The sequence below is a fragment of the Microcaecilia unicolor genome, chromosome 7 (genome assembly GCF_901765095.1).
Source record: "Microcaecilia unicolor chromosome 7, aMicUni1.1, whole genome shotgun sequence".
Classification (NCBI taxonomy): domain Eukaryota; kingdom Metazoa; phylum Chordata; class Amphibia; order Gymnophiona; family Siphonopidae; genus Microcaecilia; species Microcaecilia unicolor.
This window is the reverse complement of record NC_044037.1, coordinates 251383316-251527494: the sequence shown is the minus strand read 5'-3', so window position 1 is coordinate 251527494 and position 144179 is coordinate 251383316. Positions and strand designations below refer to the sequence as shown.

Here is a 144179-nt window from a genome sequence, read left to right as displayed (position 1 = left end):
TTTACTCCCAATTGGTTAAGAAATTGATTGGCTACCTTGCCTCAACCAATCATTACTTTTGAAATATCAGTTACATAGGTTCCAGACATCCTAAACTGACCTCTGACCTGGGGCCCCTTAAGCCAGACATTTGGTCTCCAGTCTCTTACATGTTATTATGATTGATTTCTCATATTCCTAGTACTAACTGCTAACTAAACTCTGGCATTCATTAAAGAGGTCAAAAGCCAATCTTACTTAATAGCATACATATCAGGTTATTACTTCCAGGAGGCCAGTCCTACACTTAGCTATAATTAATCAAGGAGAAGAGAGCTGACTAGTTCTGACCTTTTTCACCTCTCAGCTTATACATTGAACCAGCCAGAACTATGGCTAAGTCAAACCACATGTGGATCTCCTCACTGCAGTCCTACTCAGAACGTCAGACAGAGAGTTGAACAAACATTCCACACAGAATTATTAATTTACACAGAATACAACATATTCTAAAGTAAGCATTCTTATAAAACATATTCTACCTATCAAGAACTTCTAAATTCTAACTCATTTATATCTAGAATTATTTAGACTCTAACTATTTCCTTCTAAGCAGTGTTCAATTTAATCCTAAACAACTGCCTGCTTACAAAACTATTCAGTAAGCCTAATAATGTACAGATGTTGAGCCAGCTAGCATTGGCAATTCACAAGGGACAGAGTTTCATTCCTCACTGACCTTTCCTAACCCAGCCCGGCAGCTAGAGTCTAATTAACTCCAGCTTGCATTCCTTCATTTGCAGGACTGAAGAGAATTCAAACTTCAAGCTTTTAATATCATTTCTTATATATATATAATTATTTCCATGGCTGCCTCACTATTACTTGTGCCTTCCAGAAATTTATATTGAGGTCATTTCCTAAGACTTCGTTCCTATCCTGTATCTATGAGGAAAAATGTTTAACGAAGCGGGCTGTAACTTTATAGACTCATCTGTAGGCTGGTCATCTCTTCACTCTGGCTTCCATGTCAGTCTCAGAACTACAAAACTGTACATAAAAAGGAACCCATCCTCACAAGGGGAAAACAGAAGGCAAGGATGTTGCATAGCATGTATGCCTACTGTGCTCCCAGCTGGCCTCTTAAGACGCCAGCTGGGTCTTGCAAGATCAGCTCTCTGAATACAGCCTCTCTAGCAGGACTTAATAATGAGTAATCAAAAATTTGCTGGGGAGGATGCAGTTACTAACACAGACATACATGGAAAAAAAAGAGAGAGAGAGAAACAGGAAAGGACACCATCCACTAATATTGTGGTTAATTCTCTTGAACAATGAAGAAAAATTATTTGATCATTTACAATATGCAGGAGCAGCCCATTGCCAAGAATGAGAGGGGGGGGGGTTCTTCCTCAGAGCTACAATTATAGAAAACAAACAGTTGTTTGTTTCCTATAACTAAATCATAAAATTAGAAAGAGAAAAACAGTGACAGATAAGAGCCACATGGCCTTTCTAGTCTGTTCATCCATATCATATACTCCCCCTTCCTCTACCTCAAAGATCCAACATGCTTGTTGCCCTCTTGAATTCAAATACATGCTTCATCTTCACCACCTCTGCCAGAAGGCAGTTCCCTACTTCCACCACCCTTTCCATAAAGAGTATTTCCTTAGAGCTGAGTATATCCCCTTCCATCTTTATCATACGTTCCCTCATTCCTCCCCTTCGCCACCTTTCTTCCAAAGTATATATAAGAAGATCTTTAAGTCTTTCCCTATATGCTTTATGACAAAGGCCATTAACCATTTTAGCATTCGCCCTCTGTTTATATCTTTTTGCAAGTGCAATTTCCAGTTCCATACAGCACTCTAAATGGGGCCTTAGAATGTTAAAAAGAAGCGGATCAAACACACCATTGGTAATGCTTTTACTAGTAGTGAGCTGCAGGGATTGTTAAGAGCCGGATCAAGCACACCACTGGTAGAAGGGACTGGTTCTTGATCTGGTTTTAATTTTTGTGAGTGGTATTGATAAGGGCTGGCAAGGTTTACCTCTTTGCAGATGATACCAAAACCTCCAATAGAATAGATACTCCTAATGATGTGGATAGCATGGGGAAGGACCTAGTCAAGCTTGAAGAATGGTCTAAAATGCATAAACCACAGATATTATATGCATTATATGCATATAAAACCAAAATTGAACAACCTTATAGACTCAAACCTTACAAGGTTGAAGCCTCTGGTGTTGACTGCAACCAGGGCCTAGCTGAAGACCTGCAAGGCCTGAGATGAGGAGTGCAAGTACTCACAAAGAAGTCTCAGACCAAGTTTGGCTATTTCTGAAAATAAAATGAACAACATATTAGAAGTGGCATCAAGAGGCAGTTCAGCAACCCCCTGGCTTCCTCCTTCACAAATACATCCAAAGGGGCTCGGTGTTAGCAACAGGGATCCAACAGTAAACAAACGTGAAGCTACAGTACAGTGGCAGAAAGAAATATATTCAATACCTGCAGAAGCCTTAAAGGAAGCTGGGGGGATGGGGGACACTCAGACAGGACAGCTCTAACCCCTACTCCCACCCACATTTACACTTAAGTTATACATTCACAATAAAACTCTCCCAACAAGGAAACTTCATTGTACAGCTCATCATACAAACTCTAATGTCAAATCAGTGATAATGTCTGGTAGTAGAGGAAGTTTGTTGCTAACAAATCCTTGCAAACAGACACTCAGAAGCCTGCCATACTATACCAGCAATAAGTGATGACTTATACAGTGCCAAAACTGAAAACTCAACTCTTACTATCTGGTCAATAATAAAAGGAGCTCATTGTGAACACTATCCACCCTAAAAGGTTGTTTTGTGGCTGTACATGAGGAATTGTGATGTTGAAGAAGTATATGTTCTTGTTCCTAGTTCTGCATCCAAAGGTTATATAATTCTTTCAAGAAAGCCAGTTAATTGTTTATTAGTGGAACATAACCACAGAGGTATGGTATGGTTGCATTTTCAATATGGTAATACTAAAGCCCAGCTAAGGAACAGATTATTTTGAGTTAGTTTTCACGGGACCAAACTTGCTTTCCTTATGCCATCACCATCCAGACGGATGGTGAGTTAAAAAGTGGAGGATAAAGAATTTTTTTTTTAACATTTATATCCCCCGTTATCCCAAGCAAACTTGTGTTCAATGTGGCTTACGTTTGAAAATACAGTGAGACAGAGTAATAGAATTCAGTTGAGATTAGCATGTATACCCAACTGGGCTTTTAAAAGTCTGTCCTTTAATGATACCGCATGTTCAGACATCATAGCCATAAGTATTATTCAAACATTATCATATGTGCACACCAGAACAGGCATCATATACACACTGCAAAAGTAAAAAAACAACTTCTACAAAGTACATCCAAAACTTACCCCCCCCCCCCCCCCCCCCCCATTTACGAAGCTGCACGGCAGTGCTGTTGATCCAGTTATTTTTAGCCAGTTTAAAGTTAAACCAGCTATGTTGATATTTGAAGATAGCCAGTTAACTCTAAACCAGCTAAAGTTATACCAGCTATTTAAGTGGCCCGATGTGGCCACTTACAATAGCCAGATATTCACTGAATATACGGGGAAAGCCAGCTATATCACTCAATATAGCCGGTTATCTCCTTGGCACTAACCTGAAATATTCAGCAGGGGATATCCCCCACTGAATATCACTGGATAGCCGGTTAAATGGTTTTGAATATCAGGGGGGGTAAGTGTGATGTTACCTCTGGGTCTTTACAATCCTTAGGATTAAGGCTAAGGAGTTAATAACATAGGAACATAGTAGATGACGGCAGAAAAAGACCTGCACAGTCCATCCAGTCTGCCCAACAAGATAAACTCATATGTGCTACTTTTTGTGCTTGATTTGTATCTGTCATTTTCAGGGCACAGACCGTATAAGTCTGCCCAGCACTATTCCCACTCCCACCACCAGCTCTGCCACCCAATCTCGGCTAAGCTTCTGAGGATCCATTCCCTCGGAACAGGATTCCTTTATGTTTATCCCACGCATGTTTGAATTCCGTTACCGTTTTCCTCTCCACCACCTCCCATGGGAGAACATTCCAAGCATCCACCACTCTCTCTGTGAAAAAATACTTCCTGACATTTTTCTTTAGTCTGCCCCCCCCCTTCAATCTCATATAAGAGTACTGACTGGATTTAAGTGCCATACAAAATGGCAACAGAGGCCCTGATGAACCATTTGAATAGTGCTATAAAAATACCAGAACAGCGCAAAAGAACAACGCCCTAATGCCCAGTGCTAATTAGATGCAAATATAGGGGCACTCATAACGTTGTGCATTAGGGATTCAATGAGAGAATTGTGCTTTGGTACAGGAGGATTGTGCTTGTCACATCCGCAGACAGAGTTCAGTGCTAAGCTCTGCTCCTGTGTGCATGTGCCTGGTAAAACCCGAACGTGAACACACACTGGCATCTGTTTTCTGTGGCCTAAATATAAGAGTTTTGGACATCGATGTGTGCTTTCACTGGGCATTAATTTTTTTTTCTAACATGACCGCTTTACATTTAGACACAGAAAACGGACGCCAATGGGTGCTTTCACTTGGGTCTGCTGTTTCTTATGACCAGCGCTTTTTAAGGGCTTGCACGGGCTTCCTTCTGCTTCCAAAAGCAATCAAAACTGGCAGATTTTGCAGGAAGACTCGTGAAAGATGAAAATCATGAGAAATCCTCTCTTCCAACACCCTAATGCCTGCTCCGACCTGGTGTTATTTTTTGCAGCAGTAAGGCAGTTTTGTTTTTGGCGTTCTTTTCTGCGCACTGGGGAGGAATACAAAATGACCTCATTTACATGAGCTTTACTACATTTGCATGCAATCTGTGCTAATGATTGGCACGCTAGACCCATCTGAACATTCTGTGCAGGTAAATGCAGGTGCTAGTATGGCACAAATGGCTTCTAGCACCCACGTTTACTTTTGAGCATCGAGGCAAGACAGTCTTCAGTACATAAGTCTCACATTACAACTACACTGTCTTTGTAATCTTTGGCAGCTACTTGCTTTTAAATAAACTTCTATTTTTATAATTATTGGCATGTTTCATTGCTTGTCAGCATTGTTCAGGAGCTAGAACTTAGATCTGTTACAAGGGAATGTAAGTAAATAAACAATGTATTTATTTTACTTATTTGCTACATTTGTACTCCACATTTTCCCACCTATTTGCAGGCTCAATGTGGCTTACATAGTACCGTAATGGCATTCGCCGATTCGGTTGATAACAAATACAGGTTGTATTGTGGTCTGATGAGGTAGGTGTGTATCAGGCAACAAGAGGGTCGAAGGGAATGTAGATTATATATTGTCCAGTAAGATCATTGGTTATGCTGTGTTGCTGGGTTTGGGGATTTACAGTGGGTCGGTGGGGTAAGCCTTTTTAAAGAGGTTGGTTTTTAGTGATTTCCTGAAGTTTAAATGGTGATGGAGTGTTTTCACAGCTTTTGGAGTGCATTCCATAGTTATGCACTTGTGTAGGAGAAGTAGGATGCGTAAGTTGTTTTGTATTTAAGTCCTTTGCAATTAGGGTAGTGTAGGTTTAGGTATGATCGTGATGATTGGATTCTGTTTCTGGTTGGTAGATCTATGAGGTCTACCATGTATCCTGGGACTACGCAGTAGATAATTTTGTGGACCAGGGTGCAGATTTTGAAGGTGATCCTTTCTTTGATTGGGAGCCAGTGCAGCTTTTCTCGGAGGGGTTTGGCACTTTCGAATCGTGTTTTACCAAGTATCAGCCTAGCTGCTGTGTTTTGGGCAGTCTGGAGGTTTTTTGTGAGTTGATCTTTGCTTCCCGCCTAGATTCCGTTGCAGTAATCTGCATGACTTAGGACCATTAATTGTATTAGGTTTCGAAAAATTTCTCTCAAGAAGAAAGGCTTTAATCGTTTAAGTTTCCACATTGAGTAGAACATTTTCTTTATTAAGGAGTTTACTTGACTGTCAAGGGTAAGGTTGCGGTCGATTGTGACTCCGAGTATTTTTAGGCTGTCTGAGGTAGGAAGGGTGTGTCCTGGGGTGTTTATGGTTGTGGGTTTGTACTTGTTATGTTGAGATGAGAGGATGAGGCAGTGTGTTTTTTCAGTGTTAAGTTTCAGTTGGAATGAGCTTGCCAAGAGTCCATGATGTTTAGGTCGTCATTGATTTCATTGGTTATTTCTGTTAAGTCATGTTTGAATGGAATATAGATTGTAACGTCATCTGCGTAGATGAACAGGTTGAGGCCTCGACTGGATAGGGATTTTGCTAGTGGAATCATCATTATGTTGAAGAGTATTGGTGATAATGGTGATCCTTGGGGTACTCCGCAGGCTGCTTTCCAAGGTGGTGATATGTTTGAGTTTGATTTTACTTGGTATGTTCTAGTGGTTAGAAAACCCTTGATCCAATTGAGTACGTTTCCATCAATCCCAAAGTGGCCAAGGAGTCTTAGTAGTATACTGTGGTTTACCATGTCGAATGCACTCGACATGTCAAATTGGAGTAGGAGTATGCTTTTACCTGTGGCTATTTCCTGCTTGAATTTTGCCAGGAGAGTGTCTAGGACAGTTTCAGTACTGTGGTGGGGGTGGAATCCTGATTGTGAGTCGTGTAGTATTGAAAACTTGTCTATGTATTCCGTAAGCTGTTTGGTTACCAGGCTTTCCATCAGTTTGACTACCAGTGGGACAGACGCAACTGGGCAATAGTTGGTGAGGTCGTTTGTGTTTTAGTGTTTAGATTCAGAATGCAAAAAAAATATTCCATTACACACTTTCACATTTCTCATTGCACTGTTCTCCAGTAGGAGGCAGTAGCACTGTTGCCAATCCTATTACAACACCATAAGATATACAATGATAAACAAGTGAGTTTTCAAATATTTCTTATACTGTGCCATATTTGTACATAAGCGTAACTGTCCAGGTAAAAGATTCCATAATAACAGACCAGTCACTGAAAAGGCAGTCGCTTTTGAGCCTGCATAGTGTATCTCTCAATATCTGCAAACTTCACACAATGTTTTTTATTTCAATTTACAACTTGCTCAGCAGTTGACATGATAATTTGCAATCTTTAAAATTTGTCTGCTCTTTATTAAAGACACTTAAAGGCTCATTTTAAAGCACATAGGCTTACAAAGTTACATAGGTAAGTCTATGTGCTTTGAAAATGAGCACGATGGTGTACCATGGCCTTTATAGCAACCTCACTATCGGGATACCCTGTCTTCCTTGTTTTGGAAATATCTTTCAAACATACCTTGTCCTGAACCATGTGCTTTTGAGTGAATGTCAGCCTTTCCCCAGTTTCTAGTTTAAAAGCTGCTCTATCTCCTTTTTAAATGATGGTGCCAGGAGCCTGGTTCCACCCTGGTTATGGTGGAGCCCATCTTTCCAAAATAGGCTCCACCTTCCCCAGAATGTTGCCCAGTTCCTAACAGATCTAAAACCCTCAACCTTGCACTATCATCTCATCCATGCACTGAGATTGCAGAGCTCTGTCTGTCTCTTAGGTCCTGCATCTGGAATGGAGAGCACTTCTGAAAATGCTTCCCAGGAGGTTCTGGATTTCAATTTTCTACCTAAGAGCCTAAATTTGACTTCCAGAACCTCCCTCCCACATTTTCCTATGCCAAGACAGCCGGCTCTTCCCCAGCACTGTCTACAATCTTATCTAGGTGATATGTGAGGCCTGCCACCTTTGTACCAGGCAGGCAAGTGGCCAAGTGATCCTCACGTCTATCAGCCATCCGGCTATCTACATGCCTAATGATCGAAATCTCCAACTAAAATGGCTGTCCTAACCCTTTCCTCCAGGGCAGAAGCACTTGGAAAACACATCCTCAGTGTATGAGGATATTGCATCCCCTGGAGGGTAGGTCCTGGCTATAGAATCACTTCCTGCTTCTTCAGGTGGCCTTTCTCCTTCGTGGCAGCACAGAGATTACCAATATATTACCAGGTTAGCACAAGAAAGGCACTGAAGAAATACACAGAGGGCAAGCATCAGTACATAGAAAGTGGATGGTTTGTATATTATGGAGAAATCAGGGAACATCTACAACCCTGTAGTCACAGGGCAGGAAAAAGAGTTACTATGGCCTATTTCTTATACTAACCAGATACCCTGCCCATAACTCCTATGGTACAGATGCCACCTAGAGCAGAAAGAAAGAAATATTTGTCATTAGCAACATTTCCCAGGAGCACACTGTAAAAAACACAGGATCTCTACCAGATAACAACTGTGTCTCTAATCAACTGCCTGCTAACTGTAAGTGTGAAGTGTATGCAAGCGGCATGAATAATTTTAAAAGAATACTTTGAGAACTGTACTGACTCCTGACACCCTGTGGTAGGAGATGTGAGATAAACATTCAATATTTCAATTTGAGAGACCCCCTCCCTCCCCCACCCCGATAGTCAAAACTATTTAACCAGCCAGGAATGGCTCCTGGCCGGTTAAATAATATTTATGTGGATATTCAGCAGGCGATAACCAGTTAACTCCCGCTAAATATCCCAATTAGCAGCTAGCTGGTTAGGCACAGAGATTCAGCACCAAACTGGCTATGTTGAGCAGTCAAAACAGGCCGCATAAGTAGCAGGCCTATGTTTGACCTCTGGTTAGTGATGAATATCGGCATAGCCGGTTAACTTTTTAGCAGCCAAAATGAACCCAGATATTCAACGCCAGTTGCCAGATACAGCCCGGCATTGAATATTTAGGTTTAACGATGGTGGCAGAAAGCAAACGTGCTGCCCACTGCCAGTTGAATATCAGGCCCTATGTAAATAGTTGGCCACTGGTTATATACTGTGCAACTGTTACTTATCAATTGAGGAATACGGTACAGAGTTCTGGTTCAGATAAAAGACTTGGAATTGACAGAGTTATTTGTGTGGAGCGAAGTAAAAGTCTGATCTGCGTATTCAGCCTCCTGGTGCAAACCAGTCCTGGCTCTGTCCCTCAGCTAATAAGTGTGATTGTGTGCCCCTTTCCCTACTCAACTGAGCTTACACTAAATCCCTACCTCCAGCCACCAACATAACTCACGATCTAGGAGATTCTGCACTCTGAGGAAACATGTGTACAACTAACTGTAAGTAAACTATCCATATTTAATCAATAAATGTAACCTCAGAAAAGAAAGGGGCTTCAGTTGTGCTCTGGCACGCCAAGGTTCACTCCAATAATACTGAGACTGCACAGTGAAGCAACTACCTAACAGAAGACAAAGCACAGAAGAACCTTACTCCAGAACCAGTCCCCCCTTCCCACCTCCTCTACTCACGAGCCACTACTGATCTCAATAGCTCAAAGACAAACTGAAAATACATAAAACACACAAGACCAGAACCCAAGATTTCTATCCCAAAGAATAAAGTCCTATTACGCACCCATCAGACACACCCCACTAGCAGTCCAAAGTAAATTGATACCATAATGAACACTACTAAACTACTCCTAGCAATCTACTCCTTATCCCTGATCCACCTAACACTAACCACCCCACTCACAGAAAACAACATCATACCCATACTACAAAACCATCAAAGACTAATTAGATACACCACACCTCATCAATCCAACAACAACCAAAACAAAGGATGAACACCAACATGCGGACAACCTCAACAAAAAGGAAAACAAGGTCACAACAAACCCACACTAATAAAGAAATGACAACTGACAAAAATCCATGTAACACTGAAAACAGAAGACCCATACCAAAAAATTCAAATGGGTTACATCAATGCCAGATCCGTAGTAAATAAAGCAACAATAATAACAGACTGGATCATGTCAGAAAACCTCGACCTACTTTTCATCAACGAAACCTGGATCCACGATCAAAAGGACCCTATAATTCTAGACCTATGCCCTCCTGGATACAAAATCACTCACTGGACCAGAAAGGAAAAGAGAGGCGGAGGCATAGCATTAATCTATCGATCCCACTTCACCACCAAAACCATTGCCGAGACCACAACACCCCAACTTAAGATTGCCTCAATTACAATCCACCACAAAACCCTGCTTGATCACCTAAATTGTGTTCTGTTCTATAGACCACCAGGCAATTGGAACAAAAGTCAGTCAGACTTCATGGACTTCATATCAAATACTTGTGCAACTAACTCCAATATACTATTACTTGGTTGGAGATATTAACCTTCACCTAGAAGACCCAAACTCCACCACGGCACGAGAATGCAAGGAATTTCTCCAGCTATGGGACCTTAAATGACCACACATGCAAGCAACCCATGTCAAAGGACACACACTCAACCTCACACAACTCATCTCACACAACAGACCAGAACCTAATAATAACAGAGATTAAATGGACAGACATACCATGGTCAGACCACCACAAACTAAACCTATCCCTACAATGGCAGAAAAAGGGCTCAAACCGTACACATGAACACACAACCTACAGCATAAGAGGTCATATAGACTAGGAAACATTCTGGCAACAGTTATACAATAATGAATGGACAGCTCAAACGGACTCTATATACTACCTCTCTCAATGGGACAAAAGATGTAGAAGCATCTTAGACAAAATAGCCCCCCTACAAACAAGAACCTCATACAAGCACAGATCGATACCATGGTTCAACGAAGAACTGAAAAAAAATAAAAACACAATCCAGGAAACTAGAACGTGCATGGAAAAAAAACAAAAGATGCACATACACTCAACGCATGGAAACAAATACAAAGAAAATACAAATATGCAATAAGACAAACCAAAAGGTCATACTACAAAACCAAAATAGGACCAGACTACAAAGACACGAAGAAACTATACCAACTTGTAAACAAACTACTAGACATCACCTCAGTCACCACAACAACCACCGACATCCCATCCGCAGACAAACTTGCTAAATACTTCAATGAAAAAATTGTAAACCTATGCAACACACTACCTCAGAACACCACCGATATCAAAAACTTCATCAATGGTCTGGACCCAACCCTTGGCGAATATCCAGCAAACCGAATCTGGTTAAACTTCACTCTCCTAACCGCTGAAACAATCACCCAGGCGATTAATAGATACTCCAACACTCAATTTAAACTGGATACTTGCCCCAGCCACCTACTAAAATCCACTCCCCACTGCTTCATCGCAGACCTCACATTCCACATAAACTACATGCTTCAACAAGGTCTCTACCCCAAGGAAAATGGCAACATCCTACTCACCCCAATACCAAAAGATACCAAGAAAAAAACAAACGAAATCACTAACTACCGCCCAGTTGCATCTATCCCACTGGTAGTCAAACTGATGGAAAGCATGGTAACCAAATAACTGGTACTAAGCCATGTAGACTACTGCAACGGAATCTATGCGGGTTGCAAATAACAAATCATAAAGAAACTTCAAACTGCAGAAAATACAGCTGCCAGGCTTATATTTGGAAAAACGCGATTCAAAAGTGCCAAACCCCTCTGAGAAAAACAGCACTGGCTCCCAATCAAAGAACGTATAGCGTTCAAAATCTGCACCCTGGGCCACAAAATCCTCTATGGCGAAGCACCGGGATACATGACAGACCTCATAGACCTACCAACCAGAAACGCAACAAGATCAGCACGAACATACCTAAATCTCCACTAACCAAGCTGCAAAGGACTCAAATACAAATCAACTTATGCATCCAGCTTTTCCTACATAAGTACACAACTCTGGAATGTGTTACCCAATGCCGTGAAAACAATGTATGACCACCTAAAGTTCCAGAAATCATTAAAAACTTGCCTGTTCAAAAAGGCATAAGGCCACAGAGAATCCACAAAGCGTGGAGAACTCAAAGAAGACCCACGGATACTTTGTAAAACAAACAAAAAAGTGGGCACAAAACCAGGAGTCCCAGAGACTGGATCACAGTAAAGCTAAAACCAAATTTTATTAATTAGTATATTTGACTCGACACAACCGTTGTGTTTCGGCCAAAGGGCCTGCATCAGGAGTCTAAATACTGAGGTAGACAGCTAATGATGATCCAGAATAAGAAATACTGGCGAATAGTGTATAAATGGTCTTAAAAAAGACCTTTGTATTGAATTGTGGAACGGATCACTTGCGTGAAGAGTTCTGCAGTAAATTTGAAGGCACCGATCCAATTTAAATGCCTGCACCACAACGAAACCAAAGCTCGTATTGGACATAACTAATCTCTTCTTCCCTATGATTCCCTTATGGGTCTGTTACACATGAACTTTATTCTTCCACCATATCACTTTGTATTTGTTCATACCAGAATTGCACATTGAGCCTGCAAATAGGTGGGAAAATGTGGGATACAAATGTAACAAATAAATGTAAATTATTTGTAATTAGGGCAATTGTCCATAATATTCATGCGGTTCCATGACCAAGATCATGTAGTTAAATGGACAATGTATAAGTCCAGGAGGATGAGGGATAGCCTCTACATTTCACTCTGGTAGACTAATGGCTCATCGTACAAAGAAATGGTGACATCTGTGATATAATTGCAGCACTCTGCAGAATGTCCTTATCTTAAGGCAAAAGTAGCAGCACCACAGCAGTTCAAGAGAAACACTAAAAGTGATTCTCATTTAACCCAGCTAAATTATTAAGAACTGTTTTTAAAGACTAGCATGCAAGATGCACTGTGACATGTGCCATTTGAGCATAAGTCTGTCAATGATGATTATATTGAGTTCAGGTTATGCCAGGGCTTCCCAAACTGCTTATAGGGTCCCAATCTAGGTGGGCTCTCCATAGCTAAATCATTATTCTGGACCTCCAGGGGAGGGGGGGGGGAGTCACAAAATTTTACTTGACTGCAATCATGGGGTCACAGGCACAAAATGATTAAGCACTGGATTATGCTGTTTAATTGAGTAACACTAATGTGTTCAGATCAAGAAAGAAGAAATTAAGGATCACAGAAGTTGCTCAAAACTGAACTGCTCCTCCATCTGCCCCCATTGCTGAGATAGAGGACAGTAGCAGGGGGATTCAGTGAGTACACCCCCCCCCCCCCTGCAGTTGAAGCAAACCGTGCAGATGCAGCATGCCTTCCCTGTTTCTCCATCCTGTCCCTTTTCTAAATTAATATCGGGGAACAGAAAATAAGACCATCCTTGGTGGGGTGAAATGGGGCATTTGCCTCAGGCCCCGCACTTTAGATAACCTGTACCGTCATGAAAGCTCCACTTCTGACATTACTGGACAGCCAGAAGAATGGAGCTGATCATAACAGGCGTGGTCCACCATGCTTCTGCCACTACTACTAGGTTTGCTGGCCCACTCACAGCCCCGATGATCAGAAGCCCTGCGCTGTTCCAAACAGTATTCTAAAATTAGTGCTGGAACAGCGCGGGGCAATAACACCCCAATGATCAGAGCTAATAGCATGGAATTAGGCACAATCCTCCCACACAAGTTGTTTGACAGGTCTGGGCTATCAAAAAAAAAGCCCGGACCTGTCAAACACCAATGCAGTCTGGAGGTCCGGTGGACCTCCAGCCCAACCCTCCCCTCAGACAGGAGCTCTGGTGGTCTAGTACCCCCCAAACCTCTACAAGAAGCCTGACCCCTATCCCCCACCCCCTGACAGAAGAGAGAACTGGAGATCAGGTGGCCCTCCAGCCCCCACCTGGTGGTCTAGAGGCCCCGACCCCCCCATACCTTTACATGGAGGAAGGAGTAGCACTCCCTCCTCCTTCCAGCACCACCTCCAAAATGGCAGTGCCCTGCCCAGTGCATTCTGGGATGTGTTGGGCAAGGCTTCACTACCATATAAAGAGAAACTCCCTTATATGGTAGTGATGCCCCACCCAGCGTATCCCAGGATGCACTGGGCAGGGCACCACCATTTTGAAGGCGGCCCTGGAAGGAGAAAGGAGTGCATCATAGAGATGGAATTCCCCTTCCAGCCCTGCCTCTTCCACCAAGACTCCAGCTACATTACCCAGCAATAATTATCAGTGTAAGAATGTACATTATTCTAGTGGTGTTCAATTTAGTAATGGTATCTAGCATGTAGAATGACTTGATATCCAATTCAGCCTTATTGCTCATGATAGCTGTGCATTTCATAGATTAGGCCAGTCATATAAATTGGCAGTAAGCACTTTGTACTACTAACTAGGAAACCTGGATTCAGTTCCAGGCTGCAGTTTTCTCTGAATGCTTACTTTCTATAGAGGAGAGCTAAGCCAAGTATTATTCTAACACTGACATCTAGTGGCTGGCTGGAAAATAGCAACCAAAAAGAATTCTGGAAAGACAATGCTGTTTGCCACAGGAAGCAGCTATTTATTTATTGCATTTGTATCCCACATTCCCCCACCTATTTGCAGGCTCAATGTGGCTTACATACTTTTGGAGAATATTAATCCGGTCAATGCAGAAAGCAGCGCAACTTCTAGTGAGAAATTAACAATAAATGCAGCTAAGCAGTAAGCACTGAGCATGAAAATTATTGCCATATTAAAAATGTAACAGTAATCCGCAGCTATTGACAAATGTCCCCCTTCTTGCCAGTACATTAGCGGTGATTGGCACACACACTGACAGGAAGGATGCTGGGTCTGCACCTTGACCCACCTTTCTGCACTGGACCCTGTAATCCCTGGTAGTCTAATGGCCCACCTCCCTCCTTGACCCAAACTCTCCTCCCCAACATTAAAATAAAAATCCCTGGTAGTCTAGTACCCCCCCCCCCCTCCGCCTCCTCTCTCTCATTACTTAAAGGAAAAATTCTGCTATTTGACAGACTGACCCTACTAAGATGGCAGCGCTTGAGAAAGGAACCAAGTGGACATCGCTCTTGCCTGTTTTCAAGGTTACACCTGGTGGGGGGTTCTGGGTGGGCCTGGGGAAAGGGTTAGTAGAATGAGGGAGCCATTAGATACCAGGGAATTATTTTTAAGTAGTAGGAAGGAAGGAGGGTGAATTGGGAGAGGGGTCTCCTTACCTTTCTACGCCGCCTTGTGTGAACTCTCAAACCCTTTTTGTTCAACTGTCACAGTAAAACTTAGAACCGAGACCACCACCACGTGGTAATATCCAAAATTTCAGTAACTGTTCTACACAGACAGAGAGAATGGGCCAAGTCTGCAGTACTGCCAGCACAGAAGCAAGCTAGACTGCAGTCCCTGTAATTACTCAGCCAGCATGCCTCAAATGAACATTATTTTTTCCAATACCACATTTCAAAATCAAGAAAAAAAATAAAAGCACACACTTGTAGCGATACAGGAAACAACTGTTACATTGCAACATAGAGGGTGATGGCAGAAAAAGACCAGCCGACCATCCACTCTATCTAGTTATTCTTATTCACACTGCCAAGGATACTTCTCATCTGCCAGCTATAATGATGGCTACCTCTTAGTTCGGGACAGTTGCTGTCATCTTCATCCTTTGTATTCCACCTTTCTAAATAGATTAGCACATACAATACAATACAATATTTATTTATATTCTGCTAAAACCTTGACTTCATAGGAGATCACAAAACACTATTTGCATAATGTAGAAATCCAAAATTGCCAGTAAAGAAACAAGTGAAAATTCTCTATTTACTTCACATCCGGAACTCATTCCCAAATCTAACTGCAAAGCAACTGACTAACTTGCCGGATGAAATGAGAGTGCTGAGGGGATCTTTTACCAGGGGCGTAGCCAGAAAACAGATTTTGGGTGGGCCTAGGCAAGAACTGGGTGGTTCACCAAGTGTTCTCTCCCCCTCCCCCTTAACCAAAAAAATATCTCAGCTGGTGAGAAAACCTGAATATATGTAAACCGCTTTGAATATAGTTGCAAAAACCTCAGAAAGGTGGTATATCAAGTCCCATTTCCCTTCCCTTTCAACCTTGGCAGTCTGCAGCAGGCATGCGCTGAAAACTGAGCATGTGCAGGTGCCGGTAGCGTGGAGACTAGCATTTTTGTTACCAACAGGGGGAAGTCTTCAGCTGGTGGAGCTTGGGATCTCCACCAGCTACCACTAAATGTGTGCTACTGTTGGGTGGGCCTGAGCCCTAAGTGGGTGGGCCCTGGCCCACCTGTGGCTACGCCACTTTCTTTTACTAAGCCATGGTAGCGTTTTAGCTCACAGTAGAAATGAGCTGGCAGTAAATGCCAAGACACCCATTATAATCCTATGAGTGTCTTGGTGTCTACTGCCACCTGATTTCTACCATGAGCTAAAAACGCTACCGCGGCTTAGTAAAAGACCCCCCCCCCCCCGAGTGAGTGGATTACTGTGCCAAACAGCCTCCCAGCTTTTGCTAGTCATGGCCCTGACTTCCCTACACACTCTTACATTCACTAAAAGTAAGCCACCCCCTGATGCTCACTGGACAAACAAGGCCTATATGTACATTAAAAAAAAAAAAGTTGACCTGAAAGTCCCAAGAAGTCAAACTCTGCATCTGTGCAACACCAGAGTAACAGGAAGAGATGCACTGAATGAATGGTGTTCTCTCCTGTGGCCTGGGGATGGGGGTGATATTGTCTATGGCTCACTGCAGGATTTCCTAGGTAGGGTCCTTGTTGAACAAGTTCTGGAAGTTATTGCTTTAGATTTGCTGTATAGGATCCAAGTGACTTTTGTAGAGTTTTGTATTATTATTAGGGATGTTCATTCATTTGAAATGATATAAGAAATGTCAACAATATACCCCACATCATTTGTCATTGTCTAACAAAAAGAAGTAGAAAAAACACAAAATTTCATGTATTTTCATTTATTGTCAATAGTGCACTCTTTGAAAAAGGGCACACTTTTAACAACATCGCTGCCATAGGACCCTGTTAACTAAGCAACGTTATAGGCGTGTAAACATTTCTAATGCGCATTAACCATGTACGTGCCTACAATATCCCTACAGGTGCCTACATGGTTAGCACGTGCGCTAAGTGTAGGCTAAAAACACTAACGCACCTTAGTAAACAGGGCCCGTGGAGGGGCATAATCGAACGCGAATGCCTATCTCCATGGGCGTCTATGTCCGAAAACAGGTACGTGAAGAGGCGGGACAGACCATATTTCGAAAAAATGGACGTTTTTCAGCTGGGCGTTTGTTTTTTTTAGCGATAATGGAAACTAAAAACCCCCAGCTCAAAAACGTCCTAATCCGAGCCATTTGGTCATGGGAGGGGCCACGATTCGTAGTACACTCGCCCCCCCTGACATGCCAGGACACCAACCGGGCACCCTAGAGGTCAGTGCGGTGGACTTCAGACATCGCTCCCACATGCATAGCTCCCTTACCACGGGTGCTGAGCACCCAACTCCCCTCTCCCAAAACCCACTACCCACAAATGTACAACACTACCATAGCTCTTAGAGGTGAAGGGGGCACCTACATCTGGGTACAGTGGGTTTTGCAGACCTCCCATTTACCAGCACAAGTGTTACAAGTGAGGGGGGGATGGGTCTGGGTCCCCCTGGCTGAAGTGCACTACGGTACCCACTAAAAGTGCTCCAGGGACCTGCACTGCATACACGCAGGCCTCTAGGACTTGTTGCTGCTATATAACATTGGCACACCAGTTGACACCTGAAGACTAATCTCTCCGAAAACATCCTTTATTGGAATAAGCACGTTTACTCACAGTTAACTGCAGATCAGAGGTTGTGCCCCACTGGCAACGCGTCTCCCTGGTACTGAGATGAGCAGTAGGTCAGAGCTGGCAGAATGCTGTACAATGCCCTCTTTCAGCAACATTCAAGGTAAGAACTAGGTTCTGTAACGTGGCTAACACATGAAATGGATCTAAAACTGGCTTACAAAAATGGCCACTACCTTATGGACTACCGGAAACAAAACAGGGCACACTCTGACCCAGTAAGCAGGGGGAAAAGCACCATGGAAGTAGAGCCTACCAACTACCAACATCGTGAGCATTTGCCACAAGCTAGTGGAATCACGGAGCCCAATACCCTACACCCACCACAATGCATTGCTGATGTGACTCTGCAGTGCCCTTAACAGAAAAGGTGTCACACTCACCCGAGAGCCACATCAGAACCAGGGAAAGGCTGTCAGAGGATAGAACACATTCTGCTGTCATGGAGGTGGGTACGGCATTTGAGGCTGGCATACAGGCTGGAAAAAAAGTTTTTAAAGTGGGTTTTTTTTGGTGGGAGGGGGTTAGTGACCACTGGGGGAGTCCGGGGAGGTCATCCCCGATTCCCTTCAGTGGTCATCTGGTCAGTTGGGGCACTTTTTTGGGACCTGTTCGTGAAAAAAAAAGGGTCCAAAAAAGTGACCCAAAATCGCGGTAAAAACACCTTTTTTTTCGATTATCAGCTAAAGACGCCCATCTCTCCTCGGCCGATAACCACGCCCCAGTTCCGCCTTCACCACACCTCCAACACGCCCAGTCAACTTTACCCGTTTCCGCGACGGATTGCAGTTGGAAACGCCCAAAATCGGCTTTCGATTATACCGATTTGGGCGCCCACGGGAGAAAGACGCCCATCTCCCGATTTGGGTCGCAATCAGTGGCGTTCCGTGCTTGGCTGACACCCGGGGCAGATTGCCGCTGCGCGCGCACACCCCCCCCCCCCCGGGTGCAGTGCAACACGGTGCCCCCCCCGGCGTGGAACGGCACCCCCCCTGGCGTGGACCCTAACCCCCCCCTCCCCCGGCGCAGCGCCTCTCAATCCCCCCGACAGTCCCCACCTGCCTACCAGCTGAGCTCTGGCCGGCACCTCCAATCTGCAGCGCTGCTGACTTTAAATGAAGAAAACCGTCTCGTCATTGGCCCTTCACTCACTGAGTCCTGCCCTCGAAGAAATAGGAAGTTATATCAGAGGGCGGGACTCAGTAGTGAAGGGCCAATGACGAGACGGTTTTCTTCTTTTAAAGTCAGCAGCGCTGCAGCTTGGAGGTGCCGGCCGGAGCTCAGCTGGTAGGCAGGTGGGGACTGTCGGGGAGAGTGAGAGGCGCTGTGCCGGGGGGGGGGGGGGACAGAGCACCTCCCCCTCCCACCCATTGACACCCGTGGCGGACCGCCCCCACTGGTCGCAATATAGGCGTTTTTCTCTTTCAATTATAAGCTGGATAATGGCATAAGGGGGGTAAAAACCCCTAACAAATGCATAGTCCCAAGAAATGACAAGAAATGAAAATGTTCCAGATTAACAACCCTAATTACTATGGGGCTCATTTTCAAAAACGACCAAAAAGTGGCATAAATCTGCATTCGGAGGTTTTTCTCACAAAAATGTCCAAATTGGTATTTTTGAAACAGATTTTTAGACATTTTTCTATTAAGTCCATCAGAAGTGTGTTCAAATCACAAGGGAGGTGTGTTAAGGGCAGATCTGGGTGTTCCTAACTCTTGGACGTTTTTCTGCTATAATGGAACAAAACAAGAAGATCCAGCGCTGTAAGTTGGACGTTTTGGTCTAGACCTGTTTTATTAATGAATAACTCACAAAAAAGTGACCTAAATGACCAGATGACCTCCCCTTACTCCCCAGTGGTCACTAACCCCCCTCCCACCCACCCCCAAAAATGTGATTAAAAACATTACTTACTAGCCTCCATGCCAGCTTCAGATGTTATAGTTGGGTCTATCAGAGCAGCATGCAGATCCCTAGAATAGTCTAGTGGTGGGTGCAGTGCACTGCAGACAGGTGGACTCAGGCCCATACCTCCCCCTACCTGTTATACTTGTGGTAGAAACTGTAAACCCTCCAAAACTCACCAGAAACCCACTTTACCCACATATAGGTGCCCCTTTCACCCATAAGGGCTATTGTAGTTGTGTACAGTTGGGAGTAGTAGATTGCTTTTTTTTTTTTGAGGGGGGGGGCTCAGCAGACAACATAAGGGAGCAACAGTGAGATGTATACCTGGGAGTAGTTATTTGAAGTCCAGTGCAGTGCCTCCTAGGGTGCCCCACTGCGCTCCTGGAATGTCTGTGTTGCCAGTCTACTAAGAATGCTGGCTCCTCCTACATCCCAAAATAGCTTGATTTTGTGCGTTTTTCACTTGGACTTTTTTTTTTTTTTAATGGACCAAAAAGATAAATGCACAGAGCACAAAAACATGTACCAAATAGTCATTCCCCCCCCCCCCCCCAAAAAAAAAAAAAAAATAAAGAAAGATAAGATATGTTTCTGTTTTGAAAATGGCTATATTCCCCACTTGAATTTTGGACGTTTTTAACAAAATGTCCAAAGCTGGACTTAGACGTCATATCGAAAATGTCCCTCTATGTAATATGACTGATATTGAGAGGGTTTATATTGCTGTTACTGGAATGAGACCAGAATCAGAAACTTTGTTTGTATGGCGAGTTCTATGGGGAAAGCTCCTTCTTCTGCTCTGTCCCCATTATTGGGGGGAAGGGTTTCTGTGGATGTAGAATATATGTTCAAAAATCTGAAGAAAAAAAAAAAAAAAAAGAACCACAGCACAGTTATTTATAATAATATTATTTTCGTGGTTTTAACTGTGCTGTGATTCTCACTTTCTCTTTTGCACCTTGTTTCTCCTGTTTTATTTTTAGCAGAATATAATGGCTCTTATTTTAGAAGCAAGTGTAAATGGCAGGATTTACATGTGTAAAGAGACCTATAACTGTAAATAGCATTTCACAACAGGAGACATTTACACATGGGGTTGCTTATTGTATTTAGATACCAAGGGGTGTGAAGGGAATGGGTGGTGTGAGGAGAGAAGCTATAATATAGACAAAGAGGGGCATAATCAAATGGGGGCGTCCATCTCTAAGGACGGTGCCGCGAAAGGGCAGGGCAACTCACATTATCGAAACAAGATGGGCGTCCATCTTTCATTTCGACAATACAGTCGGGGACAGCCAAATCTCAACATTTAGGTCGACCTTAGAGATGGCCGGCCTCAGTTTTCGCCTATAATGGAAACCGAGGACGGCCATCTCAAAAACGGCCTTTGGTCGTGGGAGAAGCCAGCATTCGTAGTGCACTGGTCCCTCTCACATGCCAGGACACCAACCGGGCACCCTAGGGGGCACTGCAGTGGACTTCACAAATTGCTCCCAGGTGCATAGCTCCCTTACCTTGGGTACTGAGCCCCCCCCCCCCCCCACAAAAAAAAAACCAAAACCCACTACCCACAACTGTACAACACTACCTATAGGCCTTTAAGGGTGAAGGGGGACACCTAGACGTGGGTACAGTGGGTTTCGGGTGGGTTTTGGAGGGCTCCCATTTACCACCACAAGTGTAGCAGGTAGTGGGGGGGGGGGACGGGCCTGGGTCCGCCTGCCTGAAGTGCACTGCAGTACCCACTAAAAACTGCTCCAGGGACCTGCATACTGCTGTGATGGAGCTAGGTATGACATTTGAGGCTGGCATAGAGGCTGGAAAAAAAATGGTTTTTAATTAGTATTTTTGGGTAGGAGCAGGTTGGTGACCACTGGGGGTGTAAGGGGAGGTCATCCCCGATTCCTTCCGGTGGTCATCTGGTCAGTTCGGGCACATTTTTGAGGCTTGGTCGTGAACAAAAAGGGACCAAGTAAAGTCGACCAAATGCTCGTCAGGGACGCCCTTCTTTTTTCCATTATCGGCCGAGGATGGCCATCTGTTAACCACGCCCCCATCCCGCCTTCGGTACGCTGACACGCCCCCTTGAACTTTGGCCGTCCCTGCGACGGAAAGCAGTTGAGGCCAGCCAAAATTGGCTTTCGATTATGCCGATTTGGCCGCCCCTGAGAGAAGGACGCCCATCTCCCGATTTGTGTCGGAAGATGGGCGCCTTTCTCTTTCGAAAATGAGATGGAAAGTCTCCATTTCACATAGGGAAACCACATCTGCATTGGAAAATAGATAGTGGCATTTACAGCTGCCCTAAGGCATGTATAAGTGCCTGCAGTAAGGGGCAACTGTAAATGCTGACTTCTGGGCTCCCATTCAATCACCCTCTCTTACATCCATCCTCCTGCAATCACCCCCTGACATCCACTGGCGCCTGCATTGGGCTGGCGGTAGTTCCAAATTGTCGCACGGTAAGTCCACAGTGGGTCTACCAAGGCTTTTTAAAGGGGCCCCTTAAGTTGTACGAGAGAGGGGCCAACAACCCTGAAATTCGGGAATCTGATCTACCAAAGAGAGGGAATCAAAACAGAGTTGGACTGTGAAGATCGGAGATTCTGATTCGAGGAGTAAGGCATCAGAAACTGAGACAAATAAGGAGGCGAGCAAGAATAGTAGACCTTGTGGACCGTGGTAAGGATTTTAAATTTAATCCTGTGAATCACCGGCAACCACTGCCCCTCACATAATAAAGGTATGATGTGATCACAGCCTGTGAGAAGATTAATCACAGAATTCTGGATTCTTTAAAATTTGGAGGAGGACCCAGCTTTTACTTATGGATGTAGGGCAAGAAATGTAGAAGAAAGGAAGAAAGTAAAGAAATAAATGGAAAAGAAGCCCTGGAAACAGAGTTAAGAGAACAGATAGAGAGCAGCAGAATCAGAGACTGGGACCAATATGGATAGAAAAACAAAGTCACCAGACAACAAAGGTAGAAAAAAAATCATTTTATTTTCATTTTAGTGTTTGGAATATGTCCAATTTGAGAATTTACATCTGCTGTCTTATTTTGCACTGGGTATACCAGAGCTATAACAGCTTACAGAAATTATTTACAATGAAAAAAAATCACATTTTTTTCTCCTATACAAGTATAATATTTTCAATGATGTCTGTTTATATGCACCATGGCTGGTATAAGGGGTGTGGCTATCATAGGAGTGGAGCCATATGTGGTGACCCCGCCTATCATGAGTACCGGTACCTTTTTTTCTACCAAACAAATACTGAGAAGGAGCCAGTATTCTTGGTAGACTGGCCACACAGACATCCCAGGAGAGCAATGGGGCACCCTAGGGGGCATTACAGTAGACGTCAAATAAATGTTCCCAGGTACACATCTCACTGTTGCTCCCTTATCTTGTCTGCTGAGCCCCTCAAAACCCACTACTCCCAACTGTACACCACTACAATAGTCCTTATGGGTGAAGGGGGCATCTATATGTGGGTACAGTGGGTTTCTGGTGAGTTTTGGAGGGCTCACAGTTTCCATCACAAGTGTAACAGGTAGAAGGAGGTAGGGGCCTGGGCCCACCCATCTGCAGTGCACTGCACCCACCACTCGACTATTCCAGGGACTTGCATGCTGCTCTAATGGACCTGAGTACAACATCTGAGGCTCACATAGAAGCTATTATGTATTGTTTTTATTCACATTTTTACGGGGTGGAAGGGGGTTAGTGACCACTGGGAGAGTAGGGGGAGGTCATCCCTGTTTCTCTCCAGTAGTCATCTGGTCATTTAGGGCACTTTTTGTGGCTTATTCATTACTAAAACAGGCAGAAAAACGTCCAAGTATTAGGAACACCCAGATCCCACCCTTAACATGACCCTGACACGTCCCCTTGTGATTTGAATGCATTTCTGATGGACTTCCTAGAAAAAACATCTGAAAATTGGTTTTGAAAATGCCAATGTGGACGTTTTTGAGAGAAAAACATCCAAATGTAGATTTATGCCATATTTTGGACATTTTTTTTCTTTTGAAAATGAGCCCCACAGTAACCTATAGAACTTTGTAAGTCTAAGTGCTTTGAAAATAACCCTCATGGTATTGTATGTGCAAATATAACAACAGAAAATCACTCCGATAAGTAATTATTCTGGACTCATCTGCAAGAAGTATGACTGCACCTAAGGTAGCCTTAAGGTTCAGGTAGTGCTGTCCCCAGGAAGGAATTTTGCCAATGTGGAAATATATTATTTATTATAGATAATAATAATTAGCAATATGACAAGAAAGTTACAAAAATATACTGAGGTTTACACAAAATAGATACATATATTCAGATACACAACTACAATATTTTCCTGAGAAGAGATTACAAAAGCAGGAGCTATATTAGGTTATAGACCTTGTGCCTGAGGATAACCAATCTTTAACAGGCTAAATACAAGTAACTAATTAGTGCCCCGAACTATAGAAGAAATCCCATTCTCTCACCCTTAGAGGTCCACAGCTTCAGTGTCAGATGGGTGATGAATTCGTTCCTCTTCAGGGCTCTAGCTATACACAGCAAACCCCCCCTGGTTAACATTAGGTATGGTCTGACAAATCCTTGACCTGCACAGGCAGCTGGATTCTCAGTCTTGTCAAAGCCGTAAATAATCAGCTCCTGAATTCTTCCTTGTACTGAACTTAGCACAGAAAGATAGAGTTCATAGGCATTACTAACAATTCATTAGTTCTCCTTAGAGAGATGCATACGCCACTAGATCTTCTTCCAGAAATGCCAAGGGTGGCCCATCCCAAAGCTGGAGATTTACCACCAGTATGCTGGAGATTGAAAGCCAATGAGTGAGGTTTTTCTTGCAGGCCCCAGGCAGACCTAACACCAGTTCTGGCATGGTACATCATAAAAACTAACAGTCTAATCCAGTGGTTCCCAAACCTGGTCCTGGAGGCACCCAGCCAGTCAGGTTTTCAGGATATCCACAATGAATATTCATGAAAGAGATCTGCATGTACTGCCTCTACCTCAAGCAAATCTATCTCATGATTATTCATTGTGCATATCCTTAAAACCTGACTGGCTGGTGTGCCTCAGATCAGGTTTGGGAACCACTGGTCTAATAAATAAGTAGAAAATAAAATTCATTTTTCTACCTTTGTTGTCTGGTCATTTTATTTTTCTAATCATGTTATACCCAGTCTCTGGTTTCCACTTTCCTCTGTCTTCTCTAAACTCTTTTGCCAGGGTCTCCTGGTCCATTTGGCATTTTTTTTCTGTCCATGTCCACCATTCAACTCCCCTCTGTGTTCATGCCCCTTTCTTCCTACCATGTTGAACATCTCCCCTCTCTGTATCTTTAATCTGTCCCTGTCTAGCAGCAACCCTCTGTGTCCCTATCCCCCCTCCCCATCACAATATCACTGACTTCCTATTGCTTGAGAGAAAAAGAATTGAGTTCTCTCATTCAAAATGTCTTTACTCGAAATGCTTCTAAATAAAAATATCTGTTGTTATTCCACCAATCACACAGTCTTTTACCTTTCTTCAGCCATTATAGTCATTCACAGAGAGTCAAACCAGAACCTGTATTTTTTTTCCTGAAAGAACCTAAATCAGTATTTGAAATTCTCTGTTGAGAAAGAACAGACCCACACAATAAAGTTCTGGTTGCTGTTCAGTTTACAAGTTCAGCTGAACTTAAGATACTCTGAATTGTTCTGAAGAACCACAGTATGTCATTTGTTTTTATATTCCCACTTTAATTGTTGTTGTAAAAGAAATAAAAGTTTTAAAAAAGTTCAGCTGAAAAAACACACACACACATATATTGAGGCAATACACACACTGGCTCCAGAATAAAAATAAGCACATAAAACTACTTTCAAGAAGGAGACTATGATAAAATGAGAAGAATGGTGAAAGAAAGCTTAGAGAAGCAGCTGTGAAGGTCAAAAACTTGCATCAGGTGTAGATGCTGTTCAAAAATACCATCCTGGAAGCCCAGGCCAGTTATATTCCATGTATTAAAAAAGGAGGAAGGAAGGCTAAATTGGCATGGTTAAAAAGTGAGGTGAAGGAAGCTATTACAGCTAAAAGAAAATCCTTCAGAAAACGGAAGAAGTATCTGACTGAAAATGATAAGAAACAGCATAAAGAATGGCAAGTCAAATGCAAAGTGCTGATAAGGAAGGCAAAGAAGGACTTTGAAAAAAAGATTGTGTTGGAGGCAAAAAAAACTCATAGTAAAAACTTTTTTAGGTATATTGGAAGCAAGAAGCTGGCAAAAGAATCAGTTGGACCACTCAATGACCGAGGGGTAAATGGAGCACTCAGGGAAGACAAAGCCATAGTGGAGAGAGTAAATGAATTCTTTGCTTTGGTCTTCTCCGAGGAAGACTTGAGAGAGATACTGGTGCCAGAAATGGTTTTCAAAGCTGAAGAGTCAAAGAAACTGAATGAAATCTCTATAAACCTGGAAGATGTAATGGTGCAATTTGACAAACTGAAGAGTAGCAAGTCGCCTGGACCGGATGATATTCATCTCAGAGTACAGACAAAATTGAAAAATGAACTTGTGGAACTATTGTTAGTAATATGTAATTTATCTTTAAAATCAAGCATGGTATCAGAAGATTGGAAGGTGGCCAATGTAATGTAACGCCAATTTTTTAAAAAGGTTCCAGAGGTGATCTGGGAAATTATAGACCACTGAGCCCGATGTCGTTGCCAGGTGAAATGGTAGAGACTATTATAAAGAGCAAAATTACAGAGCATATTCAAAAGCATGGATTAATGAGACAAAGCCAACACAGATTTAGTGAAGGGAAATCTTGCCTCTCCAATCTACTACATTTCCTTGAAGGGTTGAAAAAAAACATGTGGATAAAGGTGAACTGGCTGATACTGTGTATCTGGATTTTGAAAAGGCATTTGACAAAGTACCTCATGAAAGACTCCAGAGGAAATTGGAGAGTCATGGTATAGGAGGTAGTGTTCTATTGTGAATGAAAAACTAGTTAAAAGCCAGAGAGTAAGGTTAAATTGTCAGTATTCTCAATGGAGAAGGGTAGATAGTGGTGTTCCCTAGGGGTCTGTGCTGGGACCACTGCTTTTTAACATACTTATAAATGATCTAGAGATGGGAGTAACTAGTGAGGTAATTAAATTTTCTGACGACACAAAGTTATTCAAAGTCATTAAATCGCAAGAGAATTGTGAAAAATTACTAGACTGGGAGACTGGGCGTCTAAATGGCAGATGACGTTTAATGTGAGTAAGTGCAAAGTGATGCATGTGGGAAAGAAGAACCCAAACTACAGTTACATGATGCAAGGTTCCACATTAGAAATCACTGACCAGGAAAGGGATCTAGGTGTCATCGTTGATGATACGTTGAAACCCTCTGCTCAGTGAGCTACTGCGGCTAAGAAAGCAAATAGAATGTTGGGTATTATTAGGAAAGGAATGAAAAACAAAAATGAGGATGTTATAAAGCCTTTGTAAAGCTCCATGGTGCAAACACACCTCGAATACTGTGTGCAATTCTGGTCACCGCATCTCAAAAAAGATATAGTGGAATTAGAAAAGGTACAGAGAAAGGCGACGAAAATGATTAAGGGGATGGGACAACTTCCCTATGAGGAAAGACTAAAGCGGCTAGGGCTCTTCAGCTTGGAGAAAAGACAGCTGAGGGGAGATATGATTGAGGTCTATAAAATAATGAGTGGAGTGGAACGGGTAGACGTGAATCACTTGTTTACTCTAGGACTTATTTCTAGGATAAGCAGCATATAATGTATTACACTGTTTTGGCCATTGTTGGAAACAGGATGCTGGGTTTGATGGACCTACGGTCTGTCCCAGTATGGCAACACTTATGTACTTAACTTTAAATAAATATATTGAATCCATTTGTTTCATAGCATTTATGGCTGATGCTAGCTCTAAGATTTAGACCTTGCTCTGCTTCACTTTGGACATTTTATTATATTTATAAATTTGGATTTCACTCACACTGTTTTGATGGTAACTCTAGGTGAGTTACATTAAAGTACAGTAGGTACTTCCCTGTCCCAAGGGGCTTACAGTCTAAGTCTGTACTTAAGGCAATGAGGAATGGCATGACAAGATCACAAGGCAATAGGATTCTTGATTTCCTGGTGCTCAAGCCACTACTCAACCACTAAGCTATGCCTCCACTCCATGATCATTAAAATGTATGCTATATTTACATGTTTTCAATTGAACCAGTTGGTTCATGTGTGCTGAACTGGTTACTGAGAGGCCCTTTTACAAAGGTGCGTGAGGGCTAATGCACAGGTGGTGCGTGCCCAATCGGCACTATCGCTGGGGTAGTGCATAAGCCTGGCAGTAATTCTGAGTGTGGCATGTGCTGAATCCCGCGGTAAAAAATAATTTTTTATTTTCTACCATGGGGGCGTTCCCAGAGGTAACCAGCAACACTCCTATGTTTGCACACACTACATGATTACCACGTAGGTAACACATGAGCACTTACCAAGAGGTCAATGGGTGGCGGTCAGGGTTTCCTTTATGGCACAAAGCCAGTGCGGGGGGGAGGGGGTATAGAACAACTGTGGGGTCTGAGAGCATACTAGTTCATAGGTCCCATACTCACCAGTCACCATCGCTGCCATTTCCTCAGTTTGATTACTGGAGTTTGGATGGAACAAAGGAAGGTGTGGGGGGGGGGGAATTGGGAGTCAGTCATGGAGATTTGTAGGCAAAGGTCAGGAAAGTACGTCTTTAGGCCCCTCTTCAGATGCTCCTACTTGCTCACTGTCTACTGAAAATTCTTCTGATATCCAGTCAGCTCAGTCCGGCTCATGGATACTCAGCAATACCCAAAGCCCTGATTTCTCTTATAGGATCAACATCCATCCACCACCCTTTACCTCATGTCATTACTAGTGAAAGACCATTAAAATGAATCAACACACACCTCAACAGATTTGAAAAGTGGATTTGTCAGTTTACATTCTCATTAAAAAAAAGAGATAATATTAGAGTTTTAGCAAGAAACTTCACCAACTTCTGGCCTTAGGTGACAAGTCACCTTGTCACCTGGCACTCAAAACTTCTCCCTACACACCGTTCTCTGTTCCACCACTTGGAACCCATCCCTTCTTCTACTGTTTTAAATGTCAGAAGCAAAAGAATCCCCTTGGTTACTGCCTGAGGTTGTCACGACTCACAGTACACTACTTAAGTTGTATTGGAAATCAGCATGTCATTTATTCAAAGATGGTTTCTTTTCCTTTACTGTTGATTTGCTTTCAGTGGATTTAAATTGTTGATATATTTTTTTTTGTTTAACACCATGCTATACATTTGTTTTGATTCATATTATGAGTGGAGAAGTGGCCTCAGCACTGATCTTGACATCCAGAGGTATCTGGTTCAAATCCCACTGCTGCTCCTTGTGATCTTGAGCAAGTCACTTAACCCACCATTGCCTCAGGTGCAAACTTAGATTGTGAGCCCTCCAGGGACAGGGAAATACCCAGTGTACCTGAATGTAATTTAGCTTGAGCTAATCTTGAAAAAGGTGTGACCAAAATCCAAATAAATATTTCATTTGTCTTGTACTTCACATTGGGCAAAAATATGGTAAGATGATTGTATTGATCTCATATTTCATATTCTACTGATCAATCACATATTTCATGTACTACTGATCAATCAGCTAAATTAGCCCCAACATCCTCAATAGAGACTCATTTCTGAAATTCCAACTGTTTATTGCAACAAGTAAAAATTAAAAAAAAAAAACAGAACTTACTGCCTGCAGTCTGAAATGATAGGGGGAGAAGGGTAGAATCAGAATGGAATATCTGGGTCTGCTGTTGAGTTTATTGCTGAGTCTGTCACAGCTTAAAGTGAACTGGAACTGGTAGAGAGTGCACTCTTTCAGGCAAAGGAGAGGGACAGAGCTGGAGCCAAAATGGAACCTTCTTCTAGCAGGGAGGGGACATGTCAAGACCAAGGGCAGAGGAACTAGCCAATAGGGATCAAGTATTTGACTAGGGCCTGAAGCAAGATCCAGGAAGGTCTCTCTGTTAATGGGTGAAAGGAGTCACATGCAAGGCATAACCTATGAGATACAAGAACTACAAACTTGCAGGAAATGAATTCACACTATAATATAAACGCAATGCAAATATGTACACACAACGGCATCGATAGACCAGGGGCATAGCCAGATCTTGCAGTGGGAGGGGGCCAGAGCCTGAGGTGGGGGGGCACATTTTGGTCTGCTGCTCATCCCACCGCCTTACCACCCTGCCACTCCCCACCCACTGCCTCAGCGAATACCTTGGCTGAAAGGGGTCCACAACTGTCACGTTCCCTACCTCAGCAGCGGCCTCGAGAGGAGCGGGGCTCTGCTGCAATGCCACCTTAATCAGCATGACGCGCTTCCAGTCTCCTTAAGCAGCGCAGTCCTCTACCTACTTGGCGCCTCTGCACCACGACACAAGTCCACTTAGCTCCGCCCCTATCGCCCCGCGTGGCTAATCAGGTGCTCTTTTCCCTTGTTCCTTTCCTATTGGCTCCTGCTTGTTCCTGCATCCTGCTTTCTCCCTTTGGCTTCTCTCTCTCACCCTGCTGGGCTCCTGCTGAAGTCAGACGCCAGGACTTTATCTACTGATCTTTCCTTGGGTTCCATACTTCGGCTTCTACTCTGGTAGGTGTTTGTTTGAGTTATATTTGCCTTCTTTCTGCTTGATTCCTTGTTATTGACCGTGTTCCCCGACTACTCTCTGTGCCTGCTGCCTGCCTGGTGACTCAGCACATTCCCTGAATACTCTCTGTGCCTGCTGCCTGCCTATTGACCCTGTGTGCTTCCAGACTTCTCTCGGTGTCGGCTGTCTGCTTTTTGACCCAGCACTTAGCCTGACTACTCTCAGTGCCTGTTCTCTAAGTCCTGTCGGCTGCCTCCATCTGGGGGCTCAACCTCCAGGGAATGGCGATCATCACAGGTGAAGCCTCAGGCTTGTTCGACCGCCAGGTCAGGACCTGGGTCCTCCTCTTCTCCAGGAAGAATCAGTGTTCCACTTGGCACAAGAACTCATGGGTCTGACACCAACCCCTGTCAGCTGAAGTGTTGTCCAGCACCGGTCTCCGGTGCAGCCACATTGCCTGCCCTGCTCTGTCTTCCCCTCACGTCCTGCACGCTCCTTTTAGTGAAATTGAGCATGTTGAGTTTCACTAAAAGGAGCATGTAGGACATGAGGGGAAGACAGAGCAGGGCAGGCAACGTAGTGATGCAGGAGACCAGCGCTCAACAATGCTTTAGCTGGTGGGGGTTGGGGACCCCGCCAGCAAAACCAGGGGGCCCAGGCCCCCATGTAGCTATACCATTGCAACAGACAAATAGACTAAGGGCCCTTCAAACAGAAAACGGCTGGTGTATGGTGCTTAGGAAACAGAGTTGAGGCATATACAGAGTATCTATGTGTCTATGAAGGTCACCCTGTGAAGGGTGAGGTGGTGGAAAATTATTAAGTAAGAAACATCCTGTGTATCTACAAAGGAAAGGTCATGGCACCATGACCAAAGGAAGCTACTTCCAATAGATATGGAAATCAATAGGCGCAGAAGGAAAATGCCAAGACCCCTCAATAATGCACAGAAGGAAAATGCCAAGACCCCTCAATAATGCACACTCTCTTAAAATGGTGACCTTGCTCCTCTTTAAGATAGTCACATAGTAAGTGATGGCAGGTAAAGACCCGAATGGTCCATCCAGTGTGCCCAACAGTCAAATTTATTCTCAATTCTAGATTAAATCAACAATGAACATACTACTACTACTACTTAACATTTCTAGAGCGCTACTAGCATAACATGATATTATATACTTGATCACGGTCCTTCTTTGCTGTTTCTGGGATATAGAACATAGAAGTCAGCCTGGATCTGTCCTTATGTTCCAACTACTGGAGTTTCCATCGCAGCTCTCTACAGCCCATCCTAAGCCAGATTGCTACATGCAGGACTCAGACTGTACAAGCCAGCCCAGCATTGGCCTTAGTGATTACAGCCAGAGTTACCATCTAAGCACAACTTGACATGCAAACACATATTTTTATACCATTCATTTTCTAATTAGAGATCTTTTGTGTTCATCCCACGCCATTTTGAATTCTGCCACAGTTTTTTTCTCCACTATTTTAATATTATAAGGTGTCAGAAAGTTGTTCAACCCAACTGGATCAAAAAGTGTTCCCTGTCCTTCCACAACAATGTTTCTTCTTACTGAAGTAGAGAGGTGTGGTAGCCGTGTTAGTCCACTCTTAAAGGTTATCAATAGAAATCAAACAAAATAAAACATGGAAAAGAAAATAAGATGATACCTTTTTTATTGGACATAACTGTCCAATAAAAAAGGTATCATCTTATTTTCTTTTCCATGTTTTATTTTGTTTGATTTCTATTGATAACCTTCTTACTGAAGAAAGTCCTCTAACAAGGTGTTAACTCTGATCCTGGTGCTCCTTATAAATATTTCATTACAAAGACACAACACACGTATAATTCTACGCAACATTTTGTTACCAGCTAAACATAAGTAGATTTAGCTTTTCTATTATACATTAAACTCAACCATGCAGCCACTACAGTTTGCCTCGTTTTTGCCATGACTCTCATGCACTCTAAGCCTGACAGAGCGTTCAGCTGGGAATGAAACTTCTTGATTGGCTAAAATTTCAGGCAATTATGTTCTTGGAGCTGCTGCCTGCTGCTGAAAAGAAAGAATCCCCATAGCAACCCTTGTTTCCAATGCCATTCTAAGCCACAAAAGACTTTAAATGATTACAATAGCTTTTTTTTTTTTTTTCAAAAAAAGTGTTCCACTTCTCAAGTATATTCCTTCTTCACATACCTGCTAACATATAGAACATGACAGACCTGCAGAGATCTTGTTAATCTGATGCCTATTTTGACTGTCTTATTTCCAGCCTCAACTGCCACCAGCAACCAATGATTTATTAAGACCTCTCTAGAAGAGTACAGAATGCTATTTTTGAGCCCCCAGAAGTCAAGAAACAAGCACTTGACACAATATTTTGTAGGATTCATGAACAGTGTAAAGCTAACACACAGAAATATCACCCACAGACAGAACATTTTGCTTACCTACAATCTGGGAGAGTGTTGGCATAGTCTGGTTCTTGAGTTATGTATATTCCAATGGTTCTCAAACCTTTCCTGAGGGCACCAGCCAGTTGGGTGTTCAGGATATCCCTAATGAAATGCATGAGAGATCTGCATACCTGTCACCTTCATTATATGCAAATCTCTCATGCATTTCATTAGGGATATCCTGAACACCCAACTGGCCGGGGTCCTCAGGACATGTTTGAGAACCATTGGAATATACATGACTACATACGTAAGACATCTGCTTACATTGTTTCTGATGTATGCAAAGACATCTGCTGCATATTATTAATGAATATCCTGATAACCAGGCCTCACTATGCCCATGCAGAGTATTCCCTCATCTAGAACAGTGCTTCTCAACCCCATCCTTTGGGCACACACCGCCAGTGAGGTTTTCAGAATATCCACAATGAATACGCTTGAGATAATCAGATTTGCATACCAAGGAGGCAATGCAAATCACTCTCACGCTCTAGCATACCAAGGGCAGGACGGTGGGAGCAGTTCACCCCTGGTGCAGGCAACAAGGGGATGCACAGAGCTGTTGTGCGGCTGTCGGCTCTGCCACTTCCCTGCCCCCTCTGACATTACTTCCTGTTCCAGGGCAGGGGACCGGTGGAGCCGACAGCAACACAACTGCTCCATGGACCCCCAGGTGGTGAAGATGATGCACTTTGGAGGAGGGGGAGGTATGTGATGTGCCAAGAGGGGAGGTGATGCACCGGGGGTGGGGTGGGGTGAAGTGCCAAGGGGGGGGGGGGGTGATGCACCAGGGAGGCGTAGCAGCAACCCACCCCAGGTGGCAGCCAACCTAGGTATGCCACTGCTCTCATGCATATTCATTGTAGATATCCTGAAACCCTCACCAGTTGTGTGTGACCTGGGAACTGGATCGAGAAGCATTGCTCTAAAACCACACTACAGCGCATTCAGTCACATCTAACTTTGCTAAATCACTACAAATAAAGCAATTGAGGGAAGCGTTTTCTATTCAGTCACCTTCACATGCAAATTCATCAATAATGAGGGTGAGCCAGGTAAGACTTAGAAGCGCAATTGCCTTTCTTTCCTACCTGTTCCATTGCATTCTTCTACTTTTTATTTTAACACTGTGCTTTTCACATATTACTAGGAATGACCTTGAATTCCAAAAAAGGACAATGACTGTGATATTCTTAGAGCCTTATTCAAAAATAGACCTTCCCTAACTATGAAAAAAAAACTTTATTGAATCTGTACTGCTGTATAACAAACCATTAAACCCATTTTGCCAGAGACATTTTCTTCTTCCTCAGCTAAAAAAACTTTTTTTTTAAATCACTCTTTATTACAGCAAAAAAAGAAAATGCTGCATTTGTTTTCCTTTCTGAACAGTTAATTAGGAGCATTTGTTTCTCACCAGACTGTCTCTCTCTTTGTAATTATCCTACAATGCATAAGACAAGCCTTGGATCCAAAACAGGAAATGGCCAGATTACCCATGTTATAGCAACTATTGATTCCAACGCACCTGGAGAGCATGTTCACATTACCTTTACATTATTTCAGAACCCCAGAAAATGTAAACAAAACTCCTTAACTTTATCCATTTCTATGACTAATTATCTTTATAAAAGTGACTGGATTGCAGCTTTGCTCATGGCTATAACACAGTGGTGTCCCCAAAGAGTTCAGGTGATTGGGTGTTTATTCCCTGGTGTTATAGAGGTCCTCCCTTTCAGTAACTAAAAATAAATAAATAAATAAAACTCAGACCTTACTCGTACTCTCATCTGAAAGAGAATATTTCTTCTTTAGCAGATGTTTAGTCCTTCTGCTTTGGGTATAATCTTAATTTATCTGTGTCTCCTCAGGGTGAGTGGCAGGGCATTAAGCCATCATATTGCATAGAGAGCCTCAATCTCAGCCATAAAGGCAACCAGGCATCTTCTGGACTGAGAAAAAGCAGATGTAGGAGAAAGTTTAATCTTCCTGCTTTGGCAATGGTCATAATAATCACCTTCCCAACAGGGTCAGATGGCATAAGTAATGCCACACTGGGAAAAGACCAAGGGTCCATCGAGCCCAGCATCATGTCCACGACAGCGGCCAATCCAGGTCAAGGGCACCTGGCGAGCTTCCCAAACGTACAAACATTCTATACTTGTTATTCCTGGAATTGTGGATTTTTCCCAAGTCCATTTAGTAGTGGTTTATGGACTTGTAATTTAGGAAACCGTCTAACCCCTTTTTAAACTCTGCTAAGCTAACCGCCGGCATAGAATTAACCATTCCCCCATCTCTGCACAATATTATATAGGTCCTCAACTTCAGCCTAAAAACCAAAGACCAGGAAGGAACTATCCTCAGTTCATAGTTCAGACCCTGCATTTGAGAAAAGATTTTACAACAATAAAACTTAAAAGGACAACTTAGTTATCCCAGAACATAATTCCACCAAACAAAGAAATATAGGTAAGACACAACAGTGGTTAATTTGGCAGCATTCTTCTACATCCTTATTTTCGACTTTACTTAACATCTGCGTTTCAACACATTACAAACTTTAAAATGATAAATAAAGTATTTTTAAACTTGACCAGTTAAATTTAGATTTTTGGATATTTCAGGCCCAATTTGGATTGGAAATCAATACTGTTAATTAGTGTCTTCTTACCAGGGCTTTTTTTTAGGGGGTACTGAGTACCGACACCTTTTCCATTGTCTACTAAAATCGACCCATGGTCCCCAAGTTTTAATGAAAGAGCTCAGGCTCTACACAACAATTCTGCCTTGTCATAGATTCTGGCTGCAGGGGGGCCTGGCTATTGTGGGGTGGGCCTCTCAGTCTTCACCCCAACCCTGAAGGATGGCCTGCCATTTGAGTGCCGGCACCTTTTTTGCTAGAAAAAAAAATGCACTGCTTCTTCCAGACCTAGGATTCAAGTCAGGGTTATAAGCCTAACCTGAAGCAGAATTTTCAGCACCACACAAAGTAGGTCAGCACGCAAGGCTGCCCTTGAAAGTCTTTTAGCCGGGTCTCTCACACATCATCGTGACGTCTTTCACACAGTTGATGTAACCTGTGATCAATGCCATCAGCACTAGTCTCCCAATCTGTTCAAATTCCCCCAAATCCAGTGACTTCCCTCCCCAGAGCCCCAAGAAAAGCACCATAAAACTTCCTGGAGCGATCTCGATACATGAACCGCAGTCAAGCACCCTTTATCCCACTGATGGCTGTTTTTTTTTTTCCTCCACTGAGCAGCAGATTAATCTCGAGGATCTTGATTAAAATTACTAGAGAGTTTCCAAGAGCATAAGGAAAGCAATATAAAGAGCTATCTAACCACAGCAACTTATCCTCATCACTAGACGATACAGAAGCTTCAGTCAAGATGTAAAACTTTCAAACATTTCTTCTAAAACAAACAAAACGTTGCCCAATTACCGTATTCACGCACCAAAATCAAATAGGTCTGGAGGGTTGCGGGGTCCAGGAGGAGTTTCTTTTTAAAAAATAAAAAAATTCACTTGCCCTACTAAAGAGGGAACCGAGTAAAGCCTGTAAGAAAATGTCACCCTCCTCCCCTCCCCCTGAGCATCCCCTGCCGGTGCCCGGCCTGAAGGAGCTGCTCCTGCTCTCTCCTACCTGTCTCAGGATAAAACTGGTGGAAGTCGTGCTGCCATCCGATCGCTTCAACCGGCTCCTCCTGGACGTCGTGCCTTGGGAAACCTACACTCCACAAAGCAAGAAAAGAGGGTTCAAAAGCCCCATCGCGGATCTCAGCGTCCCCCTTCTCTCCCAATCGCTGCGATGTGCCCCGGTCTTAACCTTTTCCGCCGGCCCAGCGGACGTCAGGAGCTGCAGCGAGACATAACGCCCCCACCCCCCCACCCCCAAAACCCGTGCATCTGCTGTCCGGTTAGGTGCCATCAACGCCTCCAACCATCATGCACAGCAGCACTGACGGTACCTGGAAGATGGGCGCGTGCAGCCCGTCCGCGAAGCCGTTCTTGCCGTAAGAATTCCTAGACATGATCTAGAGGAGCATCGCCCTCGCGGCCGGCGCGCAGGCACAGGATGAAAACAGGAGAAGCAGAAGCAGCAAACTCCACCTCCCCCGCCAGCAGCTGCTAGGAAAGCCGGGAGCAAGCTGAAGCACAGCCTGCTTCACAGTCACACAGCTGATGACTATGGGGCTGTGCCTGAGCATCACCTTGGGGGAGGCACATATCGCCCCTCCCCTCTCCCAACTGCACACAACCTGGCCTCCTTCACTAAGCCTCACCTTACGGGAGACAAATACTGCTCCTCCCCCCCAGCCAAAAACACACAACCCGGCCATCACGCAATCTCACCTTAAAGGAGACAAATACTACCCCTCCCCCCCCGGACAAAAACACACAACCGGGCCCTCACGCAATCTGACCTTAAAGGAGACCTACTACCCCTCCCCCGTGACAAAAACACACAACCCACCCGGCCCTCACTCAGCCTCACCTTAAAGGAGACAAATACTACCCCTCCCCCCTGACAAAAGCACACAACCGACCTTCACTCAGCCTCACATTAAAGGAGACAAATACTACCCCTCCCCTAACCAAAAACATACAGCCAAGTCCTCACTGAGCCTTGACAGGACGAAAATCTCTCTGTCAAGCAAAAACATACACAGAGCCTCACAACATATCAAATCCCATCCCTTTTCCCTGAATACTGCTTCTCTCTCAACCAACAAAACACACAGCCAGGTTCTCACTCAGCCTCACCTTACAGGTGACAAATACTACCCCTCCTTCAACCACAGTCATACAACCTTGACCCTTTGGCAGGCAGACATCAAACCTGCCTCTACTTACAGGAGGCAAATACCACCACCCCGGCCCACCCCTACAAAAAAAAATGCAGCTAAGCCCTCAGACAGTCTCACTTTATGGAAAGCAAGTTTGTTTGTTTGTTTTTTAAATTTAGATTTTGCTTGCACTTTTTCAGCAGTGGCTCAAGGTGAGTTACATTCAGGTACACTGGATATTTCTTTGTTGGGCTCACAGTCTAGGTGTGTACCTGAGAATATGGAGGGTTGAGTGGCTTGCCCAGGATTACAGGCAGTGGTGGTGGGATTTGAACCAGCCACCTCGGGGGGGGGGGGGGGGGGTCAAGGGTGGTGTTCTAAGATATCTAATTTATTTATTTACCACCTTATTGAAGGAATTCACTTAAAGCGGTGTTCAATAAGAATAAATCAGACATGAGTAATAGACAATTACAGCAGTAAAAACATTCAAATAACAATACAAAGTATGACATTGTATACTACTTACAATGCCAACACAATACCCAATATAACATTTTAATTGACAGTGTAGGGTACAAGCAAAGATGGAACATATAGATTGGTAAGACAGTAAGAGGAGTTAGAAAATAAGGTGACTAATTTAAAGAAAGTTGCACATGAGGTTAGAGAGATGATTAACATACGGATAGGTAAGAGAGTACTGCTTTGGTGCCACAGAAATGTGATATATGAAATGTATGACCCATTTAGCAGCCCAGAGAACCAACCTAAAGAGAAATTGTTTTTTGTATGGCCTGCTCCCTACTGCTATTCAACATTTAGATGAGGCCACAACCACAGCAGTGCTTTACAGACCCATACAAAAGAAAGCTCCTGTGGGGTGGCCTTACAGGCTGGTTTACAGATAGGGACTAAAGGCAAGAAGGAGGTTGAGGAAAAATGGACAATAGAGTAGAATCATGGATCTTAAACTGCAGTCAGGACTTTCTCAGCATTTCCTCACTTTCTTCTTCCCGGTCACCTAAGAGCAGATGGCTAGGTCTTAATCGAATTATAATGGAATCTATTAGAATGCTACTCTTTAGGCTTCCAGCAAAATGGGCACTGTGAGTCTTTGTTTGCAAACCACCAGTGAATTTTTTCATCCCTACTTTATTTCCACTCCCAACTCAAGAAACCGGTCCTACAGGAATAGCTGTTTACTGGAGCCATACACCAGACCTTTTTCCAAAGCCCTAAATCTGACACTAGTTGTCACCATTGTTCAATGACTTGGACTTCCTATTGGAGTACAGCTAGGAGTCTGTGTCATTGTGAAGAAGGCAGCCACCAGGGCATGAACAAGTAGGGATAGAGTCTGCCCCATTGCCCTTGGGTTGAGTCAGGGATCTGGGGGGATGTCAAGGTGATGGAGGGGTGGGGAGGAAGAGAAGGGGAGAGGCTTTGGGTCAACTGGATCACCAGGGATTAGAGATCCTCCCAAGGGAGGAGATTCAAGGGGACCTCAGTGTCACGGTTGTGGCCGTGCCCTTATGTTCAGACCTACTATTTCACTGTATCTAACTCTGTGACCTCTCCAGTCTGCCTTTTTCCCTGTTGTTGTTCTTCCTGTAAGCCAAGCCTCGCTTTGGTCTCCCTGCTTCTGCTTCATTTCCTGTTGTTGTTCTTCCTGTTAGCCAAGCCTCGCTTTGGTCGTCCTGCTTCTGCTTCATTTCCTACTTGTGACATCATCAGCCTACTCGTTTATAAGGGCCCAGGGAGCTTTCCTATGTGGCCTTTGCAAGAGGTCACTTAATCTTGTGTTACCAGTATAAGGCCTATCCCTGCTTGGCTTTGTTCCTGAAGGTCTGTTCTGTGTTTCTGAATCTTGTGTTTCAATGCTTTCCTTTGTTTCTGTGAGTTTGCTTTTGAACCTTGTTTCCTGAAGGCCTGGCTCTAGAGCCATACTCTACCCTTGGCTCCTACTTTTAGTCTAGCCCTGCTTTTGACTCTTGCTATAGTTAAGCTGTGTTTAAGCCAAGCTTTGTTCCTGTTTCCTGTGTGTGTAGTTCTTGTCTGTTAATTCTGAGAGTCTGTAGAAGCCAGCCCTAATTACCTTACTGCTATGCAGGTGTGTCTGTTGCCTCTCAATCTGCCTGGCCTTTCCCTTTCTAGCTGTGGATGCTGGTAAGCACATTGCTTCTTTCTTTGTTTGTCTTCCCTTAGTCTGCTTAATCCTTTGCCTGCTATGTTTGCTTCCTGGCTCTTGAACTCTGTTTCTGCTAAGTTCTGTTCCTGTTGTGTTATTGAGCCAGGTTCTGTTCCAGTTCCCTGCTAAGCCAAGTCCTTTTCAGTATCTGGTTCCAGAATCCTGACTCCTGTTCCTGCCATGTTTATTGTCTTGCTTTTGTTATTCTTGTTGCCTAGCTCCTACCCTGGCTTGCCTGTCTAGGTGTGCTTTGTCTTGTCTCTTTCAATCTAGTCCTGTCTTGATCCAGTCCTTGCCTTGTCCTGCCCTTTTCTGGACCCAGTTTTAATCTACTTCCGTGTTTTGCCTTGTCTTGCATGTCTGGGTCCCAGTTTAATCCAGCTCTGAGTCTTGCCTTGTTCTGGCTCTTGCCTTCTTTTCCTTGCCTCATCTGGATCCAGTTCTTGTGTTGTCCATTGTGCTTAGTTACCTCTGTCCTGCATTGTTGAGTCTTATTAATCCTAATCCAGTCTGTTCTGATTCCGGCCTGTGGCAGCCCAGGTGACTTTTCTGCCAAAGCTCCGGTTTTGGTCCAAGGGCTCACTATTCCTGACAGTTGTGACACTCGGATACTTCATGTCATGGGAAGGGGGGGGGGATATAGCGGTCTTAAAGCAGCCTCTGCATCCAGGCTGGGCTCTGAGATGCAGTGTGCTGCATGGGGAGTGAGGAGATATGCAGCATACTGTGGGGGGGGGGGGGGGGGGGGGGGGGGAATTGCAGCAGGCAGTCCCAAAACAGCTTCTGCTTCCTGGCCTAGCTGCCCAAGTGGATGAATATTAAAAAAAAACCTAGCAGTGATGTCAGAGGCTGGAGATTTTGGCACCTTTTATTATTGCCAGTGCTCACCTGGCCTTTGTGTTAAGCCAACCCTGAGTCAGACACTATGTGACTATTGTCAGCAATCATTGTCTAGGGATGGTCCAGTTCAGAGGCAGTGGGTTCCCAAGGAATACACAATCCACACGGGTTTGGAGATATATATATATATATAGTATTTACATAGGCTCACAGCACTTAGTACAGGTATCTGTGTGGGTGTAGGTTTAGATGGGAATCAATGAGAGAAAGGTTAGAAGGGGGGGGAGGTGCAGAGAAAGAGAGAAGCCTTGAGCAAAGAAAGAGAAGAAAGCTTAAGAAAGCAGAGCCATGTGCTCTGAGTAGGGCTGGAGGAGAAAGGGGGGGGTGTGCAGAGAGAGAGAAAAGGGTGCTGAACAGAGCCATGTGCTCTGCTTTATACCGCAGGAACAGAAAGTGGAGGAGTGCCCTAGTGGTTAGGGTGGTGGACTCTGGTCCTGAGGAACTGAGTTTGATTCCCACTTCAGGCACAGCTTCTTGTGACTCTGGGCAAGTCACTTAACCCTCCATTGCCCCAGGTACAAATAAGTACCTGTATATGTAAGCCGCATTGAGCCTGCCATGAGTGGGAAAGCGCGGGGTACAAATATAACTAAAATAAATAAAGGGATCAAATGACTTCTTTCCTTGCCAGCCAAACTCCAGTTTACTTTCCTGAAGTCAAGGTGACCATTTTCACAGGTTTTACTCTTTGAAGTCCCTAGTTTTGGAGCCTGTCTGGCTTTCTTTTGTTCTCAAAGATCCCTGCTCCCCTGATGTCCAGAGAGGACATAGGTATGTTAATTAGGGGTAATCAAGAAACACAGAGCTAGCAGGCAGCTGGGCAACATTTGGTCTATTTGCCATCCTTAGTGATTCCTGAGGGAGGGGGGAGTTCTCAGAAGTCAGAAGCTGGTTTCATATTAATTTAAGTAGAGGAGTGTGGTAGCCGTGTTAGTCCACTCTTAAGGTTATCAATAGAAATCAAACAAAATAAAACATGGAAAAGAAAATAAGATGATACCTTTTTTATTAGACATAACTTAATACATTTCTTGATTAGCTTTCGAAGGTTGCCCTTCTTCCTCAGATCGGAAATAAGCAAATGTGCTAGCTGACAGTGTATATAAGTGAAAACATTCAAGCATTACTATGACAGTCTGACAGGGTGGGAGGAGGGGGGTGGGTAGGAAGTACCTATCCACACCCATCCTGTTAGAATATCAATGATATGCTTTGATGTCCCCTTGCATACTTCCTTCCTACCCTGTCAGACTGTCATAGTAATGCTTGAATGTTTTCACTTATATACACTGTCAGCTAGCACATTTGCTTATTTCCGATCTGAGGAAGAAGGGCAACCTTCGAAAGCTAATCAAGAAATGTATTAAGTTATGTCCAATAAAAAAGGTATCATCTTATTTTCTTTTCCATATTTGATTTCTATTGATGATGATAATTTAAGTATGTCCAGCAATCCTGACAACTATCTCTGGGAAAACATGACTAAAGTCACTGATCCAAAATGTTAAATGGCTGATTTTTCATCCCATGAGTCCAAAATATCAAAATCAAATTAATGAGTTCAGTACCTAGGAGTCTTTTTACTAAAGCTTAATGTGCACTAGCATAAATAGTGCATGCTAAGAAGCCCATAGGTGGGTAGTGGGCTTCTTAGCATTTAGCACACACTAAGCTTTAGTAAAAAGGCCCCTTAGTTTATTATCTATAATTTTCTGACCGCCTGTTGTGTAACAAAGTGTTCTAATAGAATTTGTTTCTGGTGGCTTTAGCTACGTTTTCCCAGAGATGATCACATATACTCTCTTGTCAAACCAATGCTGAAACAAGGGTGCAGCAGCTAAGTACTACTACTTATCATTTCTATAGCGCTACAAGGCATACGCAGCGCTGTACACCATACACAAAAGACAGTCCCTGCTCAAAGAGCTTACAATCTAGATAAGACAGGCAGACAGAACAATTAAGGATATGGGAATAAAGGTGAGGAAAAAGGACAGGACAGGTGAGCAGTGGTTAGGAGTCAAAAGCAGTACTGAAGAGATGGGTTTTAAGCTGATGCTTAGCTATGGGATGGATGGTGGGGAAGGGATGGATACAGGGGTGGATGAGCATCATACCATGTGACCCAGTTCTGCTTTTCCAGAGGCACAGGCTCAGACACTGAAACGCTGATGTAGAAAAGCATAGGTTTGCTGCCATAGGCCTTCTGCCAAAAGTGAAGGACCATGAGCACACTGGAGCCCAAAGGAGGGAAGATAGAGGAGGAGAACATCGAAGACCACAGCCACTGCAAGAGTGAGAGAGAAGTGAGAGACAAATTAGTGAGAAGAAAGGTCCTCAGATCAACTGGAGTCATGAAGGGGTCTTTATGAATGGTCTTTACATGAATGAAAAGGAAATGAAAAGTCAACCTTGCACAGATCAGGGCAGAGATGCCAAATGCTCCATTGATGCTCCTATTCTTTGCGCCACTCATCTCTCAGTCAATTTCCCATAAGGCAGAAAAGTACAGAGTAGGGATATCAAACAACGTATGAAGTAGAATAACTGAGAACAGAAACCCCCATGGTTATGGCCTGTGCAAAAATTGACATATCTAGAATGACTTGGGGCATGAGAGATTTCACTTGGCAATCCAACTGAGGTTCTCTGCATGGCATAGCACTGCCATTGGCCCAGCCTCATGAAAATCCATTTAAGAGAAATATCAGCTGTCACATTCATTAAATCTTGAGTCATTCTAAGGTCACTGAAATAATATTTCACTTCTAATCTTTCAAACGTTGCTCTCTTTGAACAGTGATTGTCAGGAGACAAAAAGTCTCAAGGAAATTAGCTCACCCTAATTACAAGCTCTTTCTCAGGCTCAAAGCCAGCTCTTATCAATAGCTGCCAAAAGTCATTACTATGTAATAACTGTTAGAGTGATTTTCAAACATTTTCAATAACCCGGTGAGAAAAACAGTTTTTTCTCTCACCTGGCTCACCCTGTCCTCAGGAGCCTCTTGCTTCCAGTTACCCTTGCCCTGCTGCTCTTTTTTTTCCCCCCCCCCCCATTCTTGATGCTACTACTGCCACCACTGTTCCCTGATTTCGTCAGGACCAAATGTGGGTGCAATCTACTGTTGGGAACATAATTTTTGCAAGTGAGCAATAGTGTGTGTTTGGGGGGGGGGGGGGGGAATCTCCTCCTCCCCTCTAAGCTGTTCCTTTAGTATTGAGCTTGAATAGGGAATTTGAATGGTAAAATTCACATAGACTTTATGGGTTCTATAACGTGGGACTTTGTAAGTGCATATAATGCTTATTTATTAACATGTATGATGTCAGACTCTTGGTGTCTTCAAATGCTCAGTGTTCTTGCTCTCAGTACACACTGGGAGCTTTTTCCTGTGAGAAATGGATAGGCATTTGTTGCTGCATAACATATGTAAGCTATTTTGGGTCTGTGATAATTTCTCACCGTGATCCTTGTGTGGCAATGAAGATTGCATCTTGTTACATATGATGGAAGCGATCTTCTTTAAACTTTAAATGCAATGTTTTGTTTCCCCATCATATATCTGCTCTTGGTCCCTCAGTTATATGGTAAGCTGTATTGCAGAAAATCTTTAGCATCACATCTATGTTAGTTGAATGTTCTAATGCACGATTATTATGTGTTATCATTAGTATTATGCTAACATTGTTTTATATCTCAGGTATTTGAATTCCAGTGCTGTTAAATGTGTATATTTTTGATACTGTTTCATGGTAGTTCTATTACTAGGTTTCAATTTACTGTTTTCAAGTTTACCTCATTTATTGCATTTATGTTTATTCTTGGTTATTTTACTATTGTTATGCTGTTAACAAAATTGTAAGTTTTATGTTAAACAGTATCTGCTCTACACCACTTTGGTGAATCTCTTTATAAATTAATTAATAATTCTCACCATCAACATTCTAAAGTAGTTGCCTGTGTCCGTGGCTCCTGAGCTAGGCTCCGTAGCCAGGCTGATGTGTTTCCCTACTCCTCCCCCTGCTTGGGAATCAGCTATGTGTGCTGCTTCCTGCAACACGACAAGTGCTGCACTGCAGACAAGCCCCTCTCCCCCAAGCACATCAACACCCCCCCCCCCCGGGTACATCAACCCCCTTGCCACCCGCAGCTGCCAGTTCATGACCCCAACTCCCTCCCTCCAATTTGCAAAGTCCCCCCCTGCCACGACCCTCTCGAGCCCCCCTTCCTGCAGCCAACCCTCCCCCCGCCAAAAAAAAGGCCTCCTCTCTTCTAGGAATCTAGTGAGGCCTTTTTTTGGCATTGACGTTTCAAAATCAGGTGGTAACTGAATATATGATATTCTAGAAGAGAGGAGACCAAAGAAGTTTTCGTTTAAGTAAAAACAGTGTACGTTCATACACTAGATCATCCAAGATTGTTCAAGACCCCTGAGGCAGGCCTTAGGGCTGAAACACGGCCATGTCGGGTCCTTTTTAATACAATAAGTGTTTTTCGGTATCCTCACTTTGTTTTTCCTCACTTTTTTTGTTTCATATCTCATGGTATTGTACGGGTTTTTACCTCTTTTTTTTGTGTATTCATTACCACTTGACTAATACAATATTTCTTTTTGTTTAAGCATACTACAAACAGTGTGTGTGCATTAAATTTTACAATCCTTATTGTGAAACCTCACTATCTAACAATAAAAACACTCTATCCAACACTCTCACAGTAGTCTTTCCATACTATATATTTCCCAAAATTGCTCATCCCAGTACTACTTATCAAAATCAGCTGTAGCTCATCTCACAGTGTTCCAAAGTGATGGCCCATTTACCACACACTTTTTTCTGTTCTCCTAACTCGGAGACATCACACGTTAATAAGCAGAATACTTCTTTCAGCTTGCTTTCAAGTCCTTATTGGCTTCTGAGAAGAACTCATGACTCCAAAAGAAAAACTGTGGAATTTAATGCACACGTGTTTGTAGTACGTTTAAACAAAAACAAATATTGTATTAGTCAAGTGGTAGTGGCATTTCACATTTGTGACTAATGGTGAATTTATCCTCTGGTTGGTAATAAATGCATATTCATTATGGATATCTTGAAACCTGACTCACTGTAGAGTCCCCAGAATAGAGATGGGAAATGCTGCTCTAACAAAGTTGAAGCTCATTGGCAACATGCAGGTGCTTGCATTACTGTTGCCTTAACTGCATATGTGTTCTGGAAATGGAGGGACTAATATCCAGAGTTGTCAATGTGTCATTGCTGTACAGCACTAAAACTTCATTAGAAAATAGACAGACATCAAAGTATGTACAGCAAGTCGTTCCAAAACCTGTCCAAGGGGACCCCTAGCTAGCTGAGCATTTAGGATACCACAATGAATGTGAGAAATTTGTAGGCAACCGAGGCAGTGCATGCAAATCTATCCTATGAATATTCATGCAGAGATTCTGAGAACACAAATGGCCGAGGGTCTCCCAAGATAAGTTTGGGAGCCACTGTTGTAAAGAAGGCTGGATTTAGGTCACTAACAACACTAAAGCAAAATGGCTTGCTTCAAAGTGGTTGACTTGCCACTTTTTTTTTTAATAGACAAAACCCAATGCTCAAAATGTTCACTTTCCATTCTCATAGGTATGGGAACACAATTATAAATAGAAGGGAAATGAGACTTGATATACTGCCTTTCTGTGGTTGTTGCAACTACATTCAAAGTGGTTTCCTCTGTTTCACACTGGGACACAAACCAGTGCCTCGCACATATCAACTTCAAAATAACAGCCATAGTCCTTAATTACTTTAATACTTTTAAATATCAAAATTAATTTATCTCAAACATAATTCTGGTATTGTCAAGGCTGTTTTGAACCACTGGATAAGCAGCACTAGAAAATGTCAGTGCCATCATAGGACCATACCATGTTGGAGCTTTGCAAAACATGATTCATGTTGGGGGAGGTCCTTGACAATGAAAGCATTATGTTTAAGTGAATTTTGATATTTAAAAGTATTAAATTAATATTTGAGTTATGCTATTAGACTAAGAACGTGGACATTATTTTGAAGCCCGATGATATGAGAGGCACGGGCCTGGGTCCTAGTATGAAACGAGTCGCCTGCTGAGGCTTCGGTTTTCACAGTTGTTTGAGAATTGAAGTGAAGGTTTTGAGTGTTGGACTTGGTTTATATTTTGATATTTATACCCCTATGGTTTGAAATTTGTGGGACTATATTTATTTTTGATTTACTATATATTTTTAAACAGCCCACCTGAACAGTCTAAATGGGGGGCTTCTGTTCTTTCTTTGCACACAAGGGGTAGGGGATAGCTGGACTCTGCATCTTTGACAAAATTCCAACTCATTTGTATAATTTTGTTTCTTACACAATTTCAAAAGCTGTGGACAATATACCAGATTTTAGATTCTTAATATAAGAATTACTAAACTGAATTAGCCTGACCTGTGCATAAGGATATTCTGAATACCTGACTTGTTTGCAGCCAAAGACCAAGGCTTAGAAGCAAGTGTTCCCAAACTAAGACCTATGTCAATTGCAGCCCCTCTTGAAGCTCCTGGGCCCCATATTTGATCAACCTTAGAGCAAGTCTTTCGTTTTACTCTGTGTAAGCAGGCTCTCTTCAGTCACTGTCCTTTCTTCTCTAGCCCTCTCTGCTCAGTTTTTCTGACTGCTGCTCCCACCTCCTCCATCCAGGCAAAGTGGCAATAGCCCTAGAGAATAAAGGGAGAGCACAACAGGGTTGGGAACAGCCACTGCAGCCAGAGCCTGAACTGCTAAATCCTGAAAACATGAATCTGCTCAGTCCCGCTTGCAACCTTTCATAGGCTGGGCGTCCCCACTACCAGGGGAGAAAATGCTCTCTCTAATGCAGGGTAGGCAGGCACTGTGTGTGGGGCTCCCTGTTCCAGGGCTGCAGCACCAGAAATATTTACAAGTACTTTCAACACTTGGGGCTGTAGGACCAGTATGTTTGGAGTGCCCCTGCTTTATTTAGAAATACAAGACCAAAGGAGGGGGAAGATGGGTGCGGGTGCTCCCTAATTCAAGGCTAGGGGAAGGGGGTAGAGGCGAGAGCGGAATCACAGAAGATATAAGGGAGAGAAAACAGGAAAGAAAAGTACATTAGGAGAGCTAAGTGAAAGAATGATCACACACACACTGCCCATCTATCTGAGAGATGCTGGGGAATAGGAGAAAGCTTGCCTCTTGCTATCAAATGTTATGTCCAATAAAAAAGGTATCATCTTATTTTCTTTTCCATGTTTTATTTTGTTTGATTTCTATTGATAACCTTAAGAGTGGACTAACACGGCTACCACACTCCTCTTCGTCAGATCGGAAATAAGCAAATGTGTTACATTTTTACACTGAATGATATATACCACTACTCCAGGAAGATGAATTACTGAAAGAGATATTCCCATCCCCACCAGTGCTGGCCTTCTGACAGCCACCAAATTTAAAACACAAGCTGATCAGAAGTAAACTTCCAACACTGATGGAAAAATAAACGGGCACGTTTCACTGTAACACAGCCAGCTGCAAACTATGCCAAAACATTTCACAAGACCCCACAGTCATTCACAAAGGAAAAATATTCAACATAAAGGACTATTTTACATGCTCATCTTCCAATGTGGTATATATCATTGTGTAAAAAATGTAACGAAGGATGCTATATTGGAGAAACAGGCCAGATGCTTAAGACAAGATTCAATCTGCACAGACATCACATGAAAATAGCTGGTGCCAGTCAAACCCCCACCCCTGTGGGCCAACACTTCACAAGACCAGAACACTGCACCAGTGATTTCACAGTAAGGATACTGAAAGGTAATTTTAAAACAATACAGGAATGTAAGACCTTTGAAATAAGAATGATTGAATATTTTGACACCCAACAAACAGGACTTAATAAGGATCTGGGTTTTCTAACCCATTATCAACCATAAAGCTGTATTTTTCTCTGTTTATTACTCTCCTCTCACCTACCAACACCCATCCTGTTAGAATATCAATGAAATGCTTTGATGGTTCTTATATATACTATCTGCTAACACATTTGCTTATTTCCGATCTGACGAAGGGCAACCTTCGAAAGCTAATCAAGAAATGTATTAAGTTATGTCCAATAAAAAAGGTATCATCTTATTTTCTTTTCCATGTTTTTTGTTTGATTTCAATTGATAATCTAATAACATTATAACGCACTGTGAAAACCTTCTTTACATTCAACTCCACAAAATGTTTTTTGAGTCAATAAGTCACTTCTTAATGTCTCACATGTGCTACTTTCTTTAAAGAGGCAATCTCTTATATCTCCTTGCTCTCTTATCTTTTCACTGTACCGCCATGGCCAGAGCTTGTCCTTAAAGAATTCCTTCTGCTTCCAACTTTCTGTTCTGTTGTTTATTCTTGCAATCTCTTTTCCCAAGAACTCGAACCTCTCGAGGCACCTGTTTAGTCTCAAATTTCGCCTCTCTTCGGAGGTATGGGTTGTATCCGCTGTCACGTCCTACACAATTGTGTTTCACAATTTGCGTCAACAGGGGTTATGACTTATACACTACAGTTGTAGATTCTTTATCCTACAGGCCCGCCCCGGAGGGAACTCACTTCAGGAACAGAAGCAAAATAGCGCTAAATCCCGAGTGCCTGCTGTTGAATTTTCACCATTCTGTATCACAAAAGGCATATGGTCACTTTCTCAGTAACACAGCCCATTTCCTCCAGGCACAGCAACAGTGCTACGGATCCCTAACAGGGCCAGTCCAATCATTAGGCAAGACTAGGTGGTCACTTAGGGCAGTAGGTTCTGGGACACAGCAAAGAAAAACTGCAGAAAAAGCAATGCAATAGATCCTAGCAGCTACACAAATAATTTAACCGGTGACTTTTTGGAAAAGCATTTTGTATTGGGGGGGGGGGGGGGGGGGGAGAGAACTGTAATGTTTAAAGTTTGCATAGGGTGCCCAACACCCTTGCACCTACTCTGCATACCCATATGTGCTGTATGCTGGTTGTAAAGAGCATATCATCAAGAAACTTCAGACAGCCCAGAACACTGCAGCTAGACTCATATTTGGAAAGACAAAATATGAAAGCGCAAAACCCCTTAGAGAGAAGCTCCACTGGCTTCCAGTTAAAGAACGTACTGTGTTCAAAGTTTGCACTCTGGTTCATAAAGTCATTCATGGTAATACCCCGGCATATGTGTCAGACCTTATTGATTTGCCACCCAGGAATGCTAAAAGATCAGCACGCACATTCCTAGGTCTTCATTTCCCTAGCTGTAAAGGTCTAAAATACAACTAGTACATGCGTCCTGCTTTTCCTACATCAGCACGCAGCTGTGGAATGCATTATCACTTGATCTGAAAAACTATTCATGATTTATCCAACTTTCAAAAATCACTAAAGACTTTTCTTTTTAACAAGGCTTACCATAACAATTAACAATAGGAATTCCAATGCATCACTACTTACTTGATAATCTGACTGTTTTCTGATTTATTGAATTGATCATATCCATTTTTGTATGTAACCAATTGTTTATCTACTCTTGAATAGTGCCTGCCATGATGTAATTATTGTAAGCCACATTGAGTCTATCTACTCATGAGTCTCACCAACTAAAGGCTCTAGTTACATATCACTTTTTTTAAAGATACTTTAGTTGTAATATACTCGCCTTGCTTCTTTTTTAAATCTTTAGCCTTACTTCTCTTATTTTATACACAAGACAAACCATCACTGCGCATACCTTTCCAACAACTGTTTTCTAAAAATACAGAATGCAAGTGCTTCATTTTCTGTACTTTTAAACCTGTGCAAAATCAATTGGCATGCTATAATAAATGGGACATTTGAAAGTTGTTTCTTTTAATGTTCTAATTTACACTCAGAAAAATGAATAATTGGTAATATTTCCACTCAGAAAAAGAATAATTGGCAATTTTCTTCTATCAGGCTGCTACAGTGGGGGAAATAAGTATTTGATCCCTTGCTGATTTTGTAAGTTTGCCCACTGACAAAGACATGAGCAGCCCATAATTGAAGGGTAGGTTATTGGTAACAGTGAGAGATAGCACATCACAAATTAAATCCGGAAAATCACATTGTGGAAAGTATATGAATTTATTTGCATTCTGCAGAGGGAAATAAGTATTTGATCCCCCACCAACCAGTAAGAGATCTGGCCCCTACAGACCAGGTAGATGCTCCAAATCAACTCGTTACCTGCATGACAGACAGCTGTCGGCAATGGTCACCTGTATGAAAGACACCTGTCCACAGACTCAGTGAATCAGTCAGACTCTAACCTCTACAAAATGGCCAAGAGCAAGGAGCTGTCTAAGGATGTCAGGGACAAGATCATACACCTGCACAAGGCTGGAATGGGCTACAAAACCATCAGTAAGACGCTGGGCGAGAAGGAGACAACTGTTGGTGCCATAGTAAGAAAATGGAAGAAGTACAAAATGACTGTCAATCGACAAAGATCTGGGGCTCCACGCAAAATCTCACCTCGTGGGGTATCCTTGATCATGAGGAAGGTTAGAAATCAGCCTACAACTACAAGGGGGAACTTGTCAATGATCTCAAGGCAGCTGGGACCACTGTCACCACGAAAACCATTGGTAACACATTACGACATAACGGATTGCAATCCTGCAGTGCCCGCAAGGTCCCCCTGCTCCGGAAGGCACATGTGACGGCCCGTCCTGAAGTTTGCCAGTGAACACCTGGATGATGCCGAGAGTGATTGGGAGAAGGTGCTGTGGTCAGATGAGACAAAAATTGAGCTCTTTGGCATGAACTCAACTCGCCGTGTTTGGAGGAAGAGAAATGCTGCCTATGACCCAAAGAACACCGTCCCCACTGTCAAGCATGGAGGTGGAAATGTTATGTTTTGGGGGTGTTTCTCTGCTAAGGGCACAGGACTACTTCACCACATCAATGGGAGAATGGATGGGGCCATGTAGCATACAATTCTGAGTGACAACCTCCTTCCCTCCGCCAGGGCCTTTAAAAATGGGTCGTGGCTGGGTCTTCCAGCACGACAATGACCCAAAACATACAGCCAAGGCAACAAAGGAGTGGCTCAGGAAGAAGCACATTAGGGTCATGGAGTGGCCTAGCCAGTCACCAGACCTTAATCCCATTGAAAACTTATGGAGGGAGCTGAAGATGCGAGTTGCCAAGCGACAGCCCAGAACTCTTAATGATTTAGAGATGATCTGCAAAGAGGACTGGACCAAAATTCCTCCTGACATGTGTGCAAACCTCATCATCAACTACAGAAGACGTCTGACCGCTGTGCTTGCCAACAAGGGTTTTGCCACCAAGTATTAGGTCTTGTTTGCCAGAGGGATAAATACTTATTTCCCTCTGCAGAATGCAAATAAATTCATATACTTTCCACAATGTGATTTTCCGGATTTAATTTGTGATGTGCTATCTCTCACTGTTACCAATAACCTACCCTTCAATTATGGGCTGCTCATGTCTTTGTCAGTGGGCAAACTTACAAAATCAGCAAGGGATCAAATACTTATTTCCCCCACTGTATTTCATACCCAAAATAATAAATGAACCAGCTTCTTGGACTGTTACCATCAAACTATTTCCTAGCTTTACTGTAAAGAGTCCAAAACATGAAGACTATATAATAAAAGATCTATGGGGAAATACAACAAAAAGATAAGTCAGGCACAAGATGAACAGAGGAAGTTAATTTTGGAGATAATAAGTACTAGGGCCTTACACAGGGTTCATTTGTTCTCCTCCCCCCGTTTGTTTCACATGTTCCTTTTAAGAAAAATCAATTTAGTACATAATAATTCAGAAGTTTACATGCATTAAATTGATTCAGCACATACTAACAAACCAAGGGCCTCTTTTATCAAGCCGTGTTAGCAGCTCCCAGTACGGTAATGCAGACAAAAGCCCATTCATTGTAAATGGGCTCCGTCGGAATTACCTCGCGGGAACTGCTAGCATGGCTTGATAAAAGAGGCAAACTCCTGAGAGTATCGTCATACTAATGTTAAATATCAAATCCTAAAACCCTCTATACCAGAGGTATTATAGATGGTTTTTCAAACTTTGATGTTAAATAGACCTGATGAATTCTGATAGAAAAGAGTATTATGGGGCAGCATACTACACTCACGAGAAAATGTGTAGAACATCAGGAAGGTTCAGCCATTTCAAATGATGACACATCCAATAATATTTTAGTCAGTCTTTAAAGAAATAGACTACTGCTGCCCATAACTATTTTTTTTATTTCTATAACAGGAGGTATATAAAGTAGTTTAAATTCAGAATGTAAAGAAATGAAGAGAAAACAGATAGTACAGCAGCCCCAGATGGAAGTAAAATGATAACAGTGTCTGAAGTACAGACAAGTAGTAGTTGCATTGGGTCCATGAGAAAACTGGAGTATCTTCAAGTTTTGAAGCTTTTTCTTGTACCCATTTCACAAAGTATCAAACAATGATGTACATAAACTATTGAGGCAACACTGATCCCATCTTCAAATGGATTACATACTCTAGCAAAGATCCATCTTCAAGTTGTACTTTTTACAGTACTCAAGAAATAAAAATACATTAGTGTTAACATACCAGAATGAATCATATCTATTGAAATGAGCAACTGGATTTGCATCAGTGTGATTCTCATTAAAAGACAGCACATTCAAACCTAAAATCTGAACCAATTTAACACTTCCTTTGGCAGCATAAGGTTTAATTATGAATACGCTTCAGAAATAAATAGATCACTTACAGAAGCACAAACAAAATACTAATTCTATTAACACCTAGACACTTTCATATACACAATTAGAAAAAAAAAACTATTAAAAATGTTTCACTACCAACAGTCTGCATATGAGTTTGCCATCATCCTCTTGTACAGCAGAAAGGTGACAGAGAATCCCATGACAATGATCAAGGCATCTCCTCAGCGTCAATAGCTGGCAACATCTTTACCTTCCTGGTTAATTGCGTTGTGCAACACAAGAAGACCTGATTTACTAAGCTTTATTGCCCCACAGATACAAAACAGAAAAAAAAGATAGACTAAGCCGTAGAAACATCTTAATGCTACTGCACAGCAAACAAACCCTGGCAGCATCTCCCAGTCAGTGTGTCACACCCAGTTCAAACACACAAATCGCTCTTGATTAGCCACTCACAGAAACCAAAGAAATTTGTGATGTCATGATTATCTTTGTTCTTTAAGGACAAACAACAACACAAAATCAACATAAGAAAGAAATGTAAGGACATCAAATGCTGCCATATATACAAATTTTAATTCCTTTTAAAGAAGAAAAATGAGTATCAGTAGCTATAAAATTTCACAGACAAATGTCTATATACACTATTTATATATAATAAATGACTAAATAAATCTATAAATCTTTTAATCTTTTTTGATTCGAGTGGTTTTGAAACAACAATATAGCAGTACCAGATGCTATAGATGCTATATCAAGACACTGAATCCAATTAAACTTTATTAATATATCAATGACAAACTGTTGTGAAAGAGAAAGCTAAACAAACGTATAGTTTGGAACAATATATTTAAGGTCTAGAATTCAGATTTCCAGACAGTAGATCAGGGGTCCCTCAAACTATGACCCACCAGCCAGATATGGAACTCATTTTTTCTGGACCGCCATACGTTTCCAGCTTGTGGCTGAATCCAGCCTGTGGAGGAAGTTTTATATTTATATTGATGTTGTGCAACATATATATGTCTATCTATATATAGCACAACAGCATAGCTAGTTGGGTGGTTCAGACTCCACCAGCCAAAGACAATAGTGGCAGTAGACATAGCAACTGAGTTAGCAACTTCCAGGGAGAACCTCCCACTCTGCTCAGCAAAACTGAAGAGAACCCTTCACAGGCTCTTTTGATGATTTTAAAATATCCTATATGACCCTCTTGAAAAACGTTTGAGGACCCCTGCAATAAATATTCTAAACAGCAGCTTTTGAAATTGTTTTATGAACTGAACCTATTTGTTGTCAATATTTTAAGATGGTATGTTACTTGGAACATCATATCTATTTAACAACGTCATGTAAAAGGAAAATGATGAGTAAACAAACAAAACTTACACACTGAGGAAAAAGAGAGGAAGGAAATTGCCATTAGCATTGTCGAAAACAAAACGAGAATTTCACAATGGATTTTACATATTGCTCATTTTTCCCATGTTCTAGATTCATCTTGTTTCAGAATTGTGTCTGTTTTCACATGAACTAACAAATGAACAAGCTGCAATTACCTCAGAGAATTATTTTCAGGACAGCATGCGCTAATTTTGGAAACAAGACACCAATAAAACAAAAAGGATTTTCTAAAGTATATCAGAAAGGTGGCATATAGAATGTGTTGTATTTTCACATACATAAATTAGCTGTGTGTATCAAAGTTATAACATCCATTATTTTCTATATGATGTTTAAAATATGCACATAAATGTAATTATGCTTCAAGCCAAAGAGATGAAAATGGAACAGAATTATGTGAAAATCCCCAGAAGCTAACACACAAATACAAAGAGAATCAAGTCCCTATATTCTTGAAAGGGGTTACGCAACATTTGGTGGTGTTAATTACACATTTCATTCACACACAGAAACCTTTAGCTGTTTACAGTTTGTGGCCCTAAAAAACAATCCTAAAATACCCAAATGGTAATCTGAAGTTTATATGAATTTAAGTTCTCTGCTCAGCTCCCAATGAGTCTCCATGGCGTTCTATGTAGCTTTCTAGATACTGAGTGTTGGTTAAACCTTTCTTCATGCCTTGTTCCTCAATCCTAAGCAAACATGTTTCTACATGCACACATGCTACAGAGTAATGTTTTTTACAAGACAATGTGCAACACATCTCAGCTTTGGTTATTAATAGATGTGAGTTGGTATATGAATGGAGTTTTGATTGACCACAGGGGGGAAAAGGCTATACATTCAGGTATTAAATACTGTAAAAAAAAAAAAAGTGTATTATTTTCACACAAGAAATGAAGTATATCGACCAGGGGGCGTATCTGCGGTGGGCCACAGGGGCCTGGGCCCCCGCAGATTTCGCCCTGGCCCCCCTCCCCGCCGTCCGCCCTCCCCCGCTGCTTACTTTTGCTGGCGCCGAGGTCCGACCCCGCAATCTCCGTTTTTCGTCTTCCTCCGTGGCCATGCTTCCAGGAAGTAACGCTGCAGTGCTGATTCGTTGAATCCAGTTCGGCGTCTGACGTCAGACGTCGAACTGGATTCAACAATCAGCACTGCAGCGTTACTTCCTGGAAGCATGGCCACGGAGGAAGACGAAAAACGGAGATTGCGGGTCGGACCTCGGCGCCAGCAAAAGTAAGCAGCGGGGGAGGGTTGACGGCGGGGAGGGGTGGAGAGAGGCGGCGGCGGCGGGGGGGGGGGGGGAGGGAGGCAGGCAAAAATGTGCCCCCCCTCTCTGGCTGTGGCCCCCCCTACCGCCGGATTCCAGATACGCCCCTGATATCGACCAAATGAAGAGTCATCAGTTTGACTATTTTCCACACACTAAGCGTATGGTCATAATGGTAATATGAGCTTTCTACTTAGTTCTCTTGATTTATCATAGAAGTATATTTAATGTCTCTATGACAAAATATGTACGCAAGTTATAAAGTCTTAGCATATCACAATAGTGCTGATAGCATTTATGAAGGGATCATGGCTTTTCTATGTTGAACATACATTCAATCAAGAATGTGGTTTGGTAACATCCAGAGGAGTTCACCCATACAAACCACAGAACTAGACTTACCGAAAAGAATATACTGCAATCTCCTAATCTAATACAGACAGGAAACTGGTAGTAAGCCAGGCACACATCACTGGTGATCAATATTGTGCCCTTTAACCTTAATATTCTTCAGTGAAATAAAAATTGTGTAGCTATAAAAAAAAAACCACAAGTCATTTTATTTGGAAGGCAGCAGTCTTAGCACTGCAGCCAAATATGCCAGAAAGTACATTTCTATATCCCATTGCTACCTACAGCAATTTTTTTTCTTTATCTCCAGCAGATGTGGTTCTTTTATTGAATACCAAAAATGACTTAGAAATCTGTCCTATTCTTTCCAAAGATTGATAAATCCTAGTCTTGATAGCTAGTCTGTTTTGCCTCAACTTCCACACAACACACTGATGAGATAGATATAAAAACAAATGAAAATAGAATAGCAGAAAAGAACCTATTTGGAGGGACAAACACATAAAATATAATAATTAAACATCTTAAGAAACAAAAACTAAAAATATTTTAAAGTATGATCTAACCCATTAGTGCTGGTTTCATTTGCCTGGAAAGTCCATCATGAAAGAAATGGCCAATTTTTACAAATAATTGGAAGTACCTCAGGGAAAAAAAATCACTACTTCCATCTTCTCCTTTTCCCTGCCCAGAGCAATTTCTTCATGTTATATTCACTGAAGTGCTTCCTTGACTCACTGCACCAGAAAAGAAGCTTTTAGTATATAACATATTGTGGGTGGAACCCCCATGACACATTCCATTAACAAGTGAACATAGGGGAAATACAGAGTAAGAAGATTCATGGAAAGTTAGCAAAATATGTACTTATCAAGAAGGAAATGGGTCCCTTGGCTCGGGGATCAGAATATTTCTATATAGCACTTAGAACTACTAAGAAGTTGTTTGACTAGGGTCACTTAATCCAGATGGAAAGGTGAGAAAAAAAGATAACAGCTTTAACAGAATCATAACAGGACATATTGGTACCAGCACTAAAACAGTTAATAACCATCCCAGAGCAAAGGGATTTATCTTATGATATACAATAATAACTGTCATTGAAAAAAAAAGACAAGCATAGTTTGGGGAAAAGGAGGACAAAAATTACATTTGAGATCATTTAACCTGAAATTAAAGATGTTCTATTAGCATAAATTCAAACCCCCTTAAAATCTGTCAACACAATCTTCAACCTTGGACTTAATTTCTCTTGAAATAAATTACTTCATGTTCTAGTGCAATAGTTTTAAGGTAATTAATTTATGGTCTTCCTCCACAGGAAGCAGAATTTCCTATTTTTATCATTACTCTGGTGACATTCATCACAAGATTAGTAGCAAATCAGCTTTCAAGAATATGGGCTTATGTTTGTTTTCAAAGAAGGGGCTGTTGGTAGTAATTTGAAGGTTGCTGTGAAGCTGTGTGGCCTGGCATTGACAAATGGTAGCTGGCTACTTGAGGCAAATTTGATGTACTGTTCTGGTAAGCCGTCATATCTACTGACATTCCCATCTGTTGAGTGTAAGCTGTTGTGCCCACTGTTGACTGAAGACCTGAGCTCTGGTTTATATACGTGGGATTTGCAACTGTATCATGGCCAGTGCTGTAAAAGAAAACAAATGTACTAATTTTATAAGTTAAAACAATAGCATATGTAATGAGTCAAAAATACTGTGCACTGTGTGCAAGGAAGAGGGGAGGGAATCTTACTATAAACAACAACAGTTGCTTAATTGTAACAGAGGTTCTCCATAGACAGCAGCCACACACTTGCTAGTAAAATCACCCAATTGAACCCTCCTCCAGAACATTACGTTTTAAACTAAAAAGAAAAAATTACAGGGCAGCGTGCAGGGATTTCAGCCTGTGCAATGTCAACCTATCAGAATCAGTCTGTCCAAAAAGTCTCCCAGTGGCACCATCTCTTGCACTAATAGACGTTTTTATTTATTTATTTATTTATTTTATTTATTTGAGGCAATGGCAGAAGGATCAAGTGTGGCTATATTCTCCAGCTGTCTATGGAGAAACCCTGTTACAGGTTAAAAAAAAAAACTCCACTTTTTTCGAAGACAAGTGGGGCAAGGCAGACACCCTGACTGGTGAGTCCAAAGCTGAGGGCCATCCTGATTGACTACTACTACTACTACTATTGACTTTTATAGAGCGCTACTAGGGTTACGCAGCGCTGTACAATAACACAAGAATGATGGTCCCTGCTCAAAGGAGCTTACAATCTAGAGGACAAGACGGACAAGGAGAGCAGACAAGCAATAATTGGAGTAGACAATCAATAGTTGGAACAGTCTAGGTTACTAGGTACAATGTTAGGTTCCGAAAGCGACATTGAAGAGGTGGGTTTTGAGTAGAGATTTGAAGATGGACAGTGAGGGTGCTTGGCGTATGGGCACAGGGAGTCTATTCCAGGCATAGGGTGATTGGGGGTTTGTTTGATGGCCTGAGTATAAGCGTGAGTGGTAGTTTTAATACACAAAATGAAAAGATAAACCTTGCTTTCTCTACCTCACCACCTCTCCCTCCACTAGTCCGTTCCCCTCTCTCTCCTTCCCCTCATTCCCTTTCCTCCTTTCCTGAAGTTACTATTGAGGAAACTACACTTCTCCTTTCTTCCTCAAAATGTACCACCTGTTCCTCTGATCCCATTCCCACCCCCCTCTTAATGCCATCTCTCCTGCTCTTATTCCTTTTATCTGTCACATTCTCAACCTCTCACTTTCCACTGCGACTGTCCCTGCTGCCTTTAAACATGCTGTGGTCACACCTCTCCTTAAGAAACCTTCACTCGACCCTACTTGTCCCTCTAATTGCTGACCCATCTCCCTCCTTCCTTTTCTCTCCAAATTACTTGAGCGTGCTGTTCACCACCGCTGCCTTGATTTTCTCTCCTCACATGCTATTCTTGACCCACTACAATCTGGTTTTCGCCCTCTCCACTCAACCGAAACTGCGCTAACTAAAGTCTCCAATGACCTATTACTGGCTAAATCCAGAGGTCAATATTCCATCCTCATTCTTCTTGATCTTTCCGCTGCTTTTGACACTGTCGATCACAGCATACTTCTCGATACCCTGTCCTCACTTGGATTCCAGGGCTCTGTGCTTTCCTGGTTCTCTTCCTACCTCCCTCCGCACCTTTAGTGTTCACTCTGGTGGATCCTCTTTTACTTCTATCCCTCTGTCTGTCGGCGTACCTCAGGGTTCTGTTCTTGGTCCCCTCCTCTTTTCTATCTACACTTCTTCCCTTGGTTCATTAATCTCATCCCTTGGCTTTTCCTACCATCTCTATGCTGACTCCCAAATCTACCTTTCTACCCCTGATATCTCACCTTGCATCCAAACCAAAGTTTCAGCGTGCTTGTCTGACATTGCTGTCTGGATGTCTCAACGCCACCTGAAATTAAATATGACCAAAACCGAGCTTCTCATTTTCACCCCCAAACCCACCTCCCCGCTCCCCCGTTTTCTATTTCTGTTGATGGCTCTCTCATTCTCCCTGTCTCCTCAGCTCGAAACCTTGGGGTCATCTTTGACTCTTCTCTCTCCTTCTCTGCTCATATCCAGCAGATTGCCAAGACCTGTCGTTTCTTTCTTTACAACATCCGTAAAATCCGCCCCTTTCTTTCCGAGCACTCTACCAAAACCCTCATCCACACCCTTGTCACCTCTCGTTTAGACTACTGCAATCTGCTCTTTGCTGGCCTCCCACTTAGTCACCTCTCCCCTCTCCAGTCAGTTCAAAACTCTGCTGCCCGTCTCGTCTTCCGCCAGGGTCGCTTTACTCATACTACCCCTCTCCTCAAGACCCTTCACTGGCTCCCTATCCGTTTTCGCATCCTGTTCAAACTTCTTCTACTAACCTATAAATGTACTCACTCTGCTGCTCCCCAGTATCTCTCCACACTCGTCCTTCCCTACACCCCTTCCCGTGCACTCCGCTCCATGGATAAATCCTTCTTATCTGTTCCCTTCTCCACTACTGCCAACTCCAGACTTCGCGCCTTCTGTCTCGCTGCACCCTACGCCTGGAATAAACTTCCTGAGCCCCTACGTCTTGCCCCATCCTTGGCCACCTTTAAATCTAGACTGAAAGCCCACCTTTTTAACATTGCTTTTGACTCGTAACCACTTGTAACCACTCGCCTCCACCTACCCTCCTCTTCCTTCCCGTTCACATTAATTGATTTGATTTGCTTACTTTATTATTTTTTTTTTGTCTATTAGATTGTAAGCTCTTTGAGCAGGGACTGTCTTTCTTCTATGTTTGTGCAGCTCTGCGTATGCCTTGTAGCGCTATAGAAATGCTAAATAGTAGTAGTAGTATAGTAATAAAATGATTTCATAAAACTGCTTGACCAAAGGACATGTTTTAGGTTTCAGGTTGGTCCAGACAATAACATTTTGACAGTAAAAGATCATGTTACTTTTTTCAGATATCTTAGATGGAAGCTATTCTGATGTTAACAATGGAAGTTGCTCTTGCTGTCAGTTGATTCACTGATTTTGGGCCCCTTTTACCAAGCTGCGGCAAAAGGGGGCCAGCGCTGGCGTCAGCACGTTTTTTTTACGTGCACTGAGGCCCCGTTTTACCGCAGCAGGTAAAAGGTAGGTCTTTCTTTTTTTTTCAGGAATTAGCCATGCGGCAAGTGAAGCACTTGCCGCACAGCCAATTTGGGAGGGGGGGAGCCCTTACCGCCACCCATTGAGGTGGTTGTAAGGGCAGCGCACAGCACTGCCCGATTACCACCAGGTACACACCAGCACTACAAAAATAAAAATTTTTGTAGCACTGGATATGATGGCGTGCTGCGGATGGGAACTACCGCCGGGCTGCTGCGGTACTTCCTTTTTAACAAGCGGTAAGCCCGCGTTGAGCTTACTAACGCTTTGTAAAAGGACCCCTCAATTTGGTGGTTGTCTACCTGATTGAAGGTAATAGAAGGAAATACAAAAAGCAACCCAGCTGGAAAGGGTTCATTTAAAACTTGGTTTTCCCACAGCATGTAAATTAAAAATAAATCACTGAGACAACTTCCAAAGTGCTTTGGTTGATCTGAGGTAGAACAGAAGCACTTGTCTACAACCTAAAGAATGTAGAGCTGATTCTGATGTATGTTCATGTGGCCCTGGAAAAAAGATGGTAGTACTATTGAACTGTTAGAGATGGAATTCTAGTGCAACTTTAGGGAGGAATTTTGGATAGGTCCAAAGAAAACTTATAAAACTGTGTACAGAAGGTAGTAGACCGGTACTTGAATCAACCAATTCATCTGGCTGTGGCTATGCAATGAGAAAGATGGTTTTCTACATTAGGTATTTAAAGGAAGTTAACCCAAGGGTTCAAAGGGTTATTGCATGAGACAAGAACGATCTATATTGAGATCCCAAGCTAGAGAAGGAGTCCATAGAGGAGGTTCAGTGTTCATGGTGCCCCTTGTGAATTTTGATACTAAAGGATGCAGAGCAATGGATTTTCTATCTATGGTATGCTGTTATTGCTGAAAAAAAATAAACAGTCACAACAAGGATGACAAAGGAAAGGGCAGCTGAGTGAAGGAGTAGCCTAGTGGTTAGTGCAGCGGACTTTGATCCTGGGGAACTTGGTTCGATTCCCACTGCAGCTCCTTGTGTCTGCGGGCAAGTCACTTCATCCTCCATTGCCCCAGGTACAACATAAGTACCTGCATATATGTAAACCGCTTTGAATGTAGTTGCAAAATACCACAGAAAGGCAGTATATCAAGTCCCATTTCCCTTCCCTTTCCCCACGGGAGCGGTAATAACGCCTGTATCTGTGGTAAATCGAATGCCTACATTTTTACCATTATCCTCCCGAGTATAGACCCCTCTCTGCCCACCCCGCATGATGTCATCATTCCCATCCGAGCGATACGCAAGAGGAGGACTTCACTTACTCATCAAGGACTGGGCTGTCTGAGGCGGAGCTAGCGTGATGCATGCGTGAGCCCAGTCCAGGAGCCGGAGGAACATTATTTGTGAAGAAGACCAAGGTATGGTCCCGGTCCCATAAATTTCTTCTCCCCCCTCCCCATCTATGTATTGTAGGCTGGGAGTCCTTGGTACTAAGTACCGCAGTAGCTCTGCCACTCCTATGATCACACAGGGCCACAGAAAATAGGGCTTCCAGCCAGCTGAAACTTCAGGTTTCAACGCAGGAGCCACATTTTTCTTAAAATTTTCTTTAAAGTGTCTGGTTTCATTTAGAGGGAAATTGCTCTGTTTCTCTGACCCCATTCAGTTAGAAAATTTATTTCCTACTCACTAATGCCATGGAGGAAAAGTAATTCTCACATCGAGGGCATTTGTAAGACACCAGTGACCTCAGTGCCATGCACTGATGAGGGGTGATGTCGATGTAACTAAGTCTATGCCGGGTGATCAGCATTGTAGCCCTTGGCACTGAAGAGGAGAATGAATTCTTCCTCTTCTTTGGGTAGGACCTGGACAATGACTGATCCCAATGTCCCTCTACTGATGCTCAATGTATGGTCAAGACACTTTTGACATCGATGCATTCCCACGACTCACTGAGACCGATGCTTCTGAAGCTGATGGCACTAGACCGTATCGGTGTCAAAAAGCTCTCCTTTCTCCTTTTCTCTTCCATGAATCCCTCTCTTTCACATCCAGAAAAACAGAATACAATGAGAAGGGTCATGGTCAGATCCCAAGCAGTGCAGGAACCAATGGCAAGTATCTATTATGAATATGGTCCTTTTGTACCAGGAACACCTTTTTGAAGCTGTTAGGGGTCTTTTTTCACATGTCATCTGAAAAAATAGTCACATTAAAATTATATGATTTGATGATGAAAAAAAATACCTGGATGGGAGCCCAAGGCATAAAAAAGGCCCTCACCAAGCTAGCAATGTGGAAAAAAAAATTTGAAGGATGGCTGGTAAAACCTACTTAGATAGGTCTAATGGGGGAAACAGAGACTGCACAACAGTGACAGGACTTACACACAGGCGAAAAAAATTTCGCTAACTTCAAGAATAAACACTGAGGCAAGCACAATGCAAAACACATCTGATCAGCTCCTCGAAAACCAAGGAGTCTCACATGACAGTGAAAGGCAAGAACGGATGCACATGCACAGTGAGGCCCAAGCCTCCAAGAACCCCCCCCCCCCCCCATGTGGTTGTGGTTGAGCAGATTAGTGGGGAAGAACTTAAGGGGGTCTGTGAGCAAGGGAGCTGCATCTGTTTGAAAGGGAGGGCGGGGCAGGAAGTACTTTGGGGGCAGGAGTCGTGAGGTGTGGAAGGAGGAGAATGGGTGGAGCCTGGTGAACTGGCCATTGGTTAATCCGGAGGGTCAAATAACTGGTTGGTTAATTGAGACTCTACTGTACTTGATATTTTCAGGTATGTTATATCATATTAAACTAGCTAATAGCAATACATTTCAAAGTCAAGCAATATCTCTCAACAGGTTTGCCTTAAAATACAAGGCTCCAGAAGGCAAACAGTCAAAGATATTCTTCGACATCTGTCCTAAGCATTCTAGTAGATGCCTATGAACTCTCCAAATATGAAATTCCTAGAATACTATTAATTTATCTTAATTTTAAAGGAAACAGCAAAAAAAACAAAACATGAAAAACAGGATAAATATTCTTAGTAGCTAAAATGATTTAAGAAATAATACCTTAGATATGGAGGCTGAACATTCTGACTGGCCACTGTTGAATTTATGGTTGGAGGCAAGGACCGCAAAGGGCCGATCTGGGAATCAGGTCCTAGACTGTATCCTTGGGGAGGAGGGACCTGCTGAATTTGATGAACATTCTGTACCATATAGTTCCCTCCGTGTGGTTGCCCCACATATACCTGTTTACACAAACAGAAAATTCCACATGAAATAGTATAGTGGTTTACGTTAGACCCCAAGTGTAATGGCTAAAGTATGACATGTTAGCACATTATTTAATCTATTAGGTTAGCCTTCAATTAAATGTCTAAGACTTGAAGGCATTTATCTACCTTCATAAAAACAGGCAAAAGCTGACATTGTGCACAGAGTTATAGAATAAACCATGGAATTAATTTTTTGGCCATTTCTCAAGTATCACAAGACTTACATTAAAGGCAATGGGAGAAGGTTCACAAACAAGAACAACCTTGCTGCGTAGACCAATAGGAAAAAACAGAATCAAAACCCCAATTCACTGTGGGGCTAGTGAAAGGAAATCTAAAGTAGCAATGTTTTAGGGTTCTCTTTCCCTAAGGAATATCTAAAACTATATTTTAATGTAGAATTCACTTTCTTTTGTAGCTTTGGTCTTTCTGCAAGTGCTTTGTTTTAGTAATCCTTTAAAATATTCCTTTACGTTTTTGCCTACTTTATATATGCATATTTTGAAACAAAGTAAAAAAAAAAAGTAAATATCTATATGTTGGTATATTTTCTAGTCATAAGGGACCCCTTACTTTTCTTCTTCCACAGCTGATGGCTTATCTGCCTGCTACTTCATACTAAAAATACACATAAAAGAAATAAACCTTCAAACATATGTTGGAAATCAAGTTAGATTGTCTTCCAGTCATTCTTTCACATCAAATCTCTGTACTTTCTACTATTAACTTAGGAGGAAAACTTAGGGGGTCCCCCCCCCCCAGACACATAGGCACATCAGTTTTGAACTACTACCCAGCTACCGCATGGCCCAGGCAGTAATTTCACTTTTTATGTGCGTCCACATAAAAAGTCAGGTGTGCAATGCTACCAGACTTACCAACCTGAATCTCCACTACCCCAGCTGCAAAGGACTAAATATAAACTAACAAATGCATCCATTTTCTCCTATATAGAACGCAACTATGGAATGCACTACCAAAATCCACAAAAACAACACACAACATAACTAATTTCCGAAAATTACTAAAAACCAACCTATTTATAAGGCGTATCACAAAGATCCATCCTAAACACCAGAGAACAAAATTCATACCAGAACTGCACAAAATGGAACTCTCTATCCCTGACTGTTTAAGCTAATTTATCACGATTGAACTATAACCCAATACCTTTTATTTCTTATTACGAAAATGAATTCTCTTTACTTGATTGCCTAATCCACTCTGTCACCTGCATTATAACTATGTATTTCTTATTCTGGAATTGGTGATCACCATCATGGAATAATGTACGCCACATTGAGCCTGCAAATAGGTGGGGAAATGCGGGATACAAACGCTACAAAAAAAATAAACTGAACGTTAATCGGCATTGTATGCACGTAGACCATTACTGCCCGGTTAATGTGTGAGACTTTACCGCTAGGTCAATGGTTGGCGGTAAGGTCTCAGACCCAAAATGGGCACATGCCAAATTTATTTTGCCGCACATCCATTTTCGCCCCCCCCCCCCCAAAGGCCTTTTTTGCGGGTGCACTGAAAAATGGACCTGCGCACATCCAATATACGCGTCTACACCAGCACAGGCCATTTTTCGGCGCACCTTAGTAAAAGGACCCCCTAATGCGACAGTTCCAATTTTGAAGTAAAGTATACGACAAAAACAATCAACTTAAATTTTTCACAGCATTCCAAGTTGTTCTAAAGAGGTATAAAGTTAGCACTGTAGCTTTTACAGAGGTTTAAAATATAAAAGGCCAGTAAAATAAATAGACACTACATTTTATGCTCTAACAGCAATGATAATAAATATTATTGTAATGAATCCTGTACATATATAGGTAATATGTCCCTTGTAGGATACTACTTAATTGCTATTGTATAGCTAAGCCTGAACAAAATAATGCTACTTGACTAAAACCCTCATATAGTTCCTGTTGGATTGGCTGCAGGCAATTCCTTTTATAGAATAAAAAAAGTAAAAAACAAAACAAAAACCCAACAACAACAAACACATGGCATCAATACTTGAATTGATATTAGATAGGTAATCAGTTTATTCAGGGCTGTAGATAAGTCAGGTTCAATGGGTATTGAGTAGCTGCACATCATCCACATAGATGTAAAACCGAGTGTCAGGTACTCAGGACTGAATTACCTAAATTTCCAAAAGCAATTTAAAGTATTATTTTTTTCACACGTGTTTGGAGATCAAACTTAATACTTGTGACTATTTTAATGTGTTTTGGAGATCAGAAGTTATTCTTGTGATTATGGATTCTTTTGAAATTTATGGATTTATGTATTGATGCCATGTGTTTGTTTGTTGTTGGGTTTTTGTTTTGTTTTTTACTTTTATAAAATCTCTTTTTTTCTTAGTACTATATGAAGTTTTTATTAGTTTGGTTTTTTTTAAGAATGTGTTGTGTTCTTCAGGGATTATTCTTGAGTAGTTCAAGCAGACTATAAATTTTAACAAACGAAGGGCCCTGTTTACTAAGCCGTTTTATAGGCACGTTAGCGTTTTTAATGCGTGTTAACCATGTACGTGCGTTAACCGTGTACTTGCTTACAATATCCATAACTGTAGGCGCATTAAAATTGCTAATGCACCTTAGTAAACAGGGCCCAAAATAAGGTAGGCAAGTCAAACATTAAAATGCTATTAAATTAGAGATGTTCACAGGGTAAAGTTTTTTTGTGCATTTTTTGTGCATTTTGCCTTTTTTGACATGATTTTGATTTGTTTCACTAATCTGTTTTAGGGATAAATTTTCAACAAGTGTTAATTTGTAGGTTTACGTATATGTGGAACCTCCTCTTAAATTCAATGTAGAGATCAGAATTGTGACTTCCAGGTTGGGATGTGTGCTCAGTTTCAACGGTATTTTTAAAAAGAAGCGCTAAACAGAAATCAAAAGATTACTGAGATTAAGGCCAGGAGGTTCCAGCTTTATTTTGCCAGTGCTCATGCACTGCATCCCAGCATCGAGTCAGAAACATAACACAGAAACACAGAAAAAGACAGCAAATTAAGGCCATATGGCCTAGCCAGTCTACTGAGTTTAACAATACCTTCCTCTCCCTCAGAGATTCTTAAATTAAAGCACTGTTCTCATCTCTACCACACTGAAATGCTGCTCCTTGCATCTACCACCCTTTCAGCAAAGAAACATTTCCTGAGATTAATTGAGTTTACTCCCTTTCACTCTCATTCTATGATCCTTCATTCTGCAGTTTGCTTTCCACTGAAAAAGACCTACTTTCCGTATGTTTATACAGAGATATTTACATGTCTCTTATATCTCCCCTCTCCCAACTTTTTTTTCTACCAGTGACTTGAAGAATGATCCTACAAACATCACATGCCTACATCCTGTGCTCCTATCCCAGACTCCAGTTATCAGCCAGGCAAGCTCATGAAAATCTTATACTCCCCAAAATTTAACTTTTACTCTTTTGGGATCTTGCCAGGTACTCGTGACCTGGACTCCTACTATTGGAAACAAGATACTGGGCTTAACGGATCTTCGGTCTGTCCCAGTATGGTAATGCTTAATGTTCTTATGTATGCAATGCTTTACCAAATGACTCTGTTCTTCAATGCTTCACATCCACCCAAACTTCCTATAAAAATTTCACTTCTACAGGTCTCAATTTCAAATAAGAAATATATCAAAACCCTCAAGTAGAAAAAAAAATACCCTACAATATGTGAAAGTCACATCAGGACTTGTAAATGTTCATTCATAATGTGATGTGGGGCTCTCATGTTAAATTTTACCCAGAATTACAAATTACAGGGGTAACTGTTATCAATAGAAATCAAACAAAATAAAACATGGAAAAGAAAATAAGATGATACCTTTTTATTGGACATAACTTAATACATTTCTTGATTAGCTTTCGAAGGTTGCCCTTCTTCGTCAGATCGGAAATAAGCAAATGTGCTGACAGTGATATAAGTGAAAACATTCAAGCATTACTATGACAGTCTGACAGGGTGGGAGGATGGGGGTGGGTAGGAGGTATGCATAGGGACATCAAAGCATATCATTGATATTCTAACAGGATGGGTGTGGATAGGTGAGGGGTGGGGTGATCAAGAGACATACAGCTTTATGGTTTATAATGGGCTAGGAACCCCAGATCCTTGTTAAGTCCTTTCTGTTGGGTGTTAAAATATTCAATCATTCTGACTTCAAAGGTCTTACGTTCTTGTATGGTTTTAAAGTTACCTTTCAGGATTCTCACTGTGAAGTCACTGGTACAGTGTCCTGGTCCTGTAAAATGTTGACCAACAGGTGTGGGAACCCTACTGGCACCAGCATTGTTCATGTGATGTCTATGTAAATTGAATCTTGTCTTAAGCATCTGGCCTGTTTCTCCAATATAGCATCCTTCGTTACATTTTTTACATTGAATGATATATACCACATTGGAAGATGAGCAAGTGAAAGATCCCTTTATGTTGAATAGCTTTCCTTTGTGGATGACTTTGGGGTCCTGTGAAATATTTTGGCATAGTTTGCAACTGGATAAATTACAGGGAAGTGTGCCCTTCTGTTCCTTTTCAGTCTGTGATGGAAGTTTACTTCTGATTAGCTTGTGTTTTAAGTTGGGTAACTGTATAACTGCATGCTTACTTCACGTTTGGAATTTGCTGTGTTTTCAGAGAGAAAGCATGCCCATATTTTCACTGAAAATTAACCCAGAAGAAAAACCTACACACATTTATACCTGATAACTTTTATGGATAATTGTTTTTCTGATGGTAATATTACAGTTTATCTTCTTCAGAGTAAGAAATTTTGCACTCCTGTATTAACTTGGTTAACTGTGATGACATGCAAAGATTACAGGTGCCAAAAAGACCCCACTTAAGCAGTATTCAATAAGCTGCGTCTAAAGTTCAGCACAGTTTACAGAATACACGCTTAAGTGGAGAGTCACGCGTAAATTTAGGCATGGCCATTTACACCAACAAAAACATGGTGCAAATGCCTGCATCTAAATGTACACATGGAGCACCATTATTCTGTAATTATCATGAAACTCAAACCCACGCCCCCATTCCAACCCGAAAACCCATGACCCTCCCATTTCCATGCTCCCCTTTTTTGAATGTGCATTAATTTTAGATGTGAATCCCGCTCCTAACTTTATGTGAGTTAGGCCCAATTAATCTAGTTAGTGCCAATAACTGCTTGTTAAAAAGTCAACTATTGGCACTAATTGGCTTGTTCAATTAAATTGCGTGTGCAAATCGGGAACGCACTTAAATTTGTGTGCGCAATTTTTGGCAAGCTTTACAGAATCAGGTCAATGTGTGTAGCTCCAAACCTTTCCACCAGGAATGCCCCTACAGCAGGTAAAAGTAAACACAAAATGGCATTATGCATGTCCAAGCAAATTTACAAAAAGCCCATTTACACGGTAATGTATTTAGCTGCAGAGATGGCTTTTAAAATTGCCCTCCCCTATGCCTAAGCTTTTCACAGACATTTCTGAAGGTATTTTTGATATTACCTTTGACATACTGAAATCAAAGCACTGCAATAAACTCTCACTTCATTCACTTTCCTGGTACGTTTTGCTCCCATTACGCTCTTACACCCCCATGGTTATCAATTACTCAGTGATAATGTTAAATGACATACTGTGAGAGTGTGTCATCTCTCAATTTGGCAGCCGCTATGCTAACCATTCTTTGTTAATGAAAGCAACAAAGTAAAATGCACATTTTACTTTTCCTGATTTGTCCCCCACACCCTCCTTCATACATTCACACTTGTAGTTGCAATTTATAACTTTTCTGAGAATGAAAAACCTCCAGTCAAGTACCAAGAGGCCTACATTTTCTCAGCTCAGAGTTCAGCATTTCTTCCTGCTGAATTAATAGAAACTACCTTCCATACTGTCCTAAAGAATAACCTTACAAAGAAAGGCACACTATTAGTGTAAAAATATGAAAAACCAATAGAAAGAATTATCTGCTATACTAATTTTTTTAACAAAGGATGTTTGTGCAATTCTATTATTTTCAAGATTAAGCTGTAATTGTGCAACCCTTAAACAGATCAAGTATCTACAAAAGTACCAAAGCTTTCCAATATTGTAATTAACCAGGACAACCAGCCAATTCCAATGTGAGTTTTAAATATTTTTTTCCAGAAAAGGCAAACTTCACATTTTTTACAGCAAAGCTCTGGATGTCACATAAAAAAAAACGCAAAAAAAAAAAGGAAAAAATAGTTATATGTAACATTTTGCTAATTCATACAAACGTCAACGGTGAAAGCGTTTCTAAGGTAGTCCCCTTGTTAGAACTTATCAACATGGGCTACCATTAAGATGGGTTATTTTCAAATACAAAGTGTGTACATAGGGGAAGGGGGGAGCAATAGAGCTTTTGGAGGGTGTGGCTTGGAGTTATTACCATTCCGTCCGATATTTAAAACAAAAAGGCCGCTAAAACAGCACTTAAGAGCCTATCTGGCGATGTTTAGCACCGGATAGCCACTTAAAGATAGCCATTTATATCGCGCAATATAACCGGCTATCCCACGATTTTTAAAACCTGACCGGCCACGTTTGGTGGCCATATTTGGCCGCCACAATAGCTAGAAAAACTTTGGCCAGTCTCATTTTACACGGCCAGCGCTGAACATCAGCGTAGCTGGTTAAAATCGAAACAGCCAAAGTTAAACCAGATATTCAATGCTGGTCACCGGAAACGGACCAGAATTGAAAATCCAGGTTTAGCGCTGACCACAGAAGACAGCACGGCTGACTCACACGGTCTGAAAATGGGGCCATTATATTTAGCTGGCCTCAGGGCATATGTTCCAGGCGGGTAGTCTTTTCACTTTTGAGATTACTCGGGTTGTGGTGCGAAATTGCTCCATATGTTACTTTCTACTTTGTTGTGTATTTGGAAACATAAAATCTCAATAAAAACTTAGTTAAAAAAAAAAAGATGTGTTATTTACTGCTAACCCAGGTTATTATAAGAAGATCTCGCTGCATAAAATGAGACCTGTGCTATAATAGCACCAAGTTAAATAACCCGTATTAACAGTAGTTTACATGACAACTCCCCCCCCCCCCCCCCTTAGACATCTTATCCTCACTGAAGCTTTGTTGGAAAATGTCATGCTGCAGAACACTTTCTGCCCATTTATGAGTGCTTCATTACTAGTGTGCTCTGAAAAATACTGAAGGGAATTATTAACCCACAATATCAAAACTGTACAACTGAAAACCTATCGGCCAAACAGTTTACACACAAAATAAGTGCATTTGTTTAGTTTAGTATATTTGCACTTGGTATGCTAAACACGAATCAAAGCGGATTAACAGCTAAAATAGATAGAAAAGAACTACAATAATAAATAGGAAAGCCAAAAAAGGAAATTAAGGTATAAAGGGAGCAGAGAGCCTGGATGTCTCCTGCTCTGGCCAGTCCATCGATCAAGTTATGAAACACCATCAAAAGCCTTGGATGTTAGAGAGAGGGACCAGTGAAAAAGAAAGTGGAGTGTCGAGTGGACTCAAGGGAGGGGTAGTTAAATGATTTTCAGTGGAAGAGACTAGTGAGCGAGAAGATCTGTAAGTAATGATTAGAGTCAATAGGTAAGAGGGAATACCAATACAAAGGAGTGGCCTAGTGGTTAGAGCACCGGTCTTGCAATCCAGAGGTGGCCGGTTCAAATCCCACTGCTGCTCCTTGTGATCTTGGGCAAGTCACTTAACCCTCCATTGCCTCAGGTACAAACCAAGATTGTGAGCCCTCCTGGGACAGAGAAATATCCAATGTACCTGAATATAACTCACCATGAGCTACTACTGAAAAAGGTGTGAGCAAAATGGAAATTTAAAAAAAAAAAAAGGACTTTATGGGTTATTGTCAGAATCTTGTATTCGGAAAGAAATTGGGAGCCAATGACACTGTTTTAATAGGGGTGATATGTGATTGAAGCGGCAGACACCTCAAAGAACATGGAAGGTGGTATTTTGCAGTGTCTGAAGGTTTTTGAGAAGGGCAGGGAGACCAGAGTAGGAAACATTGCAGTAGTCAAACTTTGACATAACCAGAACATGAGAAGTTATGTACAAGCATCTGTATCTAGGAAAGGACAACTGAGCATAGGGTGTGCAGACATGCGAAACAGGAGCATACGACAGCAGCAATCTGTTGTGAAAATGAAAGCTGAGAATCAAAAAGCACCTCAGGGTATTTAAAGGACTCTACTAGACGAACAGGAGTTTTACAAATTGAGGGGGTGAGTCGCCTGACCAGTTATCCAGAGAGCAACTGATTTGGAAAGGTTAAGAACCAAACCAACAGAAGTTATCCAAAGGTCAACTGAATCAAGACAGATTCACAGGGTGGAGAATCAGGAGTGTAGTGGTTTTGGGTGGAAATCAAGAGAATATTGTCTACATTCATATAGAACCTAGTTTCTGCAGCCTGGATTAAAACTAGCTGGGGGCAGGGCAAGGAAGATGTTAAAGAGAAGAGGGGATAGCACTGACCTTTACGGAACACACAGGTCCCAGAGCGGAGCTCTGAAGTGGTCACAGGAGTGCAGACTTTATACTGATAGTCTGCAAGGAATAAGAGAACCAGGAAGAGACTGAGCCACAGATGTCCTAAAGAATTAAACGTGAAAGGCAGACCAAGTCGAACGCAGCAGTCAGAAACAGATCAGTAGTACAGCATCACCATGGTCAAAAGCAGTATGGATGATAATTTCAGTGGAATAGCCATGATGGAAACCAGATTGTGATGGATGAAGGATGTTGGATGCCTCAACATGGTGAGCAAGTTGAGAGAAAAAAAAGCTTTTCAACAAGTTTAGACATAAATAAATCACGCCTAAAAATTTGGCACAAAAATGAAATTCACCTCAGCGAATTCTATAAAGTAGACCTTAATTTAGGCGTACTTTTTAGAATAAGCCTAAATTTCTGTGCAGTTTATAGAATACACCAAACGCTGGTCCGTGCAACTAAATTTAGTCAAGGGCAGTTATGCCAAGTAAAACCTCATTTAAATGCTGACACCTAAATTAGGCACAGACCGGATGCATCTATAACCACATGCATAGATTTTAGAAACACCCACAACCCACCCATTCCACACCTATGGCCATGCCTTTTCACCTATTCGACTTAGAATTTATGCGAAGCACATTATAGCATACACTTAGTTCTCATGTAAATTCTAATTAATGCCAATTAGTGTCAATAATTGTTTGTTAAATGGAAATTATCAGTGCTGATTGGCTTGTTAATTAGGTTATGCACATTGTTATGAAATACACTTCGATTTCCACATGGAAATCTTGGTGCAAAATACAGAATCCGGTGGAAAAGGGATATTAGAAATAGGTCTATAATTTCCAAGATCGGTGGTTTTCAGTGATTTTCTTGAAGACAGGATGAACAACTGCACTTTTCCATGAAGAGAGACAATGCTGGCTGAGAGGCTATTGGGGACCATACTAAGAAGCAAAGGCAGAAGTCCATGCTTAGGTATTCCAATCCAAGAAGAAGGTAGGCTATCCAGCAGACAGGTAGTTTTCCTAAGTAAGGTGTAAACCTTGATTAGAGCAGTTAATGGCAGAAGATTGAACTGCAACCAAGAAGAATGAAGAGGGGGATGAGTTGGGGAATTGGGAGGCCGAAGCATAGGAGATAAAGGGGGGGGGGGGGGGAGAAGGACCTTGATTTCAAACAGGGGATGGAAGAAGGGTGGCCAGAGCACGTTCAATCTTGTGGTTAAAAAAAAAAAGGGTGAAATCAGTTGCAGACAATGATGTAGGGACAGATGGCTGGGGGCCCAAGAGAAAAAAAGGTGAGATAGTACCTGGAGGAATGGTTTTGCTTGATCTGGAGAGTCACAAGTGAAGAATAGTATTTTAATTGAACATGGATGGTTTGAAAAAACTGATGGTAATGGTTGAGATCTGTAGGGAGCTCGATATGCGCCATATCCTTTCGGCTCAGGGTAGTTGCCACTTGGCTGTAAATCACCTTGGTACCAAAGTTTACTGGCTTGATTAGGGGCTGGAGTAGGACAAAATGGGACAAATGGCTTAAGTGAGGACTACCATTCAGTTACTTGACTTGCAAGGGGGAAGGTCAGTAAAATTCTATGGGAACAAGCAATTTAACGTCCAGAAAGGGTGGTGCAACCTATGGAGCAGGGTGAGAAGTCTAACGCAGAGAAACAGTAAACCAAATTAAGAAATGGTCAGATCAAGGTACAGGAGAGGCCATAAACTAAGAAAGACAAAGGGGATCAGAATGGTGGGAGACTACCAAGTACAGAATATGGCCGGCTTTATGAGTGGGAAATGAAACGTTGCTGAAGTCGTAACTTGGAGAAGAATGAAAGAAAATGTCTGTCAATAGTATATGTATTTGTGGGGAGGAGGGACTCCAAGCAAGAAGACTGAAATCCCCAAAGATAAGCAAACTGAGAAGCACAAGGTTATGTCAGAGACATTGAGCAAGACAGTCTTGCAAAGAAGCATTAGGTGAGGGTGGAGAAAAGGTGAAGAAAGTGAATCAGGGCAAGGTATTGAGGCATAATAGTAGGGATTGTGGGAAAGGAGAAAGGTCAGGAACCAATGTAAAAAAGGGAAGGGAAGAAAGAGCTATTTGGGAGGGAGCTAATAGAATGATAAATCACATAAGACAAAATTCTCTCATAATGACTTTTAAAAGAAGTACCATAAGAGACTAAGTTGATCACAGGCTGAAGAACTCATCCTCCAAACCTGGCATTAGCCAATGACCATTTACATTAGCCAATGACCATTTAACTATTCTGTAATATTTAATGATGATATACAGTGGATTCTGGTTAATTGGGACACCGCTTAATCAGGATGGCCACATATTTCACCCAAAACCTAGAGAACAGAAACAAAGCACAGTTGTAAAGGCGTAACAGTTTCGCTTATTTGGGCAGTAACATACGTAAAATGTCATCGATACATCCCCAACCCCTTAAGTTTATATGGGCTGCTCCATTTCTCCCAGTGACTCCACTGCTGGAAACACACCAACCTAAAGACATTCGGACATATCCCCCTTCCCTCACAATTTGCCCTACTACTACTACTATTTAGCATTTCTATTCTTCCCCATATCTCTTGTAGGTTTGCTGTATTAGTTTCATTACATTGGCGCCTGCCTCTGTGGTGCATTGTAAACCACATTGAGCCTGACATTGTTGGGAAACTGTGGGGTACAAATGAGGATAATAAATAAATAAATAGTTTCCTGAAGATTTTTGTTAATAAAAGACTTTCTTGGACACCATCTGCGAGAGGTTCTGTTTTTCACTACTGTTTTATGCCTGGCTTTTTCCTGCAGTGGAGTTCTTTTCTTCTGTTGGTGACTGCTCCAATTTGCATACACGTGCTAATGTGGGGTGTGATGTGTTCCATCTGTGGTGTACAGTTACTGCTCTACAGATCTGTGCTGATTTTGCCCAGCTACAGTCAATGAAGAGAGCTTGTCAAGGTACACTGACTGATATCTCCAACTTTAATGCTGTTTGAATGAGAAACTTTCTTTTAATTTATACACATTTTAAATATTTTATTTTCCTTTATTTCATATTTTGTGTTATCAAACAAATGTAAAATTTGAATTAAACCGTACTGTTTTGTTTCTTCCACAGATTTAATCCCATATAATACCTGGTAAATAGATTTTTGAAGGTCAATCAGGCCTAAGATTTAACAATGGTTTGTGACAAGATGTCTTTCTCATGATTATTTCTCTTTTCTACTTCAACAGCAATTTTCATAGTGTCCACATAACTGCAAAGTCTGTGGATACTCTCTAACCATTTTCAAACTGAAAGTATACACAAACATTTAGGTTAAAAAAAAAACGCTTAAAGAAAAAGCATACACTTTGTTGTAATCCTAGCCCTAACTCCTGCTCCAGGACATATCCACAAACACAGGTTAAAGTATACAAGATCACCATGTGTACTTTTGCCCACAAAAAGGGTGGGCAATATATACGTCTAAGTTCCAATTTTACAAAACCAGGGTATACACATTTAAAACTGAAGAATTGCAATGATAAAGGGGAATGGTCTGGGTATGTTTTGGGTGGGGGTAGTGTGGGCCTAAACAATGAATGTTTATTCCCTATTTCAGAAGGGGAATAAATATCTACCTCCTAATAGACTGATGCTGGAATTTACACCTGCTATCTAGATGTCTGTTTCAGAAACGTACTCCTAGATGAACAGTGCTCTACTACATGGATTAGGGAAAGACTGCCCCCTTAATCTCCCAGTGCTTGATGTTCCACCAAAAGCCAAACTGGAAAGAGACACTAGCTCTGTGACAGTACCAGGAAAAAATAAACATCTGCATTTCTAAAATGGCTAAAATAAACATTTATGTTCAGGCACATATGGTTTGTGTTGTGGAATAGCAACAGACATTATGTGTCCGTTTTGACCCATTAATATTTTAGATGTTCATTTTGTAAAACAAATGTTCATGCCGCATTTAACTAGTTTTGAGATATGGTTAAAATTTAATGTGAAGAAAGTGCAGAGTGATGCACTTGGAGAGTAGAAACTCAAATGAGCTCTACGTGCTAGGGGGCAAGAGGCTGATACGCATGGACCAGGAGAGGGACCTTGGGCACTGTTTACCTTTAAACTGAGGTGTCATGTCGATAGTTGGTGTACTAAAATACTAGCGGAACTTGAGACATCCTGGCCTGAACATCCTTTCTAAAATGCCACTCCACAACACTATTATTGTTGGTTGAGTTTTGGTCTTTTGGATGATTTGAGGGGGGGGGGGAATTAAAGAAAACATTGACTCCACAAATGAACTGCAATATAAACCATAAAGTCCATTTATGAAGAACACATTGTTGCCCATTAGAACAATCTCACTTTCATTCTTTCGGATGAAAATTGATTTTACCTAAAGCAATCTGCCTGGATGTTCTGATGGCCTTGTATGTATATTAGTGAGAAACATAAACACTGTTCTGCCTAAGAGAAAGCAAATGTTTTACCTATAGTAAATGCTCTCCTAGACAGCAGAATTATCAGACACAGTGGGCGGTGGCAGGACTGAACAAGCTCTCTCAGACCTCAAAGCTAATGTGATATTCTGAGTAGGCAGTCAGTCATTCTTCTGTGCAGCAGTCTCCTCTTCTCATTCAGTTAAAGAACAGAATCACTTCCTGGAGAGGTGAGCAGGATTGTGTCTCTGATTAATCCTGCTGTCTATGAAGAACACTTGTTACAGGTAAGAAAACTTTGCTTTCTCTGCCAAAAAGCAAGATTGAATCAGCCACACAACTAGGTAACTCCCAAGTGTGTTGCCATGAGGGGCTAGACTTGACCACTTTCAGATCAGCTCACCTAAAAGAAGCTGGTCTAGCCAGTTTTTATGGGGGAAAGCCAGCGGCAGCAGAACAGAAAAACAGCCATTGTAAGTGCTGGTTTCTGCCAACCACTGGACTTGAGGGATGCTCCCTCCTCTGCTGCCACCGGAAATTGCCTCAAGCCAACCAAAGACCTCCAGCAGTCATTTAAGACCAGAATGTAGCACTGGGTCTCCCAGTTGTCTGTGCACTGAAGGCTCTGCAGTGTCCTGCTCCCAGTACACAGACTTCCTGTTTATGTGGGGGCGGAATGCTGCACATGGCCAAGAGGTCCTGTGCTGTTTTCTGGTCTTGAATGGCTGCTGTAGGTCTTTGGACAGTCTGGTGACAGCTGCAGGTGAGGGGCCAGCTGGGCCACAGTGATGGGAGTACACAATCTCTCCCCAGAATTTCTTCACACATGTTGCTGGCAAACCTCTAGCAACAGTAATTCTGTCAATATCTGCACCATGCAGCTCTCACTGAGTTTGAGCTATGAGCTGCCTAAAATCCACTGTAGTCTTACACATTTAAAATGAAGACAGAGAGCATTCAGACTTACTGCTAGCAAACAATCTTTCTGGAGATGGGAAGATGGTAGAACGAGAGAACATGAAATGAGATTGAAGGGGGGCAGAACTCAAGAAAATGTCAAGAAGTATCTTTTCACAGAGAGAGTAGTGGATGCTTGGAATGCCCTCCCGCGGGAGGTGGTGGAAATGAAACGGTAACAGAATTCAAACATGCGTGGATAAGCATAAAGGAATCCTGTGCCGAAGGAATGGATCCTCAGGCGCTTAGTCAAGATCGGGAGGCGGGGCTGGTGGTTGGGAGGCGGGGATAGTGCTGGGCAGACTTATACGGTCTGTGCCAGAGCCGGTGGTGGGAAGCGGGACTGGTGGTTGGGAGGCGGGGATAGTGCTGGGCAGACTTGTACGGTCTATGCCAGAGCCGGTGGTTGGGAGGAGGGCTGGTGGTTGGGAGGTGAGGACAGTGCTGGGCAGACTTGTACGGTCTGTGCCAGAGCCGGTGGTTGGGAGGCGGGGATAGTGCTGGGCAGACTTATACGGTCTGTGCCTGAAGAGCACAGGTACAAATCAAAGTAGGGGTATACACAAAAAGTAGCAATATGAGTTATCTTGTTGGGCAGGACTGGATGGACCGTGCAGGTCTTTTTCTGCCGTCATCTACTATGTTACTATATGATGCGGAAGAACACGGCAGGGGAGATTAAAAAACTGGAGAGGAAGGGAGAGTCAGCTTGAATAGGCATGGGGGTGGGGACAGGATGGTGGAAATTCACAGGGTGTCTGCCACTTTGGTTATGGCGTTGGCTGTTACATTGAACTTTGTTGACAAACTAGCCCTCACTTAAACAGCAAAGGATGATGTAAAGCTGTGATACTGAGCAGACAGAAATTTGAGGAGTGGTGCAGTGGTCCTTGACCTTCTCCCAGAAAAGGATGCACTTGTACAAGTGGCAAGTGCAATTTGGCATGAATGTGTTCCCTACGCCCTGAAACTTTAACCAGGCAAGCATTCAGGCAGTAATGATAGAGGCAGAAATCCTTGAAGCAGTCTCAAAGGTACCATAAGCTGAACAAGTAAGAGAGTAGACCATTCTCTCAGAACTCTGATGGAGGGAGCTTAGTTTGTGCTATAGAAGGTGTTTGATATCCTTTGCACTTTTTGGATCATGAATGCAAAACTGCATTATATAATGTTGATGGGAAAGAATTTGTGGCAGCAAGCATTGCGCAGGGCTGCACAACTTCTGTCCTCAAGGGCTGCAAACCCAGTTAGTTGGGTTTTCAGGATTTTTCCAAGATTTTTACAATGAATATTCATGAGATCTATTTGCATGCACTGTCTCCATTGTATAAAACAGAACTGATGCCTATTTGTTGTCAAAATCCTGAAAATGAACTGGGTAGAGGCCCTCAAGGTTTGAGGTTGTGCATCTCTGGCAATGAAGTCATATCTTCCAGTCTGTCTAGGAGTTTTGGATCCTTTCCAAATGGGCTGAGATGGTTTCTGAACTTTCCAGCTTTTTTCAAAGCCAATTCAAATACCAGGCGTGAGCTGTAGTTTGGATATCAGGTCTAATGTTTTAGAGCCACAGTGTACTGAAATCAGAGTCTGCTACATACAATTTTGCTGATCCAGGAGGAGTCTGTGGAACGGAACTGCTTACCCTGTGAAACTGACCTGTTCTCAGGGAGAGATCTTCCCTACAAAATTATGCTGCTTCACACTGTTTGCTCTGGGGAGTCAGATAGCCCAAAATACAGCAGCCCAAATGCCTAGATGTTATCACGATGCACCTATAGAGAGCATACAGGGGCCCTTTTACAGAGTGACGGTAAGCCCAACGCGGGCTTACCCCTTGCTATTCCGGGATTACTGCCAGCCCAACACAGCCACTGGTGGTAGTTCCAGGTCGAGCGCGCCATTTCCAGGGATTTAAAAAAACCTGAAATGGTTAGCGCTGTGGTAACCCAACGGTAATTGGGCATCACCACGCCACGGGAGCCCTATCACCACCTCAATGGTTGGCGGTAAGGGCTCCCCACAGCATGGGCACATGGTAAAAGTCTTCTTACCACATGGCCATTTTGTTTTGGTGCTTTTTATGAGCTGCAGTAAAAAGGGCCCTAGCACATGTGAAAAACGGCCCCAGTCGCCACCGCAGGGCCCTTTTTCCTACAGCTTGCTAGAAGAACTCCACGGTGCCTCCAGTCAAAATACCAGCAGGAGTTTCACGCCAAGGAGCTGGCTTAAGGAGCTCATCCCATGATAAGTCACTTGCTATGGGGATAATAAGAGGGCTTTTCTATAAGGACTTTCTACTTATAGGCCCTAAGAAGCACCTATTTGGGGCCTAGTCTATAAAGGAAAGCAGGCACCTACTTTCCTTTTTAGAATACTAGCTAGATAAGGCACCAAGAATATTTGGTTTAAACTAACAGTGAACAATGGGAGAATGGGGAAATCTGATACAGGATGGGGGGTGCACATGTTTTAGGATGTCTGAGAAGAGTCATAAAACTGGAAGAGATTAATATGCTTAAGTCAATTAATATGGGCTTGGTCTCAAGTCTGTAGTGACACACAACATGGAGAGGGAGGGGACAGGGGATTAGGGGATTGGGAGATACGGGAATAAGCTGGTAATGATCACCAAGGTGGTTATGAGAAATTTAGGATAAGGAATAATGTGCAAGAGATTTGGGGGGGGGGGGGGGGGGGGAGACAATAGAAAGAAGAGAAAATAACTGGGCTTGCTTTGGCCTTTTGTGGGACAAATGTAAGATTTTATGATTAGCGAGTTGTGTGGTGTATTTTGTAGTGTTGATTCCCATGTTATGTTATTTTTTAATGTTTTTATCTTTTATGTAACATATCTTGTACGTTCATTTGTTTTCCCACCTAGATTTGTGGATAGTGCATGCTAAAATGATTTTTAAAAAATTTGTTCATGTTTGGCATTGAAATATGGCTGTATTGAAAATTGTTGTACAAAAGAATTAAAAACTGGGGTGAATATTCTGACTCTCTATAAGGTAGCCTGACTGTGCAATGTCTATTCCCCATCTGTGTGTAATAGATTCCCCATGTGTTGAAGAATTTCAACCGTCTGTCTCCTAAATGGGGGCAGCTGCACTGTAGCATTAGTCAGCGCTTATTGCTGGAGTTGGGTTTTGTTTGCTGAGAAAACTGCTACATAAATTTGATATATGAGGAAAATATTTGCTGATCCTCTAATGTCCAAAATATTGCTTCTTTTCTGAAATTTACGTTGAAGCCTGAAAGACTGAGCACATTGCTTGGGTTTACTGCAAAGTTAAAAAGGTTGTTTTTGGCAATCTTATCTAAGGACCAAATAATTGATTGTCCCTATATGAAAATACTCAGCAGATAGAGCTTTGAAGAATAATCAGATGATCAACATTTCATACAGTTTTCTGGTACATTTCTAGCTGAAATATTTAAAGTGAAGACTAAATAGAATGGTCAACAGAGAAGCTTTCTAAATCATTTCTGAACCCAGTAAATCAGTCCTATTTAAGTTATGTACTGCCTTTATATTAAACTAGTAAAAAAGCCCCGTTTCTGATGCAAATGAAATGGGGGCTAGCAAGGTTTTCTTCTGTGTGCATGTGTGAGTGTGTGTCCCTGCCCTCTGCCCTCTCTCCCTTCCCTCCTCGGAGTCGAGTCCTTCACTGTTAAGTTTCCTGCTATGTTTCTGTTACAGAGATAGTGAGGGCTTCTGCCCTCTCTCCCCTCCCCCCTCTGAGTCCTTCACTGTTACAGAGAGAGCGAGTTGATTTCGTGCTTTGCTGTGTTTTCCTTCACTGTTTGTGTTACAGAGAGAGTGAGGGCGGGACAGACACTCATGGGAAAACCGGATATCTCTCCCCCTTCACACTTTGGGCTGGAGGCTTCATTTAGAACGTTGGTGGTGCCTTTTATATATAGAGATTTATTTGCTGCAAGTCCAAAAACACTTGAAGGACAATTCTATACCTGGGCACCCAGATTTAAGCACCCCTTGCATGTTTTAAATTACAGAATATTAGCACTTTATCTGCATAAGTGTACTCTTACCCACAAAATTGCCAGTAGAGTGCCTATGCTATGCCTGAAAGGCTTCGCTTAATACAAGACGATCTCTACTTCAGGAAGCAGGTGAAAGTTTGGCTCTTCCCCCATGCCTTTATTAGAAGAAATAACTAACTTGCTAGTTGCACACACACACAAGGACTAATACTGACTGTACATACTGTGCAAGGACTTGCTCATCCACTTTTACCCTAGCTGAGACTATATCCCTGCTTCTTTCTGACTTCAGGTGCAACTTTCCTTAAATTTGTCTCATTTTCTTAATCCTCTTACTCTATCTTATCTATCTATATGTTCCACCTTTGTTTACACCGTATGCTGTCTATTAGAATGTTTTATTGTGCACTGTGTTGACATTGCAATGTAGCATACTATGTCATACCTCGTATCATTTGGATATTTTTACTGCTGTAATTACCTATTGCCTATGTTTGACTTATTCATGTCGTACACCACCTTGAGTGAATTCCTTCAAAAATAAAGTAAATAAATCCAAATAAATAAATAAGAAAGCAAGCACTGTTCTGTAACTTAATGGACTGTGTTTGGGATTACCAAACCAGCAGCCGCTAGCGAGGCTTTGTAAACAGGGGGTGTATTAACTCACGACTCAGAGTGGGGACATACAGCACATTAGCTTTCTGCAGTCACAACTCTCATCCCAGGACATAAGCAGTTTCTCCTGCAGATTCAGCCCTAAACAGCACTAGGACCATCTACCTCGCTAATTTGGCCAGATAATCTCTAGTTGATAAACCAACAATTCATGTTGCTATACTCTTAAACATGCTAATGTGTTGCAGTAGTCCAGTTTTGAAAGAATAAGGGGCATGAGTCATAGAACTTACAGCAGTTCTATCCAGTTTGAGCCGAGGTGATGAACCACCCCACAAAACACTGAAAGTTGACTACAGCACCCAAGACATGTGGTCCTGAAAGTGCAAATTGATCTGACCCAAAATTCCTAAATTACAAGCTATGGTGAATAATTTTGCAAGCCATTAATCTTAAAACCAAAATCAGAACCTACGTTTTACTTACTAATCCATAAGGAGGCGTATTTTTCAAAGCACTTAGCCCTCCAAAGTTCCATAGGTTTCTATGGAACTTTGGAAGGCTAAGTGCTTTGAAAATATGCCTCAAAGCTACAGTTTGGGTGATATTCATCATCAGTTTATGTTCACAGAACCACTGATGTAACAGCTGTAACTAAGGCTTCAGTCAATTTATCCAACCCTTCCAAATCACCTTACTTCACAGAAGCAGTGACTCAAACAATGTCTGCAAAGAAGTAACTTTCAAATCATTAACCCAGAATTTTCTTCTTCAAAGATAACAACTCTTTTGATAACAGCTGAATTTACATTAAGAGACTCAGATTACTTTGCCTTTTTAAAGAGCTATTGTGTTGGATAATATCCTGTGGTAGGAATGTAGCCCATGTTCTTTTTACCATCTTTTCTATGAAAAGTATGTTGACGATGCATTCCCTCTTTCTGTTAATGCCTAGTCCCGGATTTGCTGAAGAATCAATTTTGTCATTTAGAAATTGAAGATTCGCAATCTCAGCCGTTTGTTTAGTCAGAAAATTAATGTTAAGAGTTGTCTATAGGCTAGAATATGGATTTTCTACAGTCATGTCCAAACACGCTCAAGCCTCTAGACAGGAAATACCGAGAGCATTTGCCTACTCAAGATGAATTGTTTCTGCTCTGTTATTTAGGAGGAGATTCTATACATAGCACCTAAACAAAACTGGCACTCAAATCAGTGACAACTAAGCGTATTCTATCATCAGCAACTACATTTAGGCGCTGATTATAGAATATGCTTAGTTGATATTTCAGCACTGATATCTGTGCGCTTCCATTTACACCAATGAAAAATTGGTGTAAATCTCAGAGTGTATATTTAGGCGCACTAGGCCATATTCTATAACTAGGTGCCTAAATTTTGGAATGCCCATGAAATGCCCATTTCCCCACCCATAACCATGCCCCTTTTTGCCTCTGCGCATTATAAGTTGGCACACATTGTTACAGAATACACCTAACGAGTTGTGTGCTTAAATTCTAATCAGTGCCAATTAGTGCTCATTATTGCTTCAGTGATGTTATCAGCGATGATTTGCTTGTTAAGCCAATTAAGTTATGCACGGTGTTATAGAATCCGCACCAATTTCAGTGCCTAAATCTAAGCCTAAATCCAGGGCTTAACGGGCACTGAAGAGAAACCTGACTTATTTGTCATTCTCTGAAAACCTTTAATTTGATCGCTCAACAAGTATAGGGCCTAAGACATAAAAAAGAAAAGAAGCATTCATTTGTTAAGCAGGCCACAGTATCAACCCTTGAAGAGTCTTCTGTATTTGATTACCTTTGAGATATTCCAGCCTTACACAGAAATTAATGTATCCATTTCATATGCTTGTCATTGAGTAGTACTATGAGTTTGGAAGAGAATTTTCTCTTCCCTATCAATATGAGCTTCACATACTATAAAGAAGGACAGTGATTTAAAAAGTCCTTGCCACAGTTGTAATGCCAGCTTCTATATCCTGAATGAAGACTACCAGGCCAAGTACAAATTCTTCAGCTCCACAGTATACACAGCAGACTCAACAGAACTGCAGCAATCCTTAACTGCTTTTTTGGTTGTTGTTTTTTTTTTCACATTGTCAAACTGAAAATTCCTTCATGGTTGCTAAAACTGAAGTCTTGAAATAAATGTGTTACTTTTGTTACTACTATCATTTTAACTTTGTTGGGGGGTTTTTTTTTAATCTAAAGAGATGATTTGGACTCTAGTGGTTTTGTTAGCCTTTTTAAAACAAAATGGTTGATGCTAGAATCATAGTTTTACCAATTTCCTCTATCTTCCAACTTCACTTACGCCTCTCCTACCTGTTCACCTCAAGGGGTTCTTATTCTGTTTAGTTTTGCTTTTAAAGAATAAATTTTCCTGTCATCATTGTAAGAAATGAGGCACACACGGTCAAATCACCGAGAAGACTGTATCAAAACTGAGCAGGAAACTCTCTGCAGCTCGATACCATCACTTACATAAATTCAAGCCAAGGAGAAGTCATCATTAACAGGGAATGAGCCTTTGTTTTCAATTCACAATAATAAAGCAATACCCTCAGAGTGCATGTTGTACCCAGAAAGGAAGACTGACCTGTGCTGGAATACCAGGTGTTGTAGTTGGGTAATGTGCCTGGCCTGGGGGCTTGGCATAAACGGAATACATAGGAGCTTCATTCACCAGTTTGTTGTACAGTTCTAGGGCTTCTAGAACTTTGACATTCAATTCGGAGAACTCTGAATGTTTCCTGAGTAAAATAAATGCAGTTTGTTTAAATGTTCTCACCATTAACATACGTTCAAATAAATGCACTTGAATTTAACCTTGTGATAAGGCAGCAGCCTTCCTTCTTACACCTTGGGCTTTTATCCCATTTAGAGCCTGTCAATGATGGAGCGTTCTGAAGCACCATGATCATTCGTGGCCACCTAGTGATTTCTCCTCCTTCCCTCCACTTCTGAAACTACTACCCTCCTGTTTAACCCAGCCATCGCAGCAATGGTCCTGTGGTAGAGAGACATGGACCACGGGCACATAGCCAGTCTGTCTAACTGCTCAGTGACTGCTCAGAATCCTCCCAGGATTCATCCCTCACTAAAAACTACCTCTCTCCCCTCCTCCTTTCCCTGTTGAGAGTTTGTTTTTTAATAAGCATTCAGCTCACAACCTCATCTTCTATGTCAGAATGCTAGAATCAAAAACAGCATTCAATCTAGCTTCTGTCCCAGTTATTCTCCTGGAGGTACTTTCCTAAAGGGTACATTTTTAAAGAGCTTTCCTAGGAGGGGAGCGCTGCATTTGTCTAGTACAGCTATAGAAATAAGTAGTAGTAGCAGTCGGTGGACATCTATATTGGGCCTATTTTATAAAGGCATTCATGTGCTTATGTCTCTTTATAAAATTGCCTCACAAAATCTTGAACACAGGGATCAGTTCACATGTAAAGTAGCAGGAACACATATAAGGCTAGATTCTAATATATGGTGCCTGAAAAATCTGCGCGGTAAAAAATACGCCTAGGCATATAGGCGTATTCTCTACAGTACACCTAAATTTTATAAAATAGGCTTAAATTTCCAAGCATTATATAGCATACATCGAGCACCGCTCCACAGGTCCAAATTTGGTCATGTACATTTAGACTATGTTTTATTTGGTGTAAAACCTGACATCTAAATAGGTGCAGAGCAAGTACATTCTATAATAATGCGCATAGATTTTTGAAATGCCCACAATCCGCCCATTCCACGCCCATAACCATGCCCCCTTTTCAACTATGTGACTTGGAATTTACGAGCATCACGTTACAGAATACACTTGGCAAGTTGTGTGCGTAATTATTAATTAATGCTGATAATTGCTTAACATCCAATTAACAGCACTGATAGGAATAAAATGGGCCCTGCTGCAGATAACTCAAGCTAATACTTAGTAAACGACCCCCATAGTAACATAGTGAACGATGGTAGACAAAGGCCAACATGGCCCATGAAGTCTGCCCAGTGCAGGTTGCTTTTGTTTTTCGGGTTATACCAGCTGCACAATGCAAGTTACTTTTCCCATTATTTCTAAGTTCAATAGTAATTTTACAGCTGTTCTGAAATGAGGTGCTTAGTGTTTTATGCTTTGTTTCTATCCTCCTGCTTTTTAGGGATCTATTGTGCATACCTTACTCCTTTTTGAATTCCAGCATTGTTCTTACCTCAGGACAGAATTTCAGACATCCAGTACTTTTATGAAAAAATATTTCCTGATGATGCTAGCTCCTTGCAGTTTCATATCATGTCCTCTTTTTCTAAAGCTTCCCCTCATTTGGAAAAGGCATATTACTCAGAACTTCTTTTCAAATATTTAAAAGTCTGTATCATATGCCTGCTCTCCCTCATTTCCTAAATATACATACTTAGGATCAGTAGTCTCTTCCCATTTTGTCTTCTAATGGAGACCTCTTACCATTTTGATCACTTTCCTCTAGACCAGGGATTCTCAACCCAGTCCTCCACTGCATGAACATCTCTCTCATGCATATTCATTATAGATATCTGATTGGCTGGGTGTGTCTTTAGGACTGGGTTGAGAACCTCTGCTCTCGGCCAATTCCAGCCTCTTTAAGTATGTAGCAAGATACAGCCTCGAAAACTGAATACAGTACTGCAAGTGAGGCCTTACCATGATCACATCCCAGGCAATTCTTGAGTCAGGGTAGGGAGATGGAGGGGAGGGAGAAGCAGACTAGCCACCCACGTTCCCGCTAATGAGCCAAGTTAGCAGCCACACAAGATGTCAGAAGTGCTCCTGCTGCTATAGTGCCCCACCCTCCGTGAAGCGCATTGATACTACAAGCAGTCAACCATTTTGCTCCTTTTGTCTTGGAATCAGGGTATCATATTTGGAATCCAATTAATCATTCTTTCCTTGTGTTTAATTTGATGCTTGCCAATTGTCACTGACGTTCCACCTTTTCTATACAACTCCAGAACTTGCCTTTTGCTTTCCTTCCTGCTGCTCACTTCCAGATTCAGTTCTCTCTTGACTTCACCACCTATACTTTGGCCTATTAACTCATTTCCCATGTTGTTGTCCAGTTCAAAAAAAGTAGTCTAAAAAAGGCTGGTTTTATTCATGTTTAGATAAACTTGGAGGCAAGGTATCCAGCTTGAACACTACCCAAACCATAATCAATATACTGTATTCTCACGCGTTCTGTTCCTCACAAATTGCCCTTTCTCAGCTCAAATATCCTTTAAAATTAAACTAGTTTCCCCACCAAGAAATCACAGGCACCATCCTTACATAGATTCCCATATACTATTTCAATATCGCTTTACTAAAATACCCCCAATCTTTTTTTCACCATCTGTACAGATTCCACAGATTATTGACTACACTAATTCTCAATTTTATAAGCACTTGATTAATGTATTATACTAAATTTATTTGGATATTTTAAACTTGCCATTATTGCCTTTGGCACTCAAGGCAGGGTACAACATGTAATAGTATTGTTATCCTTTTTTGGGCCTATCACAAAACACAACAAAATCAATATACCTTAATACAATACGAAATATGACAATACATTTAAACAGATGATAATAAAATGGATATATAATAAGGGATGACATCAATAGCTGGCAAACTATAAAGACAAAAGATGATTTTCCCATGATTAACTCAAGCATGACTTAATAGCATAGTATATCAAAAGACTCATTTTCAAAGCACTTAGACATACAAAGTACCATAGTATCTAAAGCATAAACACAAATATTTCCACTTAAATATTTACATAGTCAATCAAAAAGATAAATTTCAAAGTATACAAAAAGATGCCCTTAACAGTGCTGAGAATTAAGTATGTATGCAATGAACCTTGCTTGATGGCAATGATGTGTGATGATATGTGAAAACACAGGGTCATTGCTCAAGCCCAGCTTCTGCTCCTAAGGCTAACAATCACAGCTCTTTAGAAAGGTGCCTCAGCTATCACTTAACAGCATCTCCTACTGGCCAGATTCTGAATGTACGCATACGAGACTACAGAAGACCCAAACATGCATAACCAGAATCTAGAGGAAGCACTCAAAGGATATTAAAGTGGTGGCTGGGCTAAGTTAAAAATGAGGTGAAACCACCCTGGAACAGAAGACGACGGTTCATGGTGCTTTAGCCCAATTAAGGGACAGGTCTTATGGAATTAAAAGCCCAAATTAGCAGGAGGAAACTGCCAGGTCATTGAGGACAAAAACAACAAAGAATGTATGCACTCTCTCATCAAAGGCTAGATTTATTGACGTGTGATTCCATGTTAGCACACATCTATTAAGAAATAGGTCCCATTGCACAAAATAGAATCTGCAGTAAATAATGCACAATAATGTGTACCAAGACAGTAAATACAGTCTTTAATTGAAGGGCTTATTTCCAAAACCCTCTAAGTCCAATGCAACTAATACAGAAATAAGTCCTTCAATATACTCTAACTTTACTGACCAGTATGGTCAGTCCAAAATGTATTTTATAAAAGCATTTGACATTAACGCAAACACATTTTTTTTTCAAAATGAAAACAAAAAACCGTATAATAATGGAAAATTAAATACGAAAAACACAACTAAAGTCAAACCAAATATAACATTCTAAAAACAGTATCCAAGTTTAACTCAAGCCAAACCCATTAATGTCTAAATAAGACTGCCTCATTCACCTTTACTGCATCCTCACAGTAACTTCAAAATTGGGCCACATAAATTATAACCTCCATGAAATTCAGAAGGAGGCAGAGATCATGCAAGTCTGTAAGCCAATGCAAAATACAGCTGAATACAGCCCAGATTGAGCCAATCTTCATAAAGTATGAGAAAAAAAATATTGGCTCAAAACCTCTAGATATTCAACCAGAATTTTGCTAAAAGACGCCAAACACATGAATGTACATTTCTTAAACAGATCCTACCCGGTGTATTATTCTAAATGTGTTTTGTAGCCGTAAAGTTTAGACATTTAAAAAGCATCTCTTTAGCTTGTCTTTTCAAAATCACTTTTAAAAATGTTTAGAACTGTAATATATTTATATGGTTGCTAAGGCTCCCCATAAAACAAAGTTACTCACCTGTAGCAGGTGTTCTCGGAGGACAGCAGGACACATGTTCTCATTTGTGGGTGATATCATCCACGAAGCCCCATTCTTACAATTTCCAGAAGCTTTTGGTGGTCTCAACTATGCATGCGCACATGCCTTCCCACCTGCCTGATCCACCTGGGACCCTCAGCTGGATAAAAAGTTTAAAGAGTTCAACTCCTAGGAGACGTGGGAGGGTATATGAGAACATATGTCCTGCTGTCCTTGAAGAACACATGCTACAGGTGAGTAACTTCGCTGTCTCCAAGATCAAGCAGGGCATGCTGTTCTCACATGTGGCAATCCCTAGCTACCAGCTCAAAAACAACGGTTAACAAGGACTTATAACAGCAAGGCCAATGTGAATCACTAACAGTAAAAACATAAACTTTCCTGCTGTGAAGGTGCAGCCTGGAGCAGAAAAGAACTGGCCTAGGAGGGTGGAATTGGATTCTAGACTCCAAACAAATTCTGCAGCACTGTCTGACCAAACTGGCTATCCCATTGAGTATGCTGCTTGAGAGAGTAGTGAGATGTGAATCTCCTGAGCTCAAGTGGTCAACTGACATTGCCAGGCTCTTACATTGTGAGCTGTGAAATGGCCATGTCAGCCTGGGCATAAGTGAAGGAGAGCAGTCTGCTAGCCAGTTGGATAAAGTACATTTACCAATGGCTGCCCCCATTCTATTTGGGTCAAATGAAACAAAAAGCTAGGTGGACTGTCTATGGGCTTTAGTTCACTTCAGATAGAAGGCTAAGGTTTACTTGCAGTCCAATGTGTGCAATGTGCTTTCACCAGGACGAGCATGAGGTTTCGGGAAAAACATTGGAAGAACCACTGACCGATTAAAATGGAACTCCAACACTTCCTTAGGAAGGAACTTAGGATGTGTGTGGAAAACTAGGGTATGATACATACCTGTAGCAGTTGTTCTCCGAGGACAGCAGGCTGATTGTTCTCACGACTGGGTGACGTCCGCGGCAGCCCCCACCAACCGGAAATAAGCTTCGCGGGACGGTCGACACGCAGGGCACGCCCACCGCGCATGCGCGGCCGTCTTCCCGCCCGTGCGCGACCGCTCCCGCCAGTTGAATGACTAGCAAAAAAATATGCAATACACAACTCCAAAGGGGAGGAGGGAGGGAAGGTGAGAACAATCAGCCTGCTGTCCTCGGAGAACAACTGCTACAGGTATGTATCATACCCTTTCTCCGAGGACAAGCAGGCTGCTTGTTCTCACGACTGGGGTATCCCTAGCTCTCAGGCTCACTCAAAACAAGAACCCAGGTCAATTGAACCTCGCAACGGCGAGGGTACAACAGAAATTGACCTACGAAGAACAACTAACTGAGAGTGCAGCCTGACCAGAATAAATTCGGGTCCTGGAGGGTGGAGTTGGATTTACACCCCAAACAGATTCTGCAGCACCGACTGCCCGAACCGACTGTCGCGTCGGGTATCCTGCTGGAGGCAGTAATGTGATGTGAATGTGTGGACAGATGACCACGTCGCAGCCTTGCAAATCTCTTCAATAGTGGCTGACTTCAAGTGGGCCACTGACGCTGCCATGGCTCTAACACTATGAGCCGTGACATGACCCTCAAGAGTCAGCCCAGCCTGGGCGTAAGTGAAGGAAATGCAATCTGCTAGCCAATTGGAGATGGTGCGTTTCCCGACAGCGACCCCTAGCCTGTTAGGGTCGAAAGAAACAAACAATTGGGCGGACTGTCTGTGGGGCTGTGTCCGCTCCAAGTAGAAGGCCAATGCTCTCTTGCAGTCCAATGTGTGCAACTGACGTTCAGCAGGGCGGGTATGCGGCCTGGGGAAGAATGTTGGCAAGACAATTGACTGGTTAAGATGGAACTCCGACACCACCTTCGGCAGGAACTTTGGGTGGGTGCGGAGCACTACTCTGTTGTGATGAAATTTGGTATATGGAGCATGAGCTACTAGGGCTTGAAGCTCACTGACCCTACGAGCTGAAGTAACTGCCACCAAGAAAATGACCTTCCAGGTCAAGTACTTCAGATGGCAGGTATTCAGTGGCTCAAAAGGAGGTTTCATCAGCTGGGTGAGGACGACGTTGAGATCCCATGACACAACAGGAGGCTTGATAGGGGGCTTTGACAAAAGCAAGCCTCTCATGAATCGAACGACTAAAGGCTCTCCAGAGATGGCTTTTCCTTCCACACGATAATGGTAAGCACTAATCGCACTAAGGTGATTCCTTACTGAGTTGGTCTTGAGGCCAGACTCTGATAAGTGCAGAAGGTATTCAAGCAGGTTCTGTGCAGGGCAAGAACGAGGTTCTAGGGCCTTGCTCTCACACCACACGACAAACCTCCTCCACTTGAAAAAGTAACTCTTTTTAGTGGAATCCTTCCTAGAGGCAAGCAAGACCCGGGAGACACCCTCAGACAGACCCAACGCAGTGAAGTCTACGCCCTCAACATCCAGGCCGTGAGAGCCAGAGACTGGAGGTTGGGGTGCAGCAACGCTCCGTCGTTCTGCGAAATGAGAGTCGGAAAACACTCCAATCTCCACGGTTCTTCGGAGGACAACTCCAGAAGAAGAGGGAACCAGATCTGGCGGGGCCAAAAGGGCGCGATCAGAATCATGGTGCCGCGGTCTTGCTTGAGCTTCAGTAAGGTCTTCCCCACCAAAGGTATGGGAGGATAAGCATACAGGAGGCCGGTCCCCCAATGGAGGAGAAAGGCATCCGACGCTAGCTTGCCGTGTGCCTGAAGTCTGGAACAGAACAGAGGCAGCTTGTGGTTGGTCTGAGAGGCGAAAAGGTCCACCGAGGGGGTGCCCCACGCTCGGAAGATCTTGCGTACCACTCTGGCATGGAGCGACCACTCGTGCGGTTGCATGACTCTGCTCAGTCTGTCGGCCAGACTGTTGTTTACGCCTGCCAGGTACGTGGCTTGGAGGAGCATGCCGAACCGACACGCCCAACGCCACATCCCGACGGCCTCCTGGCACAGGGGGCGAGATCCGGTGCCCCCCTGCTTGTTGACGTAACACATTGCAACCTGATTGTCTGTCCGAATTTGGATAATTTGACAGGACAGCCGATCTCTGAAAGCCTTCAGTGCGTTCCAGATCGCTCGGAGCTCCAGGAGGTTGATCTGCAGATCCTTTTCCTGGAGGGACCACAGACCCTGAGTGTGGAGCCCATCGACATGGGCTCCCCACCCCAGGCGAGATGCATCCGTCGTCAGCACTTTCGTGGGCTGCGGAATTTGGAATGGACGTCCCAGGGTCAAATTGGTCCGGATGGTCCACCAGAGCAGTGAAGTGCGGCAACTGGTGGAGAGGCGGATGACATCTTCTAGATTCCCGGTGGCTTGAAACCACTGGGAAGCTAGGGTCCATTGAGCAGATCTCATGTGAAGACGAGCCATGGGAGTCACATGAACTGTGGAGGCCATATGACCCAGAAGTCTCAACATCTGCCGAGCTGTGACCTGCTGAGACGCTCTGGTCTGCGAAGCCAGGGCCAAGAGATTGGTAGCCCTCGCTTCGGGAAGGTAGGCCTGAGCCGTCTGGGTATTCAGCAGCGCTCCTATGAATTCCAGAGACTGAGTAGGCTGGAGATGGGACTTTGGGTAATTTATCACAAACCCCAGCAGCTCCAGAAGTTGAATAGTGCACTGCATGGACCGGAGGGCTCCTGCCTCCGAGGTGCTCTTGACCAGCCAATCGTCGAGATATGGGAACACGTGCACTCCCAGCTTGCGTAGATACGCCGCCACCACCACGAGGCACTTTGTAAACACTCGTGGGGCAGAGGCGAGCCCAAAGGGCAGCACACACTACTGAAAGTGCCGTGCGCCCAGGCGGAATCTGAGATACTGTCTGTGAGCTGGCAGTATCGGGATGTGAGTGTATGCGTCCTTTAAATCCAGGGAACATAGCCAATCGTTTTTCTGAATCATTGGCAGAAGGGTGCCCAAGGAAAGCATCCTGAACTTTTCTTTGACCAGGAATTTGTTCAGGCCTCTCAGGTCTAGGATGGGACGCATCCCCCCTGTTTTCTTTTCCACAAGGAAGTACCTGGAATAGAATCCCTGCCCTTCCTGCCCGGGTGGTACGGGCTCGACCGCATTGGCGCTGAGAAGGGCGGAGAGTTCCTCTGCAAGTACCTGCTTGTGAAGGGAGCTGAAAGACTGAGCTCCCGAAGGACAATTTGGAGGCAGGGAGGCCAAATTCAGGGCGTATCCGCACCGCACTATTTGGAGAACCCACTGGTCGGAGGTTATGAGAGGCCACCTTTGGTGAAAAAATTTTAACCTCCCTCCGACCGGCAGATCGTCCGGTACGGACACTTGTAGGGCGGCTATGTTCCCGTGGATCCAGTCAAAAGCCCGTCCCCGGCTTTTGCTGTGGAGGCGCAGGGGGCTGCTTAGGCGCACGCTGTTGACGAGAACGAGCGCGCTGGGGCTGTCCCTGTGCCTGGCGAGGCCTTCGGGCCGGCTGGTTGTACCTACGCTTTGCAAAAGAATAGGGTGCAGCCTGCCGTGCCCGGGAAAAACGCCCACCCGTGGGGGCGGGTGCTGAAGGCGCCCGGTGGGAGAGCTTGTCGAGAGCGGTTTCCCGCTGATGCAGTTGGTCCACCATCTGCTCGACCTTCTCACCGAAAATGTTATCCCCCCGGCAAGGGACGTCAGCCAGTCTCTGCTGGGTGCGGTTGTCCAGGTCAGAGGCACGCAGCCATGAGAGCCTGCGCATCACTATACCTTGGGCCGCAGCACGAGATGCCACGTCACAGGTGTCAAAAATCCCCCTGGACAGGAACTTTCTGCACGCCTTCAGCTGCCTGACCACCTCCTGATAAGGCCTGGACTGCTCCGGCGGGAGCTTATCGACCAGGTCCGCCAGCTGTTGCACATTGGTCCGCATGTGGATGCTCATATAGAGCAGGTAAGATTGGATGCGGGTCACGAGCATGGAGGATTGGTAGGCCTTCCTCCCAAATGAGTCCAGAGTGCGAGACTCCCGCCCCGGGGGCGCCGAGGCGGTATCCCTCGAACTCCGTGCCCTCTTGAGAGCAGAATCCACGACCGCTGAGTCATGGGGCAACTGGGGCCGCATGAGCTCTGGGTCAGAGTGGATCCTGTACTGGGACTCTGCTTTCTTGGGAATGGTGGGATTAGTTAGTGGTCGCACCCAGTTCCGGAGCAGCGTCTCCTTCAGGACATTGTGCAGCGGTACCGTGGAGGACTCTCTAGGTGGTGATGGATAGTCGAGGACCTCGAGCATCTCGGCCCTCGGCTCTTCCACAGAGACCACGGGAAAGGGAATGCTTATAGACATATCCCGCACAAAGGAGGCAAAGGAGAGACTCTCAGGAGGTGAGAGCTTCCTCTCCGGTGACGGCGTGGGGTCCGAGGGAAGGCCCGTAGACTCCTCTGAGGAGAAATATCTCGGGTCCTCCTCTTCCCCCCACGAGTCCTCATCCTCGGTATCGGACATTAGCTCATGTAGCTGCGTCCGGTACCGGGCCCGGCTCGACGTCGAGGCACCGAGGTCTCGGTGTCGTCGAGCGGTGGACTCCCGCGCCGGCGGGGACGGAGCTCCCTCCATCGACGTCGACGGGGACTCCACCTGCGTGGCTGTCGAGACCGGCACCGCAAGCGGCGGCGGTGTCGACTGCCCCGGCGCCGGGCTAGAGCTCGCCGGCGCCACAGTCATCGGCGCCGAGGGCGCAAGCACCCCCGGCGCCGGCACAGCCTGGCGCATCAGCCCTTCCAGGATCCCCGGAAGGATGGCTCTGAGGCACTCGTCCAGGCCCGCTGCCGGGAAAGGCGGTGGGGCCGGTAAGGGTGTCGGTGCCGGAAGCTGCTGGGGGCCAGGAGACGGCACCGAGGTGCCGGAACCCCGACGCGTCGGTACCTCCACCACCGACGGAGATCTCTCCTCTCTGCGATGACGCTTCGGCGTCGACTCCTCTTCAGGGTGCACCGAGGGCTCCCGGTGACGGCGCTTCTTGTCTTTTTTCCGGTGCACGTCACCGGTGCCGGAGGGCATGGAGGAGGAGGAGGTCGATCCCCCTCGGTCTCGGGGTACCGGGTCCGACAGGGTTCGGTCCCGTGGCTCACGAGTTGAGGGAGTGACCGGGGCCGACTGCCCACGCGGTCTCTCTACCCCACTCTCGCCGGCGGACCGGCGGGCCGACGGGACCTGTTCTCCTGGGGTCGCTGCCATCGGTGCCGATGTCTCGGGCATCGATACCGGTACCGAAGAACCGGTCTTCGATACCGATGCCGTCGAGGTCGACGTCGAGGGGCCGGCGCAAGTTCCAAAAAGACGGTCCCGCAGAACTTGCCTCGCAACCTGAGTCCGTTTCCGGAGACCGAGACACAAAACGCACGACTTGAGATTGTGCTCCGGCCCGAGGCACTGGAGGCACCAAGCGTGGGTGTCGGTCTGCGAGATCGGCCGGCCGCAGCGACCACACTTTTTAAATCCACTCGGGACCTTCGAGGACATCGACGGAAAAATCGCGTCGGCGAAGTCAAAGTCGGCAATGGTGGCTAAAATCACACCACGAAAACTGAAACCGACCGAGCGGCCACTAGGCCGCAACGAGGCGTCCCCGCTAGAAAGCGAGGGAAAAGAAGGAGCGCGTGCTCCACACGCGCAAAATTCTTTTTTTTTTTTTTTTTTTTTTTTTTTTTTTTTTTAATAAAAGAGAAAGAAGAAGAAGAAGAGGCCGAACAGGCCAAAAGCGACGATCCGCGTAAACGCGGTCGAAAAAAATCCGGCGGCTGAAACGAGAGAGAGGGGAAAACACAACTCTCTCAGTCGCGGAAAAAAAGTAACTGGCGGGAGCGGTCGCGCACGGGCGGGAAGACGGCCGCGCATGCGCGGTGGGCGTGCCCTGCGTGTCGACCGTCCCGCGAAGCTTATTTCCGGTTGGTGGGGGCTGCCGCGGACGTCACCCAGTCGTGAGAACAAGCAGCCTGCTTGTCCTCGGAGAAACACTGTTACAGTGAACCTCTGTGTAAGGTGGATCAGTTATTCGGACCTGCACTCACCAACTCTGTGAGCTGAAGTGACCGCCAACAAAAATAAGACCTTCCAGGAGAGGTACTTCAGATGACATGAATCAAGTGGCTCAAAAGGAGCTTTCATCAGCTGTGTGAGAACATTGAGGTCCCATGACACAGTGGGAAATTTGATTTAAAGTTTTGTCAGAAGCAAAACCTCACATAAAACGAACAACCAAAGGCTGTCAGAGATGGGCATACCCTCTACATGGTAATAGTAAGCAATAATTGCACCAAAATGAACCCTCATAGAGTTGGTTTTTAAACCAGACTCAGGTGTAGAAAATACTCAGTTTTTATGTAGGACAAGAGAAAGGATCTAGGGCCTTGGCTCACACCAGATGGCAAACCTCTTCCATTTGAAAGCATGCCACCTCTTAGTGGAATCTTTCCTGGAAGCCAGTAGGATCTCAGAAACATCCTCAGGCAGTTGAAGGGATGCAAATTCTATGCTCTGAACATCCAAGCCATGAGGGCCAGGGACTGGAGGCTGGAATGCAGAAGAGTCCTCTCATTCCGCATGATGAGGGTCAGAAAACACTCCAATCTCCAAGGTTTTCAGAGGACAAATCCAGAAGAAGAGAGAACCAAATCTGCCTCTGCCAATAAGGTGCAATGAGGATCATGGTTCCCTGGTCTTGCTTGAGTTTCAGCAGAGTTTTCCCTATTAGAGGGATAGGAGGATCCACATACAGAAGGCCCTCCCCCTAATCAAGGAGGAAGGCATCTGATGCTAACCTGCTGGGTGATCTGAAGTCTGGAGCAGTACTGAGGGACTTTGGTGTTGAGATGAGCAGCAAAGAGATCCCGAGGGGGTGGCCCCACTCTTGGAAGATTTTGCAGAAAACACCCATACTGAGAACACTCTTGCGCTTGCATCACCCTGCTCAATCTATTCACCAGACTGCTGTCTTTTCCCGTCAGGTATGTGGCTGAGTTCCATGCCATGGCTGGCAGCCCACTGCCATATCCCAACTGCTTCCAGACACAAGGGGTAGAATCTCGTACCCCCCTGCTTGTTGAGATAGTGCATGGCAACTTGATTGTCTGTTTGGATTAGAACAATTTGGTTCATCAACCAATCTCTGAAAGCCTTTAGAGCATTTCATATTTGCCCGTAACTCCAGGAGATTTATGTGAAACCGAGTCTCCTGAGCAGACCAGAGAACCTGAGTGGGAAGTCCATCTACATGAGTATCTCATCCCAGGCTAGATGCATCTATGATCAGAAGTTTCTGGGGAGGAATGTGGAATCAAAGTCCCTGAGTCAAACTGGTCCGAATTGTCCACCAGAGAAGGGACTGCTGTAATTCTGGAATGGCCAAGATGATATCCTTCAGATTCCCTGTGGTTTGACTTGAATAGAATCCTTTCCTTTCTATCCCTAGTGGAACGGGTTCTACAGCCTGGGTCTTTAAAAGGGAAGGGAGTTCTTCTGCGAGCACTTCCTGTTGCTGAGAACTGAATTTCAAAGCTCTTATAGGCAATTTGAAGAGGGCTGATGCTTTTGGATATGAAACCCAGAATGTAATAGACAATCAAAAAACAGAATTCTGGTCCCAGGTCATGGTACAGAAGGAGCTGGGGCACATCCTGGATCGGTGCCACATCAAAAGCACTTATGCAGTCAGCATCAGGTACTGACTGAATAAATCCATATTGTTTAAATGACAGATTACTAAACACACACATTTTGGGCAGATGATAACTTCCTCATAGAAAACTTGTGGGTTTTATTTAAAGGAGGAGCCAGGTATTCTGGAGGCAGATGCTAAATTTATGTGTGTAACAGCTACATTCAGCCTCTATTTGGATAAATTTATCCATGTAAGGGACTGCATAAATAGCAGCCCTAAATCTGAATAGATAAGCTTAACTTTATGCCCAATATTCAGAGGGATAACTTATCTTTATGCAGTGACTGGCCTTTTCAATATTGTCCTCTCTGTTTACTTCACAGATTCCTTATCTCCCTGGTCAGGCCTTCATACAGAATGTTTGGCATTGTTCCAGAATAATTTTCAAAATTAAACTAAAAAGATAACTTATTTCAAGTATTACCATGGTCAAATATTTTCTAAGATCATATTCCCCAACTTTGGTTAGGTACTCCTTCAGAATAGTCTTATGTTCAGGATACACATTTTAAACATGCATCAGATACACCTGTACACACTGGAAATCTAGTATATGTAAGTGCATCTCGTGAATATTCATTGTGGACAGCCTGAAACTCGTAGCAGTTGGTTATGCCTCCAGGACTAAGTTTTCATTATGGTTTTCAACAACATGGATTTGGGATATCATCAGCATAATCAGACAAGCAAAGTTCTGAATTTAATATACCACAATAAACAAGCGATCCACATTTCTCAATGATAAACTTGACAAGTAAGTAATGGCTCACCTATCAATCTCTTCTAGCCTTTCATCTATCATAGGACCCATTTGTTGGCAGGCATCTGTCAATCACACAAAGAAATAAATATGATTGTTATGTAAGGATGCAGTAACATTCAGCAAAACCATTGCTTCCTAATGGCAAAGCTGGAGAACAGTACCATTATTTTCTTCTTAACATATGTACCACCCTCCCACCAAATACGGTTCAAGATGTCTTTTCAAAAATCCTACAAACTGTACAATCAAATCTCAGTATCCCCTAAATGAATCGGTGTTCCACAGCCACTACTATAGAAGAGACTGGAACAAATGAAAACGAAATGTGAACTCTGATATTACCAGTTATATAAATTTGCTCCCCTGTAAAGAGAAGCAGGTGGTTATAATTAACAATAGATATTATTTAAAAAGAAGCAGACACAACCCACATGTCAACATCAAACAATAGAAAGTGGATAAAAAGAAAAATCTCAAACTACTGATCAAGTTAATTACATATATTCAAAGTGCTGCTATTAAGTGTGATTTCATTCTAGTCAACTTCAGTGGCAATGTTTAAGTATAAAAAAATATCCGGAGATATATGATAAGCCTGTAAAAATATATACCCCCCCCCCAATACTCAGCCACCAATGGACAGTGTTTTTTAAAATGCTGATCATCATTATACCCATTTATCTCGGGCACAAGCCACCATGTCGAGGACTGATTACATATTCATCTCTCGCTCTATGTTTACAGTTATAGGGGAAGCGTAGATTGGTCCCACTAAAATTTCAGATCATGCTATGGTGACTGCTTGCTTAGAATTTCCTGGGGCATCTCCCTTTTGATACCAATGGAAGATTCCTGCTCGCCTTTATGGGGATGGGAAACTTCAGGATTTTATGTTGTAGAAATACCAGATATTTAAGGAGGTCAATCAGGCCCATACGGACACCCCGATCTTATTCTGGGACACAGCTAAAGTGGTGCTCAGGGGAGAGATCATGGCTTATGCCAATCATCAAAAAAAGGTCAGAGATAGAGGGCTCCTTCGCTTGAAAAGGGAAGTAACACGTCTGAGATGTGCTTATGGGATCCACCATAATGCACATATCAGAACTCAGCTTTTGGAGATCCAACATACCTTAAATGAGTTGATTCATTACAACACCCAAAGATCTCACGTTTATTTCAAATATCAGTTATACAAACATGCAAACAAGAGTGGTAGATTGTTAGCCCGCTTAGTCTATCCTCGTCAGGGTTCCTTCAAGATAGATGCTTTACGTTCTGCCAGCGGGGTTTTCGTAAATAGGGATACTCAAATTAATTGTATCATGAGAGATTATTATGCTCAATTATATTCGTACCCTAACCCTCCCCCCGTTGGAGAGTTCAATGTATCTCTCTGGCCTGAATGTTACCCAACTAGACCAAGACAGCTTGGCTATACTCAATGCTCCTTTCACAGAGGAGGAGGTATCCTGGGCAATACAAGAGGGACCCCTAGGTAAGACCCCCGGACCAGATGGCTATAGAGGATAATTTTATAAGATGCTGAAAGGGGAGGTTGTCCCAACGTTGATGTCTATGTTTAACTCTACAGTGGAAAAGAGACAACTGCCTGAATCTTTACGGCTAGCACAGATCATCGTTCTACTTAAACCAGGTCATGACACACAGAAACTGGAGTCATATAGACTGATTTCGTTGCTTAATTACAAAGCTAAATTATTTGCGAAAGTCCTGGCGAATCGGTTATCTTGCATACTTCCCTATATGATTGAGGAATCCCAAGTGGGCTTTGTGCAAGGCCGCAACATTACTAAAAATATGCGGAAGATTCTGGCTACTCTAGAGACAGTGGCTGGTCAAGTTATTCCCTCCATGTTGATCAGTTTTGATGTCCAAAAGGCATTTGATAGGGTGGTTTGGGACTTTCTATTTGGGGTTTTGAATGCCTATGGAACATGCGGGGTTTTTTTTTCAGGAGGCAATTCGAGCTTTGTATTATCTCCCGCAGGCTCAGGTGTGGGTAAACAGACTGCTTTCTTCACCATTCTCCATATATCGCGGTACTAGACAGGGTTGTCCGCTATCCCCTCTCTTGTTTGTTCTTACCCTGGATCCCCTGCTTCGAGACATTCAGAGGACTCCAGACATACAGGGTATTCAATTGGGCACTGACACCTTTAAAATAGCAGCATTCGCTGATGATTAATCCCTAAGTTTCAGCTGGGGCCTTGCTAGAATGTATGACAGAGTTTGGGGACTTTTCTGGTTTTAAGTTAAATCTTGACAAATCAGAAGCAATGCAGAGGGAAGAGGATCAGGGTGTAGGTTGGCATGGTCACATTCCGTCGAAGTGGGCTGGTGAATCTTTTCATTATTTGGGGGTGCAGTAGACCACGGAGACTTCAAAGTTGTATCAATTAAATGTTGATAGGTTGTTACAAGACACTAAGCATTACTTTGAGAAATGGAGCCATCTATCTGTATCACTAACGGGCAGGATTAATCTTTTCAAAATGATAATTTTCCCTCGTTGGCTCTACGTTCTGCAGGTTTTGCCACTGCATCTGTTACGGAAAGATTTACAATTATTAAACAGGTTATGTCGGAAATTCCTCTGGGGGGGGGGGGGGGGGAGGAAACCAAAAATGTGCTTAGAATATTTCTATGATAATTGGGCGATGGGAGGTTTAGGACTGCCTTGTATTAGGCGTGATAATCAAACTTGTCTTCTGCAACACCTCAGAGATTGGATGTTTGATACTGAGCAGTTCATTCCAACATGCTGGGAGAGGGCATTGTATAATCCCTGGCATTTAAATTTTCTTCTGCAGGTCCAGTCTAACAGTCTGCCTTCATACTGTCATAGGAGCATATTGCTACAGACTTTGAGGGGTATTTGGCGGATTGTCTTGAAATACTGGAATCAAAACCCGAATGTTAGTAATCTGTTACTATGTCGGGGTAATGCTGATTTTAGGCCAGGAATGGAATCAGGTTTGTTTAGAAGATGGTCCGAACAACACGTTGCCTTGATTGAGTACTTTCTCAATGAGGAAGGGGGCTTTTATAGTTTTCAGGACTTACAACAGAGACTTTCCTTAACTCACAAAAACCAAATTGCTTATATACAGCTACATCATTACTGCTCTAGTTTAGACCAGGATGCTTTGCATACAAAGTTGGGTCAGAAACTTTGTGCTTTTTTGCAAGGGGATGTTTTTGGTTCGGTTTCAGTTTCTGGCCTACACAGAGCATTGATTTCTCTTCTCCCCCTCCCCCGGGAGCATGGCCCACTTAAGGAGGCTTGGAGTAAAGACCTTCGGTATGAACTGAAGGGGGTGGATTTCTTAAAATTGATGATGACTATCCCGAACCAGGCTAGCAGTGCTGAACTTCAGGACAGTCAATATCGTATACTCCACAGGGCATATATTTCACAATCTCAGACTGCTAGAGCAGGATGGGTGGCTGTTGCTCAATGTCCCAAATGTCAACGGGGGGAATAATACCTTTTTTCATGCCTTTTGGCGATGTGGAAGCATTCAAGCTTTTTGGAGATCCATTCACAGATATTTAGGGACTCTGTTTGGACAACATGTAATCTTTTCTTGGAAAGGAGTCTTGTTGAATTAGTGGGAGGCTTATGGGATCTCTGACAAAAATTCATGTTTGTTACTTAGCTAAGCTTACACACTGCGGAAGAAATGCATACTTAAGTATTGGATGCAAGAAGCACCTCCCTCCTTCTGGAATTGGAGAAACAGCTTGCATGAATTAATGGTCTGGGAAGCACGGGCTACTCAGACTTCCCCAAGCAGAAGAGCCTTCATGTCTATTTGAAACTGTTACCTGCAAACTATTTCACATAAAGCAAGAAGTGCTGTATTAAATAGGTTCCCAAGTGTTTCCTAAGTTTAGTAAGGGTAATTTGGGGATTCTCTGCCAGGGCGGGGTTGGGGGGGGTAGAAAGTAGACGCTATCGTTCCATGGTGACCTGGGGTCATAAGAGTCCAGACAATGGGTCACCTTAGTTGTGGTTCATAGGTAATGGTTACGGTAAGGTGAGAATGGGGTGTAACCTAGTAAATTAGGATCACAAAAGGTTTTTTTGAGTGTTTATTGTTCTGTATTAGTTTGACATTTTTGCCTAAAACAGTTGTTTATAAGCTTGGTGACTTAATCCTGTCCAGATTCCTTATAAAATCTTGGAATCAGAAAGGCATACGGGCTGGGTGGGAGGTGGGGAGTTTGGGAAGGAATGAATCTTGTAAAATCTTGTAAATTCCTGTACACATTAATTGATTTGATTTGCTTACTTTATTTTTGTCTATTAGATTGTAAGTTCTTTGAGCAGGGACTGTCTTTCTTCTATGTTTGTGCAGCACTGCGTATGCCTTGTAGCGCTATAAAAATACTAAATAGTAGTAGTAGTATTTGTTCAATAAAAATTGTTTACAGTTAAATGCTGATCGTCGCTGGCTAAATTATCCCGATATTCAGTACCGATGAGCAAGTTGCTAGCGAATATGTGGGCCTAGCCGATATTCAGCCAGGGCTGCATAAAAAAAAGCCCCTCCGAGCCTTGTCTGGCCCCCTCATCTCACCCCCTCTTTCTCTCCTTCCCCACAGCCTGCATTAACTCCCCCCCCCCTGCAAATCCCCCCGTCCCCCCCACCATTCCTGGTGGTCCAGCAGGGTCATTAGGGGCAGGAGCGCAGCCCCCTCATTCTTGCCTCATGCGGCACCTCTGTAAAATAGCTGTCATGACCAAGTACCATGAGCTGCTGTGAGAGGTCAGGGAAGCCATTTTACAGAGGTGCCATAACGAACAGGAGTGAGGGGGCTGCACTACTGTCCCCAACGACCTCGCTGTACCACCAGGAATGTAAGCCCAGGGGATTAACTTCACGGTTGGGGGTGGGGGAAAGAGGGGACATTGTCAGGGGGTGTGTCATGGGGCTCAGGGGCTTTTAGTTAAAAAAAAAAAAAAATTTAAGTTCTGCAGGTGCCAGCCTGATAATCAGAGCCGGCACCCACATAGCTAAGTAGCCTTGAGCTATCCTAAATGAAACTGCTTAGATATGCACATGCCGGCACTGAATAATGCCAGCACCTGCATAACCTGGGGCCCTTCCCAGATCCCACCCTGTGTATTATTCTAGTGCCATCCCGACCTGCCTGTTTTTATTTGGGTGGTCTCAGGGGATATTCAGTGGCATTGTCTGGTTAAATGCCGCTGAATATCCCCAATTAGGCAGCAAAAAGTTATCGCTTTGAAAATCAGCCTTAAATAGTCCAGCTTGCTTAATTTAATAACATCATGAACTCTATTTTGTTTCCTTTAAAAGGATTTCTTGCAGCAAGTTTGTCTTTCAAGAAGCTATACATTTACACTGCACATGCAAAACAAAGGACCTTCAATACACTGTGTTCTTCTCTGTTTTGAAGTACTGTTCAGGAAATGAAGCTGGACCATATATTTTGTTTATGGAATGTTGCATGATTATAAGTGAACCTCACTCATAGGATATTTATAACAAAGTGGGGTTCACTGATATTTCAAAACAAAATAGTGGTATGTAAACAAGGAAAATAATTTCTTAATTGCACACACGAGGCTGCTATTATAACTGTAACATTTTTCTTGTTTACTCACTTTTTGTATAGTCTGATAGTGAACAGTGGAATAGAAAGTATATAAAAGGCATCTTTCAAGCCATTTTCCATATATAAAACAGTGTTTTACTAGAGGAAGGAACCATTTGAAAGTTGCCTACTGGGCAGGTAAACATATGCATGGTTACTCTATAATACAGGTACTTTTACCTACATTTACAAGGGTATTGCTGTGGAGACGGTTAGGACACGAATTGAAACAAGGCAAATACTTTTTTCCTTAGGACAGGGGCGGGCACGCTGCAATATGTAGACCAAAATTGGCTCGTGAGGTCATTTGTTCCAACCTACTCATATTGGGTAAATGTGTATTATCACAAGCCCAACTACACTACAATTTTGGCTCTCCTAGAGATCACTGAATGCTCACATTGCCCATATTTGCAGGTGAATTCTATATATGATGGCCAAAAAATCAGCACCAAAAAAAGCACTATTCTATAAACTGAGCTTAAAGTTAGGCACGGTTTACAGAATAGTGCTTAGACCCAGAAATTGTGCCTATATTTAGGCACAGCCATTTGCACCAACTGAAATGTGGTGCAAACCTTTGCGCCAAAATTAGGATCATATCCCTATAACTACTTTTAGAAATGCCCCCGTTCTGCCCATGACCCTCCCATTTTCGCACCCCCTTTTTGAATTTAGATGCAGATCCAGTGCCTAAAATTTACACACGTTTATTTTAATTAAATCTAATCAGTGCCAATAATTGCTTGTAAACAAGCCAATTATCAGGGCTAACTAGCTCATTATTGCGAATGCTATTTTTAGCAACTTTTATAGAATTCGGGGGTTAATGACTTGCTGAGGCTCACATCAAAAAGGTGGCTATTTTGGGCCTTCAATATCACCACTGCAGCCTTGGAATTACAGTGTTAGTGGGCCCTGAATGAGAAAGTGTCACTGTTTTGGCCCTTGAGCTGCAATGCTGTCTTTAGATGCATGGGGCTTAGCTGAAAAAAAGGATAAAAGAGGAACTGGGAACTTTTTTGGTGGGGTGGGGGTAATGGAACAGGAGGCTTTAGGAATGAATGTTGGACACAGAGAAGGGAAAACAAAAACCAACAAAAAGTGGAGAAACTGGATCCGCTACTGGATAAAAATAGAAAAACAGCAAAAAGTAGCGAGATCAACAAGACACTCCCAAGACACCGTGGGTACGACTAATAAAATGTTTTATTAAATGAAACTTTTAAAAGACTCGACACAGAGCCGTGTTTCGGCGAAAAACGCCTGCTTCAGGAGTCTACAAGTCAAGAAAGGTATACAATTATCAAATAAAGAACCTAGAACAGTCATATAAATAGCAGTACACAAAAACGTATAAAACTTAGAACAGTCATATAAATGATAATGACTGATAAAACATTAAGGTTTTTTTTTTTTTTTTAAACAGAGACATAAAAACCATGTATAGAAAAAGATAAACATCCAAAGAAACTGTGAATCACATGAGAATAAGAAGATGAAATTAAAGAAACTCTAAAATGGACCATGAAATAAATAACAATATAGAGAAGGGGACATATATTGTGTGTCCATCAGCAGGTTCCATTTTTCATCACAAGTTAGGAATTTTCTGAATCTCAGCTACTAACTTTTTTTTTTTAAGTAAAGAGCAGCGTGTTTTGTTTTGTTTTTTTAAAGAAAAATTAAGCATAAAGAGGAAAAGACTTCAGTGAGAACACACACGGGTGAGAAAGTTACTTGTATTTCTGGTTACTAGAGCAGAGATAAACACTAAGGACCTTTTACTAAGTTGTTGTAAAAAGTGACCTTAGTGTGCCCTTATGCGCACTAAAGCTGTTTTTACTGCAGCCATAAAAATGGCTTTTCCCTATTTTTTATATTAATGACCATGTGCTAATGGTGTCACTAGCATGCACCCAATTTTGTCAAATTACAATATGTGCACTGACCACCAACCATTTTGTAGGTGGTAAGGTATCACGCGCTATCCATGTGCTAACCAGTTAGCGTGCATGCAGAGTTGAACCACTTCAAAAGTTCTGTCAGTACTGGAGTAAAGTTCCCATCGACTGATGTCAGTCATGTTGTGAGGATTTCAGTATCAGGATTGTCATCAGAGAAGTAATGATATAGTCCATGTATCAAGTTTTAAATAATAAAATCAATTTTGCAGAAGGACATTGAGAAACCTCATTCTTCTCAACTCCACAGCATTAGCTTGTACAAACTACATTGCAGAGATTCTTTATAAGTCACTCTTCATCACTACATATTGATATTTTTGAAATCAACTGGTTTATGATCAATTGCTAGAAGTTTTGGAAAACAATATGCTAGACCCGCATCTGTTTGGTTTTAGAAGGAATCATGATACAGAGACTCTAATTTCTTTGCTGGATACAGTGAAGACAGGATTTGATAGAAGTAATCAGTATTTGCTGATCATTTTGGACAAATCTGCAGCATTCAACACAGTTAATCATCAGAATTTAACAAACTGAATGAGATCTATTGGACTGAGTGCTCAACTGTTACACTGGTTTCAATCTTTTTAGAAAATAGAAAATTCTCTGTAATGAAGGCTGCAGCTAAATCCACCGAGATACACTGCTCTGTAGGGGTTCCACAAGGAAGTGCTCTATCTGCTGTTTTATTTAATATCTTCTGTTGACTGTTGAATTGCTTAGACTTAAAATACAAATTATATGCTGATGATATTCAGTTTTTGATTTGGACTGAACAAGGAGTAGAAGCAACATTTTATGCTTGAATGCAATTCAGCAGTGAATGAGAGGTAATCGATTGAAGCTGAACATGAACAAAACACAAATTTTTCTGATCACAAACTATCCATCTGAGGATAAAGTGTTTTAAGATGGATGATGTTTCAATTCCTATTGTGAATAAAATTTGAAATCTTGGAACTATATTAGACTCCTCATTTGAGCATTAAGTTTCAGGTTTTGAAAGTCATTCAAGTGTTTTGTAAATTGAGATGAGTTTTTAGACTCAAAGAGCTACTTACTGCTTCCAATTTTCAAACTGTGATTCAAAGTCTGATTGCTCCTCATTTCGATTACTGTAATGTTATTAGCAGGGCTACGAAAGAAATCATTTTAAGGGCCCTACATGTTACACAGAATTCAGTAGCTAGAGTGCTTTCAGGCTGTTCGCATTACAACCGTATTTCATCAATATTGCAACAACTGCACTAGTCACTCGAACAACAGGTTAAGTATAAGGTGTTAATGCTGGTGTTTAAAGCTGTTACTGATTTTGTTTCACCACTCATTGCTACCATGTTAAGAATTTACAAACCATCTAGAACACAGAGATATTCTTCACAAATTTTTGTTAGCCCGCAAGATATTTTACGAGTGGGGCACCCCCTTAATAGATCTTTTTGAGATACAAGATTGGAAGAATATCGCAAAGCAACTTTTAATGTGATTGGTGCATCTTTGTGGAATTGTTTACCTGTGTCTTTAATAGCAACTCACAGTATGTGTACTTTTAAGAATTTAAGACTTTTTTGTTCCAACAAGCATATGGTACAGAACGAAAGAAGCTTGATGGGGAGATTTTGGTTTTAGCTCTGGTTTGTTTTTTTCTTTTATATAATTTTTTTTATGTTGAACATGTTGCTTTTGTAGTATGTTTTAATCTTACATATTTTATATATGATTTAATTATGTATGTTATTTTTGTAAGCTACCAAGGATTCTTGAGATTGACCAGGTTAGTAAATACTGTTATTCTTTTATAGGCAGTTTATAAAATAAACAGAACCAGAATCTGAAAACAAGAGGAAGGGAAGAAGTAGCTCTGTTAAGATAGAAAAAGCACTAACATCCATTAACATACCTTCTAAATCCAGAAGATCTGATGCATCAGGCTTCGGATCTGTGGGATCTATACTCTGCAATAAATGCAATGCTCTGTCCATTTTGTCCTGAAAATGAAAACTTTGATATAAAAAAACTCAATTCAAAACAGTAAACCAGAGGATTTGATTTGATTTCCCGATATCATGTCAGTCTCAGGAGCAGAGATAGTAATACATTTTCAGGTATTTGCCAAATAGCAACTGGTATAGGCTACCCACCACTGTGATCCCTCCCCTCTGATGTCACAAAGGATGAGCTGTCCTCGCCGTCAAGGGCTTTTGGAAGCTCACCAGTTAGTTATTCAGTCAGCAAAAGAAGATCTTTCTGATGGCCTTAAAAAGGCTATTCAAAATGTGCAGGTAAAGAAGCCATTGTAGACACTCCATTACCATCCTTGAATCTACTCACTTTCCAGATTGAGAACATTCATTCCTACAAATATATATACACCAGCCCTTTATTTTTGCTACAATGGCTCTCAAAGCTCAATAAAATTTACTCCTGGTCAAATCTTCAATAAGTAAGAGAAAACCCTGTCATCCAGCTCCTATTAATTCTTACTGAAGTGCTGCTTACAGTTTTAAAACCCTTTTTGCATTTGAAAGGGGAAGGACATTTAGCAGAAGTCATATTTTTTGTTTATGATTATCCAAACACCATCCAAAAATTATCACTTCCCTATTTTTCAAAGGGTACCTAAAGTTTTGCATGAAAATTTCTATTTTAAAAGAAAGTGTTGCTTTGTCCACCAATCACAACATTTTCATTTTATTTAAAACTTATCTACCCCAGTGTCTTTGAAAATGATATAACGCAATAAAGAAGTAGCATGGTACAGCTTCCCCAAAATAGGTAATTTACTGAATGAGATGCAATCCTAAGGGCAGCTATAATGCCCTATCCAGATAGTAACACTTTCTAAAGCCCAGAAAACTAAAACCTCCTTACAAAATTTAGTTTTTTTTAACATGCAATGTATAGATATTAGGATGACTGAAGTGAAGACTGAAGTTCTACGAGTCCTAAAACTCAAAGCTGTGTGGTTTACTAAGGCAATATCCCTAACTAAAGTGCAAGGCTGTTGCTAAGACAATGAAGGTGTAATGTAAATAGAATCCTGTATTACTCTAATATTTCAAACTTCACCAAACATGCATAAACATAACACTTTTGACACATGGAAGCAAAGGTTCAAATCCCACTAACATTCCTTGTGAATCTGGGCAAAAATGTCAGCAAGCTAAATTTACTAAGATGCTTTAATGGAATAGTGCACATTATTTAACACTGACCCCCATTATATTATTGCCAATTGAATCAAGTTAAAAACAATGTGCATTAAAGAGTAAAGATATAGTAATGTATTAACAAGGTTAATAAAGCTAGAATGTAAGCCTCCTGGATGCAAGGAAATGCTTACCATACCTGAACGTGACTGACTGAAGGGCCCTTTTACTAAGCTGTGTTAACGTGCACATAACGTAGTTTAAAATGGCATACTGTGCGACACACTCAGACATCCTACAATAACCACTAAGTATGCGTCTACTAATCACGTTCTAAAAAAAGTGGGAGGGGGGGTTGTGGAAAGGGACAGAGCGTGAGCGTTCCTGCGCCAATCAGTCAGTGCAGTTACATTTCTGCACGCTAACTGGTTAGTGCATGGATAGTATATGAGCCCTTATGCCTACAAAATGGGTTGTGGTAAGTGTTCATACAGTAAATTTTTTTTTAATGGTCACGCAATAATGGCAACATTAGCACACAGCCATTAATACTAAAAAATACAAAAAGGCCATTCTTACGGCTGCAGTAAGGCCACTTTTTACTACAGCTTAATAAAAGTTCCCTTGAGTTACCAATGCCACAGGGTATGGAGTACAGGCCCAAATATAAGCAGAGATTCAATTTTTGATGCCTTTTTTTCTGGCCAAAAAATCTCGGTTTATATTCAAGTATATATGGTGTAACGTTGTCCACTATGGGGTCCTTTTACAAAGGCACATGAAAAATGGCTTGCGGTAGTGTAGGAGTGGTTTGGGGTGCACGCCGATCCATTTTTTAGCGCACCAGTAAAAAAGGCCTTTTTTTTTTTTTTTTGAAAGGTTTCAGTGTGAATCAATTTCTGCTTAGCAAATCAGACTATTTTCATTTATAAAATAAATGTAAGTAGAAAATTAAAGAGAAGGCAATATTCAGCAGGCCAAATATTTATTTGGATGCCTTTATGCATATATTCAAAAGAGATACCCATATATCTCCAAGCCACTAAATATTCTGCTATTTCTGCAGTTCTGCAGCCAAGATATCCAAATAATGTTAGCCAGATAATAGCTCAATCCCACTGCTATCCAACTAAACTGAAATCCTGCCCCTGGACTGTCCATGGCCCTCCTTTATACGTAGTGGAGGAGTGGCCTAGTGGTTAGGGTGGTGGACTTTGGTCCTGGGGAACTGAGGAACTGAGTTCGATTCCCACTTCAGGCACAGGCAGCTCCTTGTGACTCTGGGCAAGTCACTTAACCCTCCATTGCCCCATGTAAGCCGCATTGAGCCTGCCATGAGTGGGAAAGCGCGGGGTACAAATGTAACAAAAAATATATATATAACAATAAAGTTTGGTCCAACATCACCATATATATTGGCTGCCAGCAAATTTTTTTAAATGATGGACTTCATCCAAAAACTCCCAAAGTTACCCATATGTCTTTTTGAATACTGGTCTCATAATACACACGATTTGCTCCCCCGGCTGAGTTTTGTCATGACAGTAATAAACATGCCGTTATGCATATTAGCGTGGATTTGTACACCATATATAGAATGTACATAGTGCTTTATAGAGACACAAGACAGTCCCTCCCTCTTGGATCTTACAATCTATTCAAGGGAGGCAGGATACACACACACACACACAAAAAGAGAATTCTGATCTTTATCAAATGTGATATTGGGGTTTAAGTATGTATTTAAGGAGAATTAAGTACATATCAGACTGATCTTAGAAGTGGTCTATGTGGGAGAAGTACAGGTACATGAGTATTGCATAAATACCTCATCAATGTAAACTGGCTCAGGCTCTGCCTTCCTGGTCTCTTCCTCAGTAATACTGTTTTTCTCGACAGCCGCTGCAGAGGACATTGAAATAAATCAAACCATTTTTGAGACCAAAGACCAAATACTGAATTCTATTCTATAATACTAAAAATAAATTAAAGGGCCCAGCATTCAAAAAAAAAAAAACCAACAACAACCCTGAACGCCTAAATTTGTGCCCTATCTTTAGCCAAATTTAGGAATTAAGCTTTCATCTGATAATACATCTTAATTTAGAAGTTTAAAAGTTATGTTTACCGATTCTTTTGCCTACATTTAAACCCAGTTTATGAGTTTAGTGCTTAGGTCCTAACTTTTTCCATCTGCCCTAAATCTGCTCCTCTTGCTGCCCACTTAGGGATGAATTCTACATATGGCAACAAAAAAAACATGATTCTATAAGCCACGCTTAAAGTCAGGCACAGTTTATAGAACAGCATTTACGCTCGGAAATCGTGCCTAACTTTGGGTGAAGCCATTTGAACCAACTGAAGAGTGGTGCAAATTTTCACACCTAAATCCAAGCAACCTTCAACAGCTGCTTCTACCATTTGCGGCAACTACACTGCCTCTCTCCTTACATTGAGAAGGCAAATCTTGTGTCAGTTGTGCATGCCATGATAACATCAAGACTGGATTACTATAATGCACTCTACACTGGTCTGACTACAAAGGGTCTGCACCAGCTTCAACTGATTCAGAATGCTGCAGCAAGACTAATAGAAGGTTGCAAACAACATAATCACATCACACCATTTTTGCAAAATCTTCACTGGCTACCAGTACAATACAGGGTTAAATTTAAATTTCTATGTCTGACTTTCAAGGTCCTTAAGGAAATGTTTTAGTACGTATTGTGTTGACATTGTAAGTATTATACTATGCCATACTTCGTATTGTTATTTGAATATTTTTACTGCTGTAACTGTCTATTACTTATGTTTGACTTATTCTTGCTGTACACCATCTTGAGTGAATTCCTTCAAAAAAAGTGGCAAATAAATCCTAATAAATAAATAAGTTAGGCGCATTTCCCCCTTATTTTATAATATGGAACACACCCATTCTGCCCATAACCCTCCCATTTTCACACCCCCTTTCTGAACTTGTGCCTAAATTTACATACGTATATTCCAAATCTAATTAGTGCCAATAATTGCTTGTTAGGCCAATTATCAGTGCTAAAGAGCTCATTATTCAATTACATTCTATGTGCAAATTGAGTGTGCGTGCAAGTTTTAGTGGCTTTAAAGAATTCAGGGGTTGGGGATTAAGCCAAAATTCTTAAGGATAATTTACAAAATGATTTTTTGTTATAGCTACAAACCTTTAATTTGGATCCCCTTGCATCAAAAAAGCATATTTAAATGTACAGAAGAGAGAACTATGAAGTACAAATTAGCAGCTTGACCCCCTTCCCCTTTAAATATTTCATGCCATGTTTAAAGCAGTCCTTGAGTGCATACAAATACAAGCTAAAAGGAATACGAGCACATGGAAAATTCCAACAATAAACTGATGCCATTAAATGAACATTACCTGGTACTTCATGACAAAACTTTTGTTTCAGAAAAAGTTTGTTGACTACTTGTAAATCACTGGAAAGAAATTGCTTTCTTATAACATATTTATTTCCAAATATGACTTTGCTTAGTTATTGCTGATTGTCAAATTCAGCTTCTGAACAAAAGTGTTGCCATTTTGCATTAAGGGAGCTATAGTTACAGACAGCTTTGAAACTGTAATGACACTATTCAATCTGTGTCACAAAAAAGAAAACTTGATAATGAAGAATTATTTTGTTTTCACCATTTCACATATTTAGCTCCTTCAGGCTAGTTTTTACTAATTACTATTTTGAGAGGAAGCTGAAAAACTTCTGAAATCTCTTCTTCAGAGGGGCAAAATCAAATCAACCCTCTGTTTGGGAAACACTGTAAAAGACAGGAACAGAGCCTATCAACAAATCAAATGCACCAATGGAATGATTTCCATTTCATTTCACCACCATCCCCTCCCCCACCCAAAATGGGCAAAAACTGCTGCAAACAGCAATTAATCTAATGGACGAGCATCTCCATTATATTAAGAAATAGACACTGAGAGAGAATTAATCCAGTTCATGTTTGTTCTGGGTTCCAGTGGGGGAAAAAGGCATGATGAGAAATCCATGGGTCAAGGGACCTTCATGCTATCTTAAAGAAATGAAGTGAAACTGAATGGAAATAATCCATTACACTTAACAGTCAGTAACATTTTTACATACCTGCTTCAGGTTCTACATTCAAGGTAGATGTCACAAAATTAGATGGGAATAATCCTATTCCTCTATGGTTTTCTCCTTTCCACCAGTTGGTATCACTGGGAAGCAATTACAAAACTGCATCAAAAAAACTTTACATATTTCAATACTAATTATTGTTCACAGCTGATTTAGGGTCCTTAATCACAGCATTCCAAAAGAGACCCTGGCAGGCAGTCTGAGCATTCCATGGGGTGGGGGAGGAAAGGAGTACCCTGTATCTCCCTTTGATGACCTTGGTGCACGCAGCTGCATAAGAACCCTGTCGCTACCTGTGGCACACTGCACTGGACCCAACTCCAGCGTAATGCATGTTGGCACTCCCTGGGTCTGGCACCTGTTCACCTTGCTCTTTCTGTCAGGCCCAGACCCTGATGGGTGGCCCCTGTTGCTGCAATGACTGGGCTGGGTAAGTTAGGCAGGGACATACAAGAAAAATAAAAAAGTAAAAAAGTCACTGGATAGTTGTGAATAAGGGCTTATTAATCTGGATCCCAGCCCGTTTCTGACTGAACTGCAAGCCCAAATGAGTATGCAGAAATTGCTGATCAAATGAGAGAGAGAGTGGCCTAAGCAAGGTTCAAGTGGTATAGAAGGTTTAAAGACAGGAATATTTCTACATTCTCATGCCAGTAACTACCCTTCATATCCTCTTGGTACTTCAGTAGACAATTTAGAAAGACATCTACTACCATATCATTTGTAAAACAGGTTTCACCAGTTATTAGACTGGTTGGCATAATTCATCTGCTATATTTAGTTATCCCTTTTATAGAAAGTATTCCTCATCTAGAGAACTTACACAGACTAAACACATCAGGTACCCAGTAGGATAAAAACATCAACTAATAGTTCAAGAAACATTATCAGAAAGATTTTTAAAAATGCGAATTCCCTATACACTAGCTTCTACCATATGGAAGATGGGCCAAGATTAGCACTCAAATATATATCAGAGATTTACCTATCATCCAGCACAATAATAATTTCTCCACTTTTAAACGTGAGCTCATTGTCTTCAACCGCTTCAAAATCGTAGAGGGCTCGAACCTTCCTAGGCATCTTCTGACTATCATGTTGCAATTCTATACTTGGATATAAAGATTTCACTTCTGATGACTGCAGTTTCTGTTCTTGCAAGGACAGTTCAATTGCTATGGGCCAAATAAAGAGAAAAAAGTGAGATAAAACTGAGCAGGCACATTACTAATAATTAAATGATGATGATCTCTGGTACCCCCCTGGCTTCTGCCGTAAGAAGAAAAATCTTTTAAAAAGATTAAAAAATGAAAGCAGTTATGAAGCTTTAAAAGATATAGACTAGATATATCAGGCTAATTTAATTGTCACTGCCCACCTTCATTAACCTCGTAAAAACAGAAAATAACTCCTGTATCTTGAGGAAAAATTCTCATCAGAAACCTCCGACGTCTGTCCAGGACCACTTGACACCATAACGGAAGTAAAGTTAATTCATGGAAAGTTAAAAAATTAAGTAGTAGAGTTTAATTACCCTTTTAGTTTTATATAAACTGTCAAAATCCTACACTTTAACAATAAATGTTTAAAAATTAATTTCAAGTTTCCAAAATTAGATTTGTTACCTTTAGCTATATCTTCATCTTCTTTGTTATTAACAGGTAATGTACCATTCTTGACAGGATTTGAACCACTCTGCAAAATGAAGGGTGAGACAGTTACAACAGAACTATAATTAAGAGAATAAAGAGCTCATTTTCAAAGCACTTAGACTTACAAAGTTCCATAGGTTACTATGAGGGGCATTTTCGAAAGAAACGTCTAAGTCGGAATTTGGACGTTTTACAAAGATGTCCAACTTCGGAGGCAGGGAAAAGGTCATTTTCAAAAAAAGATGGACGTCCATCTTTCGTTTCGAAAATACCAAGGACGTCCTGTGATTTGGACGTCCTTGTTCTTGGTCCATTTTCAAACAAAAAACATCCAAATGCAAGACGTCTAAAACAGAGGAGGGGTGGCTTAATGGTTAGTGCAGCGGGCTTTGATCCTGGCAACATAGGTTCAATTCCCACTGCTGCTCCTTGAGACTTTGGTCAAGTCAAATACAGAAAGGGTATTTCTAGATATGACATTTAAGTCTGAATTTGAACATTTTTTGTAAAACATCCAAAATCAGAACAGGAAAGGTCATTTTCCACAAAAAAAGTCTCTCTTTTCCTTTTGAAAGTGCTGTTTGGAAAAATGGTTTGTGATTTGGGAGAGTAAGGGGAGGTGATCCCAGAGACACTCCAGTGGTCATCTGGCCATTTGGGGCACCTCTTGTGTGGAGTAGAGGAGCAGCCTAGTGGTTAGTGCAGCAGACTTTGATCCTGGGAAAGTGGGTTCAATTCCCACTGCAGCTATTCGTTATAAAAACAGGTCTAGCTCAAAATGTAGTCTTGGACATCTTTGTTTTGTTCCATTATAGCTGAAAGACATCCATGTCTTAGGAACGCTCAAGTCCCGCCTTGAACACACACCTGGCACGCCCCCTTGAGATCTGGATGTCCTTCTGACGGACTGCAGTCGGAGACGTCCAAAATCGGGTTTCGATTATACCGATTTGGACGTCCCTGGGAGATGGACGTCCATATTCCAATTTATGTCGAAAGATGGACGTCCATCTCTTTCGAAAACGAGCCTGTATGTAACTTTGTAAGTCTAAGTGCTTTAAAAATATACCTCTAAATACCATGCTTGTTCATTTGTTATTCCTCAAAACAACTTTTAGGGGTTTGTGCACTGAATTTAAAGAGGCATATACAATTAATATTTTAGCCAATAGTGAAAAATGCTTTAAAGGAGAGATTGGCAACCCATTGCAAGCATGCCACAATAAGCCCTCCCTTCTGGCATGCCATTACCCCTCTCCTCTACAGTGCCAGCACGACAATCATAATTTCCAAAATCTGGGGGCTGAATGTGCTAATCTCATTAGAGAAAGAGGTGGCAGGACTTTTCCCTTTCCCTTGCCATACAAATATCTACCTAGGAGCTTCTACAGAATTTTTGGCACTTTACCAAAATATACCACCAATCCCTTAACAACTGTTGTTCTTTCTTTACCAGCTTTTCAAAAAATTCTCTACCTATTTGTGATATACTGAATAGAAGCTTTCCATTGCAACTATAGCAATGATACATAATCTTTTGTCAATCTTATTCTCACTGATGGTTTTGTAGTTCAGTCACAGTGTTATTGTACAACAGACTTAACTGAGGTCTATTGGATGGGAAGCTCTGATTTATGTTGTGTAATAGCAGCTGCCCGCCTGCTTTCCTTTCTCCCTGGAGCATGAGCACATCTACACACAGTTGCAGTATGTGTAAAGTTAAAATCTGTCCCCTAAAACAGTGGTTTCCAAACCTAATCCTGGAGACACCCCAGCCAGTCAGGTCTTCAGGATATCCACAATGAATATTCATGAGAGAGATTTACATGCACTGCCTCCACTGCTTGCAAATTTCTCTCATAAATATTCATTGTGGATATCCTGAACACTTGACTAGCTGTGGTGCCTCCAGGATCTGATTTGGGAACTACTACCCTAAGCAAAAAAGGAGTGGGTCCTGGAAACATACATTACTTCATACATCTTACAGCCATGTGGGGAAGTCCTCAAGTTCCAGGGAAAGGCTTCACTGCTGTATATTCTTTTCAGGGCAATTCATTTACCCTTATGTTAGTTATTTCATAACAATCTATATAATTTCATATATTTCCAGAATATGCATGTGATAGTTCTAGCATAATAAAAGAAACCATTGCAGTAATCCAGTAGTGCTCATACTTTAGGACACTCAATAAATAGCCAGACTGATTGCTAAATCATAATTTGATAATTCACATATTTGACTCTGCTAGAACTGGACATACACATTCTTCCTTGATCCTGTTTCATTGGCACAATAAAAGCATATACTACATAGAAATGAACCAAATGGGTACATATAAAACACACAGAGAAATGAACACAAAATAAACCGTAAATCATACACATCTCTTGCTCAGTGCTACCTGTGTTCCAGTTGTAGGGAAAGTCACTCCTTCTTCTTTCAGGGATTTAATAGTAGCAGATATCAGGCTATACTGGGGGTCCTTCTGAAATTCTTCTGCCCATTCTACCATTAACGATTTCAGCTTCTCAGCTACTTTTGAATGAGCCTACAAAAAAAGTTAGAAGATATGACATCATCATGTCTACAACAAAAGCAATACTTGTGTGTGTCCAATAGAGAACCAAATTCTGCTAGCATTACTATCAAGCTTTCTCCACTTAAATTATAAAAATGGCTGCCCTTCTCCCAATGGTACACGAACATCATTTACAAGGTTTTGCTAACATATTAGAAGGAAACCAGAGAAAAACCCACTAGCTTCAAAGTTAGTGGAGGTGTGGCCTAAAAGGGAAATCAGGGTTCAAATCCCAGTTCTTCTATAGATGCGTCTTATGATCTTGGACAAATTACTTCACTCTCAAATACCACTTTTACATCTTGGATAGTAAGCCCTCTGGGGACAGGGTAATACTTATTATACCTGACTGTAACTTGGGATAACCTAAACTCAAATTAAAGGGTAATACTTACTGCACCTGACTGTAACTTAGGGTAACCTAAACTAAAAAAAAAAAAAATATATATATATATATATATATATATATATATATATATATATATATATATATATATATATATATATATAAACACACACACAAATTTCATTTCAGTGCTATAGACTCTCAGACAGCATTTCAACTCAGGTGACGTTTTGGTCAACTGGACCAAAATGCTTTAGTGAAGTAGCCACCCAAGCAATAACTACACCATACATTTCAATCCCCATTTTCATGCAAATTTTAATTCTTTCCTAAGGAGATATTAGTGCAAAATGTTGCTTGTAAGCTCCTCCCCTTTCTAAACTACTTCCACATTCTAAATGCAATGAAATTAGGGTGCTGTTGTAAATATTCCTATATTTTTCTGCTATGCTGTAGAAAGGAACTTCAGCATTTGGGAAAGAAGCTCTTGCCACGAAAATACCTATAATTCATGTAAAGGCATTCCAAACTGACATACAGGGCATCTAGTTTAGTCAAAGACAATCACCATAATAGCATAACATGTTGGCCAAGTGACTAATTCAGTTTTCTGAAAGTGATAAAGATTAGTTGTTGGCGTTTCTCAAACCACTGATTCAGCACTCTCCTTTTGTCAGATAAAGCGTGTGGCTGCCCAATGTTTACACCAATTGAAAGTGCACAGGGGGTTGGGGGGATGAACTAAACTGACACAAACAAATGTAGCAGGACCCCAAGAATTCTCTGTCGATACTTAAAATGATGAACATTGAGGGGAAGATTGCACCATGAACCTGAAAATCTTGTTTTAATGTATATAATCTGAATGTACTGCGATGGTGGGGTTCTTTTTCTGTTTTTTTTCTGAATGGGAACCTAGATAAGGGGAGGAGGATGGGTGACCAGAGAGTTCGATCAAGGAGGAGCTCTGGATGTGGTGTATTTAGATTTTAGCAAAGCCTTTGACATAGTTCTGCATAAATGACTAATAAATAAACTGAATGCCCTCAGTATGGGCCTTAAAATGATTGACTCGGTTAGGAACTGGTTGAGTGGAAGACAACAGAGGGTAGTAGAAAATGGAGCTGATCCTGAGAAAAAGGATGCTACCAGTGGTGTGCCGCAAGGATCGGTTCTTGGGTTGGTTCTTCTAAATATTTTGTAAGTGTCATGGAACACCTAGTACCTGCCTGGGACTAACCCTGCGGCCACCTGGAGGGTCTGTCCCCAGCACTGCTCAGGTCCGCCTGCACCTGCCACTTGTGCTATACTAGCACCCTCCTCCCCACCAACTGGGTCTCACTTGCCTCTGGGTGAGTTTCCCACTCTCAAGTTATTCCCCAGTGATTTCTAAGTTACTGAGCCACACTCTCAGGGGTCCCACAGTTCCTAGAAAGCACCCACAGATCTAAACCACAAACCACCAGGATTCTTAGTCAGTCCAAGACAACAGAGCCAATAAGCTAATAGGGTTTATTGTCACAAAATTAGAACCATATAAAGCAGATGAAAAAGTAACAGGCAAAAACAGGTAACTGAATAAGGATCAATATTAAAACTATCTAAACACTTTGTCTCTACCTGGGTAGCAACTAGGAAGCTTCAGGAAATTAACTGCTCACAAGCTTCTCCAAGAATCTCAGGACAGAGATGTTTACATCTGTGCTCCCAGTCCCTTACTGAGACTAAAGATTACCTCACAGCTTAGGTGGGAAAAAACTGTCACTTCTGTAACAGCTTTACAAAAAAAAAAATAAAAAAAAAGTCACCATCTGCTGGCCAAACAAGGAAAATGCACTAGGGAACAAATGTGTCATACATTCACTTAAGAAGTCACAGACATAAATACCCTGTTTTGTCACAGTAAGGGCTATGTGGTAAGGTTTGTCTCTTTATGGACGATACCAAAACCCGCAGTAAGGTAGACAACCCTGATGGTGTGAATAACATGAGAAAGGACTTAGTGAAGCAAGAGGAATGGTCTGGAATTTGGCAACTTAGATTTAATACTAAAAAAATGCAAGGTCATGCATTTGGGCTGTAAAAACCAGAGGGAACGGTACAGTTTAGGGAGTGAAGAACTTCTGTGCACAAAAGAGAAGGACTTGGGCGTGATTGTATGTGATAATCTTAAGGTAGCAAAATAGGTAAAAAAGGTGATGGCGAAAGCTAGAAGGATGTTTGGGTGCATAGGGAGAGGAATAGGTGATGATGCCTCTGTATAAGACTCTGGTGAAACCTCATTTATAATATTGTGTACAATTCTGGAAACCACACCTTCAAAAAGATATAAACAGGATGGAGATGGTCCAGAGGGCAGCTACTAAAACAGTCACTGGTCTTCATCATAAAGCATATGGGGACAGATCTAAAGATCTCAATATGTATACTTTTGAAGAAAGGCGGGAAAGGGGACATATGATAGAGATATCAAATACTTATACGGCATAAACGTGGTGAATTTGTGGAACGGTCTCCTAGTGGAGGTGAAAACAGTATCTGAATTCAAGAGAGCTTGAGATAAGTACATAGGATTTCTAAGGGAATGATAGAGAGAATAGATGGCATGGATGGGCAGACTAGATAGGCCATATGGTCTTTATCTGCCTACATTCTTCTATAGATCTTTAGGTCTTTATCTGCCTACATGTTTCTATAGATCTGGAGGGTACTTATATAAAGCTCTGTATCTTGGGACTGGTAGGGAGTTTTTGAGTAGTGAAAGGGAATCAAGCTAGGCCTTGGGCAGGGAGAGGAGCTGCCACAGGCCATATTGGCTAAACTAGAGAAAATCAGGAGAGACACAGTTTTAAGGGAGTCTGGAGAAAAGAACCAATACAACTTTTGACTATACCCTAGGAAGTGAGCAGGATCAAAGTAGTGCAATGTCATCTTAGCCTCTGAGATGTCCCATCAGATTTTATTTTTGGAGGGGGGTCTTGGGGCATCTGCCTCTCCTCATCCACCTTTATTTTGTGGGCTTTTCCCCCCATCTTTCTGTGTACTCTCTGGGGAAAACCCCCACTCCAGAGAGACAGGCTACACACACACACACACAAAAAAAAGATGACCTTCCTAGTTTCCCCATCTCTTCTTTCATTCTTGAGGTGGATTTTCATATGTAAAGTTACTAAAAACTGCTCACAGTTAACATTTACACTAGTTATTTATTTATTTACTCACTCACTCAATTTTTTAGCCCATCCTCCCAACTATGCCCAGAACAGGTAAGAAAAGTATATTCATAATAATAAAACATAATACAACACTTGACATAATAAAAACATTCAAATATTAATTTCAACTAAAAGAGAGAATTCAATACAGCAATTACTCAACATAAGTTCTAACAATCTTCCAAAAACAAATGAATCTACTACTACTACTAGTACTATGAATCTCAGCAAACTGTGTGGCCTGCTTTGCAGACCCCCATCCAATCCCCAATAATTTACCTTGTTTATTATTCCACATGCTTCAGTTGAAAAATCTCGTGAACATATTTCTAAGTGAAATGGTTTCCCACAATTTGACACACAGGCACCTAAAAGCTAAAAATCATTGAAAAAAAAAAACAGCAAATAAGTTATCATATATAAAAAAGCATAAAAATAGGCTTACAAACATATCTGTCATTCTCAGAAGGTGAACAATTAATAACCTTGTGTGATTCTAGTGCAGGGTTATCCAACCTCGGTCCTCAAGGGCCATAACCCAGTTGGGTTTTCAGGATTTCCCCAATGAATATGCAAGAGATCTATGTGCATTCACTGCCTCCATTGTATACAAATAGATCTCATGCATTTTCAGAGGAAATCCTGAAAACCCGACCTGGCAAGAGCCTGTTCTAGTGTAATGTATTCCAAGAATATTTCAAAGAAATCTACTTACAGTTAGTGCTTGCAAGGCAACATGAGGGACTTTGTGATTTATTCTTTTCAGGATGGCTTTTAAGCAGTCTTTTGGCCTAGAAAACAATTTTTCCAAAGAAATAAATTTTTGAAAGCTACATTTTTCAGTCATTCTAAAATAACTGAATACATTCATTACACAGATAGCACAGTAATCTTGTTTACATAAATCAAAGCAATCACCAAATCAAACAAAAGTAGCAGGGATTAATAAGTGCCCTACCAGCTAATGTAGATGGGCCTTGTATCAGGGTCGTCATCTTTTTTTTTTTTATTAAAAAAAGAAAGCAGCTAGTGAACAGAAGTATGCATGCTCCTCCAGGAAAAAATACACAGCTGCTTTTATTTACTTACAGCCCCCTGCCAATTTTTAAGTCCTGCACATTCTATTGTGTGAAAGTTGGTAGCCTGCCAAAATTACCCCACTACTCTTCCTCCTGTTCAGAAAGTTTTCAGTCCAGGACAAGAGACATTTGCCAACTAAAGCTTGAAAGGTCTAGAACATAGAGTCAGATGTTTGTCTTGTTTTCCAAAAAGCATACTGCCTTGACAAAAAAGAGGAAAAACATAAGACAGAATGTTTTAAAAAGATAAGAAAATACACTTTCAAATAGGAGTCTTACCCATTGGGAGTATTTCCAACTTTATCACATATGTCCATAATGAGGCCCCAGTCATCACTGGTGTTAGTTTCATTTGTAGCTTTTTCTAGAATTAAAAAAAAATAGATATAAGTATAATAAGCAGACAACTCAAAAACGTATCAAAAGCAAAAGAAGCAAGTGTGTTAGAATAACTGAAACTAATCCAACACATCTGAAGACAAGAAATAAAAGTTATGAAAACTACGAGGGGCATTTTCAATATGATGTCCAAATCCAATTTTGGGCATTTAAAAAAAAATAATCCAGTGCCAAACATAGTCATTTTTGAACCAGAAAAACATCTATATTTTTGGTTCAAAAAAATCGTCCTTTTTTTTAAAGTTTATTTCAAGTTTTACACAAAATACAAACATCACTGGAGCAGTAACAAATACAGCAAACAGAATCACGATCACCAAATGAGTCATTAAGCAAAGGACATACTATACATCTTTGTTGTGCAGCCATAGAAAAGCTGTAGTATGCTCCTCCCATCCCACCCAAAAACACCATCACCCCACCCCTACCTTTGAGAGGGCAACATTGGGATGACAAAGCTTCCTATCTCAGGAACAAACCAGCAGAAGTAGCTGTAGAAGAAGATGGTAGAATCGAGTCTAACCATGTGTCATAACTGTCCCAGATACGGTAGCAAGATAGCAGCATATTCCTTTTAAGTGCCGTCAGTTTAGACATCAAGTGTGTATGGTTCAACTTGGTTATCAAAACCGAACAGGTACGGTGAGCATTTTCCAAGCAAATGCCAAGACCAGGCAACCAGTGATGACAATCGTATGAACTCATTTTCTCTTATCACGAGGCAGGGCCAATATTCAGCAAACATCCAGCAGCTGTTTTGGAAAGAGGCATGCCCAGAACTTCCAATGTAGCTGCATGACCTGATCCCAAAAGGACTATGAAAGAGAACACGTCCAGCAGATATGTAAGAAGGTCCCCTGTGCCCCACAGTCTCGACAGCAACTATCGCTGCCTTGCCCATACATAGATTTAAGTTGTGCAGGTGTATAATACCATTGGTACAACACTTTGTAACCATTCTCCCCCATATTAGATGCTATGAAAACTCATACCTCCATCTCAAATTGGCTTCCCAGTGTAACTTCCCAAGCCGTTTTGTATTGAATTGGTACAGGGATTTGTAGCATTAGAGCTTGATAGAATCTAGTAATACACCCTCTACCACTGCCCCCCTAAACAGTCTGTTCTAAGGGAGACATAAGAACATAAGAGTAGCCATACTGGGTCAGACCAATGGTCCATCTAGCCCAGTATTCTCTTTTTCAAACAGTGGCCAACACAGGTCACAAGTACATGGCAGAAACCCAAATCGTGGCAGCATTCCATACTACAAAACCCAGGGCAATCAGTTGCTTCCCCATGGCTGTCTCAGTAGCAGACTATGGACTTTTCCTGCAGGAATTTGTCCAAACCTTTTTTAAACCCAGATACACTAACTGTTGTTACCACATCCTCCAGCAAAGAGTGCCAGAGCTTAAAAATAAATAAGAAGAGAGAGAATACCTATCTCCTGCAAACTTTAGCCTTGCTGTTCAAAATACCATGATACACATTTTTATTATTGCAATGCATTACTCCTTGGTCTTCCCAAGTGAGTACTGAAATCTTACAGGCCACACAGAATACTTCTGCCACATTAATTATGGGTTATAGCAAATTTGAACACCCATTTTATTTTAGGTACATAGGTTGCCTATTGAATTGAGGATCTAGTATGAGACCCTTCTGGTTATTTTTCAAATTCTAAATAAAGTCCAGTTATTTTAGCATCTAGTTTACATCTTTTTTTTTTAACTTTATTTATTGATTTTAAAGCAACATAATATTTATAAAAACATAACAGCATATAATATGGAACAATGAAGAAAAAAAACCCATACAGTTCAGTGAGCTGATAAAAATAAAACAGGACAGTATGCGCAACATACTTTAGAGAGCTAATTCCCTTCACAAGTCACATAGTTGTCTAGCAGCGACCATGCTCTATGGAAAGAGGAGATGCAACCAAATCTTATGGCAGCCAGTTCCTCATATCGCCTATAAGAACACAGCAGATTCCACCATTCGTGATATGAAACAAGCTGATTATTCTTCCAATGCAATGCAATCAGATGAAGAGCAAGATAAATCATTAAGTTAAACAGTTTGGCATATTTAGGAGGAAGTAACAAGTCAGGAGTCGAAGCCTTGAGGATTAGTATTTTAAAAGATAGAGCATCTTGGATTGTAAATATTTTCTGGGTGGTGCCCCAAACCGACCTCCAGTACGACTGAAGATTACAACAAGAGAAAAGCAAAAGTTCTAGGGAAATCTAGTTTACATCTTTAAACAACCACCAAGGTGCCTCAGATCAGCCAATAAACATCTCTTAGAAGTGCCACCTTCTATGCTAAACATTTGGAAGGATAATGACCCTCTATTTCTATGCCCTTGGCCACAAAGGTGGAATTCCTTGCCTCTGAATGTCAGAAAAGTAAGTTCAGTACAGTCATTTAAGAAACACCTTAAAATATTTTTGTTTAAAACAAGCCTTTAGAATTGGTTAATGCATTATTGTTGTTTTAAATTGTTTTATTTTGTTAGGGCCCAGTTTACTAAGGCGCACTAGCGGTTTTAATGCGCTAAAAAATCAGCATGCACTAAAGCTAGAGACACCCATATATTTCTATGGGTGTATCTAGTGTTAGCGCGTGCTAAAAAACATTAGCACGCTTACAGCACAGCTTAGTAAACAGGGCAATTTGTTTTTATTGAGGATCATGCTGTACACTGCCTAGGATTACAGATAGTGTGGTTTATACATTTTACTAGCCGTTAAGCCTGTTAAAACAGGCGAGTTTTTTTTTCTATGGGCTCCCCCCCATCCATCAACCGTGTTCTCTCCCCTGCCCTCCCCCCATGTCCTGCAGCCCTCTCTCCCCTGGCCTCCCCCCATGTCCAGCAACCCTGTTCTCTCCCCTGCCCTCCCCCCATGTCCAGCAGCCCTCTCTCCCCAGGCCTCCCCCCGTCCACCAACCCTCCTCTCTCCCCTGCCCTCCCCCCATGTCTAGCAACCCTCCTCTTTCCCTTGGCCTCCCCCCCTACCCCCACGCGAAACCACAGCACTCGATGTCCGCGTCCGGGGCCACGCCTCTCGGGGTGAAACGTCATCACCGCCGCCATGGCTCCTCCCCCCGAAACCGCAGCACTCGATGTCTGCGTCCGGGGCCACGCCTCTTGGGGTGAAACGTCACCGCCGCCATGGCTCCTCCCCTCGGGGCTCCGCCAATCAGAGGAGAGGAAGGCAGGGCGCTGGCCGGCTGTGGAAGTATGAATGGAAGAGTCGCGTGGGTTGGCGAACCTCTCGCATTTGTGTCGCGCGCAGCGTAATTGTTATCCCGTTGCACTTGACTTGATTGTGGTCTCGGCCGTGTTGTATAGGTGTTACTGTGACAGGGAGGCAGGAGCAGCGGCATCGGCAACGTCGGGGAGGGGGGCCTTCATTCGTTCCTCCTTCCCCCTCTGATTTCCACGCCCCCTCCGATTCCCACACCCCGTCCTCTCCACGTACCTTTGGGGCTGTTTAGTGTACTCTCCGCCCCTCGCCCCGCCTCTGACTCCTCCTCCTTTCTGGTTCTGGAGCTGTTGGAGGCGGGGCTTGGACTTTTGACGTCTCAACGTTCGGGCTGTACTGCGCATTTGCAGGTGAGTCGGTCACTTGCCATTTATATGTTTGATATTAAAATTAAATATTCATACTTACAATCAGGTTTTGCAACAAACCCTAAGGAGCCTATTTACTAAGGTACATTTGGCTTTTAACATGGCTCTTAACGAATACTAACAATGCAGCACTGTTAACTAACATGGCAATTAGCACACACTAATAAACACTTGGGACTAAATGCTATAAACAGCACCTAAAAAACAAAAACAGTGCTTAGTGCTATTCTATAAACAGCGCTTAGCGTTAGGTGCTATTTATAGAATAGCGCTTAGCCCCAGGAATCACAACTACATAGAGGGGTATGTTTACTAAGGCACATTAGCATTTTTAACACACACATAAAGTTAAGGCACATTAAACGCTAACGCGCCAATACATTCCTATAGGCGCATTAGCATTTAACGTGCGTTAAAAATGCTAACATTCCTATAGCTTGCTTTTGTAAACACAGGCATTCGGCACAACCATTTACACCAACAAAACCTAGGTGTAAATACCTGTGACTAAATTAGGTGTGAACTTCCATTATTCTATAACATAAATTGTGGGGCTGTGGACCCTAAAGATCTTGCCAGGAAGGCAAAGCAAAGCCAGAAGTCCCGACCGTGAAAAAGCAGTGCGAAACTCTGGCCGTCGGTCTGGGGACTACTTTATTCTGCTGGAGGAAGCTAGATAAGTGCATTTCACTTTGTTAAAAATTATTATAAGAAATGAAAGGGGGTACTTTCACACTTATGTAAATTGTGGTACAGTTTTTTTTTTGTCAACGATGACAGTTATTAGCTCCTACCTGGAGATCTTTGAGGTTTTTTCCACCAAATTTTCACTTTGTTTAAATCTACAGATTTATTTCACAAACTTACATATTTATTGAGGGTTGTACTGAATATTTGTTGGTGCTTATATTTTAAATGAATCGGGTTTTTGACAAGATTTACGGCTGGATGGTAAACTGAAAATAAACCCAGATAAGACTAATATTTTTGAATGTAGGGAAGAATATAAAAACCATGTGTTGACCCACAATTGGCAGGGGTAATATCCCTATTAATTATTAGAAATTCTTTTATTGAATTATAGAAAAATAAAGCCATAAGTATCAAAATTACACATAAGTTAATGGAAGCAAGCACATCCTTTCCTCTCCCCTTGAACAATACCTCCGTAATGTATTATAAAGTTAGACTGTTAATCTGTAGTCTTTGCTCTTATGACCCCCAACCATTAGTGTCATTAAATCAGAACAATTCACCCCCCTCTCCCCCCCCCCCCCCGGCAGCTCAATAAGTATCAACAGCGACCTTATTTACCTCCTGTAAACTGATTCAATACTTGACTGCGGGCCTTGAAGGTTATCTTTTGTAAATATGGATCCATTACAGATTTAAAAAAAAAATTTGTTGCTTTTTTGGAGAAAGAATCTGGCCCCATAATCCTCCCACAACATTAGAACATAAAGTTTGTTCCTCCAATACCAAAGGCTGGAGGGGACAGTTGTAAACAAAGATTCAGTATGCATTTTTCCCCATTATATATGATTTGCCAAAGAGCTGCTCACTTACCCCTTGGGAGTCCAGTAAAGCCGGTTTATTAAAAATGATCCCCTTAAGGGAAAAAAAAGTGAGTGCCCGAATACTAATTGCAGATAACTACACAATGCTATTTAAAACGCCTTTATCCCTCTACACTGCCAGAGACCATGAGAAATGGAATTCTACCCGGCTTGACACTTGAGACACTAAGGGTTGTTAGCACAGCCAGCAAGAAAAGCCTGCTTTTGAGAAAATCAGGCCCTATGACATTCCTGCAGTTCTGCACTGTGTACCATCCCTGGTAGTGCTTTAAGAATATCTTGAAAAGTTGCGAGACGTATACAGCTACCCAGATCTCTATTCCAGGCCTCTAAAACTGGTAGATACACCTTAGTTGGTTGACGCCTATTTATTTATTTCTTTATGAAAAAGACTGAAACCTGCCCCAAAACATCTCCTTCTAAAACTCCCTCAATTGACCTCCAAATCCCAAAGAAGAGTAATGTGGAAACAGAAAGGTCAGATAATGTGACAATTGTATATAGGCATATTGACCAGCTGGGCCAAAGGACCATCTTTATTGTAATTCATGAAAAGTAAAAAAGGAACCATCCTCCCGTATCAGATGTTCAACCAAAAGAATACTCTGAGCTTCCCACCCACTAAACACCATTTTTCCATTCCTGGCATAAACTTTGCATTTCCCACCAATGGAAGGAAAACACTACTATGAGGATATTGGTCCCAGAAACGGAGTAACTCCCTCCACAGAAAGACTGATACAAAATGACTTGGGCAGCTTAGGTAGGTGGGCATGTATAAGATAATTAAGGTACTAGGTACGAAAATATCCCCATTCAAATGGTACATCTGTAAACAGGCTTGTGTTCATAATCCAGTCTCTTAGGTGATGTAAAAGACATGCCTGGTTATACAACTTCATATCTAGCACTCCCAACCCACCCCAATTCCAATTACCCATTAGAAAGCGCCACCTCATTTTAGGTTTAGGCTCTAACATCTCGTCTAAGAAGGCAGATGGGGAGTGACTGAAGGACCTACAACCACTGTGGTAAAACTATCCTATGATACAAATTTATTCTACCCATCAAAAATAGAAGGGTAGGAAAGGGAGACCAATGGTCAAACTGACATTTCGTGTCATGAAGCAGTTTATCAACATTTAGTGAATAAATTGAAGGACTGTCCATGGATACCTGTACCTCCAAATAACAGAATGAGTTATTTGCCCATTGTACAGGAAGTGATGTCCCCTCTCCGTAAAGAGTCAGAACCTGTTTCTGACGTTGTGAGATTTAGTTGGAATCCTAAGAAATCTCCGTATACACAAAGATTTTCCAGTAGTACAGGGAAGGACAAATGCAGTTATATAGATCAATTTATCATCTGCAAAGGCAGATATTTTAAATATACTTTTACCAACTTTTAATCCCTATATCTCCAGGTTACTCTGGATTTCCCTAAACAAGCTGTCTAAAGTCAAAACAAAAAGTATGGGAGACAAAAGACAACCCCAATGGGTTCCCCTCTTAATTGGAAATATATCTGATAACATAGCATTAGCCCATACCTTCATCTTTGGGTCAGAATATAAAGCTTCTATTGCTCTAATAAAGAAGCATCCCACCCCATAGGCCCTCAAAACGCCATAGGAACCCCCACACCATCCTGTCAAAACCCTTTTCAGAATCAAAGCTGGTGAGAAGTGAAGGGGTCCCTCCAAAGTGTGCCATTTCCAAAGCAGCCAGAATCCATCTTATATTTTTTGGGATGGCATGGCCACAAACAAAGCCCACTTGTGGTTCCACTATTAAGGAAGGCAATAACCTAGACAGCCTATTGGCAAAAATATTGCCAGCAATTTAGCCTCATAATGATGGCACGGTAAGACTCTGGGAATTCTGGATCCTTCCCTGGCTTCAAGAGAACTATAACCTGTGTGGTATTAAGTGGGTAATGTACCCCGGTCTATAACTGCATTAAATACTAAAGTTAACATGGGAACTGGAGGGAGAGGCATGAGAGAGAATGACTGGGTGAAGGCTGGAAGGGGGTATGAGAAAGCCTGACCAGGAAAAGGCTAGAGAGGGGCATGTGAGAGTGACTGGATTAAGGCTGGAGGAGGTGCATAAGACAGACTGAGTGAAGGCTAGAAGAGGGGTTTAAGACTGATTGGGTAAAGGCTGGAGGAGGGGTATAAGACTGATTGGGTGAAGGCTGGAAGAGGTGCATAAGAGAGACTGGGTGAAGGCTGGAGAGGGGCGTGAGAGAGATAGAGAGATTGATGGGAACACAGGCCCACCTGATACACTTCATCTATCAAGGCAGTGCTGTCACACAGCTAACAGCATGCTTTGGAAAGGAAGACTGCTGGCTCTACCGGTGACTTGCAAAGGCACTTTGAGGTACTGATTTACTAAAGTTTCTTTGCAGAAGAACATAGAATAGGAAAAGAGCTTTAGTAAATCAGTTTCTGAAAGAGCTACTGCTGATCTGCCAGGGGATTGCCATCTCTCTTCTTTCCCCCCGCCCCCCAAGAAAAAATAAAATTCACTAAGGACAATGTTGGAGGGGTGGGGAAGAAGAAGCGAGAGAGTCTCAGCTGCTGGCTCCTAAGTTTTTGGACTGGCTCCTAGATTTAATAAAAATTTGTCGAGGCCTGCTGTAAGTCCTAGGTGGCCTCAGTTCACTCTAAGCATAAGGACCACATCTTCAAAATGCCCCAGACTGATGTCTGCAGACTTGAAAAAAAATCGCCTGTACCACAGATACTAAAGTGGCAATGCTTTCTAGAAGAAAAAAAAGCTTTTGCCTGAATCATGTCTATCAAAGCTCCTGCAAACTCCGAGTAGACAGGCTCAAATGGGACTTCAGGCGATTTATGACAAACCCTAGTGATTCTGTCACCCAGATAGTTGTCATTGATCTCTGAGCTCCTTCCTTAGATGGGCTCTTGATTAACCAAATATCCAGACAGGGAAACATGCGCAGTCCTAGCATGAGCAGTATAAAGTCACCACAGCTAGACATGTGTGAACACATGTGACAAGTTTACTAAGTCAAAAGTCAATCTGAGATATCTACAGAGAAATACATCCCAGTAACTGGAAGTAATATGCATCCTTCAAGTCCAGAGAACATAACCGGCCTCTTTTCTGAAGAAAAAGAACCACAATGTCCAGGGAAACCATCTTTTACTTTCCTCAAATAAAAAAAATTTGCTCAAGGCCTAGATTTGGAATGTTTCCCGTTTTATCTGTGACCAGGAAATAAGAGTAAAATTATCAACTTCTTTCCCTTTTTGGAAAGGATTCAACACATTGGCCTTTGAAAAAGGAATAAAGAACCATGGTAGGAATTTCCAGATGCAGAAAGTTTAACAAAGTTAGTCTCACAAGGCAATTTGGTGGCATGTTAAATATGCTGATTCTTTATCTGTGACAGATTATCTTTAGAACCCAAAATGTGGAGGTCATAAAGAACATAAAATCTTAATCCCCCTCCCCCCCATCACTGAAAGCCTGTCTGACATGAACTCTGGTTTTGTTCTGGTGAAGACAATCTGAAGCCCACCCCAAGGTCTAGTCAAGCAGCATGCTGGGGCTTCTAGGTCCTCTGTTGTCTTCAACATATTGTTTACCCTTATTTCCAAGTTTCCAAAATACACTCCGAGCTCTGTGCAGCATTAATACATATCTCCACCGGGTTATCAAAAACAAACTACAGTGACTTATTTTTCACATGCACAACCAAGAATAGCCGTGATTGTTTTGAACATGCAGCTTTTAAGAAGAGGACGTAAGAGTCATCTTAATAAATTCTAAGCTCATATAGGGAAAGTTAATTGGAAACATCATTTGCTAACACGTGAAATACTTAACGATACCTCACAAACAAGGTAAGATGTACATACTCTAGGTTCATTTATGTTTAAAACACTTTATTGAACAAAGGAATATATTGTTCACTATTTAGTCTGAACTACAGACAGTCTTATTACACACATTTTAAAACTTTTTCTTACCCTTCTAAGCCCACCCTTCCTCCTCTCTTGTCCCCTTCCAACTTCCAGCCTACATAAGCCTGTGATGAGTGTGTTCTTTATCCATCAGGCCCAGATACCTCCTTCTTAGAACACATCCAACCAGTGAGGTTTTCAGGATATCCTCAATGAATTTGCCTCTGCCTTCGATTCCCTCTCACTTATCTCATTCCCAGCCAGGCCTTTCCCCTACCCTCTACCTTATCAATAGACCCTGTCGCTAAAAGATATTCTTTGAGTTCATTTAAAGAAGCAAATCAATGTAAACAATATAACTGAAACCATGCACTCAAAATGCAGGCATTAGGCATGTCCTTTCTCACTACTCTGGAAAGATTAAACAGGTTCTTAACTGGTTGCATCAGTCTGCATTTCTCTGCACAAGATTGCACTCTTTCAGGGGTACAGGAGTGGAGGAGTAGCCTAATGGTTAGTGCAGCAGGCTTTGATCCTGGCAACCTGGGTTCAATTTCCACTGCAGCTCCTTGTGACCTTGGGCAAGTCACTTAACCCTCCATTGCCCCAGGTATAAAAAAAACTGAGCCCCCTAGGGAGAGAGAAAGTACCTGTATATAATGTGTACAGCACTGCGTACATCTAGTAGCACTATAGAAATGATTAGTAGTAGTAAATATACTTTAGTAATGTTATTAGCTTTCAAATTTACTTAATAGTGAAATTACTTCTGTAAACAATTCTTCACATAGGGGCCACTTTAGCAAAAACAAAAATATTCAGTGTGAAAACCATGACCATCACCGAACAAGGAAGCCAAGTGCTCTAAGCCTTCAGACAAGAAGGGGCCCTCCAATGCAATTACCTATCTGGGAGGCTTCCCCTCCAATGTTACTGTAAGTCTGGCTACTCAGGTGCACTCTTTTTTTTTTCTTTTGTTAAAATTGTTTTCCCTTACTCACTCCTTACTTTTACTTTTTCCCTCTCAGCCCATCTCATCTTCCCCAACAAGTTCCCTCAATTTCTCCTCCCCTCTTCTACATATTCTTCCCCCACCCCACCCCATGCACTCTCCCCAACTCCATTTCAGTCAGTCAGTCTCAACTCCTCTGACCCCTACCATCCTGTCCCCACCCCAAGTCAGCTTGCTCCCCAGTTTGTTAATCCTCTCTCACTTTCTCAGGACGCTTGTTGTCAGTAGTACCTCCACAACAGCTGCTCTGTTCTCGTTCATGTGGCAAATCCACACGCCAACAACACTGCAGGGCCTCTTTTACCGTAGCTTAGTGTCGTATCTAAAAGGACCTTCACTTACAACATGATGTGAAAAAGTTTTGTCCTTCTCCTGATTCCCCCTGTTATTGCATATGTCATTGAATGGCTTCTGATCTTTAAACAAAAATTAATATTAGACAAAGAGAACCTGACTAAACACATAACAGTGTTTAAATTATTACATCATTTATTTAAAGAATGAAGTTATCCAACACCTTTATCACCCCTGTGAAAAAGTGACTGCACGAAGCCCTAAACTTAATGACTGCTGCTAACGCTGGTGCAACCAATAACTGCAAAATACTTTCTATCAGTCTTTCACATCGATGAAGATTCTTAGCCTACTCTTCTTTATAGAGCTGCTTTAATTAGACACATTCATTGGTTTTCTGGCCTGAACTTCTTGTTTCAGCTCCTACCACAGCATCTCTATAGGGTTCAAATCGGGACTTTGACTTAAATTTTGTTTCTCCTCAGCCATTCAAACGTAGTTTTGCTTTGGTGTTTTGGATCACTGTCTTACTGCATAACCCAGTTATGCTTCAGCTCACTGACAGATGTCAGGACATTCTCTTTAAGAATTTTCTGGTTCAGTGCTGTCGCGTTCTCGAGGGCCTTGGCATTCTGTCAGGTCCTCGAGGCAGGACTGGAGTTCGTGAGCCCTTGGGCCACTGCCGAGGAGCAGCAGCGGCAGGCAAGACCACCTCGGGACTGGAAACACAGAAGAGCAGTACTGGAACTCTGGACTGGAGTAGTACAAGGCAGGCAACTAGAACAGATGAGACAGGAACAGCTTCACCTGCACCTAGCCACCGTTCCTCCGGAGGTGAGCTCCGAAGTGCAGGCGGCCGGCAGGACTTGCAGGATAAGGCAGGAACTGAAGATCCAGAGGACCCACCCTGGGTCTGGGATACACGAGGGCAACAGGGCACGGAACTAGACTCAGACAGTGTGCTGCTGCACAGCCACTAGCAAGACCCAGAAGACAGACCAAGGAACACAAGGCGTACAGAAGCTAACAGGAGCAAGGACTAGGGCAGCAACACACTAGGCAGAATGGGGATCCGGGAATACCCACAGGGTACACCCTCTAGCTAGGTGGATACAGGAAATCACCCAGGAAAACACACTAGCCAGACAGATACAGGATTCAGGATATACAAGCAGGGAAGGCACACAGGCTAGGCAAGGCAGGGTTCAGGGTAAAGAGAGCAAACCAGGAATAACAGGCCAAGGGTCTTGGGAAGGCAGCACAGCAAACAGAGTAACCAGGAAGAACAGGCCAAGGGTCTGAAGCCACAGCCGTTCCACACACTGACTGGGGAACCCACAAAGGCTGAGGCTTCGCATACAGACAGAGAACAAACCCGGACAAAGGCTTCACCCCAACCCAGGGTAAGCCAGGAACAGAGGCTTCACCCCAAACACAGGGTAAGCCAGGAAGAACCCGCAGTCCACAGACAGACAGTGGCAGGGAAGACCCCCCACGGAAGGACAACAGAGACACAGACACAGAAAGAAACTGGGCTGGAACCCAGAGAGAGGCTAAGCAGTAGTGCAGCAGACACTTACTAACCTGACCTGGCCTAAGAGCATAACACTTTCAAAGGCCCAGAATGCCAGCACAGCACTTCCTTATGAAGACTCTCACTGATGAGGTCACCAGCAGCAGGACAGAAGCAGGAAGTACCTTGACCCCAAATAGAGGCTTGACACACATAGGAAGTGAGCCCACAGGAAAGACAAGCAGGAGCCATCTTGGAAGCTGGCACAGAGCCGGTGGCAGCCATCTTAGATGCTGGCTCCCTAGAGAGGCATAGCCCACACAGGTGAGTCTAGTGAAGCAATCAAGTTCATGCTGGAAGCAGCCAGCACACCAGGACAGAGACAAGACTAACACAAACACAGAGAGAAGCCAGCACAGCCGCTGGCCCCCAGAAATGAGGTAAGTCTGAGGGTGGTCACGGCCACAGACGTGACAAGTGCAGAATAATGGCAAGATTTCCAAGTCCTGAGGCAGCAAAGCATCCCTATACCATCACACTACTCCCACCATGGTAGACTGTTGATATGATGCTCTTACTGTGGAATGCTATATTTGCTTTACACCACACATAATAGGCCAGTGTTAGCCAGAGTTCCACTTTTTACTCGTCTGTTCTCAGAACATTATCCCAAAAGGCTTGGTGATCATCCAGCTGTATTTTGCAAATATGAGATGAGCATTGATGATACTCTTGGACTGCAGCAGAACTTCCTTGCTACTCTCCCATGAATCCCATTTTTGCCTTATCTCTTATTGTTGAGTCATGAACACTGATTTTAGCTGAGACTAGAGCAGACTTGCAGGTCTCTGGATGTTGTTCTGGGATGTTTTGTGACTGCATGGATAAGTTGTCACTGCGCCCTTGAAGTAATTTTGGCAGGCTGGCCACTTCTGGATGATTCACCACATTCCAAATCTTCTCCATTTGGAGATAATAGCTCTCATTGTGGTTCCATGGGAGTCCCAAGGCTTTAGAAATGGCTTTTCCAGACTGATAATTTTCAACAACTTTTTTTCTCATCTCTTGGATGTCCTTGGATTGTGGCATTAACATTCTTGTGGAAGCTTCATGGTGACTACTTCAGTTGTGATAAGGTTTAGATTCAACAGGGCAAGCTGCAATCAAGCCTCACTGCGTTCAACCAGATGAATCTAATTATCAATTAAATGTGATCAATTGGTTGAGTGATTAACTAAGGGAACAGTTTTTTTTTTTTTTACATGGGTGATATGTGTGTTGAATAACTTTGTTCTTTAAATAAATGGTGTAATAATTTAAAAGCTGTGTTATATGTTAGGTTCCTTTTGTCTAATATTACATTTGATGTAAAATGTATGCAATAGCACCCCCAATATTGAACAAATGCCTTCCATTGTCCAAGTATGGGTAATTTGTGATAGGTTCAGCACCCCCAATCATTGTGAAAAGTCAGATCCCATGATAGTAAGGGAAATCAGGAGGGAGAAAACCTTTTTCACATCACTACAGTTCTCAAACCATTGTGCAAAAGAAAATAGAAAAAGAAAGGGGGCAAACTGCATACAGTATGAAGAAAAACATTTACAAAAGGAAAATAGAATTTATACGATAGGAAAAAAAACACAATGCAACAATAATACAACAGGTTTTAGCCACATCAAGAAAACAGGCTTACTTTACAAAGTAATATCAAGTGAGTACGCATTGCATATAAAACCCAACCACACCCAAGAGTCTGAAGTGTGGCACAGTTCACGTACAATGGCACAAGGAGAGAAACTTGTGCAAAGATCACGCAGTACTGGAAAGTTTAAACTGAAGCACACATACAAATACATGAACACAACACTGCATATCAGCAAGTCAGACAAACACAAAGGAACTCTCTCAGGGCTAGATGCATCAACCAAACGTTAAAAAATCTAAATCGTAAAAGTGCTTAACGAATTTGAAACAACGAAGAATGCACAAAAAAACAGCTCAGAAATGTTCGATGCGGTATTGAAAAGTACAATGTATCAAGCGTACGTTATCCCCGTCCTTAATTTGCTCCTTAAGCATGCGCAGAGCAGCCACAAACCTATTAAACCTACGTAGGTTGCTTACGTCAGACTGGGGCGTGTGAGGGGGGATCCCGACCTGCAAGCCTTTTAGCTGTCTGATCTAGCAGAAGAGTGCAGTTGAAGATAACTCTAAAAAGAACAACCGACCCTCGTAAATCCCCTTTTGAAACAAAAGACCTCTTTGCAGTTTGTTTACAGTACTGGGAAAATTGGCTTTAGGGTGTTAATTTTCAAAGCTGTTGGAGCTATAGAAATGCTAAGTAGAAGTAGTAGTAGAAGGGGAGAGACAGGATTTTTAAGCTGCAGGGAGAAGCAGTATGTTTTCTTTTGTAATGATGCAGGGGAAAGCGGAGAGCCACAGTGTTTGTATCTCACTTTTCTTTTTAAACATGCTGGCTTGGATTTTTATGGTGCAGGGGGCCTTAACGACAGGTCTGAGCACACGTAAAATTTCTGACGGTAAATGATTCGTTGCAATCATTGGTATGGTTAGTGCATTCCGAATTGTCCACATTTCAATGGTAGTTTCTCCTTTGCATTCCGTTTTTGTTAGCTGCTTGCTTCGTAGGAAAAAGGCCTTTAATGCATGCAACGGTTAGGAATTTCCTTCCTTAAAGGGTTGTTAGAGGGTCGTTAAGGTTTAGTGCATCTAGCCCTCAGTGACTAAAGAGAAGAAACATAAATAACTAAGGATCAGGGGACCCAGCATCTGTAGTAGGGAAGCCGCACCCAAGCATGCTAGTCAATCGCCATGTAATGATTCCAGAGTAAGTGGTTAGGTAGATGAGAAGTCTGAAAAATGTAGGAGGGTTGAGGGTGTATAGAATTTTGTCTGCATCTCTGGGTGGCATTCAGAGGTAGGTGGACAGGGAAAAGAATACCTCTTTGATATTATTAGTCTGTTATCTTGGTTACAGTGGAATATGCATGGCCTGTTACTTTAGAGAACAGCAAATACTGAATTTGTAGAACGGTGTTGGTTTATATCAGCGGTTCTCAATGCAGTCCTTGGGACATGTTCAGCCAGGCTGGTATTCAGGATATCCACCATGATCGTGCATGAAAGAGATAGCTGCATGCACTGCCTACACTGTGTGCAAATGTAAATCATTCATATTCACTGTGAATGTCCTGAAAACCTGGCCAGCTGACTGCATCCCGGGGATTAGGTTAAGATCCTCTGCTTTAGATCTTTTTGTTGGAACAGAAGTTACTGTGTATTTTGGGAACATGGTTATACATCAGTCTGCACAACAATGAAAGAGTCCCACAAGGCTTCCAATTGGCACCAGGTCTCTTAATCTTTAATACCTTTAATAGACGTGATCAACAGGCATGGCACTGGGTAGAATGTTTATGCGGCTGATACAGAATTATACATTTCAATGGATGGGAACCAGACTTCTGCTGTATCTATACCAAATATATGATTGGCAGAAATGGAATAATATGCCATTGGAGAGGCGCTCTATACACAGTTACCTTGACCTTAGAAAGCATTTGAAATCTTGTTTTATGTACAGGCTTTTCCACACTGAAATAAAGTGGTGGTAGTTTGTTTTATGATACGTTTATAACAAACAATTACAAAACTGCTTAGAGCAAATCCAATTAGAAACTTAAATCATATATAATTGCTCCAAATTCTAGAGATTTAAATGAGCATTTGAACACATAAATTATTAATGATAATTTATGTGCTCAAATGCTCATTTAAATCTCTAGAATTTGGAGCAATTATATATGATTTAACTTTATGATACGTTTGCCATTTTTATTGTACTTGATTATGGTTATTTGCAAGATTAATAAAATGCATTAAGTTCTCTCCCTGAAGCCTTTGGTGATAAGTTCACATATATAGTTCAAGTTTATTCAGAATTTACTATCCCGCCCATCAAAAAGCATGTCTAGGTGTGTTACAATCTAAAAGTTACAGGACAGAGAGATAAACAATGAAAAATGAAGGAGAAAGGGCAGGGAGGAACTACAATTTCGATAGGTCTGAAAAGGAGGGGTTTTGTCTAGTCTTTTTGGTCCGACTATATACACATTCAAAATGTAATTCAAGCTGCACATTTAAGAATATAATGAGACTGCTCGATTTATCTGGTTTGAGTCGTGCATATTTTCCAAACTGCTGACTCAAGTTCCGTTTTGGTTGACTATCATACTGCTCAACAAGGCACCCTGTTTTTGTATCTTTCCTTAGGAGCAAGCCATCACAGATTCAAATCAAAAACTGCCCATGTCTCCAGCAACAAAGGGCATTGTGGACTTTTACGAAAAGTACTTTCTAAATAATCACAGCTTCCTTTCTTCTTATAGTCAAAATGAACATCACAATGTGAACAGAACGGAGAAATTAGATCTTACCTGCTAATTTGCTTTCCTTTAGTCCCTCCGGACCGGACCAGGATTGGACTGATGGGTTGTGCTCGCCTACCAGCAAGTGGAGACTGAGAAAAAACTCTGACTCTAGAGAGCCAATAGGAGCCCTGGCCATGTGACCTTAGCCTCAGTATTTGAATAACAAAGCAGGAAAGAAAGAAAGACCTTCTGTGCCGTATGGAATCCTAGCAGCCACAAAGCACTCGGCAATGCCAAGTATCAGAGCTCACCAGCAACTCTCACCAGAGAAGTGGTATGGCCCGATATGTATTACAGCTCACCAGCAACTCTCACTAGAGAAGTGGTATGGCTCACTTGTACTATAGCTCACCAGCAACTCTCACCAGAGAAGCGATATGGCTCACATGTAATATAGCTCACCCGCAACTCTCCCAGAGAAGTGGTATGGCTCACGTATAATATAGCTCACCCGCAACTCTCACCAGAGAAGTGGTATGGCCCACTTAAGATTTTATATATATTCCATCAACTGAGCTTACCAGCAACTCTCACCAGAAAAGTGATAAATCATATTTAAGGTTTTATAGATATTCCAGCAACTGAGCTCAGCCACAACTCTCACCAGAGAAGTGGTATGGCGTATTTAAGGTTTTATAGATAGATTCCAGCAATTGAGCTCACCAGCAACCACCAGAGAAGTGGTATAGACCACGTAAAGCGAATGCTACATACCTGTAGAAGGTATTCTCCGAGGACAGCAGGCTGATTGTTCTCACTGATGGGGTGACGTCCACGGCAGCCCCTCCAATCGGAAACTTCACTAGCAAAGTCCTTTGCTAGCCCTCGCGCGCACCGCGCATGCGCGGCCGTCTTCCCGCCCGAAACCGGCTCGAGCCGGCCAGTCCAGTATGTAGCAAGACAATACACTTCAAGGGAAGACACAACTCCAAAGGGGAGGCGGGCGGGTTTGTGAGAACAATCAGCCTGCTGTCCTCGGAGAATACCTTCTACAGGTATGTAGCATTCGCTTTCTCCGAGGACAAGCAGGCTGCTTGTTCTCACTGATGGGGTATCCCTAGCCCCCAGGCTCACTCAAAACAACAACATTGGTCAATTGGGCCTCGCAACGGCGAGGACATAACTGAGATTGACCTAAAAAATTTACCAACTAACTGAGAGTGTAGCCTGGAACAGAACAAACAGGGCCCTCGGGGGGTGGAGTTGGATCCTAAAGCCCAAACAGGTTCTGAAGAACTGACTGCCCGAACCGACTGTCACGTCGGGTATCCTGCTGCAGACAGTAATGAGATGTGAATGTGTGGACAGATGACCACGTCGCAGCTTTGCAAATTTCCTCCATGGTGGCTGACTTCAAGTGGGCTACCGACGCTGCCATGGCTCTAACATTATGAGCCGTGACATGACCCTCAAGAGCCAGCCCAGCCTGGGCGTAAGTGAAGGAAATGCAATCTGCTAGCCAATTGGATATGGTGCGTTTCCCTACAGCCACTCCCCTCTTGTTGGGATCAAAAGAAACAAACAATTGGGCGGACTGTCTGTGGGGCTGTGTCCGCTCCAGATAGAAGGCCAATGCTCTCTTGCAGTCCAATGTGTGCAGCTGACGTTCAGCAGGGCAGGAATGAGGACGGGGAAAGAATGTTGGCAAGACAATTGACTGGTTCAGATGGAACTCCGACACAACCTTTGGCAGAAACTTAGGGTGAGTGCGGAGGACTACTCTGTTGTGATGAAATTTGGTGTAAGGGGCCTGGGCTACCAGGGCCTGAAGCTCACTGACTCTACGAGCCGAGGTAACTGCCACCAAGAAAATGACCTTCCAGGTCAAGTACTTCGGATGGCAGGAATTCAGTGGCTCGAAAGGAGGTTTCATCAGCTGGGTGAGAACGACATTGAGATCCCATGACACTGTAGGAGGCTTGACAGGGGGCTTTGACAAAAGCAAACCTCTCATGAAGCGAACAACTAAAGGCTGTCCTGAGATCGGCTTACCTTCCACTTGGTAATGGTATGCACTGATTGCACTAAGGTGAACCCTTACGGAGTTGGTCTTCAGACCAGACTCAGACAAGTGGAGAAGGTATTCAAGCAGGGTCTGTGTAGGACAAGAGCGAGGATCTAGGGCCTTGCTGTCACACCAGACGGCAAACCTCCTCCAATGAAAGAAGTAACTTCTCTTAGTGGAGTCTTTCCTGGAAGCAAGCAAGATGCGGGAGACACCCTCTGGCAGACCCAAAGAGGCAAAGTCTACGCCCTCAACATCCAGGCCGTGAGAGCCAGGGACTGGAGGTTGGGATGCAGAAGAGCCCCTTCGTCCTGCGTGATGAGGGTCGGAAAACACTCCAATCTCCACGGTTCTTCGGAGGATAACTCCAGAAGAAGAGGGAACCAGATCTGACGCGGCCAAAAGGGAGCAATCAGAATCATGGTGCCTCGGTCTTGCTTGAGTTTCAACAAAGTCTTCCCCACCAGAGGAATGGGAGGATAAGCATACAGCAGACCTTCCCCCCAATCCAGGAGGAAGGCATCCGACGCCAGTCTGCCGTGGGCCTGAAGCCTGGAACAGAACTGAGGGACCTTGTGGTTCACTTGAGATGCGAAGAGATCCACCAGGGGGGTGCCCCACGCCTGGAAGATCTGTCGCACCACACGGGAATTGAGCGACCACTCGTGAGGTTGCATAATCCTGCTCAACCTGTCGGCCAGACTGTTGTTTACGCCTGCCAGATATGTGGCTTGGAGCACCATGCCTTGACGGCGAGCCCAGAGCCACATGCTGACGGCTTCCTGACACAGGGGGCGAGATCCGGTGCCCCCCTGCTTGTTGACATAGTACATGGCAACCTGATTGTCTGTCTGAATTTGGATAATTTGATGGGACAGCCGATCTCTGAAAGCCTTCAGAGCGTTCCAGATCGCTCGCAACTCCAGAAGATTGATCTGTAGATCGCTTTCTTGGAGGGACCACCTTCCTTGGGTGTGAAGCCCATCGACATGAGCTCCCCATCCCAGGAGAGACGCATCCGTGGTCAGCACTTTTTGAGGCTGAGGAATTTGGAAGGGACGTCCCAGAGTCAAATTGGAGCAAATCGTCCACCAATACAGGGATTCGAGAAAACTCGTGGACAGGTGGATCACGTCCTCTAGACCCCCGGCGGCCTGATACCACTGGGAGGCTAGGGTCCATTGAGCAGATCTCATGTGAAGGCGGGCCATGGGAGTCACATGAACTGTGGAAGCCATGTGGCCCAGCAATCTCAACATCTGCCGAGCTGTGATCTGCTGGGACGCTCGCACCCGCGAGACGAGGGACAACAAGTTGTTGGCCCTCGCCTCTGGGAGATAGGCGCGAGCCGTCCGAGAATCCAGCAGGGCTCCGATGAATTCGAGTTTCTGCACTGGGAGAAGATGGGACTTTGGGTAATTTATCACAAACCCCAGTAGCTCCAGGAGGCGAATAGTCATCTGCATGGACTGCAGGGCTCCTGCCTCGGATGTGTTCTTCACCAGCCAATCGTCGAGATATGGGAACACGTGCACTCCCAGCCTGCGAAGCGCCGCTGCTACCACAGCTAGGCACTTTGTGAACACCCTGGGCGCAGAGGCGAGCCCAAAGGGTAGCACACAGTACTGGAAGTGGCGTGCGCCCAGCTGAAATCGCAGATACTGTCTGTGAGCTGGCAGTATCGGGATGTGTGTGTAGGCATCCTTCAAGTCCAGAGAGCATAGCCAATCGTTTTGCTGAATCATGGGGAGAAGGGTGCCCAGGGAAAGCATCCTGAACTTTTCTTTTACGAGATATTTGTTCAGGGCCCTTAGGTCTAGGATGGGACGCATCCCCCCTGTTTTCTTTTCCACAAGGAAGTACCTGGAATAGAACCCCAGCCCTTCTTGCCCGGATGGCACGGGCTCGACCGCATTGGCGCTGAGAAGGGCGGAGAGTTCCTCTGCAAGTACCTGCTTGTG

At 42.4% G+C, this 144179-nt stretch overlaps 1 protein-coding gene across 1 annotated transcript; it reads right to left on the bottom strand.

The window, feature by feature from the left end:
- Positions 1 to 56211: 56211 nt before the first annotated feature.
- Positions 56212 to 128806, bottom strand: LOC115475120 (signal transducing adapter molecule 2-like). The gene is made up of 14 exons (XM_030210861.1): positions 128740 to 128806; positions 123663 to 123747; positions 123020 to 123095; positions 122584 to 122679; positions 118567 to 118713; positions 116135 to 116204; positions 115495 to 115684; positions 114495 to 114589; positions 112187 to 112260; positions 109110 to 109197; positions 99601 to 99655; positions 85610 to 85763; positions 64173 to 64354; positions 56212 to 58089 (listed from the first exon to the last, which is right to left on the bottom strand). The coding sequence occupies exons 1-14, from the start codon at positions 128804 to 128806 to the stop codon at positions 57861 to 57863; spliced, it is 1608 nt and encodes a 535-aa protein (XP_030066721.1). The 3' UTR covers positions 56212 to 57860.
- Between the last annotated feature and the right edge of the window lie 15373 nt (positions 128807 to 144179).

Bases quoted from the DNA above. Each gene is read 5' to 3' on its own strand.
- LOC115475120 (XM_030210861.1), bottom strand. From the start codon at position 128,806: ATGGATCCATATTTACAAAAGATAACCTTCAAGGCCCGCAGTCAAGTA. The intron at 123,096-123,662 runs GTAAGACTCCTA...ATTGTTTTCTAG, and splicing joins GTTGGAAATACTCCCAATGG to GCCAAAAGACTGCTTAAAAG. The intron at 109,198-112,186 runs GTATTTATGCAA...TTTCATTTTCAG, and splicing joins AGCCAGTTTACATTGATGAG to GACAAAATGGACAGAGCATT.